The sequence below is a fragment of the Sorghum bicolor genome, chromosome 9, assembly GCF_000003195.3.
Source record: "Sorghum bicolor cultivar BTx623 chromosome 9, Sorghum_bicolor_NCBIv3, whole genome shotgun sequence".
NCBI lineage: Eukaryota > Viridiplantae > Streptophyta > Magnoliopsida > Poales > Poaceae > Sorghum > Sorghum bicolor.
Window position 1 is genome coordinate 44,293,318 of NC_012878.2, and position 119,497 is coordinate 44,412,814.

A 119,497-nucleotide genomic window follows, 5' to 3' on the forward strand; every position below is an offset into this window, starting at 1 on the left:
CGCCCGACACCCTGGGCCTCGGACGCAAGCTCCGCCTCGCCCGACCCCTCAGGGCCTCGGACGGAAGTTCCGTCTCGCTCGACCCAGGGGCTCGGATGCAGACACCGCCTCGCCCGATCCCCTCGGCCTCGGGCGTAAGTTCCGTCTCGCCCGACCCCTCCAGGGCTCGGGTGCCAAACGCCGCTCCACCAGATCAGGGCAAGACTTTCGACGCACGGCTGAAGGGTCGAGATGGCGGACTAGAGGGGGGTGAATAGTCCTTTCTAAAACTTATCGCGCCGGCTAACCGAAACAAATGCAGAATTAAAACTATCGGTCTAGCCAAGACTACACCCCTCTATCTAAGTTCTCTAGCACCTTGAAAAGATTCTAAACAAGCAAGCAAGGTGCTACCTTAGCAAGAGCTCACCTAACCAATTCTAGGAGCAAGGTCACACAAACCTATGCAACTAGTACTTTGCAAACCGGGGGAGCTCCTACACAAAGTAGTGAGGCAAAGCGCACAAAGCCTAAGCTTACTAGCATGCTCAATAACAAGGCAACTAATGCTAAATTAGAGAGCGCAACTTACTTAGCTACACAAACTAAGCTATGTGACTAACAAGGTTACACAAACCAAATTAGTCACGCAAGGGAACTACTTCTAGCTACACAAGCAAGAAGGTAACTAGAAAGCTACACAAGCTAACTAATTACAAGAGCAACTACACAAGCACAAATATAAGAATGTAAATACAAGCTTGTGATAGGGACTTGCAAACCAACGGGAAGAACAAAGTTGACACGATGATTTTCTCCCGAGGTTCACTTGGTTGCCACCAAGCTACGTCCCCGTTGAGACAAGCTCCAAGGTTGCCGCCGGTCCTCTTGCTAGTGGTGACCCGCAAGTCACACTCTCCCACGTGGAGTGCTTACCACAAGCTCTAGCACTTGACCCGGCCGGACCACTTGTCACTCTTCACGTCTCGCTCAACTAGAGTTGCTCTTCGCGATCCACGCGGGGTGAGCACCATACCCCTCACAATCTCTTCTCCGGAGCACCGCACAATCTCCTTGCGTGCTTCGAGAGTCACAAGCCACCAAGCCATCTAGGAGGTGGCAACCTCCAAGAGTAACAAGCACCACCGGCTTGCAACACGAAAACCTAGTGCCACTTGATGCAATCTCTCAATGCAATTCACTAGAATCACTCACTCACACAATCGGATGATCACTATCAAGTATATGTGAGTTAGAGGCTTCACTAGCACTCCCCAAGCATGGACACTAAGTCCCAAGGGTGCTCAGCGCCGGCCAAGGCCGGCCACCACTTCTATTTATAGCCCCAAGGGCAAAACTAGCCGTTGCCCCTTCACTGGGCAAAACACGTGGGCACCGTGTTGACGGTCCTTAAGTACTAAAATTAATAATCAAATAAACATGAAAAAGGATCAATAAGAAATAAACATCTAGAATAGGGGTTTTATATGACAGAATTCCACGAGCTTTGGTGTTTATCTATTTCTGCAGGGGTTTATCAGAAAATAGGGAGAGAAGGCCCACATGTCATGTTTACAACGAGATAATTACGTGCCGCGCAATTTTCCTCAATCTAGAAGGATCCAGAAGCCACGGGAACGAACGGGACGCGAATCGGGCTCGGGAGCTGGGCGGCCGCCCACCCCCCTTGGGCACCCGCCCTGGCCAGGAGTTGGATCAGGACTCTCTCTCTGGACAACTCTCCACCGACCTAAACGATCAATCTAAACCATACAATCTATGTCGGTTTGATCCAATGGCTCACGTTCACTTGAGGGGACTATAAAACCAGACCCCCTGGCCCCTGGAGGAGAAGAGGAGAAATCATTATTCAGAGGTAGCCATCAAAGTTAGGGTTCAGATCTCTCTCCCACAGAGAATTAGAATTAGCTACTCCCTAATCCTTCAAGTTTAGAGGTTGATTAGATAGCAATTAGAGAAGTAGAACACAACGCTCTGGATTCGGATCTTCGGTAATAAAGATTAGTATTATTCATATCTTTCTCTAATTCTATTGTTCTAATTGCATTATGTCTTTAATTATTATGTTCTTAGTTTGCTCTAGTTCTATATTTGATATAGTTCTAATTGATAATGAGTTCATGTATAAGTTTGCAAAGCGCTTAGCTCTTGACGCGAGGGAGTTAGGTGATAGATCACATGTGAGCGTGGTGCTTAGATGTTATTTATCTGCAAATGTATCCTATTGGCCGAGTCGTGTGGTAGTTCGCGATAGTGACAGCTTCGTTGATTCTTATATAGTCCACCCTCCGTTGATAGGACAGGCAGAACCGGTATTGTGGAGTAAGTCATGCGATGTTCTGATTTACTTTATGAATGTTCCTTATACATGAATGAAGAGTCTTTTATGATATATATGATCTTGTAGATAACTAGAGTAGATTATGACTTAGTAGTTAGTAGATAACTTAGAATCCATTCTCTAGCTAATCCGACATCACCTACATATATGAGGAGTAGTCTATTTTCTAATCGCTGTGCTCTTTATCCCATGAACTTATACTTTATTATAATTATCTTTATGGTTTACCCCTTGCTAGAGTAAGTGACTGTGTGACGAGTTTCTTATTAGTAATCATGTTCTTGCAAGTTTATCTCTAGTCTATGCCTTGATAGATTTTGCCCCTTTTATTTTAATTTCATTTCCTTAGATCCCTTGAGCTAAATTATAAATAACGATACCTGGAATACTTATCCTGGTGAAATGCTACAATGAGGTGTTTTATCTGTGCGCTTGCGGATAGAATAGATTATTTTCTAGAGAGCCTTTACATTTATAAATACCTTTGTACACTCTGGCGCCATGCTAGGGATGACAACCTAGTATCTAAGTGGTGTTAGCTAGTGTCAACAAGCATTTATAGGAATTATAGGATTTATAGGACTTATAGGAATTATACGAGTCTCAGGAATAAGTCATAAAAGGGAACAAAAGGGTAATATTAAGGAAAGCCAGAAAATCAGTCAAGGTTATTCATATAAAATATTAGACTAGACTATAGAGAAATAATTGCATAAAACAGCTACTAAGTGAGAAATCATAACAAGGCACCGCTGCTTTGGCAGGTTCACCCTGTTGTTTTTCTATGTTTATTTTTTTATACAGGGTATAACAGGATTGACTTTGGTTACACTCAACTCTTCATCATTAGAACCAAAGCAATCAAGAGAAGAAGAAGCTAGCTACCAATTGCTGAAGCTATGACACAAAAGACCTTGCAAGAATTCTCTGCTCCAAGTCTTGACAGCATTCCAACTGGTCCAAGATTTGCAGTAGAAGAAGGAATACCTGAGTTTGAGCTCAAGTCAAGCCTCATCAATTTGGTACAAGCTACACAATTCAGTGGAAAGGCACATGAAGATGCCAGTGCACACTTACAGAATTTCTTAGAGATTGGAAGCACAATCCACATCAACGGAGTTGACAAAGACGTCATACTGCTTCGCCTTTTTCCATTCTCACTAGAAGGAAAAGCAAGGAAGTGGTTCTACACTCATCAAGATAACATCAACAACTGGACGAACTTGTCAGATGCCTTTCTTTTTCCCTATAGGCAAAACAACTGCCTTAAGAGGAAATATTGTCAATTTCCAACAGCAGAAGACAGAAGCCATTTCAGAAGCATGGGAGCATTTTCAAGGATACATATCAGATTGTCCTCACCATGGAATGGCCACATGGTTACTTATGCAGACCTTCTACCATGGATTAACCCAGAAGGCTCGTGAGTGCCTAGATGCATCTGCTAAAGGATCATTCTTGGAGCTTACAACTGGAAAAGCAGAGATACTTTTGGATAAGATAGCAGAAAACCAAAGCTGGTTCCAAGATAAAGCTCAACATTGTCATCAAACTGAAGAAATACCAGAAGAAGTAAATGCATTATCAACTAAGATGGAAAATTTGCTCCATTGGATTGACCAGAGGGCCAAGTTCAAAGAAGATCAAAGGGCCATTGAGACAGCATACAAATATCAACCAACTTCGAGTCAACCCAATAGCAAAGGTATGAATTCAGGTAATACTATCAAGCAACTTTCATTAAAAGAGATAATTGCTCAACAAACCAAAATTAATGATGAAGTTAAACAAAGGCTAGATACAAATAAATCGTCTCTAAAAGATATAGACAATAAAATGGATTTTTTACTAACTGCCTTTGATGAGCAAAACACTCTTAATAAAAGGGTAGAGCTTAAATTAATAAAGTTAGCTGCTGCACTGCTTGTTGCTACTAACCTTGAGCAGGTAAAGAATATAACTACTAGAGGAGGCAAAGCCACCAGAGATCCACCATACCCAAAAGAGAAACAAAGAACATCAGCACCAGTGCAACCAGCAGTAATAGAAGAAGAAAGCCCAGTTGAAGCAGAAGATCTGCTCCAACCACCAAGAACTGGAGAAATGAGGAAAGATTTTTACGACACCAACTATTTGCCATTTCCCAGAAGAAACAGAGGACTGCAGTCGGATGAGCAGTTTGGTAAGTTTGTAGAGGTCATTCAGAAATTATATGTCAACATACCTCTGCTCGATGCCATACAGGTACCTACATATGCAAAGTACATCAGAGATATTCTTAACAAGAAGAGACCACTGCCCACCACTGAGGTTATCAAGCTGACGGAAGAATGTAGTGCGGCCATCCTCAATAAGCCACCAAAGAAGAAGGAAGATCCCGGATGTCCCACTATTGATTGCTCAATTGGAAACCAACACTTCAACAATGCACTTTGTGATCTCGGAGCAAGTGTCAGTGTGATGCCAGCATCAGTCTACAAAAAGCTTGATCATGCAACCTTAGAACCAACATCAATGTGCCTACAACTAGCCGATCAATCGGTTCGACACCCGTTGGGCATCGCCGAGAACATTCCAGTCAAGATCAGAGATTTCCTGGTACCAGTAGACTTCGTAGTACTGGACATGAGTCCTGACTCGAAAGTATCCATCATCCTTGGAAGGCCATTTCTGAGCACTGCTAATGCCCACATTGATGTGGGGAAGGGAGAAATCAAGTTCAACATAAACGGTCAAGAAGAACACTTCACATTCAAACCCAGACCAGAGAGAGACTCTACAGTGAAGGAAGTTCATGAAGAACCACTGGAGACACCATCTCCGGAGGAAGGAAACTCAGAAGATTAAAAGATTTGGAGGTCCAGCTTGGGGGACCTAAAAATCCCAAACCCTCACCGGGAGGTAAATCGGTATTTATCCGCATTATTAATTTTCTCATATTTAAATTCTTGCATTAGTCATAGCATAATTATAATAATCAAAAAGCCCCATATAAATAATATTCGTGGTGTGTAACAACCCATATTTATTAATTATTGTGGAGGCACAAAAAAAATTTTCCAATATCATTTTCATTAAGTTTCAATTCTCATAGGTTTTCCTGCATTATATTTATTTATATTGATACTCTAGAAGCATGACCCACACTCTTTGGGTCCCACATGTCATACACTTCACCTCACATACATCCCATCACATAATTTCATCCACCAATATGTTTCCACTCACTTCACATCTTTCCACCGTCCAACCACTGCCAACACAATATTATTCTGCGTGAGATCAAAGCAAGGAAGCATGTGGAGGAGGCACACCCAGGATGGACACCAGGGGTGGGCGCCAGCCCACCTACCTTGGGCGCCCGCCCTGTCCCCTGCTCAGCCTATAAAAGGCCACCTTCAGCTCCCTTCTCTTCACACAAACACTTCAGAAAACCACACAAATCTCAGTTTCCCGAGAAGGAGCTTTTGTAGTGAAGAGAAGAGAGTAGAGAGAAAGAGGAGAGTGGAAGGGAAGGTTGGAGTTCTTTTGAGAAAGTGATTATCACCTAGCAAATAGTGATCCCGTTGTCCAAGCGGAAGTAAAAGTTGTTTAGGGGGGAGGCTCTACCGAAATAGAAACTTATCTTGTACGATTAATCCCTGGACTACTGATACTCCGGACAGCTGACCACTAACATTTTATCTCACATTTTCCACCAGTTGTGTTTTTGCCAACTTTTGTTTGCAGGATGTTTAAGAAGGTAAAGAATGCAGGGAAGGCTATCAAGAACATTGGTACAAGGAGTTCATCCCGACACTCCTCACAACCATCAGAGATGAGCGTCGACCCGACACCCACACAAGCTCCGTCATCTTCATCAGGTCAGCAAGTTAAGGTCCTTCTCAAGATAGGAGACCTAGGACTGAAGACCCGAAGAGAGAAGGAAGTCTATCAGCAATTGAAGAACAAAGATTTCATTCACACCCCTACTATCGATCCAATCCTACTACGAGAAACAGGTATGGACACTGAATTTGACTTAATTTTTCAGATGATGGGTTGGACAAATTTTTGGAATATAACTGAGCTGGGTTCTCGTCTTCTCACCCTCGAATTTCTTTGCACCTTACAATACTATGAGGGGGGAATTGTTTTTCGGATGTTTAAACAGGAAATTATTTTATCTTGGAGAGAGCTGAGCGACCATCTTAGTTTCTCTTCAAGATGCATCCTAAACATTGACTCCGATTTACCCAATTTTGAGAGACACCAGTTTTGGAGAGAAATATCTAGAGATAATTTTTACAGTCAAGCCCGAACCAGTGACATGGAACACCCCACTCTTAGGATGTTCCACAAATGGCTTGGGTACAATCTTTTCTATCGTGACGATATTAGGAAAGTAAGAGTAGGAGATTTACAACTTTTATATGCTGCTATTAGTAAAGTACCCACTTCACCTGTTATACTATTAGTTTCACATTGGCTTAGTATACCTAGTCTTCAGGGACCAGTAGGATGTACTTCACTTATCACTCGTCTAGCCACTAATCTTCACTTACTAGAAAACTCGTCACTAGACTTCATAGAAGAATTAAGAATTTATCATGGCTATGACACATTTAGACAAGCTCGGATGTTAAAGAAAGAGGGGAATATAATGTATATGCTATATGATGATAAAGGCAAGATTCGGTTACCTAACCCGAACCTTGGCCTCTACTCTGTGCAAAACTTTTTGATTGAGATTGCAGCAACACCAGTGAACCAGAGAACTCCACAGCGAGTGGCATCTGAAAGGATAACCACTCACCGAGAACGCACTTGGTATGGAGCTGACCCTGGACCAGAAGAAGCAGCGCACCTGCATTATTGCGATTACAATCCACGAGTCCTTCGAGACCCATGGGCTCGTCATGTGCAACCACAAGAGCCAACAGAGGAGACATGGCCGGAGAGCCAGGATCACCAGTGGACAAACCCGCCTTTTCATACGGGCAGGTACTCCACTGATCCATATGGAGCTTCAGGATCCAGACCTCCACCCCAATTTGATGCAGGACGATACTCCGACGCCTCCTACGCCTTCACAAATGACTACTATCAAGAGGCCGGTGCTTTCTTCACTCGTACCGACAACACCCTCCTCGACATCCAGAACACGCAAGCAGAACATGGAAGACTCCTGGAAGAGCAACAAAAATGGAACCAGGACCATGCCGCTGCAGTACAAGAACTGAGACAAGATACAACAACAATGAACGACAACATCACAACCATGATGCGGTTCTGGAACATCGGGTAAGACCGACGTCAACATCCAGGTTGGGGGAGTTCCTCCCTAATTTATCAAGTAAGTTTTTATTTGCTCTTCTTATTTATTCTATTTTGTCTTAGTATTTTATTTATCTTAAAAGGAAAACTTAGAAAACCAAATAAATATTTTCTTGCTTTAATCTACTACACTTAATAAACATGAAAACAAAATAAAAAGAGTGTGTAGATAAGTGTGCTTTATTTTTCTGCTAAGTTTAATCTCTAAAAAAATAAAAAGAACAAAAAGATGCATGATGGAAATGATGAATAGTTGCTCTGTTTGCTTACTTACAAGTACCTAGCTTTTATATTAGAATTCTTCCAGGAATTACTAAAACTGAAATTACTATCTTTGGAAAGCATAAAACTAAAGTCTAGGTAAGAGAAAGGCATGATATAAAGTTGAGCTGCTGTTTATCTTGTTCCTACTACACTAAGTTCTGGAGATTTATTTTGAAAACTTACAAATCACATGATGAGTTCCTAGCATAACAAACTACCTACCACAGCCATACTTGCTATAACATCTTTTACTATATTTACATTGAGTTTGATCGAGCTGTGTTGACCCTTAGGAGCTTTTCATGTGGTTAAATTAAGATATTCACTTGCACACATCTACCACAGCATTCATCACCAATCATTAAAATTGCTAAAAATATTATCACTCACTGTCCCGAATATTGTTATTCTCTCTCTCTAAAAAGATTCAATGCAGAAGAGGCATGGGTTATGCAAAAATATATACGAGGAAATAAAAAAGGGCAAGTGCCCGGGAACCTCGAAAAAGAAAGAAAAAGAGTGAGACGAGAGGTAAAAATGGACAAGTGTCCGAAGTAGAATTAGGGGTACAAAGATGCCCACTTGAGAGGTAAAAATGGACAAGTGTCCGACAGTAGAATTAGGGGTATCTATTACCCACCTGAAAAAAAAAAGAGAGAAAAGATAGCCCATGTTCTCCCAAGGCAAAGATAAAAGAAGAGGAGAGATAGCAATATGAGGAGCAATAAGAACTCAGATTTATTAACACTATCGCATTTTCACCATCACTATCATTTACTCCACCACACATGCACATCTTGATTTAATTATATGTTGAGTTCCTTTGGATCCATGGCTCGATTAGACAACATATGTATGAGCTGTTTTCCACTCCTATGAGCTCCACTTAAATATTCCATTAGCTATAGGTAAGTGATATTATGGTAAGGATCCACAAATACCACATATAGAGAGACCTGAGAGAATCATTGCTGGGAACTCTGAGTTTTATTTTGAAAACTTATGAAAAACTCTAGAACAAAGGTGAAGTATAGGTAGGAGGGATAGTGCTTGACTTAACTATTTTGTCTTTCGATTACTTAAGATTTAAGTGCAGGTACTAAACTCCATAACACTTCACTCTAATCTGGAAGAATTTTTATGTAAAAGCATGTGTGCCTGTCAGGAAAGAAAACATCGAAGCAACTCCTGATCCGTCTGAGTTTAGCTATTTGCTCAGGGACGAGCAAAGGGTAAGCTTGGGGGAGTTTGTTGACGGTCCTTAAGTACTAAAATTAATAATCAAATAAACATGAAAAAGGATCAATAAGAAACAAACATCTAGAATAGGGGTTTTATCTGACAGAATTCCACGAGCTTTGGTGTTTATCTATTTCTGCAGGGGTTTATCAGAAAATAGGGAGAGAAGGCCCACATGTCATGTTTACAACGAGATAATTACGTGCCGCGCAATTTTCCTCAATCTAGAAGGATCCAGAAGCCACGGGAACGAACGGGACGCGAATCGGGCTCGGGAGCTGGGCGGCCGCCCACCCCCCTTGGGCGCCCGCCCTGGCCAGGAGTTGGATCAGGACTCTCTCTCTGGACAACTCTCCACCGACCTAAAGGATCAATCTAAACCATACAATCTATGTCGGTTTGATCCAATGGCTCATGTTCACTTGAGGGGACTATAAAACCAGACCCCCTGGCCCCTGGAGGAGAAGAGGAGAAATCATTATTCAGAGGTAGCCATCAAAGTTAGGGTTCAGATCTCTCTCCCACAGAGAATTAGAATTAGCTACTCCCTAATCCTTCAAGTTTAGAGGTTGATTAGATAGCAATTAGAGAAGTAGAGTACTACGCTCTGGATTCGGATCTTTGGTAATAAAGATTGGTATTATTCATATCTTTCTCTAATTCTATTGTTCTAATTGCATTATGTCTTTAATTATTATGTTCTTAGTTTGCTCTAGTTCTATATTTGATATAGTTCTAATTGATAATGAGTTCATGTATAAGTTTGCAAAGCGCTTAGCTCTTGACGCGAGGGAGTTAGGTGATAGATCACATGTGAGCGTGGTGCTTAGATGTTATTTATCTGCAAATGTATCCTATTGGCCGAGTCGTGTGGTAGTTCGCGATAGTGACAGCTTCGTTAATTCTTATATAGTCCACCCTCCGTTGATAGGACAGGCAGAACCGGTATTGTGGAGTAAGTCATGCGATGCTCTGATTTACTTTATCAATGTTCCTTATACATGAATGAAGAGTCTTTTATGCTATATATGATCTTGTAGATAACTAGAGTAGATTATGACTTAGTAGTTAGTAGAAAACTTAGAATCCACTAGCTAATCCGACATCACCTACATATATGAGGAGTAGTCTATTTTCTAATCGCTGTGTCATCTACCCATGAACTTATACTTTATTATCATTATCTTTATGCGCTTGAGTTGCAACCTTTTTATCAATTGCACAAGAAAAGCCCACATCTACGATCCACCACATTTGAGGAGAAATAAACTTAAAATTGCATTGCATCCAATTTCTCCACCGTGCAAAGTGTGTGCCATCAAAAATGTGTGGACACTCAACATCTAGCCCATAAGCCGCCATCCTCTCGGGTCGGTGAAGACCACAAATGAGAGACCTAGCTCCGATACCACTTGAAGGGTCGAGATGGCGGACTAGAGGGGGGGTGAATAGTCCTTTCTAAAACTTATCGCGCCGGCTAACCGAAACAAATGCGGAATTGAAACTATCGGTCTAGCCAAGACTACACCCCTCTATCTAAGTTCTCTAGCACCTTAAAAGATTCTAAACAAGCAAGCAAGGTGCTACCTTAGCAAGAGCTCACCTAACCAATTCTAGGAGCAAGGTCACACAAACCTATGCAACTAGTACTTTGCAAACCGGGGGAGCTCCTACACAAAGTAGTGAGGCAAAGCGCACAAAGCCTAAGCTTACTAGCAAGCTCAATAACAAGGCAACTAATGCTAAATTAGAGAGCGCAACTTACTTAGCTACACAAACTAAGCTATGTGACTAACAAGGTTACACAAACCAAATTAGTCACGCAAGGGAACTACTTCTAGCTACACAAGCAAGAAGGTAACTAGAAAGCTACACAAGCTAACTAATTACAAGAGCAACTACACAAGCACAAATATAAGAATGTAAATACAAGCTTGTGATAGGGACTTGCAAACCAACGGGAAGAACAAAGTTGACACGATGATTTTCTCCCGAGGTTCACTTGGTTGCCACCAAGCTACGTCCCCGTTGAGACAAGCTCCAAGGTTGCCGCCGGTCCTCTTGCTAGTGGTGACCCGCAAGTCACACTCTCCCACGTGGAGTGCTTACCACAAGCTCTAGCACTTGACCCGGCCGGACCACTTGTCACTCTTCACGTCTCGCTCAACTAGAGTTGCTCTTCGCGATCCACGCGGGGTGAGCACCATACCCCTCACAATCTCTTCTCCGGAGCACCGCACAATCTCCTTGCGTGCTTCGACAGAGTCACAAGCCACCAAGCCGTCTAGGAGGTGGCAACCTCCAAGAGTAACAAGCACCACCGGCTTGCAACACGAAAACCTAGTGCCACTTGATGCAATCTCTCAATGCAATTCACTAGAATCACTCACTCACACAATCGGATGATCACTATCAAGTATATGTGAGTTAGAGGCTTCACTAGCACTCCCCAAGCATGGACACTAAGTCCCAAGGGTGCTCAGCGCCGGCCAAGGCCGGCCACCACTTCTATTTATAGCCCCAAGGGCTAAACTAGCCGTTGCCCCTTCACTGGGCAAAACACGTGGGCACCGGACGCTCACAGGGAGCCACCGGACGCTCAACTCCCAGCGTCCGGTGCTCAGGCGTCGGCCACGTGTCACTAGCCGTTTGAAAACGACCGTTGCCGCCAATGGCTACCTCGCGCTCGCGCCTGACACAGCACCACCGGACGCTCAACTAGTCCACACCGGACGCATCCGGTGCACACCGGACTCATGCGCAGAGAGCTCTGCAAACTCGCAAGGTCACCGGAGGCAAGCCACCGGACGCACCCTGAGCGTCCGGTGCTCACCGGACTCATGCGTAGAGAGGGTCGCCAAACCGCCTGCACACCGGACTCTCCGGTGCGTCCGGTGCACTCTGCTGCACCCGACAGCACACCGGACGCTAAAGACCAGCATCCGGTGCCTCCGCGCAGAGCGTCCGGTGAGTGTTTCCTACTGAGAAACACTCCCGCGACTTCTCCAAAAAATTCCCACCGGCGCAATAGAAAATATGCACTTAATTTTCTCAAAAGCGCCGAATCCCGCCTCGCAAGCTCAGCGGGAGGGAGAGAGAAAACCACACCTCTCTCAACCCTAGGAACACCACCTCCTTTGTAAAGTGTGCCAACACCAACAAGTCTACAACACCATGTGCAAGTGTGTTAGCATTTTCACAAACATTTTCCCAAAGGAGTTAGCCTCTCAACTTTCCACGCCACTCGATCCTAACACGTATGCAAAGTTAGATCGCTCAAGTGGCACTAGATGACCGATATGCAAACAAGTTTGCCCCTCTTGATAGTACGGCCATCTATCCTAAATCCGGTCATAAACTTCTCTACACACCTATGACCGGTGAAATGGAAATGCCCTAGGTTATACCTTTGCCTTGCGCTTTCCATTCCATCTCCTCCAATGTTGATGCAACACATGCACCAACCAATCACCAAATGATATGATCCACTTCATATCATCACGTGACCGTATTGGTTCATCGATCTTGACCTCACTTGCTCTTCACCGTTGCCTCGGTCCATCGGCGCCAAGTCTTGCTCAAGCTTCACCGTCACACGCGGTCCCTCGATTCAAAGCCTCCGTCTTGCCCTTCACTCTTGCAACCGGTCCATCAAGCCAAGCCTCATCTTGATCTTCTCCACCTTGGTCACATGACTCCATGTCATGTCTCATATGCAATGAGCTCCTCCATCATCACATCATCACCTGTGGACTAATCTCCTGTGTATCTCACATAAACACTATTAGTCCACCAAGGTTGTCACTCAATTACCAAAACCAAACAAGGACCTTTCAATCTCCCCCTTTTTGGTAATTGATTGACAACTCTACAAAGATATGGAAATTAAGCTTTTTCAAGCTAGCACTTCACACAAGTGTAAATTGCTAACTTGTTTTGGATTTTATGCTACTTATCCAACATTTAAGCTCTATGTCAAGATTTGGATAAGCACCATAAAACCCTACTAAGTGCTAAGGTGTATAGAGTAAACCTTTGTAGCTCGATACCAAAATCGATAGCATTTGAAGCATTCGATGTACACCATCCTTAGCACCATGAGTAGCTAGACAACAAAAACACTAGAAACCCCGTGAGATCAACATTAAAAGCAAGGGTCTAGTCTTTACTTGAAGAACACAAGTCTAGCTACCAACCTATGCATGCTAGTTATCATATCATCAATCAAATTCTATAACTAGCATACACCACACAAGCATGCATATTGTATTTAAAGACTTATGCAATGCAAGCAAGCACATGAATATGCCCATATCAAATGCAAACAATCAATGTTCATGAGCTTGCTCCCCCTACTTGTGTGCTTCTCTTTTGTCCAAGAATTTTGATCCAACTCTTTTCCTTAATGTTGCTCCCTTGTCCATGTCCATCTTTGATATTTCCCCTTTGAAACATATCTTTTGTTGTCCAACTTATCCCATGATCATATCTTTGTTCCAACTTCTCCCCCTTTGTCATCAATTTCCATAAAAGGTATAATACCAATTAAATCAATTGATACCAATTGAAAAAGTGTGAATCTCATTGTGACAAAGGATTATATTGGGATAGATGGTTGAGGCTTGAATTTTGCATTTTTGATGGACATCACCATATGTGTTGGAATGACATTACTTGAATTGCTCTTGAGATACCACATAGGATCTTTGACCTTGATACCATTTGGTGGGGCACTCCCCCTATGTTATAGATGGGTCATTCACTTGTCAATCTTGTTGGTGAGGGAACTTCTCTTTGCTTGATGATCTCTTAAAGTTGTGGATCACTTGTGGAACCTCCTTCTTGTATGATAGATACCATATGTATAAATGTGATATCACTTGAAAGATCTTGTCCGATACCATATGGAAATGTTCTTCCAATTTAAGGTCTTCTAGTATGGAACCACTTGTTTGCTATCTTGAACATTTGCTATCATCATCATGAGTACCATTTGTAGGATACCAATTGAAGAAACATTTAAGTCTAGATATCCATTTGCATTGTTGTCTTGTTCTTGTACTCTTATTATCATGAGCTTCTAATTGTTGACTTGAACTAAATTGATTTGCCTAAGCTTCCAAGTCCGGTTTGAACCAATAACAAGCTTTTTCACACCTCACATTAAGGGTTATCTTGCCAATGTTGTACTTGTCACTTGTTAGCAATCCAAAATAGATCAAGTACTTGGGTTCACTAGCTCATGAACAAACTCATATACATACCACTAGATCAACTAATCATTCAAGCAATAGTGGTAGGCTATGAATTTAAAACTTTTCATTTGTTATGCATGATTCTATTAAGCATGTACTATATGCACTAACCGCATACTAGTAAGGGATGAAATGATCATGCACATTACAATGATACCTTTGCTATCTTGGAGTAGAGGATAGTCAATAAGATTCCAATTTAGCTCCAAATAGCAATGTGAAGTCCAACTATAAGCTTGGTGAAGACCAATCATGAATGCCAATTGATAGATCAAATCTTCACCCATATGAATTTAGAACCACTTTATGATCAAGTGCACTATCTTGTTGTGGTTGACTTGCTTCTTCTTTTGACCATTGCTTGCATGAGAGAACTATTAAGAATAACACTTGAAATAGCATGACTAGCTCTCTTTTGGGTTGTTGCTTGCTTTCTTGATCAATCCTTTTGATTACTTCAACTAAGTATCTCAAATGTCCTTTAGATCACCACTTCCATGTTAGCCTTCCAAGCACCACACTTGGTTTACCCACTCCTCGGGCGTCACGACCCTCACATAGGGAGAAGTGACCTCTCTCTAAAGAACCATTCTTGACACTCACTTGAATTGCTTTGATTGATTGATTCAAGTGACGAACTTAAAGTGATGAGTAACCATTAATCCTTCTTTAAGTTTTTTTTTCTTTCTACTTGTTTAAGTCCTTTTCTTTCTACCAAATGATTTCCAATAGTTACTAGAACTTAAACTTCATCTTCATCTTGAGTTTGATCTTGATCTTCAATTTGAGTACTAAATGTGTACACCAAGTACATTCCACAATCAAATGACCTTGTACTCGTTACTTGTCATGCTTCTAGATCAATTAAAAACTAAAATTAGGTGCCTCAAATACTTATAATCATATTTCCAACTTGAGGACCTTTCAATTTAAGTGACTCTAGATCAATCCAATATTTGTCACTTTTCTGACAGATTCTGTACCCTTTAAAGAAATATCCATATCTCACAATGTACAGATCCAAATATCACGAAATTTGGTGGAGATGTGATTCACTAAGTCATCTAGCAGCTGTAAAAATTTGAGCTTCATTTGACTTCTAGATTGCTACCAGATTTCAATTCTTCCACCACTGCTACATGCTGAAAACTGCTGCACTATAGCTGATAAGATCCACTCCAAACCTGAAGTATCCCTTATCCAATTCTCATGAAATTTCTACAGCATCTTCTATGATAATTGTACAGCATGCATTCCAAATTTCAAGCCATTCCAAATAGATTTGATCACTCAAACTCAGACTTGATCACTGCTAGCTCAGTTTTTCAAAAAATGGACAGATTTCAAGCAATTGAGCTATGCTTCTTCAAATTGAATCAAACTTGAAATAGACTCGGTTGAATACTTTCACAAGACATGAATCCATTCAATCCACTTACTAAATGTTATCTTATGAACTTATCCAACCCAAATCAATCCAAACTTGATTACTAAGCATTTATTCTATTCAATCAACTCATATGCACCCAAATGAATGTGATCAACAAAGATATACCTTGGTTAGCTCATGATCATCTAATTTGCAAGTTTCAAATCATGTATTTGCAAGCCATCAAATGATACAATAAATCACCACAACTTGAATATGACACTTGTATGTTGTAGCACATTTGGACTTCACTTGTTTTGACTTGGCATTGGGATAAGATAAGCACTAAGCTTCAGTACTTGACTCAATCATATGATGAATAATATAAGATCAATTGAATCAAGTCTCCAATGCCGATGGTACCTACACACAATCATCCACTTTTTGATGGTACCCAAACTAGTTTGGGTCCTCTCAAGTTAGGTGCAACATACTTAGGCGATGCCTTAGTATGAGTAGCGGGATGTTTTGCAATAGCAACCATAGAGGTACCATTACCATCCTTTCTAAGCATATTATGGTTATCAATTGAAATAGGCTTAGAACTATTACCTAGGGGACATGAATGAGCCATGTGTCCCCTTTCCCGGCATAAGTAGCAACTTCTCTTTGATTGAGCCTTTTCTTCGTTGCTCATGTGTTGCTTCTTATTGCCTTGCCTCTTGAGGGTTCCTTGAGCCTTCTTCTCAAGCTTGGTAGGACACTTCGAGGCAAAGTGTCCATCATTCTTGCACTCAAAGCACTTGATGTGAGCATAAGCTTTCTTCTTGTCTTCATTCTTGCTCATCATCTTGGCATCTTGGATTTGCATTGGATGCCTTGCTCTTCCACCCCTTCTTGTTTTCTTCTTCTTCATCATCAAATCACTATGATGGTTGAACTTGACTTGAGCTTGGGGCTTCTTTGCTTGCTCAACTTATGGCTTAGGTTGAGGCTCTTCTTGTTGCTTCACCAATTGCTTGGTTGGGCACATTGAGGTGAGATGACCCCAAGTGCGGCACTTGAAGCACTTGACATGCTTGAGCCTGTCTTCTCCTTTTATCTTCTTGAGCTTCTCTTTGTTTGGGCAACCATTAGCAAGATGTCCCACTTCATGGCACCGATAGCACATGAAATGAGAAAGCTTCCTCTTTTCTTGCTTTCTTTCGCCCTTTGTCATCTTCTTCTTGAAGCCAAGGCCACATTTGTCACCATAGTTTCTTTGGGTCTTCAATATATGCTCAAAGGTGACTTTTGAATTATAGCACCTCTCTAGCTTGTTGCTCAAATTCTTCACTTGTTCATTGAGCTTATTGTTCTCCTTCAAAAGGTTAGTCTCACAAGACATAGAAGTAGAACAAGCATCTATATGTGAAGAACATGGCATAGATAATAAATCATGGCAAGAGGTGGATACATGCTTCTTGCCTACATCACAAGGGTTAGTAACAATATATGATTGATCATTTGACCCAAATGATGAGCTCTCACTAGTTTTAATTTCTTCATTAGAAATCTTCTTAGTGAGAGAAGCATGATCTTTTACCAAGTTGTCATGAGCAACACAAAGTTCCTCATGAACCAATTTTAGCTCCTCATGTGAACAAGTAGTAACATAAAGTAGATGCTTTTGTTGTTCACATGTGGTCTTTAGAAATGAGTTTTCATTTTTCAATTTATTTGTTTTAGCCATCTCATTTCTTAAAGCTTTGGTGAGTCTACATACAAGCTCAAAATTTGGATCATCACAATCAACAATCACATCACCAATAGATACCTTAGTGTCACCATGTGACATGAAGCAATGTGGTGATGTAGTAGATGAGCTTGTGGAAGCATCACTCTCATAGCCATCATCTTCATCATCAAGTGTGCATGGAGTAGCATCATCATTTGCATCACTTGTGGCATCATCATCGTCCTTGTCAAGTGATCTTCTAGAATGATCATCATCTTCTTCACTTGACAATGAGGTGGAGCAATCCTCCACAACCACCATGTTGTGGTCATGCTCAACATCCTCATTTGTGCCCACCTTTGGCACATCATCTTCTTTGGATATTGCCCCATATTTCTTATTGTGAAATACCCAAATCTCATGGGCGGACTTCATATCCATGATCTCACCAAATATATTATCTTTCATAGATGAGTAGAAGATGTTAGTAGCTTGGCAATCAAGATGTAGGCATTTCTTTTGCGCTTGAGTTGCAACCTTTTTATCAATTGCACAAGAAAAGCCCACATCTACGATCCACCACATTTGAGGAGAAATAAACTTAAAATTGCATTGCATCCAATTTCTCCACCGTGCAAAGTGTGTGCCATCAAAAATGTGTGGACACTCAACATCTAGCCCATAAGCCGCCATCCTCTCGGGTCGGTGAAGACCACAAATGAGAGACCTAGCTCCGATACCACTTGAAGGGTCGAGATGGCGGACTAGAGGGGGGGGTGAATAGTCCTTTCTAAAACTTATCGCGCCGGCTAACCGAAACAAATGCGGAATTGAAACTATCGGTCTAGCCAAGACTACACCCCTCTATCTAAGTTCTCTAGCACCTTAAAAGATTCTAAACAAGCAAGCAAGGTGCTACCTTAGCAAGAGCTCACCTAACCAATTCTAGGAGCAAGGTCACACAAACCTATGCAACTAGTACTTTGCAAACCGGGGGAGCTCCTACACAAAGTAGTGAGGCAAAGCGCACAAAGCCTAAGCTTACTAGCAAGCTCAATAACAAGGCAACTAATGCTAAATTAGAGAGCGCAACTTACTTAGCTACACAAACTAAGCTATGTGACTAACAAGGTTACACAAACCAAATTAGTCACGCAAGGGAACTACTTCTAGCTACACAAGCAAGAAGGTAACTAGAAAGCTACACAAGCTAACTAATTACAAGAGCAACTACACAAGCACAAATATAAGAATGTAAATACAAGCTTGTGATAGGGACTTGCAAACCAACGGGAAGAACAAAGTTGACACGATGATTTTCTCCCGAGGTTCACTTGGTTGCCACCAAGCTACGTCCCCGTTGAGACAAGCTCCAAGGTTGCCGCCGGTCCTCTTGCTAGTGGTGACCCGCAAGTCACACTCTCCCACGTGGAGTGCTTACCACAAGCTCTAGCACTTGACCCGGCCGGACCACTTGTCACTCTTCACGTCTCGCTCAACTAGAGTTGCTCTTCGCGATCCACGCGGGGTGAGCACCATACCCCTCACAATCTCTTCTCCGGAGCACCGCACAATCTCCTTGCGTGCTTCGACAGAGTCACAAGCCACCAAGCCGTCTAGGAGGTGGCAACCTCCAAGAGTAACAAGCACCACCGGCTTGCAACACGAAAACCTAGTGCCACTTGATGCAATCTCTCAATGCAATTCACTAGAATCACTCACTCACACAATCGGATGATCACTATCAAGTATATGTGAGTTAGAGGCTTCACTAGCACTCCCCAAGCATGGACACTAAGTCCCAAGGGTGCTCAGCGCTGGCCAAGGCCGGCCACCACTTCTATTTATAGCCCCAAGGGCTAAACTAGCCGTTGCCCCTTCACTGGGCAAAACACGTGGGCACCGGACGCTCACAGGGAGCCACCGGACGCTCAACTCCCAGCGTCCGGTGCTCAGGCGTCGGCCACGTGTCACTAGCCGTTTGAAAACGACCGTTGCCGCCAACGGCTACCTCGCGCTCGCGCCTGACACAGCACCACCGGACGCTCAACTAGTCCACACCGGACGCATCCGGTGCACACCGGACTCATGCGCAGAGAGCTCTGCAAACTCGCAAGGTCACCGGAGGCAAGCCACCGGATGCACCCTGAGCGTCCGGTGCTCACCGGACTCATGCGTAGAGAGGGTCGCCAAACCGCCTGCACACCGGACTCTCCGGTGCGTCCGGTGCACTCTGCTGCACCCGACAGCACACCGGACGCTAAAGACCAGCATCCGGTGCCTCCGCGCAGAGCGTCCGGTGAGTGTTTCCTACTGAGAAACACTCCCGCGACTTCTCCAAAAAATTCCCACCGGCGCAATAGAAAATATGCACTTAATTTTCTCAAAAGCGCCGAATCCCGCCTCGCAAGCTCAGCGGGAGGGAGAGAGAAAACCACACCTCTCTCAACCCTAGGAACACCACCTCCTTTGTAAAGTGTGCCAACACCAACAAGTCTACAACACCATGTGCAAGTGTGTTAGCATTTTCACAAACATTTTCCCAAAGGAGTTAGCCTCTCAACTTTCCACGCCACTCGATCCTAACACGTATGCAAAGTTAGATCGCTCAAGTGGCACTAGATGACCGATATGCAAACAAGTTTGCCCCTCTTGATAGTACGGCCATCTATCCTAAATCCGGTCATAAACTTCTCTACACACCTATGACCGGTGAAATGGAAATGCCCTAGGTTATACCTTTGCCTTGCGCTTTCCATTCCATCTCCTCCAATGTTGATGCAACATATGCACCAACCAATCACCAAATGATATGATCCACTTCATATCATCACGTGACCGTATTGGTTCATCGATCTTGACCTCACTTGCTCTTCACCGTTGCCTCGGTCCATCGGCGCCAAGTCTTGCTCAAGCTTCACCGTCACACGCGGTCCCTCGATTCAAAGCCTCCGTCTTGCCCTTCACTCTTGCAACCGGTCCATCAAGCCAAGCCTCATCTTGATCTTCTCCACCTTGGTCACATGACTCCATGTCATGTCTCATATGCAATGAGCTCCTCCATCATCACATCATCACCTGTGGACTAATCTCCTGTGTATCTCACATAAACACTATTAGTCCACCTAGGTTGTCACTCAATTACCAAAACCAAACAAGGACCTTTCAACGGCGCCCGTACCCACGACGTGACAGGCGCAGTAACTCCCGTATCGCAGTAGGGCATGGTGGCGACTATTCCAACCACCCTGGTCACTGTAGCCTTACCTCTTTCACTATGCAACCTTACCTCTTTTACTGTGGTGTACCGCCTCACAGTGAAAGAGGAATGGGGGAGATTAACCAGCATCACTATTGGTTGTCTTCTCCCACCGTTACAGGACAAGCTGCAGTATCACCGATCCGACCCCTACGACTTCAACAGGGCTCGGCGACCCTCCACAGGAGTAACCATACAGTCAACCATACCTCAAGGACGGCATGTGCAAGCTTCTACATGGTCGGGGCTGTAGTTTCACCACTCCTCGGAGGAAAATCACCCATCACACATGTAAAATCCTGCACTCCCTTGAGACTATAAAAGGGGAGCCAGGGCTCACGACCAGGACAAGGCCACAAGTTCGACCACACAACACTTATGCACTTCAAATCTAGCTCACTCATAGAGTAGCGACTAGCATTCTGTCCACCACAAAGCTGAGACTTGGGACTTAGTCCTCTCTCACAACCCGCTTGTACCCCCCTACTACAAGCACCTTTGGGTGCAAGGCAATACAGACCCCCGATCTCACTGGACGTAGGGCATCCTTGGCCCGAACCAGTATAAATTCTCTGTGTTCCACTTGCATCACCATCCAGGTTTAGGTAGTCACGCATACTTATACTCGTTTGTGTCTAGACCACGAGTCTAGACGCTGACAGTTGGCGTGCCAGGTAGGTGCCTTTTGCGTGACATTCACCTGTCCCTACTGGGAAGGCTTGGATGGCAGACGGATTTCACCTACTCCGCCGTGGCACCAACATGATGTTCGGGAGTTTGGAGTTCATGTCCCTCGGCTCTGGCTATGACATGGTCCTCCTCCCGCCACGTGGTGATGTCGAGCCTTGCCCCGAGCCGTTTCCACCACAGTCAGTGCGTGGGAGGTGCTCGGGACACCATGCGGGGGCTGCCCGACGGGGGCGTCAGAGATCCAAGATCTCTGACCCTACCACTGAGGCGAGGGTCCGTCCGGCCCTCCCCCCGCATATTCCTCACAGGATTGCCCATTCCTCCGGCTCGACGCGCGCTAGAGGAAGGGCCCGCGGAGCGTCAAGCTCCGCTTCACGGACCAACATGCGATCATCACGACCTCCTGTTCCACCCCGATCAAAGGGGAAGGCACGGCTCCCGCCCGCTCCCCAAAAAGGGGACAAAGGGGCCTCATCATCTCGTCCTCCTCCACCTGCGGATGGAGGAGAGATATCGGCACCTCCCGAGCTCCCTTTTGGGCTCAGGAACGCAGCCGCCACTTACGCCTCTTCCGTGAGCACTTCGTTAAGTGCGTATGCGGACCTTCCAGGGCACCACCTCAGGTCTGCCCTGGACCTTATCGCTTCGTCGCTCGTTTCGTCATACCCAGAGGATCTCACCTCAGGCGATGACGAGTGGGCCGGTGCTGACTTTTCCGGGTGTGGCGACCCGGAGACTTTCATGCGCTTCTTGGAGGCCAGCAACTACTGCCTCGGCTACTCTGACTCCGACGACGGAAGCTATGACCCGTCACGAGAGTGCTTCAACCTTGAGGTCGGGGGAGCACCCCACAACGCTCAAGGGGGAGCAGGACCCTCTAGGCAAGGAAACGCCACTCCACCTCCCAATCCGACTCCTGAGGCTCATCCTGGAGCCCACGGGGTAGCATCAGCCCCCGTAGGAGGACACCGCCCTGACCTCGAGCAGCTCAATGAGCTAGAGGCCAGGCTCGAAGAAGAACGAGCATGCCTCCGCCAACTTCGCGAGGCCCTAGTCCGAGACCCATCCGGCCGCGGAGACGGGGGTGAGGCCAGACGCCGTGCCCGAGACGTCAACCGCCGTATCGTCGAAGACGAAGGGGGTGACGCCCTGGTCTTCAGCATGGCCAGCCAGAACGTGATGGCTGCCGCACTCCTCCTCAGGGCGATGCCCGAGCCGTCGACTCCTAAGGGAAGAAGAGTGCGCCAGGGGCTACGTGGCCTCCTGGAACAAGTTGTTGTGCAGAACGCAGAAAGTTCTGCATCACAGTCCCACGGCACGAGACGCCAAGGGGACCAATCCCCTCCTAACAAGGCACCAACAGTGCAGGGTCCACCGCCCCCTAACCCGCGAAGGGGCAACAGGGCCCCATCTGTCCACGAGCGCGTCGGAACTGGCGCGGACGTCCGGGCCACCCTCGAGGCCAGACGGCGTGATAGGGACGAGGCCGAGTCTCGACGCTATCGACCGCGCCGAGGAAGAAGGTACGACCCAGACCACGACCGCAGCACGTCACCAGAGCCTCCGGGTCCCCGCGTCTTCAGCGAGGCCATACGCAGGGCCAAGTTCCCGACGCGATTCCGATAGCCCGCCAACCTGACCAAGTACTCAGGGGAAACCAACCCTGAGCTCTGGCTGGCGGATTACCGCCTAGCGTGTCAGCTAGGTGGAGCGGATGACGACTTGCTCATCATCCGCAACCTCCCACTGCACCTGGCCGATACGGCCAGAGCTTGGCTCGAGCATCTCCCTGAGCGCATGATCCACGACTGGGCCGACCTAGTCAAGATCTTTGTCGGGAACTTCCAGGGCACATATGTGTGCCCTGGGAACTCCTGGGACCTCAGAAGCCCGATGAGTCCCTCCAAGACTTCATCAGGCGATTCTCCAAGCAGTGCACCGAGCTCCCCAACATCACAGACTCCGACGTCATCGAAGCCATCATCTCCGGTACCACCTGCAAGGAGCTGGTACACGAGCTCAGTCGTAAGACCCCCACGAGCACTAGCCAGCTGCTCGACATCGCCACCAACTTTGCCTCAGGCGAGGAGGCAGTTGGTGCCATTTTCTCCGACGGCGCTGCCAAGGGGAAACAGAAGGCCGAGGCCACCGAGGCCTCAGGCTCACGCGACCCCAAGAAGAAGAAGAAGGGTCGCAAGGGGAAGCAGGGTCAGTCGGACGACAACCTAGTCGCCGCGGCAGATCGCAAGAACCCCAAGAGGGCTCCTGCTGGCCCCGGTGTTGACGGTCCATAATGCTCACATTTAACCATCAACTAATCATGGAAAAGGATCCAAATGCAACCAACACCTAGACTTAGGGTTTTATCTGACAGAATTCCACAAGTTTTGGTGTTTGTCTATTTCTGCAGGGGGTTATCAGGAAATATGGAAGAAAGGCCCACACGTCGGGTTTACATAGAGATATTAACGTGCCGCGCAATTTTCTAGCATCTAGAAGACTCCAGAAGCCACGGGAGCGAACGGGAGACGTAACAGAGCCGGGCACTGGGCGCCCGCCCTCCATTACTGGGCGCCCGCCCTTCCCCCTGGACCAATCAGGGTGAAGTTCGGGGATCATGCTCCACCGACCTAATACTTCAAGAAAAACCACACGATCAATGTCGGTTTGATCCGACGGCCCAGATTCACTTGAAGGGACTATAAAACCAGACCCCCCTAGCCCCTGGAGATCATACCTCTTCTACAGAATCAAAGTTAGGGTTTCAATTCTTCATCCAAGTAGAGAGGATCCCTCTAGTTCTTCTAGTTCTACCTCTAGTTCATCTAGATCTAGTTCTAGTTCATCTAGTTCTAGTTCTAGTTGTAGTTCCTCTAGTTCTAGTTCTAGTTAGTTCTAGTTGTAATCTAGAAAATAGGGAGAGAGAAGAGGAGAGCGGAGGAGGAGCCAGATCTGTCGGATCTTCCTCAACATTGTACTTTTGTAGCAACTGGTTCGTTCTTCATCGTTCTCCAGGTTCTTCAATTCATAATCCTGAGTTCTTTAATTACTTTTATTTACATTCAAGTTATTTATTGGATTCCTGCTTGCATCAAGTGCTCTAATCTTTGCAACATTAGAGTAGTAGTTAATAGATTAGACGTGGTGTTTAGTCTTGCAATTACCTGGAATTGCACCCAATCCTGCGGATTGTTGTGGTAGCCTTAGGGTAGTGACAGCCCTAACAGTCGACGTATTCCACCTCGTTCGGATCGGTGTTTGTAGGACCGTAGTCAGAGCTTCCTAGCCCCCTTCTCATCTCTTTCTGTGGTTAGTGTTCTGATGTCCCAAAATAGATAATGTTGAAGTAATTCTTGATTCTTAGATCAACTAGAGAACTCTCAGGAAACTTCCTCTCTTCCCACCAAAAATAATTATATAGTTATCCTTGGGCGATCTTAGATCTTAATTAGTACACTCACGTTCTCTTGGAAGATCGATACTCTGGAATACTCCCGGGTGAAACCTACATCGGTATCCGTGCGCTTGCGGATTTTTCTGTTTGCGTTTAAAATACCCAACAAGCTTTCTGGTGCCATTGCCGGGGAACGGTAGCTGTGCTAGTTTCGAACCAAGTCGTCCGTGTATCCTTTTTCTTTTCCTTTTTACCACACTCACCTTACCATTTTCACCACACCACATGGATTTCACTCCTATTTATAAATTCTTTGCTCCAAAGGGCGAGTTACTAGAGCCACCACCATCATCACATCCAATTCTTACAGATGGCTACGACCTCGGCCCTAATCTAATAGCCATGATTCAGGAGCAACCCTTCTCTGGGCAAGTAGATGAAGATCCATACAGCCACCTTAGAGAATTCGAGCAGTTGTGTTCTTGCCGATCTATTTCCGGCATGACACAAGAAACCCTTAAATGGAAATTATTTCCGTTCTCCCTTTTGGGAAGAGCAAAAAAGTGGTATGCTCATTCTGTAGGAGGCGTTAATGGAAATTGGGATGAACTTCGGGACAACTTTTGTCTCGCTTTCTTCCCACTTTTTCGAATTGCTGACCTTAGAATCGAAATTCTTACATTCAAACAAAGGGAGAAGGAAACTTTAGGAGCAGCTTGGGCTAGGTTCACAAGCCTTACCAATTCCGGTCCAAACCTTTCCCTGCCTGACCATGTACTGCACTACCACTTTTATCGTGGTCTAAGCAAGGAGGCTGCTCTTCACCTCGACATTGCTTCAGGAGGCTCATTCACACACAAACTCACAGATGAGGGGAGAGCTATCCTAGAAAGAATCCTTGAAAATACCCCTTACACAGGCATTTATGATGAGTTTCCTGAAGAAGAAGAAGAAGAAGTCGAGCCTGATCCTAAACCAAAAGATGAGGAACTTGCAACCGAGTTAGAAATTCCACCTGACCCACCTATTAATTTGGTTGTAGAGAAACCTCCTAATAAGGGAATGCAAAACCAACTGAAGGATGATGAACCACCACCTTTATAGCATCCCTTTGAATTCGAGGAAGATCTTTTTGAAGATTATGAAAACACCTCGAATTTTCCTATCCAAACACGACCTCTAGTAAGGACCACTCAATCTGTTCTAAGAGTAGAATCTGTTGACATAGAACACATCAAAAGCCTTTCGGCTATTCTGAGTTATGAATGGCTAATAGAAGCTGAGCTGTCTCCTGAGATAGCTCGGATCATCACTCCTTCAACCATTCTTCTATGCCAAATTAGAAGGTCCGTTAGGAAGGTCCAGTAGAATCCATATGTTGGGATAAATGTTATTTCCAAGGAGTTAGCTGACACTCTTTATCCCAACGAGTCCATAACCCCATCTCAAAAACTTTTACAAAGTCCATCTAGATTAGTTCTAGAGAGCCATGGGGTATTAAGGGCAGTTCCTGTTAGAATCAAGGACTCTAGAATATGTCTAGATTTTCACATTTTTGACATACCGGAGATTCCTCTCTTGGTTGGCAGACCAATCATGAAACTTCTACAAGAACAACCACAACGAGGTCATTTAGACTTCAAGGTTGGGAATTCCACTATTGTTGTTCCTCTTGCTAGATCAATTAACACGATAGTGAAACCCAAACTTGACCCAGATCCTATTGAGGAGGTCTTAATGGTGACTCAAGAGGAGATGACCCAACCATTCTTTAATCATGAACACTTTGTTCAAGAAGAAGAAGAGTTGGTAGAACCCGTTGAGCTAGACAAAAATGAACTACCTTCACCTCCTTCGATAGAATTAAAACATCTTCCTTCTGGCCTTAGATATGTCTTTTTGCACAACAACTCAAAAACTCCAGTAATTATCAGTGACAAGCTTTCCGATTATGAAACACAACAACTTGTCACTGTTCTTGAAAGACATAGATCAGCATTTGGCTACTCTCTCGAGGATTTCACGGGCATTAGTCCCATTCTCTGCACTCATCGTATCCCTATTGATCCCAATTCTACACCTTCAAGGGAACCACAATGGAGACTTAACAATGCTATGCGAGAGGTTGTTAAGAAAGAGGTCCTCAAACTCTATCGTGCTGGGATTATTTATCCTGTGCCACATAGTGAGTGGGTTAGCCCTGTCCAAGTAGTGCCAAAGAAAGGAGGAATGACGGTCGTTAGGAATGAGAAGAATGAACTCATCCCTCAACGAATTGTCACTGGGTGGCGTATGTGTATTGACTATCGAAAACTCAATAAGGCTACAAAGAAAGATCACTTTCCGTTACCCTTCATTGATGAAATGTTGGAACGGCTTGCAAACCACTCTTTCTTTTGTTTCCTTGATGGTTATTCTGGATATCACCAAATCCCAATCCACCCAGATGACCAAGAAAAGACTACCTTTACATGCCCATATGGAACTTATGCATACCGACGAATGTCGTTCGGATTGTGCAATGCTCCAGCTTCTTTCCAACGGTGCATGATGTCTATTTTCTTGGACATGATTGAGAAGATCATGGAGGTTTTCATGGATGATTTTACCGTCTATGGCAAAACCTTCGATCATTGTTTGGAGAATTTAGATAGAGTCTTGCAGCGATGTGAAGAAAAACACTTAATCCTGAACTGGGAGAAATGCCATTTTATGGTTCAGGAAGGAATAGTACTAGGACATAAAGTGTCCGAACGTGGTATAGAGGTGGACAAAGCAAAGATTGAAGTTATTGAAAAACTTCCACCTCCCACGAATGTGAAAGGAATCCGTAGCTTTTTGGGACATGCAGGGTTCTATAGACGCTTTATCAAGAATTTCTCTCAAATTGCTAGACCCCTAACTAATCTCCTAGCTAAGGATGCGCCGTTCATCTTTAGTGATGAGTGTCATGAATCTTTTCAAACTCTTAAGAAAGCACTCATCTCAGCCCCGATTATCCAACCACCTGATTGGAATCTTCCTTTTGAGATCATGTGTGATGCTAGCGATTTTGCGGTTGGGGCCGTTTTAGGACAAACCAAGGATAAAAAGCATTATGCCATATCCTACGCTAGCAAAACCTTGTCTGGACCACAGCTCAATTACACTACAACTGAAAAAGAGCTTTTGGCTGTTGTCTTTGCTATAGACAAGTTTAGATCTTACTTAGTGGGGGCGAAGATAATCATCTATTCAGACCATGCTGCTCTCAAGTACCTCCTCACTAAGAAAGATGCTAAGCCTCGTCTAATTCGGTGGATTCTTCTACTCCAAGACTTTGACATAGAAATCCGAGATAGGAAGGGAGTTGAGAATTCTGTAGCCGACCACTTGTCTAGGCTTCAATATAAGGAAACACATGATGAGCTTCCCATAAATGACTACCTAAGGGATGACACCCTACTTAAGATAACACATGCAGATCCATGGTACGCAGTCATCGTAAACTTTATAGTAAAAGGCTATGTCCCACCTGGTGCAAACAAAAGGAAGTTACTTCAAGATAGTCATTTCCACCTTTGGGATGAGCCATATCTTTTCCGAGTCTGCGCTGATGGACTCTTGAGAAGGTATGTTCCTATGGCTGAGGCTACTCAAATTATGGAAAGATGCCATGCCTCGCCATATGGAGGACACTACGGAGCATTTCGGACACATGCTAAAATTTGGCAAAGTGGTTTTTTCTGGCCAACGATGTATGAAGATACAAAGGACTTTGTCAGGAGATGCCACCGATGTCAAAAATATGGGAATATCAACTCACGAAATGAAATGCCTCTCACAAATAATCTTCAAGTAGAACTTTTCGATGTATGGGGCATTGATTTCATGGGGCCATTCCCTATGTCCGAGAACTGCGAATATATCTTAGTAGCTGTGGACTACGTGTCCAAATGGGTAGAAGCCTTACCTTGTAGATTAGCTGATTCAAAACATGCCAAGAGAATGTTCCATGAAGTAATCTTTCCTCGCTTTGGTATACCCCGGATAGTTATAAGCGATGGAGGTTCTCACTTCATCGACAAAATCTTCCGGAAGTACCTAGCCGATCATGGAGTTCGACACAACGTCGCAACACCATACCATCCTCAGACTAGCGGTCAAGCCGAAACATCTAACAAACAAATCAAAAATATTTTACAAAAGACCGTAGATGAGATGGGTAAGGGGTGGAAGGACAAACTTCCTGATGCACTTTGGGCATATAGAACTGCATTCAAAACACCCATAGGCATGTCACCTTATCAACTTGTATATGGAAAAACTTGTCACTTACCTGTGGAAGTAGAGTTTAAGGCTCATTGGGCACTCAAGAAATGGAACATGGATCTCCACCTTGCTAGCAAGAATCGTCTGATGCAACTATCTGAGCTAGAAGAATGGAGAGAGAAAGCCTATCACAATTCAAGGATCTATAAAGAGAGAGCAAAACGATGGCATGATAAGAGAATCAAGCACAAGGAGTTTAAGCCTGGAGATAAGGTTCTACTATTCAATTCAAGAGTTAAGCTCTTTGGGCATGGTAAGCTACGAAGTAAGTGGGATGGACCATACAAGGTTATTGACACTTCAACTCATGGAGCCATTACCATCCAAGATGACATAGGTAACACTTTTAAGGTAAATGGTCAACGCTTGAAAATCTATCTCGAGCCACAAAACAACCTAGTAGAGGAACTTGATGTGATTGAGTTCATAGAATTCTCACATTAAGCTCTCATAAGCTCTAGACAATTACCTAACCCTTAACATGCTCCACGAGTTTTGTTGTCTATTTGGGTTGTGCAGGATTTTGAGGGTTAAGAAGAGTGAGACCGAACATGCAAGCCACAAGAGTGAACGACTATGTCAACATCCAGCTTGGGGGAGGCACCCCCGCGTGTATCTAGATAAGTATTACTTTTCTTTCTTGGTTTTATTTACTAGTATCTAGAAATAAAAAAAATTGCATAACCATGAAACCAAACAAAGTTTTTCTTTTGAGTAATATACAATAGTTTTGTGTAATCCTAAGTTTTAAATAAAATAAAAAGAAAGTTTGATTCAAGTCTAGGTAATTGACAAACATGATATGAGAAGGTCTGAGCTACTATTTAACTTGTTCCAAGTTTTGCTAGAGTTCTGGAGATTTTATCTTTTGAAAATCTAAAAATTCATAAAAAAATATGAGATCATAATACCTAGAGTCTTATAAGATATAAATATTAAAACTGTGGGCACTTGCTTTGTTCAAGCCATTGTTAGTTCTTGTAGTTTTGGTTGAGAGAATTATCATGCTCCAAAGATCAAGATCTTTTTGTTTTAAAAATATAAAAGATTCACTCTTCCGAAGTATTATTGCGTTAGAGGCATGGGACTATGCAAAAATTTGATTCGAAAAAAAAAGAAAGAGTGAGACGAGAGGTAAAAATGGACAAGTGTCCGAAGTAGAATTAGGGGTACAAAGATACCCACCTGAGTGGAAAAAAATGGACATGTGTCCGACAGTAGAATTAGGGGTACTTGCTGCCCACTAGAAAAAAAAGAGAAAAAAAAATGATAGCCCATGGTCCCTCTAATAAGCAATATGCCAGTAAGAGATGACAAACTTCTCAAAAAGGTCAAAGGTCTTGATCTAGGAGTATGACATTCCTCTCCCTTACTCCGAGCGTTGACATAGCAAAATGCAAAGTAAGTATGCTAAAACTTTTAAAGCTCTACTTATACATCTTTCGAGAAGAAGGCAAATGCCTCAGTTTTATTTTGCAGACTCATAAAAAACTCCAGAACAAAGGTAATACAGAAGAACTTGAGACATAGTGCTTGACTTGATCGTTCTATTTTTCAATCACTTAAGACCTTAGTGATAACTTAAAAACACTGTAGTAAGAGGCATAAAAGTAACCCCTGTTTTCTTGTTGATTTTAGCTTTGCTCAGGGACGAGCAAAGGTTAAGCTTGGGGGAGCTTGTTGACGGTCCATAATGCTCACATTTAACCATCAACTAATCATGGAAAAGGATCCAAATGCAACCAACACCTAGACTTAGGGTTTTATCTGACAGAATTCCACAAGTTTTGGTGTTTGTCTATTTCTGCAGGGGGTTATCAGGAAATATGGAAGAAAGGCCCACACGTCGGGTTTACATAGAGATATTAACGTGCCGCGCAATTTTCTAGCATCTAGAAGACTCCAGAAGCCACGGGAGCGAACGGGAGACGTAACGGAGCCGGGCACTGGGCGCCCGCCCTCCCTTACTGGGCGCCCGCCCTTCCCCCTGGACCAATCAGGGTGAAGTTCGGGGATCATGCTCCACCGACCTAATACTTCAAGGAAAGCCACACGATCAATGTCGGTTTGATCCGACGGCCCAGATTCACTTGAAGGGACTATAAAACCAGACCCCCCTGGCCCCTGGAGATCATACCTCTTCTACAGAATCAAAGTTAGGGTTTCAATTCTTCATCCAAGTAGAGAGGATCCCTCTAGTTCTTCTAGTTCTACCTCTAGTTCATCTAGATCTAGTTCTAGTTCATCTAGTTCTAGTTCTAGTTCCTCTAGTTCTAGTTCTAGTTAGTTCTAGTTGTAATCTAGAAAATAGGGAGAGAGAAGAGGAGAGCGGAGGAGGAGCCGGATCTGTCGGATCTTCCTCAACATTGTACTTTTGCAGCAACTGGTTCGTTCTTCATCGTTCTCCAGGTTCTTCAATTCATAATCCTGAGTTCTTTAATTACTTTTATTTACATTCAAGTTATTTATTGGATTCCTGCTTGCATCAAGTGCTCTAATCTTTGCAACATTAGAGTAGTAGTTAATAGATTAGACGTGGTGTTTAGTCTTGCAATTACCTGGAATTGCATCCAATCCTGCGGATTGTTGTGGTAGCCTTAGGGTAGTGACAGCCCTAACGGTCGACGTATTCCACCTCGTTCGGATCGGTGTTTGTTGGACCGTAGTCAGAGCTTCCTAGCCCCCTTCTCATCTCTTTCTGTGGTTAGTGTTCTGATGTCCCAAAATAGATAATCTTGAAGTAATTCTTGATTCTTAGATCAACTAGAGAACTCTCAGGAAACTTCCTCTCTTCCCACCAAAAATAATTATATAGTTATCCTTGGGCGATCTTAGATCTTAATTAGTACACTCACGTTCTCTGTGGAAGATCGATACTCTGGAATACTCCCGGGTGAAAGCTACATCGGTTTCCGTGCGCTTGCGGATTTTTCTGTTTGCGTTTAAAATACCCAACACCCGGTCTCTTCGACGAGATGTTGAAGAAGCCGTGCCCCTATCACAGGGGACCAACCAAGCACACCCTCAAGGAATGCACCGTCCTGCGTCGGTACTACATCGACCTCATCTCCAAGGAGGGCGCCGAAGAGCCCCCCAAGGATGACGACCCTCAAGGGGAAGGTTTCCCCAAGATCAAGAACTGTCTCTTGATCTTTGGGGGACGTGCGGCTCGCCTCACTGCGAGTCAGAGGAAGCGCAAACTCCGAGAAGTTTGCGCAGTTAGCACGGCCGCGCCCTCGTACCTCAAGTGGTCCGAGAGCGCAATCACGTTCGATCGACAGGATCACCCAGATCGGATCCCCAATCCTAGAAGCTATCCCTTGATCGTCGACCCCATCATCGCTGAGACACGTCTCACCAAGGTGCTGATGGACGGAGGCAGCGGCCTCAACATCCTTTACGCTGAGACTCTGGCCCTCATGGGGATCAGCAAGTCTCGGCTGAGGAACGACACAGCACCATTCCACGGAGTGGTGCCGGGACATCGTGCCCACCCCCTCAGATAGATCGATCTGCCCGTCTGCTTTGGGACCCCGACAACTTCAGACGGGAGGTCCTCACTTTCGACGTGGTCGGGTTCCCAGGAACCTACCACGCGATCCTCGGACGACCATGCTACACCAAGTTCATGGCCGTCCCCAACTACACCTACCTCAAGCTCAAGATGCCAGGTCCAAAAGGCATCATCATCGTTAGCACGACCAGTCAGCATGCCTATCAGTGCGACGTCGAGTGCATTGAGCAGGCCGAGGCTCTGGCTGAGTCTCTGGCCATCCTCACCGGCCTCGGTGACTGCGACCAGGACATCCCCGACCCCAAGCGCCATGCCGGGAGCTTCGAGCCGGCGGAGGAGACCAAGCTAGTCTTCCTCGACCCCGGGTCCTCTGAGGGCAGGGCGTTGAGGATCAGCTCCAGCCTCGAACCCAAATAGGAAGCAGTGCTCATCGACTTTCTCCGCACAAATGCCGACGTATTTGCGTGGAGTCCCTCGGACATGCCTGGCATACCGAGGGAAGTCGTCGAGCACTCCTTAGACATCCGAGCCGGCTCCAAGCCTATGAAGCAACACCTGCGCGATTCGACGAGGAGAAGCGCCGGGCCATCGGGGAGGAGATCCATAAGCTGCTGGCGGCCGGATTCATCAAGGAGGTATTCCATCCCGAGTGGTTAGCTAACCCTGTACTAGTCAAAAAGAAAAATGGGAAGTGGAGGATGTGTGTAGATTATACTAGTTTAAATAAAGCATGTCCCAAGAACCCCTTTCCATTGCCTCGTATTGATCAGATAGTTGACTCCACCGCGGGATGTGAAATTTTATCTTTTCTTGATGCTTATTCCGGTTACCACCAAATCAAGATGAAAGAGTCTGACCAGCTCGCGACTTCTTTCATCACCCCTTTCGGAATGTATTGCTACGTCACCATGCCTTTTGGCCTTAAGAACGCAGGGGCTACGTACCAGCGATGTATGTTCCAGGTCTTCGGGAACCTCATAGGCAGAACGGTAGAGGCTTACATAGACGACATTGTTGTCAAATCCAAGAAAGCAAGCGGCCTAGTTGCTGACCTAGATGAAACATTCCGATGCCTCAGGGCAAAAGGGATCAGACTCAACCCCGAAAAATGCATTTTTGGGGTTTCTCGAGGCATGCTCCTCGGGTTTATTGTGTCTGAGCGAGGGATCGAGGCCAACCCAGAAAAGGTCTCGGCCATCGCAAACATGGGCCCAATCCATAACCAAAAGGGAGTACAGAGAGTCATGGGATGTCTAGCCTCCCTAAGTCGTTTCATCTCTCACCTCGGGGAGAAAGGGCTACCTCTGTATAAGTTACTTAGGAAATCCGAGCATCTTTCCTGGACCCCCGAGGCCCAGGAAGCCCTTGACAAGCTCAAGGCTCTGCTCACCAACCCTCCCATTCTGGTGCCCCCGTCGAGGGGGAGCCACTGCTTCTCTATGTTGCAGCCACTGACCAGGTGGCCAGCGCAGCTATCGTGGTCGAAAGGAAGGAAGAAGGGCACGCCCTGCCGGTCCAAAGACCGGTGTACTTCGTCAGTGAAGTACTGTCCGACACAAAGACCCGATACCCCCAAATCCAAAAACTACTCTACGCAGTAGTCTTGGCTCGACGCAAGCTCCGCCATTACTTTGAATCTCATCCAGTCTCGGTAGTGTCATCTTTCCCTCTAGGGGAAGTGATTCAGAACTGTGAGGCTAATGGCAGGATCGCAAAATGGGCTATAGAGCTTATGGGTGATGGGATCACCTACGAGCCTCGGAAAGCCATAAAATCCCAAGTCCTAGCGGATTTTGTGGCAGAGTGGACTGGGACTCAGCTTCCCCGCCACAGATCCAGCACGAGTGCTGGACCTTGTACTTTGATGGGTCTTTGATGAAAACTAGGGCCGGCGCAGGCCTCGTCTTCATCTCGCCCCTCGGGGTAAGGATGCGATATGCAATCCGACTCCACTTCCCCGCCTCAAACAATGCAGCAGAGTATGAGGCCCTTGTCAATGGTCTCCACATCGCGATCGAACTTGGGATCAAACGGCTCGAAGTCCGGGGCGATTCTAGGCTCATCATTGACCAAGTCATGAAAGAGTCTAGCTGTTATGATCCTAAGATGGATGCATACTGCAAGGCAGTACGGCGTCTGGAGGAAAAGTTCGACGGCCTCGAGCTTAACCACGTGTTAAGGAAATACAATGAGGCCACCGACGCGCTCGCCAAGATGGCATCCGAGCGGGCCACGGTCCCCCCGGATGTTTTCGTCAGCGACCTCTACAAGCCTTCTGTCGACTACAAGGATGACGGGGGGTCGGATAAACCCCCAAGCAGACCAGGCCCCGACCCCAAGGACTCCACGACTCAGGAGCAGGAGGCCATGGACATCGAGCCCGAGCCCCCCGCACTTGACGACTCGCCAGACTGGCGTTACCCCTTGCTGCAATGCCTCGTCGATGGCACTCTGCCTTCAGACCAGGCTGAGGCAAGGCGTGTGGCTCGTCGCGCCAAGACCTTTGTCCTCCTCGACAGAGAAATGTATAAGCACAGCCCCTCGGGCGTCCTTATGCGTTACATCCCACGCCAGGAGAGAATCAAGCTCCTGCAGGACATACACTCAGGGGCTTGTGGCCACCATGCCGCGCCTCGGACGCTGGTAGGAAATGCCTTCCGGCAAGGCTTCTACTAGCCCACCGCCGTGGCCGACGCCACGGAGATCGTACGAACCTGTGAGGGATGCCAGTTTTACGCTCGGTAGATTCATCTCCCCGCTCAGGCTCTACAGACGATCCCCATCACCTGGCCTTTTGCCGTCTAGGGCCTCGACCTTGTTGGGCCTCTGCAAAAGGCACCCGGGGGCTTCACCCACTTGCTTGTCGCAATCGACAAGTTCTCCAAGTGGATTGAGGTCCGACCCATCACAAGGATCAAGGCCGAACAAGCAGTGCTGTTCTTCACGGATATCATTCACCGATTTGGAGTCAGGAAAATTAACCCAAAGTACAAAGGGGGCCAAGGTAAAAGACGCAGGTCTTACCCTCGGCTCGCTTCTCGTTCTCCGCCGAGCTCTGATGCCAGCGGGCCACCTGGCTCTGAGCAGCAGCAAGGTCAGCCTGAGTCTGGTTCAGGGCAAGGTCTTTTTCGGCGAGCAGAGCCTCAAGCCGAGCAACCTCGCCCTTGTACCTCTCAGCCACCGCCTTTTGCTCCTCGGATTCCTAGGTAAGGTCCCCAACCCTCTTCTCTAGGGGGCGACCTTTGTTGACGGTCCTTAAGTATCAAATTTAATTATCAAATAAATAAAGAAAAGGATCCAAATGAAATCAAGATCTAGACTTAGGGTTTTATCTGACAGAATTCTACGAGTTTTGGTGTTTGTCTATTTCTGCAGGGGGTTATCAGGAAATATGGAAGAAAGGCCCACATGTCAGGATTACGTAAAGATATTAACGTGTTGCGCAATTATCTTACATCTAGAAGACTCCAGAAGCCACGAGACCGAAGCGGAGGCGAAACGGGGCTAGAGACAGGGCGCCCGCCCCCTGTTGGTGTCCAAACAGGACTCTGCTTTGCGGGAGATCTCCACCGACCTAAAGGATGAATCTAAACCATACAATCTATGTCGGTTTGATCCAAGGGCCCATATTCACTTGAAGGGACTATAAAACCAGACCCCCTGGCCCCTGGAGGAGAGAGCCTCTCAACCCTAATTCATTGTTTCATCAAGGGAGAAGAAGCCTCTGATCAAGATTAGAGCCACCACATCAATTAGATATCTAGATTAGCATAGCTACATAGGATTAGAACTAGAAGGAGTCAATCTTCGATTGGTTTCCGGATCTGTCAGGAGGATTCTTGGTAATTCTCTAATTGTGCTTCTAATTGCTTTCTAATTATCTTTGTTCTTCAATATTATGAATATGACTTTGTTCTACTTCAATATATTGCTTATGACTTTGCTCTATTTGCTTATATTCAAGATTATATTGTTCTTAGTTTATCATAGTTATGTACTTGGCTTAGTTAGATACGATCTATATACATGCTTAGGATCGTATAGCGTTTATCCATTGGATCCATGGGTAAATGATAGATATTGTGTAGGCGTGGTGCTTATACCGTATTTATCTGCGATTGTACCCAATATGCCAGATCGTGGGGTAGTTCGTGATAGTGACAGCTTCATTGATTCTTATATAGTCCCCCTCTCGTGTATTGGGCTGGCAGAGCAACATTATTACAGGGGAGTGATTGCTATGTTTCTCATATTCCTTGCTAATATCACTATGCATGGGCGTAGACTTGTCCCGCAATGATTGCTAAGTATGCTTGCACTAACTATGACAATGCTAGACTATATAGTTGAGAATAACTTAGGGAATATTCTTGTAGTTTGTTCTAATACCATGCTAATGACTTTCTAGAGTATCTAATTGAGGTGCTTATCATATTTATTATGTGGCTAGATCAGATTAGTTATCCTTGTCACTATTATTATTTCATATATCTTTTATGTGACACTTATCCCTGTATGAAGAGTTAGATAAATGTTCTCAATTATACATGCAATGATAGATGCTCAATCTCATATTCTATTCTGTAATCAATAGTGATGATTGCTAATCCCTTCCCAGTGGTAAAAATATAAATAACGATACCTGGAATACTTCCCGGTTAAAATGCTGCATCGGTATTAATCTGTGCGCTTGCAGATCCCATTCATTATTTATTTAGAAGAGCAATTGCATATTTCAATACCGCGTCTCTCATATCATGCTGGGGATGACAACTTGGCTTAAGTGGTGTGAGGGATAGGTTTGGCATTTTTGGCACCGTTACTAGATTTAGAGAACTTAGTCTACTTTTAGTAATGATGTTAAGAATACCCAACAAGCATTTTTGGCGCCGTTGCCGGGGAAGGTTGATTACTAATCGGGAATAGAATAAAAGATTTTGAGTTATCATTCGCATCACTAATATGATTGAGCTTATCATTCTCGCATACAGTTTTACCCTGATATTTTTCTATTTTATCTTATGCAGGGGAATGTATGAATAGAAGACATCTTCCAGGAAATTTTGTTGACAATCCTGAGGCATTATTCAAGAAGACGAGAGCCAAGCTAAAGAAATCATCAACACTTCACGAAGAAGCTTCATCCAATCAAGAAGATCACCGGAACTTGTCTTCAGAGTTCGAAGCCATGGCGAACAAATCAATCCGCGAGTTCTCAGCTCCCACTACGGACAACATCCGCACTGGACCTGCTGCAGAGATCGATGGCAACTTTGAGCTCAAGCCTGGACTTATCAACATGGTGCAATCCAACCAGTTCTGTGGGAAGGCACACGAAGATGCTAGTGCTCATTTACAACACTTCCTGGAGATTTGCAACACATTCACCATAGCAGGAGTTTCCAAAGACGCTATACTACTTCGCCTCTTCCCATTCTCACTGTTAGGAAGAGCGAAGCAGTGGTTCTACGCTACAAAGGAGAAGAATACTACGTGGGCACTCTGCTCAACAAACTTCCTGGCTAAGTTCTTTCCCATGGGCAAGACCAATGCTCTCCGTGGGAAGATTACAAGTTTTCAGCAACAAAATGATGAATCTATTCCAGAAGCATGGGAGCGCTTTCAAGACTACATCCTAGAATGTCCCCATCATGGAATGGAGAGTTGGCTATTGATGCAGACATTCTATCATGGGCTCAGCAACAGTGCCCGAGAGACTATGGATGCTGCAGCTGGAGGAGCATTCTTATCACTTACTATACCACAAGCCACAGCTCTTGTGGAGAAGATGGCGTCCAACCAAAGCTGGAATGAAGAGAGGACCCAGACACGCAAGAGAGGTGGAGGTATGCATCAGCTGAAGGAGGTAGACATGCTGTCTGCAAAGCTAGACCTGCTCATGAAGAAGCTCGATGATAGAGCTGGAGACAAGAAGGAAGTTATGCACATCTACGACTCTCACATGACTTGTGAGGAGTGTGGAGACACTGGACACTCAGGCAACCACTGCCCTGAGATACTTGAGGATGTGAACTACATCAACAACAACAACTACTACTACTACAACCGTCCTCAACAAAATCAAGGTTAGAATCAACAGAGGCCTAACTACTCAGGTAATTATCAAGGTAACAATTCTTACAACAATAATAATTTTCCACCTTTGAGAGAGTTAGTGTCTAATCAAGGAAAGCTAATGGATAACCTATCTAAGAAATTGGCATCTAATGATAAAATGCTAGAAAATATAAATAATAGAATGGATAATTTTTCTACTGCCATCAAGAATCAAATTAGCTTTAATAAAATGATTGAATCTCAGTTAAATCAAATAGCTGCTGCTGTTCCTACTACTAACCCCGGTATACCATCACAACTGGAAGGATTAGAATCTGCAAATCTTGTAGACGTATTTGATGCAGGTAATTGGAGTAACCCCGTTAATGAATTCTCTACTGACCTTCTGCCGGTCAAGAGAGGCGATCCAGGACGCCCCGTCATCCCGATCTCCATCGGCATGGTGGACTTCCCAGAAGCACTCTGTGACTTTGGCTCTAGCGTCAACATTATACCCAGGGTACTCTATGAGAAATTCTTTACATATCCTTTATTAGAGACAACCATGTGTTTGCAGTTTGCAGATCAGACGATAACTTTTTCCAAAAGGAATCGTGAGGAACCTTTGTGTCCGAGTTGGTACCTTATATGTCCCAGCAGACTTCGTAGTGGTAGAGACCGGAAATGATGAGAGAGCACCTATCATCTTAGGGAGGCCATTCTTGAACACCACGGGAGCTATCATCTACGCTAGTGCTGCCAAGATCAGTTTCTACGTCAAAGGGAAGAAGGAGACATTTTTCTTCAAGAACAAGACTACACAAATTCCAAATCAATCCAGACGTGAATCAAGGAAGAGGACCAACAGGAGGAACAGGAACAAGCAAGTGTGGACCGAGTCAGCTAAGATGGTCACTGTAGTCCATGGAGGCCAAGATCACCAACTGAAGTCACCGTTTTTGACCAAGAAGGACGACCCAGGGATGCCAAGCATTTACTGCTCCATAAATGGATACAACTTCTACAAAACGATTTGCGACACCGGATCGGGCGTCAACATAATGGCCGCAGTCACTTATCGACTCTTGTTCGGGACCATGCCACTAAGACCAACATACATTCAGCTCCAGATGGTAGATCAGACATTTCGAGAAGTTAAAGGAATAAGTAACTGATGTCCCAGTCAAAATAGACGATCACTTTGTCTACACAGACTTTCAAGTTATTGACATAGGAGAAGACGAGTATGATCCACCCATCATCCTTGGAAGACCGTTCCTCAGCACCGTTAAAGCAATTATCTACATTGGAACCGGAGAAGTCCATATGCACTTCCCCTCAGAGAAGGTACGCCGTTATTTTACTGACCCTAACTATATCATTGAAGAATCTAAGCAGGTCAGAAAGAGACGCAACCGCAACCAGAGAAGGCAGATCATCAAGGACGGATGGGCAGACTATGAAGGAGAAGTTGTAAGGTCAGAAGACGTAGAGTTTAAACAGAATTATCCAGAGGAGATTGAAGCACCAAGTCAGGTGTGGAAAATGAAGATAACTATACAAGAAGAGGAGGCACTGCCGGAAGTACCGACTACGCCACCCAACGAACCTCAGGACGATTAAGAAATTGGAGAGTCCCGTTCGGAGGACTTAAAAACACCGAACGCCTTGCCAAGAGGTAAACTTGGTAATTACCCTTTCCCTTTCAGTTATTTCAAATAGTTTACTTAGTTAAACATGTTCATGCTGTCTTAAAAAGAAAATAAAAATTTGAAAAACAGTAAGCCCCATGTGAGTATACGAGTGGCATAAAACCCATAAGTACATTCACTGTGGAGGCATAAAAATAAAAATAAATATTTTTCTGCTTTATAAAATAAAAAAAATATATAAAAACAGGGAGTAATATTTATTAAGGAGTCTCAAGATAATAAAGGCTAGATATTTATGCTAACACTTAATCAGTTCCACAAGCTTTGTTGTCTATTTGAGCTCCACAGAATTTAAGAATCAAGAAGACTAGCAGACGGAGAACATTCTAATCGCTGTCAGAATGCTGCTGACTTTCAACTACACCTCTGTCACCTGCTAGCTACATCAAGAGAAATTACGTCAAAATTCAGCTTGGGGGAGAGCACCCCCATTTATCCCGATAAGTATTTCTATCTATCTTTATACTTATACTATTTTAGAATATTAAAATACACATAAACTATGGGAAAACCAAATAAAGATTTTATGCTTATATATGTCTTTTGCTTAGTGTGTTTAATAAATAAATAAAGTGGCTATGCTAATCTGTATCTAAATAAAACTTAAGCATGGATATGATAAATAGTTGCTCTGCCTAATTTGCAAATTTTAAGTTCTCTCTCAAGTTTAGATATAACTGTTATAATTTAAAGCTTGCCCTAGACCTAAACTTGTGGGATGAAAACTTGATCTGAAGTCTAAGTTGTTAACGGATATGATATGGGAAGGTTGAGCTGCTGTTTATCTGTTCCTAGAGATGCTAGAATTCTGGAGAATTTTATCTTTGAAAATCTTTAAAATGTTGCATGATGAGTTCCTGTATGATGAGAGCTTAAATTTCCACCACAGCCATATATACATGCTTGCTAGACTTTGAGCCACACATTTACTATTTACTGCTTATGAGCATTGAGTGTGGTCAAGCTGTGTAGACCCTTAGGAGCTTGTCATGTGGTTAAATCAAGATTTCACTTGCACGTTCACTCATATATGCTACTTCTACTCTGGAAGTACCATCCACATATATCCATCCATTCCATCTCCAAAACCACCTAAAAATATTCTACTCCTAATCCGGGAGAGAATAACCAAAAATATTTCTGTTTTCCCCTTGTGAAATAGATGCTCAAGTTATCTTGTTACTACCACTTGCTATATTATCTCATGAGATGAATGCTCTGAAAAAAAGGGATAATACGAGGAAATAAAAAGGAGCAAGTGCTCGGAACCTCGAAAGAAAAGAAAAAGTGAGACGAGAGGTAAAAATGGACAAGTGTCTGACAGTAGAATTAGGGGTGCAAGATACCCACCTGAGAGAAAAGAAAAAGAAGAGCATCTCATTCTCCTCATAAAGTTTCAAAAGCAAGGAAGGTATGTATCCCCTTAAAGAGCAAAAGTAGAATTAGACTTCCACCACCATTGTTTTCACCATTGTTATCACCATCATCACCATATACCATTCATTCGCCACACATGCACATCTTGATTAAACTTATTGACTTGTTACTTTGGATCCATAGTTTGACTATGTAATAAATGTCTTGTAAGTATGTATATTTTATCTCCCACCTATGAGCTCCAGATATTAAAGCCTTATTAGAGTAGGGTGAGAGAGAAGGCAATGTCACTATGCCTCATACCACAAATACCACATATCTTGAGAGAAGGCATATACCATCAATGCCTTGGTAAGGATCCAAAAATACCACAAAAGAGAGACCTGAGAGAATCATACAAGGGATCTCTAAGTTTTATTTGAAAATCTGCAAAAACCCCAGAGCTATAGTTTATCAAGAATAAGAGACATGGCACTTGGCTAGACTGTTCTATCTTTTAACCACTCAAGACAGAAGTGACAGTTACAAGTCCCATGGTGGAGGTAAAGTAAGTAAGTTTTAAGTCTTGACAGTTTACTCTAACTCAGAGATGAGATCTTATTTAATAGCATGTGTACCGTCAAATTTTTAAATATATTGCAACAACTTATGATCCATAGCTGAGTCTATCCTTGCTCAGGGACGAGCAAGAGGTAAGCTTGGGGGAGTTTGTTGACGGTCCTTCAGTATCAAATTTAATTATCAAATAAATAAAGAAAAGGATCCAAATGAAATCAAGATCTAGACTTAGGGTTTTATCTGACAGAATTCCACGAGTTTTGGTGTTTGTCTATTTCTGCAGGGGGTTATCAGGAAATATGGAAGAAAGGCCCACATGTCAGGATTACGTAAAGATATTAACGTGCTGCGCAATTATCTTACATCTAGAAGACTCCAGAAGCCACGAGACCGAAGCGGAGGCGAAACGGGGCCAGAGACAGGGCGCCCGCCCTGTCCTACTGGGCGCCCGCCCCCTGTTGGTGTCCAAACAGGACTCTGCTTTGCGGGAGATCTCCACCGACCTAAAGGATGAATCTAAACCATACAATCTATGTCGGTTTGATCCAAGGGCCCATATTCACTTGAAGGGACTATAAAACCAGACCCCCTGGCCCCTGGAGGAGAGAGCCTCTCAACCCTAATTCATTGTTTCATCAAGGGAGAAGAAGCCTCTGATCAAGATTAGAGCCACCACATCAATTAGATATCTAGATTAGCATAGCTACATAGGATTAGAACTAGAAGGAGTCAATCTTCGATTGGTTTCCGGATCTGTCAGGAGGATTCTTGGTAATTCTCTAATTGTGCTTCTTATTGCTTTCTAATTATCTTTGTTCTTCAATATTATGAATATGACTTTGTTCTACTTCAATATATTGCTTATGACTTTGCTCTATTTGCTTATATTCAAGATTATATTGTTCTTAGTTTATCATAGTTATGTACTTGGCTTAGTTAGATACGATCTATATACATGCTTAGGATCGTATAGCGTTTATCCATCGGATCCATAGGTAAATGATAGATGTTGTGTAGGCGTGGTGCTTATACCGTATTTATCTGCGATTGTACCCAATATGCCAGATCGTGGGGTAGTTCGTGATAGTGACAGCTTCATTGATTCTTATATAGTCCCCCTCTCGTGTATTGGGCTGGCAGAGCAACATTATTACAGGGGAGTGATTGCTATGTTTCTCATATTCCTTGCTAATATCACTATGCATGGGCGTAGACTTGTCTCGCAATGATTGCTAAGTATGCTTGCACTAACTATGATAATGCTAGACTATATAGTTGAGAATAACTTAGGGAATATTCTTGTAGTTCGTTCTAATACCATGCTAATGACTTTCTAGAGTATCTAATTGAGGTGCTTATCATATTTATTATGTGGCTAGATCAGATTAGTTATCCTTGTCACTATTATTATTTCATATATCTTTTATGTGACACTTATCCCTGTATGAAGAGTTAGATAAATGTTCTCAATTATACATGCAATGATAGATGCTCAATCTCATATTCTATTCTGTAATCAATAGTGATGATTGCTAATCCCTTCCCAGTGGTAAAAATATAAATAACGATACCTGGAATACTTCCCGGTTAAAATGCTGCATCGGTATTAATCTGTGCGCTTGCAGATCCCATTCATTATTTGTTTAGAAGAGCAATTGCATATTTCAATACCGCGTCTCTCATATCATGCTGGGGATGACAACTTGGCTTAAGTGGTGTGAGGGATAGGTTTGGCATTTTTGGCACCGTTACTAGATTTAGAGAACTTAGTCTACTTTTAGTAATGATGTTAAGAATACCCAACAACCTTTTCCCGGGCCTCCTGAGCCTCGATTGCGAGGGCCGAGCATTTTTGCCGAAGCTCGGTAGAGATCTCGCATTCCCTCACGAGCTCCCCCTCAGCCGCCTCCCTAGCTGCCCTCTCGTTCTCGCAGGTCGCCCAGGCGTCTCTTTCCCTACGGAGAAAAACTGACTTCTCCAGGGATGTAGCCTTGAGCGCCTACAAAATCAGAAGTCAGGGAGTCAGTGTTGCAAAATAGAACAAAAAAAACGCCTCACAACATGGGAAGAAGCCTTACCTGGGCCAGCTTGTACATGTCTCGGCTCACGAGCTCAGAAGCTCGGTTGATGGCCTCGACGCTGGCACGCCCGCACGCCTCCAGACCCTGCCAGAGGTAAGCCTCTGACGGGTCGTCCAGAACAAATCTGGCCCCTCCCTCTGCGTCGTCGAGGTTGGGCCAGAATGCGGGGCTCTTGCCCCATCGGGCGTCGCCTTCCCCTTCTGCCGTGGGAGCCTCGGGCGCCGTGTTGGATGCCACGACGGCTCGGCCCTCCTCAACCTGCGCTGGCCGAACCGTGCCTCCCAGATCCGCATCCCCCACAGGAGGCGTAGCCCCGGGGGCAAGAGCCGTCTCCTCAGGCCCTTGGGGCCTCGGCCTCCCGTCTCCTGCATCTCTCCTTCTCGACGGCGCTCCCCCTCCTCGCGATTCAGGGGGGCGGCGACTTGGGTCTCGCCGACCCAGGGGTCGACTGTGCCCCCCTCTTCACGGCCTTCAGGGGGGCCAGCGCCACTGGCAACGCCTTCTGCTTCCAGCTGAAGAAAACAACACGAGTCAGAAGAAAGAGAAAAACAAAAAATCAACAGAAAGATTAGGAATCCTATACGCACCTCGCTCAGGGAGCGGCCTTCTTTTGGGAGCTCGAAACTCCCTGAGGACCTCCCGAAACGCCAGAGGCCGTCGGCCGGACCCCCGTCTCACCCGCGGATGGCACAGGGGCCGCGACGATGGTCTCGGCCTGCGTCACCTCCACCGAGCCGCCGGCTTCCGCCCCGGACGCTGGGCGGGGCTCGGCTAGGCCCTCTGGCGCTACCGGTTGAGGGGGTGCCTCGGATTCGCCCCCCGACGCCTTCTCCCCCTCCTGGGGACCCACGGGGACTGAGCCCTCCTGAGGGGCATTGTCCTCGTCATGTACAATAATGTGGGGGATGGATTGGCCGCCCCCCGGTGCTTGGGACCCCACGGGAGCCTCCGACCCCCCCTCGGGCCTTCGACCCCTCTGGGATCTCAATCCCCCCGCCGGCAGGGGGGATTACGTCATCCTCCTCCGCCAGCTCGTCGAGCCAGTCCACATTGCTTCCCCCACCCTCAATCTCCGAGACCGAAGTCTCAGGAGAGACGGGCGGGGCGACCCCTGCCTTCTCGGCCTCGCGGTGGTTCTTGGCGGAGATCTCCCGCCGCAGTGCCTTCCTCGCAGCCTTTGCCTTCCTGTCCTCCTTGGCCTTCTTCTGTTCTTTGTTCCGGGCCCGATTCTTGGCCCGGATCTCCTTGTCCTCTGGGACAGGGGGCAGGGAATCCCTGACGATCCCCATCCTCTGCAAACAAGCAGCGGTCAAGAAAAAGGTAGGGAGAGAAAGGGAACAAGTGCAAAAGTCGACATCTTACCAAAGAAATATAGCCCTTTTTAGGGCGCATCGGCACCACCCGGGAGTTCTTCATATCTGGGTGCGTCGTCCTCTCCACCCGGGCGACGATGTCCGATGCTGATATCGGCTCGGCCAACATCCTCGTCCCGACCCAGGGGACGTCCTGGGTCATCTCGAACATGAACGCTCGCCGCTGCGCCAACGGGAGCAGACTCCTCTTGTGGAACGCCGTCGCCACCGTGGCCGCGGTGACTTCGGTGTCGCGCAGCTTCTCGAGCCCCGCAAGAAGCGGGACGAGTCTCTTTTGCTCCTCCGTAGGAGCACCCCACACCCACTTCTGGGGGGACTCCGTCACCATCTTCCCGGTGTATGCCGGGAGCAGCTCGCTGTCAATCCGGAGGTAGAACCACCCGTTCTGCCACCCCCGGTTCGACGAGGGCATCGCGCTCCAGATGTACTGCCCGGCCCGCTGCTGGCGAAGCTGCAGCATGCAACCGCCAACTCGCAGGGGGATCTTCTCTCCTCCCACGTAGCGGGCGGACATCTCTGCCTTAAAAAGATGAAGCCAGAGGTTCCAGTGGGTAGGAACCCCCAGAAACCCCTCGCACACCATGGTGAATACGGCCGCCTGCATCACCGAGTTAGGGTTGAGGTTGTGTAGCTCCACCTCGTAGTGATGCAGGATTGCCCGCATCAAGCGGCTTGCCGGAGTCTCGAACCCCTGGTCTAAGGACGACAGGAAGCAGACCACATAGCCCTAAGGCGGGTTCGGCTCCCTGTCATTCGCCGAGGGAACGATCCACTCCGGCTGCCTGGCATCCGTAATGGGACGGAGGATCCCAGCCTTCACGCGCGCCTCCAGCGTGGATTTGGTGACGTTGTAGGGCGTCCATGCATCATCGCTGGCCATGGCTTTGGGTGAAGAAGGGCGTCCGCGTGACGAAAGTGGAGAAGATGGCAGCAGGAGAGAAGGTAGGAAGCGAGAGCTTTTTTGCGTAGGAGCAGGAGGAAAGAAACCAAGTCCCTGCGGGTGCTTTTATAGAGGGAGCGCACCACGGCCACGCCGCCTGCGTAGAAGACCAAGGGGGGAAAAAAGCAACCGTCGCCCACTTCCCACCAGGTGAAAAATTTGAAGCGCCAACTCCCTCCGATTCTCACGCCCGCCGCACACGCGCATTAATTTCGCAGGCGAAACGTCCCATCCGGTCAGGGCACAACGGCACGGCCGTTTCGAGTCCCCACGCGCCGCGCCTCAAAAGGAGCGCTTTGAAAAGTCGTGTCAGGGCGGTTCCTTCCAGGGCAAGCGGCGCTCGACCCCCCGCTCACCAAGGTCACAGGGTGGTCTCCGTCGGGCGCAGTCTCTGTCTCGCCCAACCCCTGCTAACCCCGAGCGAAAATCGCAAGGCGGTTCCCGTCGGGCGCAGATCCCGTCTCGCCCGATCCCGACACTACAAACAAGTCTGAAAAAGCTTTTCGAGGCAAAAAATCCCCAGGCCATGGCCACCTACGTTCCAGAAGTTGCGAGACTGACCTGCAAAACAGGTTCGAACAGTCGCCTCAGGATGACTGAGCGAGGGATGATCGAAGATGAACACAATATAGGCCAAGGTCCGAGCCCCATAGGGAGTCGACGCATCTTTACCAGTCATATCCGAGACCCATGCGGGTGTCACGCGAGTGGGATCCCATCGAGGGAGGCACCGAGCCCTCAGAACCTAACGAACGGTTCCGACATCCACCGTAACTGCCCTTGGGTATTTTTGAGATGTGCCCATAAGGCCACTAGCCGACCCCTATCGAATGGGACTCGGACATCCACTTGGATCTACCCGCTTGCAGCTCCCGGGGAACGTCGATACTCACCCATCGAGGGTAGTACGGCGCGACCCACCCCTCCTCCGAGCGAAAGGATGAATGAGGGGCGTAATTACAAGACGAGAAAGAACCTGATCGACCCTTGCGGGGAAAGGGCTCGGGGGCTCCCTCGCACCATGGGAACAGGCACTACGTGTAAAGAACACGCAACTTATCCCTCAAATACTCCGGACTGTATCTCCCAGGGGTAAAAGCCTTTGAAGGAATAACACCATTCATCCAAAAGGCTCGGGGGCTACACCCGGCGGGTGCGCTCGTGCGCACCCTCCAGAGAAAAATTTAAAAGTTCCCGATCAACAATGGTCCCTTAGAAGAGAACCTTTGAAGAGGTGACCTCACCCCTTAAAAGGCTCAGGGGCTACTGTTGGGTACCATAAAAAGGGATACCCAAATCGGAGCAATAAAAACGCAAAGGACAAAGCAAATTAACCACAATCACCAAGGCACGGGCCCCAGCCCATCTGACTCCTAGATCTCAGACCAAACCATGACTCGCCTGACCCCCTGGGCCTCGGACGCAAGCTCCGCCTCGCCCGACCCCTCAGGGCCTCGGACGCAAGTTCCGTCTCGCTCGACCCAGGGGCTCGGATGCAGACACCGCCTCGCCCGATCCCCTCGGCCTCGGGCGTAAGTTCCGTCTCGCCCGACCCCTCCAGGGCTCGGGTGCCAAACGCCGCTCCACCAGATCAGGGCAAGACTTTCGACGCACGGCGCCCGTACCCACGACGTGACAGGCGCAGTAAGTCCCGTATCGCAGCAGGGCATGGTGGCGACTATTCCAACCACCCTGGTCACTGTAGCCTTACCTCTTTCACTATGCAACCTTACCTCTTTTACTGTGGTGTACCGCCTCACAGTGAAAGAGGAATGGGGGAGATTAACCAGCATCACTATTGGTTGTCTTCTCCCACTGTTACAGGACAAGCTGCAGTATCACCGATCTGACCCCCATGACTTCAACAGGGCTCGGCGACCCTCCACAGGAGTAACCATACAGTCAACCATACCTCAAGGACGGCATGTGCAAGCTTCTACATGGTCGGGGCTGTAGTTTCACCACTCCTCGGAGGAAAATCACCCATCACACATGTAAAATCCTGCGCCCCCTTGAGACTATAAAAGGGGAGCCAGGGCTCACGACCAGGACAAGGCCACAAGTTCGACCACACAACACTTATGCACTTCAAATCTAGCTCACTCATAGAGTAGAGACTAGCATTCTGTCCACCACAAAGCTGAGACTTGGGACTTAGTCCTCTCTCGCAACCCGCTTGTACCCCCCTACTACAAGCACCTTTGGGTGCAAGGCAATACAGACCCCCGATCTCACTGGACGTAGGGCATCCTTGGCCTGAACGAGTATAAATTCTCTGTGTTCCACTTGCATCACCATCCAGGTTTAGGTAGTCACGCATACTTATACTCGTTTGTGTCTAGACCACGAGTCTAGACGCCGACAACTGGTTAGTAGATGGAGCTCACAGAAAGATGGATGGCATTAGAGCGTCCTTTCTTTGGCAAGGTGTGGATGAAAATTTAAGTACCACATGGCTAAGTGGGAAATGCTTAGTAGACCTAAGGGCCAAGGTGGTCTAGGGATAATTAATACTAGAATAATGAATGATTGTTTACTGGTGAAATAGATTTGGAAAATCTTGTAGGAGCCTCACGAGTTATGGTTTAAACTCATTAAAACCAAATACCTTAATGGTTGTAATTTTTGTTTCTGCCCCAAGGAAGGGGAGTACATAGTTTTGGCAGGAGCTTCACAAAGTTAAACATCTTTCCAAGTGGGGGCAATCTTCAAAGTAAGAAATTGTTTAAATTGTAGGTTCTGGTAGGATTGCTAGCTATTCGATGTGCCTTTAAAAGTAGCTTATGAGGATCTATTCAAACTGACTAGAGATCCTGAGGTAACGGTAGCAGATTGCTAGGCAGATAATGATTGGTGGGTGGATTTTAAAAGAGCTTTATCTGTTAAAGATTTTGAGAGGTGGTCTGTTCTCAAGGAAGAGCTTAGTAAGATTACATTAGATGAGGACAATTCAGCTATCGTTACATGGGCCTTAGAAGGCAAAGGGGGCTTTTCTACCAAGTCCCTATATAGGTTTCTAACTAATGGAGGTATGCCCACTAGGGTGGCTGGATATATCTGGAAGTGTAGGGTCCCGATGAAAATAAAATTCTTTTTGTGGCAAATATTCAATAACAAATTACAATGTGTTGTTAGCTTGGTTAAGAGGGGTTGGAGAGGGGGTGATTCTTGTTGTCTTGGGGATGGGGTGAATCTGTGAACCATATCTCTTTTGGTTGTTGCATGGCCAGGATGGTCTGGGATTTCCTCCAGGAAATCTTTAAGTGGAACAATTATCCGACTTCTCATAAGGATTTTTCTAAATCTTGGATTCAAGGCAAGGGGCCTTTACCTACTAGGTTAATTTTGTTTGTTTTTGCAGGCTTCACTTGGGCCATCTGGACTAACAGAAACAGGATGGCTATTCAGCATGAGTTTCCAAAGTATTCTTCTAACATCATGTACTCTGCTGTAACATTTATGCAAAAATGGAGTATTCTGCTTAAGGAAGCTGATCGGGTTCGTACCAAGCAAGTGAAAGACAATATCATGCTTTGGATTGGAAGTTTCAAGCCCACGGTGTTCACCTCTACTGATGTGGTTGAAATCTAGTGGCTGGTTTAGCAACCTCGTTTTTTTTCCTCTGTTTGCGTCTGAGTAACTGGTGTTCCCAATAGTGGATTTTTTTTGTTTCGGTGGGTTATTCCACAACTCTGTATGCAATGCTTTCTTAAAAGCAGAGGCTTTGCCTCACTTAAAAAAAGTCATCTCACATAGTGTCATGTAAGATTTGATGGCGTGAAGGAAAGAGAGGGAGGTTAGATAATGAATGTCACTATTTCACAAAAACAAGCCACCTCATAAGATAAAACTTTGAGGACTATGAGAGCAACTATTGCACTATTATATGATTGATGTTGCCATGTGATTCACAATATTTCTTTTGTTCTGTGCATAAGTTAATAAAAACTATGAGTTGTTATGAGATAACTAAAAAGGCAAGTATGTACATGTTGTTTGTTAAGTTGTCTCAAGATTATATGGCACTCCATGAGGGTAAGGGAGAATCTACAAGGCACACATCTTATAGAAGACAAAATTGTCCAATTTGCTATTAAAGTTCACATGCCTTTCAGAATTATTTACTACTTTCTAGCTTTACTTGTGGGCAAGTTGAGCCAAATGTTTAACCATACACTTTTGGTCAGTGGATAAAGAATAAAAAAACTACAACACATAGTTTTGTGTTTTCTTGTTTATGGAATAGTGGTCTTCACCAATTTCATTGTAAAAAAAATTGCAACACATATAGTTCTCTGTGGTCAAAACTACTCATCTGGATTTATGTTCCAACCTAAAATTGGTGCTCCTATTTTCGCATAACAATCAAGCCTCTATAGTGACTTCGTTAATTTAGCAGCTTGGTCTCTCAATAAGTTTGTTCGTATACAATGGTAGAATTAGCGTGCGCTTGAGCATTTATATAGGATTATGGTCCTATGGAGGATTGAGTTGGTGGATGGATGAATTGGCGTGCGAACGTCTAAGGTCTTGTTTAGTTTATCCTAAAAACCAAAAACTTTTCAAAATTCGCCGTCACATCGAAACTTACGGTACATGCATGAAGTACTAAATATAGACGAAAACAAAAACTAATTGAACAGTTTGCCTGTAAATCGCGAGACGTATCTTTTGATCCTAATTAGTCCACGATTGGACAATATTTGCCACAAACTAACGAAAATACTACAGTGCCAAAATTCAAAAACTTTTCACAACTAAACAAGACCTAAAGTTTGAGAAAAGAAAAAACCTGCAGAACAAAAATCAAAAGCAATAATAATTCTTGGTACCATGTTGTGCATCTTTGCTTCAATTAGGTAAGTATGTTTTTGCAAGTCCCCATCAACATCGAGCATAATGATCGACCACCTGTAGCAGTAACTGAAAAAAAGAGGGGAAAGAAAAATAGGCCTTATTTAGTTGAGGGGAAAAAATTAAAATAGTTTTGGTTACTGTAGCACTTTCGTTTATATTTGGTAATTATTATTTAATTATAGATTAATTATGCTTAAAAGATTCGTCTCGTAAATTACAGATAAACTATGTAATTAATTTTTTATCTATATTTAATGCTTCATGGATGTGTCTAAAGATTTGATGTGTTGAATTTTTTTTGAAACTGAACAAGGCCATAGACTCACGCTTTTCATGCAGTTGACGAGGAACACAAAATTCTCTCGTCCGAAAGGTTGCAGTTGAGCATAAAATTTGGTGGGCGTCTGTGTACGTATATGATTGGCGGTTACATGGCCATGAGCTGGCACTGCCAAGACCAGCGTGGCCGCTGTCCGCTGAGATATTTTCCTCATCAGCTCGGCATAAAGATCTTTTAATTTCGTCACCGTACTGGTAGTGGGGAGATCAGAAGAAGCTAGGAGACGATGAGTACTCGTATCGCCGGCTGATCGAGCAAGATCCCTGTGATTTGACAGGGTGATTATTGTTCACATCGACGCGTGTTGCATGCGGGCAGCGGTTCGGTTGGGCCACTGTGCGTGCGTGCGCATGGCTTCTTCTGGACGCCATCTCTGGAGAGACAAGGGATCTGTCCGAAAATACAGGGGCTCATAGCCATGGACGAAGCTAGCGGTGGAGCTAGAGGTTCTAGCCTCGGCTACCGTTGTCGATTTAGTAGAGCTTCTAGTGTTTTTACTTCTAATTTTAGACACAAATTTATAAGACATGGTAGGCTAAGACTTTAGTTTTAGATATATTTTGTGAATTAATATAAAACTACTTCAAGCTAATATATATTTGTTCTATTGTGAGGAATTATAGTAAAATTAAGTCGATGTAGCAATTTTGTTCGGCCCCTTATACAATTTTTTTTTTGCTTCGTCCCTGTTGTGTTCGTGTTCAAAAAGGAAAAAGAAATATAAATATGAGGCTCGTGATAGTACACGGTAACACAGGTCATTATTTCCTTTCATGGCATCGGATCATTAATTTGCGTTGGTCGGCTTTTATTTCCTTTCATGTCAGAACGCTCGGTACCTTCCTTTTTGCCTCTGGAATTTCAGCTTTCAGTTATCACTAGCAAATATTTCCGTACATTGTAACGGGAGAAAAAACATTAAATAGATTTACATATCTATTTATATTTATTTTTTTATAAATTTAAAATCTATAATTCATTTTATTGATAACCATGACATCAATGGTATTAGATAGTTAATATTTATAATAATATATAACTCGGAGACATATTTATTTTATAATAAAAATAGAAATTAGTTAAAACTTATCTTACTTTAATATTACCTCTTAATATACCTTAGAATTATATTAAAATATAAAAAGTTTGTTGCTAGCTTTATTTTTTTATTTATTTAGATTAGGATTCTTATAAAATATGATATATCATGTAGATTATTTTTTTTTCGAAAACGTGTCGTAGGCTCATATTGCTTTAAGAAGGAAATGAGTTCATAAACACTCCTGAGGTAACCGTGAGCGAGATGCAACGGGTTACCACAGAGCACACATGACACAAGTCACCGGCTCGAACGGTGCAGCTGTAGGGTTGTACTAAGCTAGAACAAACTTGGCGCTACTGGGAAAAAAAGTGTGCGTGCCGGAATTATGAAGTGTTGATATGACATAACAACACATAGTGCAAATGTACTGGAAGCATCCACAAGCATAAATTTAGGTAAATTAGTAAATCAGTGAGATATGCAGGAATAGTGCTAAAACTTTTACCACAAATCAAGCATCACATTAAATAGGCTACCATAAAATTTTCATAATAATTTAAGCAGATAACTACAATTTCAATTTTACACTAAAAAGCATAGGCAAACATCTCCAACAAAAAATATACTAAAATTTGTAATATTTTTTGTTTACTGCATGGATCTACATATATGGAGCTGAAAATTTTGTTTTGTAATTTTTAGATTTTTCTACGAATTACTACGTATTTATAAATTTTCAACCGATCAATTTTACACTAAAAAACATAGACAAACATCTACAGCAAAACAAAATATACTAAAATTTGTAATATTTTTTGTTTACTGCATGGATCTACATATGTGGAGATGAACAAAATTTATTTTTATAATTTTTAGATTTTTCTATGAATTTACTACGTATTTATTAATTTTCAACCGATTTAAAGAATAAAAGAAAGGTAAACTAATAGGATAAACACTTTGCACCTAGCTTCCTATACTTTTCTTATTCGATGTGTATAAAAGAATTTACATTAGGAACCTTAGAAAAAATTTTATTTTATTTTCCTCTTCTACTCCTTCTCCAAGCGGACGGAGGTGGAGGAGGCGGACAGATTTTTTCTGGGCGGACTGAAATTTCTTTGATTAAGTATTAGGGAAAGATTCATCATTATTGCAAATGAGAAGTGCCAAACTACATGTGTACCTTCTAGTAGCAGCGACGTATTCACTTCGTCTTGTAATATAGTGCTTTCTAGAACTCAAAAAATATCCTTAAATATAATATATTCTAGAGATAAAACCGATGTTATATTTTTATTTATCAATCAATCACCATTAACTAAGTTAATGATAGTGTCTGATTAGAAAATAAAATGAGGATACATACGTCTTTTATGTTTTCTCTTAATTTGTATTAAAATTTCTAGAGACTTAACAAAATTATATAAAAAAGTATATAAATATAGTACAAACACAAACGCACACTCATACTCACAACGTATAGAGGAGAGAGATTGTAGCAAGCAGCTTTGAACATCGTGCTCTGAGAGAAGGATGCATCATGGAATATGCAAGATTATCATTTGAGTCCATGCTAGCCATTTGTCTTTTACACAATTTAGTGATTAAAACAATTAATTCAGTAACCTCTAAACTATATCATTGGACGTCCTTATTATGAAGTAAAAATGAGATAAAAATGTCACACCCTCGCCAAGAAATTCTTAACAAGACTGTTGCATTCTAACAAATAAAAAACACTTGTTGGATTATTATTTTAGTTCCAGCATGCTTTGTGAAAGAAAAAAGGTTCGACGTTCCATGGGCCTTTATATTATTATTGTTGCTTTACATGAGATAATAGAAGTCAAATATATAATATACAAATAATTGTTTTTTTGTTTTTCTCCTAGTATATATCTTGAAGACTTTAAACTGTTGTCTTACATTATTATCCGGCAAAGCTAAGTGTATATCTGGATCATTAGAGCAACTCTAGCAGAGACCCCTAAGTCAGGGCCATGGCAAGGGATGGCGTTGTCCCCATCCTCCACGGATCTGGTAGCCGGAGGAGAGGAGAGCCCCAGGCCGGCCATGTCAAGGTAGTGTGTTGTCCCTATTGAAAGCCCACGTTTGGTCTTGGTAATTAATGACACCAAGTTACTAATGCCACTGTGTTAAATTGATTTGAGTTAGGCATAGCATTACATGAGATGAAGGATCAATATGACATGGAGTAGTGGATACATGATCACAAAGAGATGAAGCATGAACATGGAAATGAAAGATCATGGTGATCAAGCACTTGGTGATGGACAAGGAGTAAAGCGATCAAGGCAAAGATATTACCATAGGGCTTTTGCTTTTGCCGGTCTAAGATGAGTAGAGAAGTGATTGACCGGATTTAGGATGCCGACTATTAAGAGGGGAAATCACGGTCATCTCTCGAATCAAGTGCTACTAGGTCATCATCTTGAGCATATGCATTAGGATCTAGTAAAGTGCTAACATAACTTCTTTGAGAAAATTGTTTGTGAAATGCTAACACACATGCACATTAGTGGTGTATACTTGGTGGTTTTAGCATATTTGCAAAGGAGGTGGAGTTTGAGGGGTAGAGAGGGGTTTGGGATCCTCTCTCCCTCCTGCGAGCTTGGGAGGAGGGATTCGACGCTTTCGAGAAAATGAAAGACCTACTTTCCTTTGTGTCAGAGGAAAGTTTTAGCGAAGTTGCGTGAATGTTTCTCACTGAGAAACACTCATCAGACGCTGGGTCAGACAGCATTGGATGCTGAGGCAGCGTTCGATGAGGACATCGCAAGAGGGCAGATTTCATCTGTGCGTTGAAGCATCCAACGCTCAGGTGTTGGCGCGTCTGATACTCACACTATAGCAGTAGGGTTTCGATGTTGAACGTGTCGGACGCTAGGGTGCATCCGATGCCTCTTCGTTGGACGCATCTGGTGCAAGCTTGGAGGTTTTCAAATCTCTTTAGTAGCGTTCGGTATGAGCAGGAGCGTCCAACGCTTAGCGTCTGACGTGTCCAACGCATGCTCTAGAGGTTTGTTAACGCTCTAGTGATTGTTGGATATCAACGGTTCACATTCAAAGAGGGACACATGGCAGTGAGCTAATGCACATAGCAGGTGAGCGTCGGATGCTGGACCAAGTCCGACGGTCAGGCATCAGAGCGTCCGACGCCCCCTAGTTTGGCCCTAACGGCTAGCCCTCGGGTGAAACTTTATAAATAGAAGGTGGCTGTGTTTAGGGGATTCTCTCTTGCACATCTGAATACTAGAGGCATACTTTGAGCTAGAGAACACCCTCTTCACTCATCTTCTTGCTTGATTGCTCATCCTAGTGAGATTGAGTGAGATTCAAGTGCATTGCTTTGAGAGTTGCATCTAGTGGCACTTGATCCTTGAGTTTCTATGGATTTTTCGTTACTCTTGGGTGTTTTCTGACACCCTAGATATCTTGGAGCAGCAGAGGTGTTGAGCTCGTGATTGGAGATTGTTTCGAGCCTCACCAATTGTTTTGTGAGAGGTTCTTGAGAGTTGAGACTTCCCTGCGGGAGATTACAATTGGCTATTCTAGTGGATTGTTCATGGCATGGAGGATTCCTATCTTGTGAGTGGATGTGCGGCACCCGCTGAGGGTTTGGCTTTGGATTGTCAATTAGCTCGTGATCCATCAAGTGGGTGTATCGCCACAACGAGGACTAGCTTGCCGAGAAGCAAGTGAACCTTGATAAAAAATCTTGTATCATCTCTTATCAAGAATTTCTTATTTTGCATACATTGTTGTGATTCTTGGACATATCTCTACTTATCAACGTCGGTATAAGAATCTGTATACACTCCTTTACTTACTTGCTTACCTTGCTAGTTTAGCTTGTGTAGCCTGTTTTGTTTTCTTGTTTAGGAGTAAAGCTTAGTGGTGCGTTCTCTTGTTGTGTGGTTTACTGCTTAGCCTTGTACTAGACTTGTATAGGTGGCTTGTATAGCTTAGTTGTGCTAGTACTAGAATTGCTACGTCATTTGTTTTACTAACATACTTATTTAGTAAAGTTTGTAGAAATTTAAATAGGTTATTCACGCCCCTCTAGCCATTTGGACCTTACACCTGTCCTCCATGGATCTAGTAACCAGAGGAGAGAAGGAGCGTGTGACCATCCATGGCAAGGAAGGGTGCCAGGGAATAGAGGGAGCTTGATGCCACGTCGCCCAGAGGAGAGAGAGGGAGCAATGTAGCTCACTGACGCAAACGAGGTCGGGGGAAGACGCGTCTCCATCGGCAGCGGATGGAAGTGTGGGGAAGAAAACAGACACAACAGAAAGATGGGGTGGCGACCTAATCAGAATGGGGTCTGGTGGGAGGATTTTGGTGGCCCAACAAATTTAGAGGTCCATAGTAGGGGTTCTACTAAAGTTGGATTTTTAACCTGAACACCATATTTAGCTATGGAGGCTTAAGTAAGGGCCCTGTTGGAGTTGCTTTTTATGTGAATCACTACAGAGGAAGGAAATTTGTGTGCTTATTCCTAATTGTTTGTTGCCGTTCCCTTTTTTTCTTAGAAAGTTTATATAATGGTGTTTTAGAAGATATGTTTATCTAATAATATTATTCCCCACGCACTAGCTTAACTACTGAATTATCATTTAATAATGTAAAAGTAAAAGAAGGGAAAGAGAAGAATAAGCTCATTGATACGGACAGCAGATAGTGATCGACAATTTTTTTTACCAAATTGTGTAGTCAGTCAATTCCAGCTTATAATAAGCTTATATTTGAAATGTTTATCGGTACGATAACTGCACTATATTATAATTCGTATCTTTTTTTTTATGATGATTATAATTCGTATCTTTCTGCATTGGATGAGACTTATACTCTTGCAAAGTTAAGTACTCCCCTCCGTCTAGAATAAATGATCGACTCATTTGACTTTTAGACATATGTTTGATCATTTGTTCTATTCATTCTTTTTACAAATAATAAAATAAATAAGTCATTACTAAAACATCTCTAATAATTAAATAAGTTATAACAATAAATAATATTTTTATAAAAAATTTAAATAAGACAAATAATTAAATAAAATGTAAGTATAAAACGTTATGTATTTTGAGACGGAGCGAGTAGTTACTTATCAAGGGATGTTAGGGATGGTTGGCATTGTTGGAGTCAATCTTCGCCTGTTCATCTCTCCTTTTCGCGTGAAGATCCGATTTCAAGCTAATTTGTGTCCAAGGTCTGATTGCACAACTGGTTCATGGTTGTCTATATTATATTATTATACTAGTAAACATGTTCATATGATCAACAGAAGCCAATACACATAGAAATCAGACTCGCAAGTTGTTTTAACTTATATCAGCACAGATATGAGTCCAAATCATATACAAGATACAGAGGGCATGCAACCCAATATATACTAGAATTGGGTCATGCATCCAATGTGAGTTTCTCTAACTCGTATGAGTATGGATTAAATCTGCACTAGTACACAAGTGCTCAAAGCAGGCGGTTTCAATTAAAGAATGCCTGTGAAAAGAAATTGGCTTACCCGACTAAAAAACCGCCTGAGAAAATTAATTTTTAGAGGAGGTTTTCTTAACAAAACCGCATGTAGAAATCATGTATTTCTACAGGCGGTTCTCCTAAGAAACCGCCTCTAAAAATCATATTTCTACAGGCGGTTTCTTAAGAAATCCGCCTGTAAAAATAATTTGAAATTGATTTTTCTGAGCTTTTCAAATGACCTCGTTTGAAAAAACCATCAAAATGAAAGTTGTAGATCTTGAAAAGTTATGAAACTTTGTAGTTGATAATTTTTTAATTTGAAATCATCTTGTCATCGAAAACTACGTTTGAATTTCTGAAATTTGAAATTCAAATTTTATAAATGACCTCGGATGGAGGAACTACTGATATAAAAGTTGTAGATCTTAAAAAGTTGTAAAACTTTGTAGTTGACGACTTTTCCATTTGAGTCCGTTTAGGGCCTCAAATAATCAATGTATGCTTGGTTTAGGATAGTACGTGGGGAGCTAAACTCTAATATAGACATAACTGAGTGATAGGTGGAGTGGTGGAGGAGGCTACGCACGAGGGCGAGGTCTCAGGTTTGAATCCCACCAGCTGCGTAGCGCGTGATTTTACGCGAAAAAATACGCGACTTGCGACTTCGAGAGAAAAAATACGCGACTTGCGACTTCGAGACGGGTGGGCGATTAGCCAGTGGGCCTTTCATGGTATTAAAATCTTTTTTTTTCTATTTTTAAAAATCGATTTCGTATTTTCTAAAAAAGAATTTCTACAGGCAGTTGGCATAACTGAACCGAGCAAATTTCAGACACGATTGCCATTGGCATTACACAGCACCGAGAATTACTTCATGGTCGCACAACCTGCACTTTCATGGTCGCAGAAGCAGACATCGAGTTGCCTTCCTCACAAGAGGTTGCGTCGGGCCTTCAGGTTGTCAGCACTAGGGGGCGGGGCGCTTGGGCCAAGCCGGGGCATGGCCGGGGTGGGGGCGGCGGTGACGGTGCCGAGGCTTGGCAGGCGCTGGGGGCGCTGAGGGCACCGGGAGCCGCTCGATCTGGGAGGGCGGGCGCTGTGGTCGCCGGGAAGCGCACAGGGACTCCAAGGACCGGCCTCCACAAGTCATGGTCGTCCACAAGCACGAGCTCGAGCGCCGGCTGGATGGGAGGCTCGGCGGCCGGCTGGCTTGGCGGCCGCCCAGGGGATGGGCGAACCTAGCGCGACAGGGCCGACGACAGAGAAAAGAATGAGGAGATTGACTGGAGGGCACGAAGGGGTCTTTTTTGCAAAACAAATAGAGGGTTGGCGGGCGGTTTTTAGTAAAATTGACCCACCTTTGTTGCTAGCCATCGGATGGGGATCTAGTGGTCTCGATTAAGAATTTGCAAGTTTGCACAGCTTGTTTGATTTGCACAGGATATGTTGCCTAATAATAAAGCATTATACTCGCTCATCTCTGTGGTCGATCAGGATTATTTCTCAGGGCTCACTGTTTGTCGGCAAAGGCTCATAGATGGCTAACACGATTAACGTTATTTTGATGGTGCCATTACACTAGACCGGTTCTTTGCCGAGTGCCACGAGCACTCAGCAAAGCCATCTTTGCACTCAGCAAAGGGGCTTCGGCAGAGTCCTATTCGGCAAAGGCTTCTTTACTGAGTTTTGTTTTAACATTAGGCAAAACGCTCGGTAAATTTTTAATAAAAAATTCGAAAATAATAGAAATTTTTTTAATTTGGGGAGACCCCATCGGCTATCGCCCGCCCATCTCCATCCAAGTCGCAAGTCATGGTATTTTTGGTACAAAGTATGCAACTACACGGCCGGTGCGATTCAAAGTCGTGACCTCTATCTCACGCATCTCCCTCCCTAACCACTGCATCTGCATCACATTATAAATTGTATCTATATTGCATTTTGGTTGCTCGTATATTATATCAAACCACATGTAAATTGATGTAACACCCTAAATTTTGCTTCTTTGAAAATAGAACTAAATTAATTTATTTTTTATTTCTATGCTCATGAAAATATAGTAAAATGAAAATTTTTCGTAAATTAAAATTCATCATAGGGTTTAGCAACGTTGTTGTGCATACATGCTAGTACATATGTTTTATGTGATGTTTGTTTGTTGCTTCTTTGTGTGTCGAGACTAAGCAAAGTTTTAAAAATTTCGTTTAGTAGAATGATCTTCCTTGGTCAGTATATCTTTATCTTTATCTACAACCAAATTCCTTGTTTCTAACCTCAAACCTCAAACTTTTATTAGGAGCTTCCTAAAATCTTTTCTTTGTCACTCAAAGCACTTCTTTAAGTTCCCCGTCCATCAAGCAATCTCTACAAACTTTTCGGGAATTTTTCCATCTTCTGTTCTCACTTTTCTCTGAGCATGATCTAATTTTTAGATGCTCCAAACAATGTTATCATGAGCTCCAAAAACTTTATTCGGGTTTCCCATGTTCTATAATATCTCTGAGAATTTTTCCCAAATTTTCGGAGCTTTTGGAGTATTTTTCATGGCTTAACTACTAATTCCAGACTTTTCTAGAATTATTTTATCCATAAAAATAATTAATTCCGAAAATAATAAACCTCCTTCTATTTTTTTCCAACGTCAAAGCCCATAATAAATCCCTAAGACCATGTATTTATTAATGGACTTTAATAATTAATTAGGCCATAGTAAAGATGAAGGTTGCAAATCAATTAGTACCATACCGCTAGTTGACGTGGAGGTGGGGAGTTTCTCTCCCTATATATGTACCAACCCCTTAGGCAAAGCACACCAAAAACTACCATGTGGAAAGCCTATAATTTGGGAATTTCTAAGGTAGTAAAATAAAATTACATTTTTCTTTTTCTCTACAACATGATCTCCATCATCAACCAGCGTTACGTCGCCCAAACCCAGCTGCCAGCCGGCCAGCCAGAGCCCCCCGTCCTTCGCCAAGCCGCAACAGCTCGTCTTGGTGCCAGCAGCAGAACAACGCCAGAGCAAACTGATCGACGATGCACCGGAGAGCTGTCGCACAAGCTCTCCCACGCCTCCGTTCCTAGGTGAGAAACTCCTAGATTTCCTGTATGTGTTCTAGCCCCGACGTTAAATTTCCATCGCACTCAGGCTGTACCTGTTTGTCATCATTTAACTCAACTCTGTGCTTCGTCACCTAGCTTGTGGGATACTATGATCTTCACAACTTCTGATCTAGCCATTGTCGTTTCCATCAGCTCTGTTGTCTCTTAACTGTCGTCCGTCGTCTGACATGAGCAAGTCCACGCCACCAGGGCTACAGGCTCTCTAGAAGCCGGAGAACTCCACAAGTAGTTTGACGCTGTCCATCAGCACCGGACACCATCTGCAGCTCCTGCATATTTACTGTCCTGGCTATGAAAGCTATGCGTGCTCTACAAGAAGATCCCGATGAAAGGTCAACCTCCCTTGCTATGTATATTTTATTTACAAAATTAATAAGCTAATGACGTAGTGCTTATTTTATCCATATGCAAATTTGATCCTTTCTCCTTATTCTGAGTTGTATACTACTTCACATATTGGATCTTTTAATGTTCGTCGTTGCTTCGTTTTACTTATTTTCTGCTTCGTTTGAGTTGCGTAGATTAGTTTTCGAACTTTTCTATTGATTGGTGATTGGTGTACTGTTTTAATTTATTTCTATTGTTTGCTTCGTGTATGTTTGGTCCCGATTATTTGTATGTTGATGATTGATGATCGGAAATAGACGGTGAACAACTCGTGGGTGACTGAGCGTGCTACAACAAATAAGATCAGTACTTGGACAACTAGTAAGATCAGTAGGATCAGCAAGAGCATTTGGATCAAGGCAAGTATAGCATTTGGATTTTAATTCTGTGACCATGTTCCTGTGACTAGATTAATGTTAAGTAATAAACGATAAAAATGACTTTTTAGCAACTTGATGATTTGTCTGTACGTGATCACCCGGGACAACAGTGCAACCATGAGGGCTATAATGGCTCTGGCTTTAGCTCAGTATGAAGACCTTTTCTAGCTTGTTAGAGGTTACCCGAAAGGGCGCTAGAGGGGCTGAACCGACACGGGTATAGTGCGAGCCCCTGTCCCTATGTGTATAGGCTGCGCGTCATTGTGCCATTCGGAAGGGGGGTATCTATATCTGCTCGCGAAGGAATCCTTGCGGCCCTAACATGTTAGACGAACTTTTGAAAGGCTTCATAGTGATCCCTGCCGACCTTCCTTGGTAGTGGGTTAAGAGGTCGACGGGCCTCGGGCGAAAGGGTAAATCATGACTCATGGGTAAAGATGTACAACCTCTGCAGAGTGTTAAAACTAGTATACTAGCCGAGCTCACGGTCAGGAGCGGCCTTGGGGACATCTACATTTTGGACGATGAATCTTGTGTGTTAAGTATACTTATTGTTTATTGTTTAATGCTCTACATTATTTATGTCACATTTGATCATGAGATTGTGGGATCTATACAATCTAGTTGCTATACTTGTGGAGTTCGACATGGACTCACTCTTGCTATTTTCCCCAAACCTCAGGAGAAGTTTAGGCTTGTGATCAACCAGTCAGTTGGATCCTATAGAGTGAAGTTAATACCCGAAGTTTGGAGTTGTCTGTTCGCTGTTTGATATCAAAGGTTGTCTCTTTTATACTAAGTACGTTATATAATTTATGCATTGTCTTTTGATATTACCCTTTATTTGTAGCTATATGTGAGATTTGGTCTCTAAAACTCACATATGGTGCATATCTGATTTTGTCCTTAAAATCGGGTATTACAATTGATTGTTTGAAGCTCTAAAAATTTTAAATTTAAAAGTTGTCAACTATAAAGTTTCATAACTTTTTGAGATCTACAATTTTCATTTAGAGAGTTTCTCCATCTGAGGCCATTTACAAAATTTGAATTTCAAATTTGAAGATTTTAAATATAGTTTTTGCATTACAAAATGATTTCAAATCAAAAAGTTATCAACTACAAAGTTTCATAATGTTTTGAGATCTACAAAGTTTATTTAGGAAGTTTTTACATCCGAGGTCGTTTGAAAAATTCAAATTTTGAAATTTTCAAATAAAGACGTAGTTTTACATGACAAGATGAAAAAATAAAAAAGTTGTCAGCTACAAAGTTTTATAACTTTTCGAGATCTATAGAGTTTATTTAGGGAGTTTTTTCATCCGAGGTTTTAAAAATTTGAATTTTCAAATTTTTAAATAAATACACAGTTTTACGTGACAAGATGAACTCAAATAAAAAAGTTGCAAACTACAAAATTTCATAACTTCATATGATCTGCAAAATTTATTTTTATTATTTGGTCATTTATTCATCCAACATGATGATTCTAATATTTTTCACAAAACCTCTCTTGTAGTTTCATAACCCATAAGAGAGGTAAAATTTGTGAACAAATTTATTTTACTTTGTTAAATAAAGAAATGACCAAAATAAAGATTATAGATCTTGAGAAGCTATACAACAATGTAGTTAAAAACTTTCTGATTTGAATTCGTTTAGGGCTTTAAACTTCGATTTTAAATTTTCTTTTCTAAGTGTTTTTTCTTTACACTCGGCAAGAAGCCTCTTTGCCGAGAGTGCCAAAAAAACACTTGGCAATCCATTTGACACTCGGCAAAGAGCCGGATTCCAGTAGTGTTACAATGCGCAGTTATATCTTGTATGGATCTAGATAGGGACTAGGGTCGAAGACCATGCATCAAATCAAGAGAAACATATAGTCGCTATACATAGTGCTAATTGCAAACACATGGTGGAAATGTATCCATACGTGAGGATACTGAGTGATTGTTAAAAGATGATTGGGCTTTGATTTAGTGTTGAGACTAACCATTGTGTGAGTTGGTGTTGTGCAATACGTCTCTTATTTTGTGATATGCAGGTGTTTAGCGTTGAGACAGTCGATGGTAATAGAGAAGGTCAAGTGAGTTCATGCCAATGGACTAGGAGACGTGAAGGACTAACATGGAGGCTTGGACCGAGGGACCAAGGCCGGATTGGAGGACGGATTGTGGATGGCCAACACTTGAAGATGTCGACAAGAAGGTGTACCTGTGGAGATGATGTAGATAGTGTGTTGACCAAGTCAAGACGGTGGTTGACCAACTCAAGACAAGTGCACGAGGACTTGGTGATTGGGCGGTCGAGGATGAGTGGTCACCACGAGATTGTGGAGGAGGCCTTGCAAATACGCAACTCTAGTTTGGTTTGGCGATTTCGGCCTCAAAACCACAAGGCGGCGGGTTTGTCGGGTTTAGGCCTCGAAACCCGGCGGAGGATCTCGGGGCAGCATGTGGCATCATCGGAGAGTTTGCATGAAGGCGAAGCTTTCTCGTAAAGGGCTCATGTTCGTCTGATGTAACCATCTCAACTTTGACCATTTCTCCCCTAGGGTTAAGTGGATATGGAAAATGTCTAGTAGTAGTCTTGGAATATGTAAGAGCATCTCCAAGAGTACCTAATATTTTCTTCCTAAAACATAAAGTTTTACAACTTCTAAAAAAGTATTGGAGAGAATATAGAAGGTTATCTTAAGAGTTTCTAATAATCCACTCATAAAATATAGAAGACAATTTTACATCAAAAACCTTATACTATTTCTATATTATCCTAACCACTTCAATATATTCTCTTTTGTACATTTACATCAGGAACCATTTTTTACTCTTTATTTTTTCCACGTCCTTCCACCTTTAGATTGGTTGACAAACACGCGTGTGAGAGAGAAGATACGCGCGGCTTGGAAGCACATAACTATATGCAGAATAGGGTGACTTTTTCCAAGTTCTAAAAGATTAGGAGGACGGACTAGGAGTTATTGGAGAGGATTTTTTTCATCTAGCTAAAAACCAAGGATTAGAAAGGGATTTAGGAAACTCTTGGAGATGCTCTAATAGCCCAATAAATAAGGATATAGGGTGTACAAGACAACTATCTCTCCTATCTAGGTCTTTAGCAAAGACTAGCCAAATTTTTTCACTGTTTAGGGAAATGAGCAGTATAAAGAGGTAAATGCCTTTTGCTTCGATCTGGTTCCTCATCTGTAAGAGGGAGGATGAAGAGTGGAAGATAGAGTGGCCATTTGTTTAAATCAGTTAAGTTGACCTATATGGTCTTTTGAATCGATCCTTTACTTTCTCTCTTTTGATTATGAGGGTTTCGAGGTTTGATGTTTTAGAAAAAGGATCACAACACCCTTAGAAACATCTGTGCAAATTTTGGGTTCAAACGGAGTTGATTTAAACAAGAATTGCCTTTTTGCAATTTCTCTCAGGCTGCTCAAAAACTAGCCAGGGTATCACCGTTTGAACACCAAATTTCCTAGAGACGCCATCCAAATTTGTAGCTACTAATGTACATGCCAAGTAAACATGCATGCATGTATTCCTGCATGCTACAGTACATGTCCCTTTCACTGACGTAGAAGTGGTTAAGAAAGCAATGCATGGGCGGCATCAACATGTACCTCAAATAGCAGCACTCTCTGGAAACAGCTAACCCTTTTCTTTATTTAATAATTGTGTCGCTTTCTTATCACACTGATCTTTTGATCTATATATATTGTTAACAGATTATTCCTAAGATAACCTAGTAACACAAAGGGTGCTAGAGATCATATATTATTGTTCTAATTCAAGAAGTAGTGAAAGTTGAGTTTGACGGCCACTACTTGCAGTTGATTTTAGGTTTAAATTAGCACCGCGTCAAACTTTGCGTTAGGTGACAGGGTCCTGGAGCTGCTTAAAGAATTTATAGGCACCCAATTACGAGTTTGTGCTATGAGTGGAGGCAATATTATAAAGAGAGAAGGAATATTATTAAATCCGGGTTGGGATTATTAGTGCTAATAATTGAGTGAAAATTCGACCACATCCGAAAAGGAAATAAATGTAAAAGAAACTTTTAAACAGAAGGAAGAAGGAAACCTTCATATGGTGAAATATATACTCTCTTTGTTCCAAATTACAAAACGTTAGGTTTTCTAGATACATAGCATTTGTTACAAACTTAATTAGATATATACTATATATAGAAACGTCTTACAATTTGAAATGAGAGGTGTAGTGGATTACACTAGATATACTACATGTCAATGTCAACCTGTTAATTAGTCCTCTTGTTCAAAGACATTACTTCCACTCTTGTATAGGCTCATCTGAACGCAATGCAAACATTGTAATTGTACATATGCTTGTGAGAAATTCCAGGAACAACCATGAAACTGAAGCTCACCCCTAGCTATATGGCCCGCCTATCCCTTGTGCTGGTTTCCAGTGAGGCCTCTCGGCCTTTTGCCTGAATGCAACCAGCACAACGTCGAAACCATCCGAAAGCCACTCAGCACCAAAGACCATGTTCCACCTATGCAGCAGGCTGCGGTCAAGGAAACAATAATAATAAATATGTAAATTCAGATCCGGACTGCTTCTCTAGCTAGATCAGTGCCGTCCTTGCAAATTGCTTCGCCTATCTCGCCTTTGTAGGACTGGGACACCATGCATGATATATGGCAGAGCCGCCGAAGAGAAATTCCAAGATCATGTGACTGACGGCTGGTGAGATGAGACTCGCGGCCTCGCCTGTGGTCTGTGGATCGGACTGTGGTGGTGCTGATTGGTGAATGACGATGCTGTGACTCATAAAGATGGCTCCAGAGCAGGCTCGATCTGCCAATTGATCATTGCAGTACAATGCAAGCATGAGTGCAGACTGCATTTGCCGCAGTGCGTGCATCAGATGCTAGTCGATCGTAGCTTTGCTGCCATGCACCATCCATCCGTCTCGTCTTCCTTGGGTAGTATACAAGTTGGGTGGTGCTTCATTCAGCTTCAATTCGTTGCTGCTGTGATATGATGTCTCTCTCGTCCTTGTCCTTGTCCTTGTCCTTGCTCTCGCCCGTCCGCGTGCTCGTCCATGATCCATCAGTCCTTTCATCCAAGTGCAGTGCAGTTGGCCCCGACCGCTCTTGGGCCTTGTTTAGTTAAAAAAAAAATTGGGAAATAGACACTTTGTCACTTTCGTTTGTATTTGACAAATATTATCCAATTATACACTAACTAGGCTCAAAAGATTCGTCTCGCAAATTACAGGTAAATTGTATAATTAGTTATTTCTTTTATCTATATTTAATGCTCCATGCATGTGCCGTAAGATTCGATGTGACGGGGAATCTAAAAAATTTTGTAAAATTTTTTGAGAAGTAAACAAAGCCACGCAGACTCCAACTATTGCAGGCTCCTTTATTTCCTTTCCATCCAGGATAAAATAAAGCTGACGTGCAAATTAAAGGACAGGTTGATCGATCAATCGGATTCAGATCACTCTAGGGCCTTGTTTAGTTTCAAAAAATTTTGCAAAACAGGCACTGTAGCACTTTCGTTTGTATTTTACAAATATTGTCCAATCATGGACTAACTAGGCTCAAAAGATTCGTCTCGTCAATTCTGACCAAATTATGCAATTAGTTTTTATTTTCGTCTATATTTAATACTCTATGCATGCGTCTAAAGATTCGATGTGACGAAAAATCTGAAAAATTTTGCAAAATTTTTTGGAAACTTGGCAAAAGATTTCATGTGTTTGTGGGGAGAATCTCGGATCCATTCATCTGACTTTGACAGAATAGCAAAGGCTGAAGTTAATTGGTGTGCTACTATATACATACATGACTACAATTTTTGGTTGCTGTCGCATCAAACCAGCTATTATTAGCTCATCCTAAATACTGGTATAAATCAATTTAGCTTTGAGCTAAATCATTCAATTTAGGTTAAAACCGTCATCAAACAAGCACATAGTACAATGCAATATCAGGGCGATGCTTTAGTCAAAGCGTCACGTAGGAATTGCCCTAACAAAACTTGTACTAGTTGATAGCAGATGGAGTAGCTATACTACGTACTAACCTGAATTCATATTTTCAACATGCAATTTTGAGATGGATGCGCGCCGATAGTGGTGGGGCCGACAAGTATGGTTGCACCGGACCAACCCCCACCACCGTACCACCACGGTCTCTGCAGATATTCGCTGCACTTTCTTCCTCCTCAGACCGTGCCAACAACATTCTTCGCCTTTCTGACGTTGCATCATCTGTCCCTGCTTCCCTGGTGTTTTTCAGGGTACGCCTTTTTCCATATGTGAATACATCCAAATCCAACGTTTTTCATATAAAAAAATGAAAAGGTATAGGTATCCTCCTCTTATGAAAGGATAAGGTTCTTTGCTTTGTCAGGATAAAATTAAAGTTCTAAAGATTTGTCACTTTGAATAAGTTTCATTTTCAAGGAAACATTTTTATACAAATACATGTAGTTCAATTGTAATCACTCTAATTTTTTTTTAAAAAAAAGGTGATGCTACTATAACCATTGTTCCTTGATAGAAGAAATTTAACATCTTGAGTGCCATGATGTAGGCTAAAATAATTGTTTGTATCATTTTAATAACTAAGAGTGGAGATTATTAGGCCTAAATATATTTTTGGACATAAAGAGGACAAATTAAATAAATGGTATAATAAACGCTAGAGTTCGTAGTGTTACTTGGGGGCAGTGAGTAATGGCTACAGACCAAATTCTACTGTTCGTGGTGTTACTTGTTTGGTTTTTACTTTTGCAAGTTGTTGAAGTGTGCCCTCCACTAGCCTTAGAAGGTTCAGCTAGTTAGACTGTCTCCAATAGAAGACCCATTTAAGAACCCAAACCCAAAATGGGTCTCCAACACAATATCTATAGCCTCCAATAGAGTACCCATACAGAAAACCCATTTTAGGTATCAGGAGAGGCATAACCCAAATTTGGGTATTCTCTCTCCTCGAGATCCATTTGCAGAGAGTGTTTTCTTTTAGGTATCGTTGCTGGAGAAGACTAAAAATAGGTATGAAACCTTTTACCTGTAGCGCTACCTAAAGGATAAATGAGTCTTATATTTTGGGTGATGATTGTTGGAGATAGTCTTACGCACTGGAACCAACCAGTGGTAAAATTGGAATTGTTGGTGTTATGCTCACTGGAACCGTCTCAGCTAAGGTTTTATTAGCATTATAAAGAGAGAAGTGATAAAAGTTTTATAATATAAAATGAGTTTCATAGACTAAACATGTTTATTGTTTCTAACACATGATAGTCATGAAAACTAGGAACCAAAAGTCTTGAAAACTGGAAACACACGGCAGAGAGGAAATTGGTTTTTTATTCTCAAAACCAAAAGTTGAAAATTATATACCTACATAAATTATAACAAACAAAATCTACAATTTTAATATACTCCCTCCGTCCCACAAATAAATGTATTTCTTTGACTTGTATGATTCATGTTTGACAATTTATTTTATTTAAATTTTTTATGTAAATAATAAAATATAATAAATTATTATAAAAATATATCTAACAATAAAATAAGTCATAAAAAATAGATAATATTTATTAAATTTTTTGAATAAGACGAACAGTCAAATATGAATCATAGAAGTCAAAAAATACATTTATTCGTGAAACGGAGGGAGTAAAATATACTTCTGAGTGTGCAATAACATCGCCTAAATGGATGCTAAAATTCACTTGAATTTTGGCAATCACTTATTACTCCATTGATTGATGACAAAGGCACTCCTCCGCTCGACTGACCCGAAAAGGAAAACCTACATGCTCTTGTATCTGGATTTGGCCAAACAAACAATGGGGACTTCTAAAGACACATGAACAAAACCAGGAAATTAAAACAAATTCAAAATACCATGTTCGCTTGAACTTATCACAGCTTATTAGCAATTATACAATATTTTTTTTCTCCCAATAAATCAACAAACCATATTTTTCAGCATCAGTATAAGCCAGATTTTAGTGAAATTGCCAACCAGACTCCCCTCACCAACGAGTCAAACACGCTGTCCTGCAAGAGGGGCAACATATGGGCAGGGGATGAGCACCGTAGCCAGTGCTCAGTGCCCTGTGGACTGTGTAGTGGCGAATGACCGTGGTGTGAGTCATAAAGGTGCCCGAAAATGTCCAATGCAATCTGGCCATAAGGCCATTGCATGCAGATCGCAGCGCCAACCAAGTGGCCGGGCGTACCGACGTACTACCGTCACCACCTGTATGAAAATTTCAGCGTGGAATGGATGCTTCTTCAACACACGCACGCACGGGTACAGTAGCATACGGATATTTTATATTCGACCAAATTCGTTTAAAGATGTTTAGATCTATCCGTCTCCAAGTCTGAATATCCAACATCCGATATCATATCCGTATCTGAATATTTATGATGTCGACATCCAATCGTATCTTATCCGACATGATTGAGATTATCCGTATTCAAATCTGAATCCGACCAAAAATATAAAAACAAATATGATATCAATAATATCCGTCTGTATTCGATGCGTTTTCATCTCTAAGTACTACTCCCTCCATCCCAAATTTTAAGTCATTCCAAGGATCTTGGAGATTCAAAGCATTTTCACGTTTGACCAACATTATAGAGAGAAATACTAAGATTTATAACGTAAAGTGAGTATACTATAAAAATATAATTAAGAAAGAATCTAATTATATTTAGTTGGTATAATAATAATAATTATTTTATTTTATTATATAAATTTGGTCAAACTTAGAAAAATTTGACTCTGTAAGATTGTTGGAATGACTTATTGGATGTAGGGAGTACTATACGATGGGACGATGGGTGATCAATTCGTTTAGTGGACTGACGCGTCGTACGTGACCGATGGTCCACCCGCAGCCAATGACAGTGTGGCCACCGCAGCTTACCTCTTACGCAGACTCCAATAACTGCAGGCGCGCCTTCTTTTCCAGGGTAAGGCCTTGTTTAGGCCCTGTATAGATTGGAGATGAAAATTTTTTGGATGTCACATCGGATATATCGGAAGGATGTCGGAAGGAATTTTTAGAAACTAATAAAAAAACAAATTACATAGCTCGTCAGGAAACTGCAAGACAAATCTATTAAGTATAATTAATCTGTCATTAGCACAAGTAGGTTACTGTAGCACTTAAGGCTAATCATTGAGTAACTAGACTTAAAAGATTCGTCTCGCGATTTTTAACCAAACTGTATAATTAGTTTATTTTTTTATGTACATTTAATGTTCCGTGCATGTGTCTAAAGATTCGATTGGATAGATGAAAAATTTTAGGTGGGAAACTTAACAGGGCTTAGTTGTAAAAAAATTTCAGAGGTTCCTGATCTGGGGCTATCCACAGGGTTTGGTGTAACCCTACGTTTGATGAAATTTTCTTGTTTTTTAAAATACATTTATCTGTACATTTTCGATGCGATCTATACACAGAATAACTGTTTATAAACCTGCATCACTGCAATCTGATTCGAGCAAATAAGCAATGTGGACTCCAGCCAAAGTATTAAACCATATTTACGCCTTGTTTAGTTTCCAAAAATTTTCAAGATTCCTATCACATCAAATCTTTGGACGCATGCATGAAACATTAAATATAGATAAAAAATAACTAATTGCACACTTTGTAATTTGCGAGACGAATCTAATAAGCCTAGTTAGTCCATGGTTAAACAATAATTGTCAAATACAAACGAAAATGCTACAATAGCCAAATCCAAATATTTTCACAAACTAAACAAAGCCTTAGTGAAGAAAAGAAAATCCTGTTTTACAGATTCGCAGTAGAACTTTGAGCTCTCAAACGTGGTGACATTAACCTCAGCACTTTCTGTATATACATATAGATATGCACCATATCTACGTCAGTTCGGGTAATTCATCTACACCTGCTTCAAGGTTTCAAGGATCTACATGTACAAGCACCCACTGTGCCTTTCTACCAAAGCACAAAGTAGTGACAGCAATTCTTTATATTCATCATACCAGACAAGCTTCAACACAGAACATGTATATTTATTGTCCCACCAATTCAGGGTAGACAGACAGTGTTTCAAGTACTCGGAAAAATAGTGTCAACTGTCAAATATCCTCAATAAACACAACTCCCTATCATCCAGAAATATAAGGCGTTTTTCGACTGTCAAAATTTGAGTTTGACCAATAAATTAATATAAGAATATACAAGTTATGTGACCAAAAATTGATTAAAAAATACTCTTACAATCGTGGTTCTGTAACTATATACTAATAATAAAATACTGCAAGAGACATCTCCTGTCAAAGCTCACTTTTAGACAGTAAAAATACACGCCTTATATTTCTGGATAGAGAGTTTAGTAGGTACACAATAGGATAGAACAGAAAAAAATGAACTATGACGAGGTGTATTTCATTCCAAAGAAAATGTGTAGAACTAAGTCCTATATTATTTGCACTTCTAAAGAATGAATTTGATTGTTTTTTTCCAACATTAAAATGTGTTGGAATGAATGTACTATACCGATATACTATTTTCCTTCTAGGAAACTATACCTCTAGTACTCTATAATGGTATGATAGTATATTCATTTCTTTTGGTTTCCTATTTGACAACACGTGTAGAGCATCTACAAGCAGATCTTTGCAGCATGTACAGCCGATTGAGTAACTTTACGAGACAGAGAGAAAGGCTAATGGAAAACCTGTGGTGATGTGTAGTACTCACTTTCGCTGAAATATGGTCTCAAGTCCTCTTGGCACATGAAATCCAAAGGAAAAGAAACAAGGTGGCCCCTGACTAACTGTAGTCTGTCCATAGGGTCGGTACTTTTGAGATCACCATCTTGGTAAGCTTCTAGCTTCCCTTGGGCAACACCCAAATCAATTGTAGTGTGGCCAATTTTGTCCCTCAAGTGAGCAAAGCTTTGCCGAAATTGGGCCCTGAATGGACTATATGTTTCAGAAACCACAGCACTTGACGCAAAATGCAACCCCAATGTAGGCTTAAATTCATACCTTGAGTGGATGAGATCGTTGGGTACACACCCAAAGACATCTTGGTATATCATGGTATTTGTCTGCCAAACACAAGTTTAAAAAACACACACACAAGCTAGTTAATATATATGTATTTCGAGTATAAATGAAGATTACTATTTACGAAGGCATTGAAATAATATGTATACATAATACAGATTAAAAACCAATTGAAAAATTGAAGGCGATCTAATGGATATAGGGTTTCAGATTAGTTCTTTATTTATTTTGATATGGATTTCCAGAAAGAATGTAATAGCATCAGAATTTAGTGCTATTGATTTGCCTTCAAAACTTTAGCAAACATTTATCTCACCTTGGCAGTGGCCATCCAGATATTTTTGAACGTTGAATCATCTATGGGATCCATGATATGGCTAACCTGAAAGTGAGAATGTATTTTGTTTAATGCAACAGACAGAACTGACTGCTCTGAAAACAACTAAGAAAACTGTTAGCATTTAATATGACTCTATAACTGTGCAGACGCTTTGGCACCTGTGTGCTGCGCCTGGGCACTTATGTGCCATAGTTATTGCTACTTTCTCTAGATCCCAAGAGCTGGCTTCACACCTTGGCTCCTTGGTTACTCCCTCTATATATATGTGTAATCCCTCCTCTGTAATCTAAGATTGATTCTATATATCTTCCTTCATGGTATCAGAAGACTAAACTTCCTCTGCCCTGCGCTGCTCCACGCGCGCTCCCTCTCCCCTTCCGGCGCTGCTTCACGCGCGCCCGTGCCCCCGCTACATCCGTGCGCGCCCAGCTCTGCTCTGCGCCATGTCCCTTCACGGTGCTGACGACGCCACCGAGTGCGCCGCGCAGGAGGCCCGCGCGCAGGAGGCCCGCATCGCGCAGGAAGCCCGCATCGCTGCCCTCGCGACCGCGGAAGCAGCCGAACGCGAGGCCGCGACCGCCCAGGCGGAAATCGACGCCGCCTCCGCTCGCCTTCGCGCGTGCAGCCGCGGCCCGTGCTGCCGCTGCCCCTCCTCGCAACGATGTCTCCGTGCACGTCAGCGATGACGACTCTGAAGGCAGCGGCAGCGGCCTCGACGACGCCCTTCTTCAACAAGAGGCCAAAGTCATCCTCAACCTCCATGCTCAAGCAGTTTCGGTCCAGAACATCCGCACTCTGGTACCTCTGCTCCTCGACGTCACCTCGCCCTTCTATGCTCGCTGGAAGACGTCCTTCCTCAATGTCCTCGGCAAGTACTCACTGGAGTCCCATGTCCTCTCCAACGTCGTCACCCCTGGGTCTCCTTCCTGGGTCAGGATGAATTGCGTCGTCCGCACCTGGCTTCTCGGTGCCATCTCCGACGACCTCGCCGACATCGTCTCCGAGCGTGGTGCCTCTGCCCGTACTATCTGGCTCGCAATCGAGTCCCAGTTCCTTAGGAATCGAACCACGCGCGCTCTGTATGCTGATCAAGAATTCCGCATCTTCTCTCAAGGGGACCTCTCAGTCGACGACTACTGTCGCCAATTCAAGCGCAAAGCTGACGATCTTTGGGACCTTGGCCAGCCCATCTCTGAGGCGACCTTGGTTCTCAACATCATTCGGGGCCTGAGTGAACGGTTCACCGCCATCGGCATTCATCTGCGCCGCACCACTCCTCTCCCTACGTTCCTACAAGTACGGGATGAGCTTCGCCTTGAGGAGCTTACCATGGCCAAGACTCCTCCAGCCACTGCTCTCGCTGCCCTGGGAGGTTCTGGTGGCTCCAAGTCTGCTGCTCTTCCTCACCAACAGCAGCCACAACCGCCCCCGCAACTACAACAGCAGGGCGGTGGCGGCAACAGCAACTATGGACACCCTCGCGGCAAACGTGACGTCAGGCGCCATAACAGAGGTGGTGGCGGCGGTCACTCCGGGAGTGGCTCCGGCTTCAGGGGCATGCCTGGCAACACCGGGGCTCCCCCTGCGGCTCCTACGGCCAACTACTACAATCCGTGGACTGGGTCCATCTATATGTGGCCTGGTCCCCGAGCTCCTACTCCTCATGCACCGGCGCCACCTACGCATCAGGCCTATGTTGCTGGTCCACCAGCCCAATGGGTTGGCCACTGGGGCGTTCCTCCTCTTGCCCCTGTCCCAGCTCCACAATCTCCTCCACCTCCTGGTTGGGATCAGCAGGCCCTTGCAGCAAGCTTTGAGACTATGTCTCTCACTCAACCGCCACAGCGGGACTGGTACTTCGACACCGGTGCTACCAGCCACATGGCGTCCGACACTGGTATTCTCTCTTCCTTCTCACCCCCTCCCGCTCATTCTCCCTCTTCTATTGTTGTTGGCAACGGCAATTTACTTCCTGTCACTGCCACCGGCACCACTCACCTTCCTTACAATTTTAATCTAAACAACGTCCTTGTTTCCCCCGATCTCATTAAAAACCTTGTTTCTGTCCGTCGTTTCACCACTGACAATAACTGTTCTGTGGAATTTGACCCTTTTGGTTGCTCTGTTAAGGATCTTCCCACACGGAGAGAGCTCGTCCGATGTAACAGCTCGGGACCCCTATACCCCCTACAGCTTCCGGCATCAGGATTCCTTGCAGCAACCTCCTCCACTCTTTGGCATCAACGTCTTGGACACCCTGGTCACGAAGCCTTGTCTAGATTAGCTTCTTCTTCAGCTATTTCATGTAATAAAGGCTCTTGTGATACCCTGTGTCATGCATGTCAACTCGGGCGCCATGTTCGCCTCCCCTTCCAGACTTCGTCATCACGTGCTACACACTCTTTCCAATTAATTCACTGTGATTTATGGACTTCACCTATTACTAGTGTTTCAGGACATCAGTACTACCTTGTCATTGTTGATGATTTTTCTCACTATGTTTGGACTTTTCCCTTACGCAAAAAGTCCGACACCTTCCCCACTCTATCTGATTTCTTTGCCTATGTTCGCACTCAGTTTGGAGTTACTGTACAGGGCATTCAATGCGACAATGGTCTTGAGTTCAACAACTCAAGTTCCCGAACCTTTTTTCTCGCTAACGGCATTCATCTACGCATGTCCTGTCCTTATACCTCGTCCCAGAATGGTAAGGCTGAACGCATGATCCGCACCGTCAATGAGACTGTCCGTTGCCTCTTATTTCAGGCCAGCGTCCCTCCTCGCTTCTGGGCAGCAGCCCTTAGCACTGCCTCTTACTTACTCAACATTCTGCGCACGAAAACGCTCAACTTCTCCACACCTCACCTCTCCCTTTTCGGCAAGCCACCATCCTATGTCCACTTGCGCGTTTTCGGGTGTAAGTGTTATCCTAACCTCTCTGCCACAGCCACCAACAAACTTTCTCCTCGCTCCACCTTATGCGTCTTTCTTGGTTACTCCCCACACCACAAGGGCTATCTTTGCCTTGATCGCCACACCAATCGCATAATCATCTCTCGTCATGTTGTTTTTGACGAAACCTCCTTTCCTTTCTCGGAATCTCCCTCCTCCACCAGAGTTGACTATAATTTTTTAGATGACCCCTCTAACCCGGTGGATCTTCCCTTTCCACCGTCACCCTGTTCATTACCTGCAGGTTCCTCTGATGCTATGGCCACACCCCGAACAAGCTCTAACTGTGTCCAGAACCCCCTTGGTGCCACCCAACTTGACAGGGCTGAATCTCCAGAACCCCTCGCCGTGCCTACTGGGTTCCCTTCGCCCACCAGCACCCCTGTTCCTGCTCCCCAGTGCCTACCAGCACCCCTGTCCACGCCCCACAGCGTTTTGGCCAGGTTTATACGCGACGCGCTGCTGCTGCCCCTCCTCCTGATCGACGCTTCGGTCAGGTTTATAGCAGACGCCCTCCAACAGCGCCCGCACCACCACCTGCATCACCTCCCAACCCTCCTTCTGCTGCTCCCTCTCCACCACCAGCAGCACCAGCAGCACCACTTCCCAAAGGAGCTGTCCCAGTCAAACCAATATCCAATCAGCATACTATGATCACCAGGGCTAAGCGTGGCATCCACCTACCCGCCCTGTACCAGGCTGCACCGCTATCTCCGATTCCTCGGACTTACCGTGCTGCCCTCACTGATCCCAATTGGCGTGCTGCCATGGAAGCAGAACACTCTGCTCTTTTAGCCAACAAGACATGGGATTTAATCCCTCGGCCACCTCAGTGCAATGTGGTCACCGGCAAGTGGGTTTTCAAACACAAGTTTACAGCTGATGGTTCTCTTGAGCGTTACAAAGCTCGTTGGGTTCTTCGGGGATTTACCCAACGACCTGGAATTGATTTTTCTGAGACTTTCAGTCCTGTGGTTAAACCTGCTACAGTCCACACTGTTCTGTCTTTGGCTCTCTCCCGTTCCTGGTCTATTCATCAACTGGATGTCAACAATGCTTTCCTGCAAGGAAATCTGTCTGAAACTGTTTACTGTGCCCAGCCTTCAGGCTTTGAGGACTCCACTCACCCAGATTATGTGTGCCGGCTTAATCGATCTCTCTACGGTCTTAAGCAGGCTCCCCGTGCCTGGTACAGCAGATTTGCCTCTCATCTTCTACAGCTGGGATTTGTTGAAGCCAAGACAGATGCCTCCTTATTTGTCCATCAACACGGCAAGGATATGGCATACCTTCTTCTCTATGTGGATGATATCATTTTGACAGCCTCCTCAGATGCTCTACTTCGGCGCCTCACTGATGCCCTTCAACAAGAATTCTCAATGAAGGACCTCGGTTCCCTTCATCATTTTCTTGGCATGGAGGTTCAGCGCTCCAGCAATGAACTTTTCCTCTCTCAGCGCCAATATATGATTGACTGTTGGCACCTGCACACAAGCACCAGGTAAGCAGACCCTGCTCACCTTCCCTCTTCCTCTCCCCTGACCCAAGGTAGAAGATGAGCCGAGTTCAGGCACTCACACACACACGGTTTCAGTCTTGGCTGAAACCTGAACCCAGAAAATATGTGGCACTAGAACTGCCTTTGCTTCATTGCATACATGGTGTATATATACAAGCCTTGTACCAACTATAAGGTACACAAGGTATGGCTGGGTACAGCCCCAACTACTCCTAGTACACTGCATACATCATCCTCCTACCAAGTATGGCTGATGTATGGTTCTACCAACTACTGTACTAGAGTGGCCTATTGCCAAACTCCTATGTGACCAAGAGCTGACCTATTGCCTGCCTATGATCATTAACAAAACAAGAAAGGTTTAGCTGCAGATTATGTTTTACAGTTCTTCCCCTAATCCTGCTGCTAAGCCTTGACCTCATCCATGCCTATCATCTTCCTCAGCTCAACAAACCTGAGGCGTCCGAGGGACTTGGTGAGAATGTCAGCGAGTTGCCTGCCGGTGTCGACAAACTCGATGGTGATCTGTCCTCCATCAACGCAATCCCTGAGGAAATGGAACTTGACGTCGATGTGTTTGCTCCGGTCATGGAGCACCGGGTTCTTGGCAAGAGCAATGGCCGGCTGATTGTCCACCAGCAAAGCCGGCGGCTGAGATTCTTTCCCAGTGAGCTCCTTCAGCAGCCGCCGCAACCAGACCACCTGACATGCCGCCGTAGCAGCAGCCACATACTCTGCCTCGCAGGTTGACAGTGCCACTGTCTTCTGCTTCAGTGATTGCCAGGCCACCGGCGCTGCTCCGAGGAAGACGAACACCCCGGAGGTGCTTTTCCGCCCATCCACATCGCCCGCCATGTCTGCAACACTGAACACGGTGAGCCCTGGCTCGCCGCCCTTTGCCCTGGGCGGCGCTTCGCTGAACACCTTCAGCCGAAGATCGCCGTGCTTGGGGAAGACGACCCCGAGGTCCAAAGACCCCTGGATGTACCGCAGCAGTCGCTTGACCGCCGCCCAATGGTCCTCCCTTGGATCCTCCATGAATCTGCTCACATACCCGACCGCGAAGGCGATGTCCGGTCGGGTATGAGTGAGCCAGCGCAGCCCACCGACGATGCTTCGGTACCGTGTGGCATCAACCTTCTTTGCCACACTTTGTTTGGAGAGCTTGATCCGCTCCTCCATCGGTGTTGCTGCTGCCCTGCAGTCGCCCATTCCGGCCCGCTCCAGCAGCTTCAGCGCGTAGGCGCGCTGCCCCAGCATGACCGCGTCCTTCCCCTGTTTCACCTCGATGCCGAGGTAATACGAGAGCGCGCCCAAATCGCTCATCTTGAATCGGGCCGCCATCTCCGCCTTGAATTTGGCGATGTCTTCCTCCCGCGCACCAGTGACGATCAGATCGTCCACGTACACACCGACGATGAGCTCCTCCTTCCCCCGTCGTCGTGTGTACAGGGCGTGCTCCGTGGCGCACCGTGCGAAGCCAAGCTCCGCCATGGTGGCGTCGAGTTTGGCATTCCATGCCCGCGGGGCCTGCCGCAGGCCATACAGCGCCTTCCGCAACCGAAGCACCTTGCGCTCTTCCCCCTTCACCTGAAAGCCTGGCGCCTGCTTGACGTAAACCTCTTCCGCCAGCTCGCCGTTCAGGAAGGCCGACTTGACGTCGAGGTGGTGGACGCCCCAATCCTTGGCCGCTGCGAGTGCCAGCAGCAATCTCACCGACTCCATGCGCGCCACCGGCGCAAACACCTCCTCGAAGTCGATGCCTTCGCGCTGCACAAAGCCACGGGCCACCAGCCGCGCTTTGTGCTTGACGATCGCGCCGTGCTCGTCCTTCTTGACCTTGTACACCCACTTGAGGCCAATCGGCCGGCATCCCGCCGGCGGATCAACCAGCTCCCAGGTGTGGTTGTCTTCGATGGACCGCAGCTCCTCCAGCATGGCACGCCGCCAATTTGGGTCGCGTTCCGCCACGGCAAAGGATGTGGGCTCTTCTGCGCTCATCAGCAGAAGCTCGGGGTCGTCGTCGAGCAGCCGTGCTGCGACCCCAGGCACCTCTGCTTCCCCGATGATGCCCTCGAGTCGGCGAAAACGGACCTCCTCGCCGTCGTGGTAAGCATCCACGAACTCGGTGTAGTCACTTGGTGGTGTGGCGAATTCGACTTCTCCGGCCGCTGGCGTTGCCAGCCCCGGCGAGGCAGGGGATCCCACCCCAGCCGCCGGGGAGTGGACTGGCGTTCCAGCTGTCGCTGGACTTGGTGGCTCCTCCACCTCTGGAGCTGCAGTGGCACCGGCTTCCCCGGTTGCTGGCCCTCCTGACCCTTCTTCCCTGCCGTGGATCGTCATGTGTTCCACGACAAAAGTGTCGCCAAGCCCACCACCTCCTTGCTCCTCCGCCTGGTCCCATTTCCACGCCGCCGCCTCGTCGAACACCACATCTCGTGACACCAGCACCTTTCCGCCGACCGGATCGTAGAGCCGATAGGCCTTTGATCCCTCCTCGTAGCCGAGGAACACCGCCTTGGTGCTCCTGTCTTCCAGCTTTGTGAGGCCCGGCTTGGTGGTCTTCACATGGCCGACACAACCAAACGTGTGTAGGAACGCGACGTTCGGCTTGCGTCCGTGCCAAGCCTCGAATGGAGTCTGCCCCTTCAACGCCTTGGTGGGGCAGCGGTTCAGGATGAACACTGCTGTGCTCACGGCTTCTCCCCAGAACTCAGCCGGCATGTCCTTCGCCTTCAGCATAGACCGCGCCATGCCGATGATGGTCTGGTTCCGGCGCTCTACCACGCCATTCTGCTGCGGTGAGTAGGGGGCTGTGAGATGACGCCCTACTCCTTCCTCGGCGCAGTAAGTGGTGAATTCAACCGCCGTGAACTCACCGCCGCGGTCAGTCCGAAGCACTTTCATCTTCTTCCCGGACTCCATCTCCGCGCGCGCCTTGAAGTGCTTGATCGCCTCCGCCGCGTCGCTCTTACTCGTCAGGAGCTGCAGCCACATGTACCGGCTGCAGTCATCCACGAGCAAGAGGAAGTACCTCCTTCCGCCGTGCGTCGCCGGCGTGATCGGCCCGCAAAGGTCCCCATGGACCAGCTCGAGCGGATCCGCCGCGCGGTACCTGGCGGTCTTCGGGAACGGCAGCCTCCTCTGCTTCCCTGCCAGGCAGCTGTCGCACAGCTCGCTGACATGCTGGATCGCCGGCAGCCCTGTCACCATCTTCCCAAGACGGCCCAGCGCGTCGAAACTTAGGTGGCCGAACCGGCCATGCCACAGCCAGGGCTCCTCCTTGCACGACGCCGCCAAACATACGGGCTGCTCTACCTTCAAATCCAGAAGATAGAGTCGGTTACGAGAGCGCGATACCTTGGCGAGAAGACGCCGCTCCCTGTCCCTGATCCGCAACACCCCGTCGCGAATCAGGACCTCGCTGCCGCGTTCGTCCAATTGTCCCAGGCTGACGATGCTGGTGCGCAGCTGGGGGATGAAGTAGACATCCGTCAAGGCACGGTGCTCGCCGTTCCGGCACCGGAAGAGGACGGTGCCGCGGCCGCGAATCTGCACCTTTGAACCATCCCCGAACTTCACGCTTCCGGTGGCTGACTCGTCGAGGTTGGAGAAGGCGGTGCGGCTCCCTGTCATGTGGTTGCTCGCACCTGAGTCGAGGTACCACCTCTGCTCCAGCTCTTCACCGTCCGCTCCAAGGAGGACGCGCGCGCGAGACTCGTCAAGTTCGACGGCCTGCGGCGCAGTACCCTGCTCCGCCTCCGCCTCCCCTGCTTCGCCTTCCTGCAGCGCGCAATACTCCCCCATCAACAGAGCGCACTCGTCGTCGCTGTCGTCCCGAGCTAGGTGGGCCTCTTCCTTCTTCTCCGGCTTCTTCTCCGGGCATTCTCGTGCCCAGTGCCCCACCTTCCCGCAGCGCCTGCAGGCGTTGGGGTCGGTGTTCTTCTTCTTCTTCTTGTCCGCCGGCGGCTTCCCGCGCCAAGCTTCTTCTTCTTGTCCGCCGGCGGCTTCCCGCGCCCCTTGGCGCCATCACCGCCGCGGCTGGAGGAGCCTTCCCCGGTCCAGCGCTTGTCCTTCATGCGCGCGGTCCACTCCTCCGTCAGGAGTAGCTTGGCCTTCTCCTTCTCCGGTGCCGGCATGATGCGGCTCTCTGCAACTCGCAGCCGCCCAGCCACGTCCTCCAGAGACAATGTGGAGATGTCCAACATCGTCTCAATGGACATGGCAAGCTGCGAATACTTGGCCGGGACGGTGCACAGCAGCTTGGTGACGAGGTCCTCGTCGTCCACCTTCTTCCCGTAGGTGGCCAGTTGCGTGGCCAGAGATTGAAGACGAAGAGTGTACTCCTCCACCGACTCTCCGGGCTTGAACTTGATGTCGTTGAGCTCTCTGCGGAGCTGCTGGATCCTGACCCGCTTGGCTCGGTCCGAGCCGACACGCAGCGACTCCAGCATCTCCCAGGCCTGCTTCGCGGTGTCCTTGGCGCCCAGCGCCTCGTGGTACTCCGCCGGCGTCGAGGCCATGAGCGCCTCCATGACTCCCACCTGGGCGTCCTCGGTGCGATCATCTTCCTCAATCGCCCGCCACCACTTCCGCGCGCGCAGCTTCCACTTCATCTGCGTCGCCCACTCACCGTAGTTGGTGCGGGTGAGCATGGGCCAGGAGCTGCTGCCGCCGAACTCCTTCACCACGCGCACCTCCACCTGCGGTGGCGCCGGCTGGAGCTGACGCTCCGCGCCCTCCCCTCCGCCGTTCCGAGCCGCACCGTCCGCCATCGCCAGTCGATGGACCTAGCACACGGCTTGTACGGCTCTGATACCAATTGTTGGCACCTGCACACAAGCACCAGGTAAGCAGACCCTGCTCACCTTCCCTCTTCCTCTCCCCTGACCCAAGGTAGAAGATGAGCCGAGTTCAGGCACTCACACACACACACGGTTTCAGTCTTGGCTGAAACCTGAACCCAGGAAATATGTGGCACTAGAACTGCCTTTGCTTCATTGCATACATGGTGTATATATACAAGCCTTGTACCAACTATAAGGTACACAAGGTATGGCTGGGTACAGCCCCAACTACTCCTAGTACACTGCATACATCATCCTCCTACCAAGTATGGCTGATGTATGGTTCTACCAACTACTGTACTAGAGTGGCCTATTGCCATACTCCTATGTGACCAAGAGCTGACCTATTGCCTGCCTATGATCATTAACAAAACAAGAAAGGTTTAGCTGCAGATTATGTTTTACATTGACATCCTTGAGCGTGCTGGGATGGCTGCCTGCAAACCCTGCTCCACTCCCGTGGACCTTAACCCTAAGCTATCTGCTGATGGTGATCCCGTGGCTGACCCTACAGATTTCAGGAGTCTTGCAGGCGCTCTCCAATATCTCACCTTCACCTGACCAGATATTGCCTACGCTGTTCAGCAAGTCTGTCTTCACATGCATGATCCACGGGAACCCCACCTCTCTGCCCTCAAGTGTATCCTGCGCTATATCAGTGGCACTCTTCATATGGGTCTCCACGTGCGTCCCTATGCTCAGGACAACTTGGTGGTATACTCAGATGCCGATTGGGCTGGCTGTCCGGACACTCGCCGTTCTACTTCAGGATATGCAGTCTTCTTGGGAGACAATCTGGTTTCTTGGTCCTCCAAACGCCAGCCCACTGTCTCTCGTTCCAGTGCTGAGGCTGAGTATCGCGCCGTCGCCAATGCAGTTGCTGAGGCCACTTGGATCCGTCAGTTGTTAACTGAGCTTCATGCTCCTCTACGCAAGACAACTCTGGTGTACTGTGACAATGTCAGTGCTATCTACATGTCCTCCAATCCTGTTCAACACCAACGCACCAAGCATGTGGAAATTGATCTTCACTTCGTGCGGGAACGGGTTGCCATCGGTGACGTTCGTGTTCTCCATGTTCCAACGACCTCGCAGTTCGCCGACGTCTTCACCAAGGGGCTGCCCTCCTCTGTCTTCACCGAATTCCGCTCCAGTCTCAACGTTCGGCCTTCCGAAGCTTCGACTGCGGGGGCGTGTTAGCATTTAATATGACTCTATAACTGTGCAGACGCTTTGGCACCTGTGTGCTGCGCCTGGGCACTTATGTGCCATAGTTATTAGCTACTTTCTCTAGATCCCAAGAGCTGGTTTCACACCTTGGCTCCTTGGTTACTCCCTCTATATATATGTGTAATCCCTCCTCTGTAATCTAAGATTGATTCTATATATCTTCCTTCAAAAACATTGTCAAGCATATTTTTGATTGGTGGGTAATCTGTGTAAACCAATGGAAAAATTCAGAAGTTTGGTAAACTCCAAGCTTTAAATCTGTGATCATGAAATACTGAAACAGTTATCTCATGTTAGAAAATTAATTATGGCTTTCTAAAGCATCATGCAACAAAAGACAGTGATTTTTTTCTCAAACATGCAGGAATGCTATGTATCATTATATTAAGAAGAAAAAATGGGGCAAGAAGCCATACAAGAACCCTTACACACAACAAAACAGTAGGATCATAAACAAAAAGACAGCGCCCTTTGAAAGGGAAGATGACGACCACTACCAAAAAACAAACATTCAATCGCTGGCAAGGAGGCGATTGATACCTTGTGCCCCAGCGAAACCCCAGAAATGAAGCTCCTCACTAGCGAGCAACAGTGCTCTAGCTAAGTTTTTTTTTCAAATATGCAGGAGAGCTGCATATCTTTTGTATTATAGAGAGGAAAAAAACAGGCCGTACACATTACTAACTCATGCCAGGACCATACATGAGAAGGTTGGAAACACTTTACAACACAATTACTCAAAAAATACTTTTAGCGACCAAACAGCAAGGCAAAGACTCATCCAAAAGCTCCCATCCTATCCAGTCCGAGAGCATGAGGTTTCTTAGCTCCAGCTAGGCACCAAAGTTTATACTCATCTATAAACTGTCACAAAAGCTCACTAAAAGAAGGGGAGTCTCCATAAAAAACACAGGCATTACGGTGCTTCCACAGCAACCACGCAATCAAAATGATGAGAGAATTTGCTCCTTTTCTGTGCCGGTAGCAAATAAGATCAAAACTCCAAGATCCTAGCTCAATAACTCTTTACTACCTATGGTCGAAAAATACTTGACATTTTGGACATGACACGGTCTCCAATGTGCACCTTTGACCACTATATTTCTAATAGAATATATTGACAGAATCCAACAGCTATATGAGATTATGAAAGTATTTTTGAAGACAAACCTATAATTTTCATGTTTCCAAATTAGATATTTTAAAAATCATTGATAGTCGAAGTTTAAAAGTATGACAAGATCTTGTCCAAAATGTCAAATACAATCTTGGACATAATGGCCAGCAAATTATTTATTTTTTATTTCACTAATCCCAATCGGTTTATGACGTAATAATACTGTATGGACCTCCCCTGATTGTTTCCATCCAGAACAGAAAGCAGACCCACAAAAAAAATGAGAACTGCAAATTTGCCACAGCTTTGAACTTTTTTCCCTTGAAAACGCAGGAGAACTGTGGTTCATTATATTAAGAAAAAAGGGGAAGAAACCCTGTACAACACACACCACACCAAACCCAATTGCAAGCTTGCCACAGCTTTGAACTGCTATTGCAAGCTTGCTACTTGGAAATTGCAAACAAAATCCATGCGTTTAAAACGTCAAAGTACATTACACTCACATATTGCAGTGGGAAAACAAGCTTGTAACCCCAAACAAGTATTATCAAAAAATTTAAAATATGGTACTTTGGCATGTTATGTGCTACGTGAGCAGGCAAGTGAAACTGGGAAGAACAGAAACATGGATGACAGGATTATAAATTGCAAACAGAAGAAATGCACATCCTGATTCCATCACTTGTTCCTTACAACCTAACAGCAGCATATGATTAACAAAGAACAAGGCATAGCATAATTGTCAAACCTCTCCAGGATGAAGGCCAAGGTGCTCCGCCCACAGTGAGAGACGTAGGCTTAGAGAGAACTTCCCAGCTTCCCAGGGTCTTCCATCCATTTTTGAATTAACAACTTCTTTATCTTCGATGACCACAGCAATCTAGAAGGTTTAAGGGGGGGAAACCATCACAACTCCAGAACAATATAAGGTATTTGCTGTTAACTAAGTATACTACAAAGAATATTCATTGCATGATAGAAAAAAATATTCTTGAGTTAGTTCTACTTTAAAATTGATTGTACTCCGTAATGAAGTATCTCTTGATTCTTTATTTCACAGAGTACATCTAACTGCTACAAGTACATACCTCGGAATCTCTTGATCCAAGCAAGCTTCTATCATTAATGTTAGCTGAGCCAATCAATGTGATGCGGTCATCAACTATCATTAACTTGCTATGTACATAAATCTGGAAATGGGACATTGTTACTTTGTTAGAATGGTATTCTGAACACATTTTGTATGCTGCTCCTTCTGGTCCAGTTTATAAGACATTTCACATGTCAGGGGTCAAAGTTTATAACCTTTGACCACTAACTTGGCCAACAAATTTTGAATATTGTAAATACAAACTTGGTACTAACAAATTTGCAATCAAATGTACTATCCAGTAATCATAAGTTTATAATCATGTTAAGCTATGCCTTATAAACTGGACCGGAGGGAGCATGATGGTGGCTAGCAGTTCAATGGCTCTTCTAGATAAAATTCATGATGCTCAGCTGGACAAGACTGAGGACTCTGGGGAACAAAACATGCACAAATGGAAGAAAGCTCATCATACCTGACTAGTAACCAAGGGACCCCCATCATAGAGTTTACCATGTGCTCTAAGCCCATAAAAGGAGATGTAATCATGTGCTTTAGGTCCAATAACATCAAATAGATTCTGAAGAATCGAATTAGAGCCTCTGCAGATAGTCCGATATTGCCAATGCATGATTGCCCTCACCGATGCTGCTCCACCATCATCAATGCCTCCCTATCATGAGATTATGTAAGTAACCAAGTATCGAACATATCTCTAACTTCTAGCAGAAAACTACCTGAAAACCAGGTAAAAGAGGTATGATGATGATGGCCTTAAAGCGTTTTTTCTCTCTCTCAGCTCGAAGTATGCGCCGATACAATGCTTCCAGTACACGGTTTTTAATCGTGTCATCTCCTGACAGACCCGATATGAAAAATTGATTCTGCAAAAGATCATCAAAAAGGATGTTACAAAAAAATTCGGTTGTATACCTTCAGTGTTTAGTAACTAGGCGCTTAGCACTTAGTGAAAAAGTGTTAATTTTGTTTAGCACTAAATTTTCCCTCAAATACATAAGCCGAGAAATGAGTTAAAAGAATGCACGATGAACTCCAGTTTCAGATCATTATCCATAAAAAAATACTGAAGTTAAGAACTTCAAATCTAAAGGTCAAAGAAAAAGCACAAACCTCAATGTATACAAAGTGTTCTGCCTTTTCAATCAGAGAAAAGTAGGCATTGTGGATGCTTCCTTCAATTTGAGTGGTTCCAGCTGACCATTGACCGACACTCCTAACAACCTGAGCCAAAAAAACATGGATTTGTTGATTACTTCAATAAAACAATGTATGCAAAGGATGCACGTCAAATCTAATGTAGTATACAAAGCATGTTTGTTCAAGGGGAAAAAAGTATACAGGCATGTCTTAAATACTGCAGGAGGACTGTATCTTATCATAAGATGTTTTTGAACAAATGATGAACATGTAGGGATATAGCAATGTATATGATGTAGAAGAAATATATCAAGTTTATCTGGCAAGATATAGAACGAATGTAAATGATGTAGCCACACTTGAAGTTAATTATGTCTTCCAATACATTTGTATATGAGTCAAATATGTACATAGTCACTTTATACTTAGTCAGATAATGAGAAGTTGACATCACCACGAAATCAGGACATTAACATATATTTCTTCGTAAAGGCCAAAGTGAAAGACAAACTCTTCTAAACAGCATTCAAAGTTTCAAACTCTTGTAAAATGACCCAACAGCCCTCTCCCTCTTAATCCTCAAAAGAGCAGTTTCGTTCAAAACAACAAAACAGCTTTACAATGTCTTACATAGCAACAGGAGATTTTTTTTTCTTCTCAAATATGCAGGAGAGCTGTGTATCATTTCATTAAGAAGAAGAGTTGTAAAATACAACATGCAAGCTGTTACATTCAGTTACATTTGTGCCTTAACTTTCAGTTACATTCGCGCCTGTCCAAATAAGACACAACCAACTACACTGATATTGGATATTACTCCCTCCATCCCAAATTATAAGATATTCCAAGAACCTTGAAGAGTCAAAGGATATAAAGTTTGACCAAATTTATATGATAAGATAATAATATTTATGATACCAACTAAATATCATTAGATTCTTCATTAATTATATTTTCATAGTATACTTATTTGATGTTATAAATCTTTGTAATTTTTACTATAACTTTGGTCAAACTTAAGATGCTTTGACTTTCCAAGATTCTTGGAATGTCTAATTTGGAGTGGAGTACTAACCAACATCAATGAGTAGAATCTGCAAGCTGTCTAGACCATGTTAGCAACCTACCATGTGTGTCCAAACATTATTCGTACAACAGCTACTGTTCTCTGTTAAATGAAATTAGCAGTTTTTTTATGATTCATTAAAAAAAATCTGTACCAGAGCTGTTTGCAAGAGCAAGACAAAGAAATAACTTAACGTTGTATATGCTATAAAATCAAAGCTGTCAGTTTGTTTCTTAGTAAATTTCAGTTCCATAATATAGCCACAAACAACCTACCAAAAGTTTCATAATAAAAGCTATCATAAGAGAAAACTTGCACCAGAGAAATTGCTGTACATGGATCCTCATTCTTCAGTGTTTAATAACTAATTAGAAATGTATTGCACAGTACCATGTACTGACCTGACAACGACATGTTGCCCTTGGACCAACCTGTCCAACATCAAGTACTGAAGCAACTTGGTTGCCTCGCTCCTGCATTTCCCACCATTTCTTGTCGATGTGATTCCTATCATCTTTCGACGAATCAAAACGTCTAATAGATGATGGCTCAAGGGAACTGAGATTGTCTACAAAACTTCTCATAGGTAAATCCTGATGAGAAGAATCCAATTTTGCCTTTCGATTGAGCAAAGGCTGATTAAAGCTCTTCTTGCTTACACGATCTGAATGGTTAATATCTAAATCAGTCATCCTTAAATCTGAACTGGATAATTCACGAGGTTCAAGCTCTTGAGGTAAGAGCAATGGAACATCCTGACATGATGTGCGTGACGTCAACACTGGCTTTCCAATATCAACATCCTTATCATGGTATTGTTTACCCTCAGCCTCATCATTTATTTCTTTGCTTCTACCCTTGTAGTGTGGAATTACCATGTGGTGATGAGGCATCAGCAAGGGAATTGCTTGCTCATTTAGAGCTTTGTTCCTCTGAAAGAAAAAGAACAACTAATTTACCATAATTATGGGGAAAACGCTTTCGATGATAAGTAGACCAAAGGACATAACTAACCTTTGCATAATTCCAGCGCTGAACAAAATGCCTTGCTACATCACGGCAAGGTGGACCATAAAGAGCACACTGAACATCATGCCAAGGCATGCGGGGATATTTAGCACGGTCCAGCTCATCTTTCATGGTGTCCTCCCAAGAATTGGGTTCAGATTCCCTATTTACAGAGATGAAGTGGCATTTAGGGACTTTGCCCCATACATCTAAATGGGTAAAGCGTAACAATACAATTACCTAGGATTGTAGTAGTCCTTTCCTGGCCACATCACTGGAGGAGAATCAGCGACTTTATGCTCAGGACTATCGTAGCGACCAAAGCACAGATCAAGACCTCCAATATAACATACTTGATTATCAACAATCACAATCTTCTCATGGTGTGACCTTAAAGGCAAAACAATAAAAGTTAAAATTTTGAGATCAAATTTAAAAAAAAAAGACACGCAGCTCTCCTAAGTAGTTCGAGAAAAAACAATAAAAATATATATTTAACAAAAAGGAAACAGGGAACAAAAAATCATCCATACCACAAGTATACACCACTTGAGAAATGATCAGGATAACGCAGAACTTTAACATTTTCATGAATGTTAAGAAGCCTTTGTTTACTGTATAAGCTGTTAATTTTCAATGCAAGAGCAACTTCCTTGTACAAGAGAATGTAAATCTGCAAAAATGAATTCAAAGTCATCCCGATAATAAGTAATTATCATAAAACAGTCTGAATCCATTTCGGCTAATTTTTTGTGTTCTAACTTCTTCGAATCAGTCATTTTAATAAAAAATGGATGTCAATTGGGTTCCAAGCATATATAAAACATCATAATTAACTTGGGGGCCTGTTTGGACCAGCTTTTGTCTAAGCTTCAATTGGAAGCTGCCTTTTACAGTATGCTAGATTTTCTAAGAAGCAAAGCAGATAAAGCGTACAGTTGGCAATCTGTTTCCAAGAAGAAAAACTCATGCATGCAAGGATCAGAGGCAGAGGAGGCACAGGTGGAGCCAAAAGGGAGGTGGAGACAGAGTAGCTCTGGCCGCCTTCATTAGTGGATTTTTTTTCTCGAACACGCAGGAGAGCTGTGTATCATTATATTAATAGAAGATAAAAAGAGTCATACATAGACCCAAAACCCCACAAACACACCCACTAATGGATCACCGGTTAAAAAAGAAATTCATTAGTGGATTGCAGCAATGGGTGACCAGAAGGGATGGCAGCGGGCGAAATCTCTATCCCTGCTATCTGATTCGAATTCATGGTGGCAACTCCGTGACAGGTAGGCGACAGAGATGAGCGTGAGGAGAAGGGAGGAAGAGCCAGGAAGAGGCGAAGGTATGCAATGGTGGCCAGGAGCAGGTGGAAGGAGGGAGGCCACGAGCAGGTGAGCATGACAATGGGGATAGCTGGCCACGCGTGGGGACTAGGACAGAGTGTTGACTTGCAAGCGGTTGAGGAGGGTGGCATGCGCCAGGGGAGTATGAACGTGTTACTTGTGCATTTATCCCAGATTTAATCTCATTAATTACCCAACAGTTCCTGTCAGAAAAAAGTTGATGAAGAGAGAAACATAAACAAGTTTTTTTCCATCACTACTCGGCCAATAAAAAGCATAGTATGTTTTCTAAATAATTTCTAAGTTTATACGAACATTAAAAATATATTACTACCCATGAGGCCTCTTTGGAAATACTATTGTTTGTTCAAATAATTTCGTATTAAATCTGACAGAACAAAAGTAAAGCATCCACTGTTAATTAATGGCCCAATACATGAATGGTGTTTACAGTACATGTACATCATGGTGGCCACAAATATTAAAACTTTGTGAAATTCAGTTGTCCTGTGCGTCATAAAAGATTGACAACTATTCTATGGTTTCAAACCTCAAATATATCATCACCCATAGCATATAAAAAACAAGGAAGGATGGGGACCTGCAGGTGGTGAATATCCTAGAATGCAGAGGTATTTTCCAAATGTTCATTTAGCATATGTTGTAGTACTTTCTTGTTCCCTTTGTTGGAGTATGTGTAATCTAGGCCCATGAGGCTAGGCCCATGAGGCCCGTGTATGGAACTATATGGCTACCCTATCTAGGGTTAGCCTAGTAATGAGAATTACAATCTTCAACATGGTATCAAGCTAGGGTTTCTTTCCTCCCTCCCTCCCTTCCCAACCGCCACCTGCTCAGCCGCCGGCCGCCGGCGGCGTAGCCGGCGCTACTCCCCCTCCCTCTCCAAGCGCGGCCAGCCCCGGTGCAGGCGCAGGCCCGGCGCGCGCAGCCCCGATCCAGCACGGGCACGGCCTCCGCCATGCGCTGGCCTGTCATCGGCGCGGGCGCGGCGAGCGCGGGCACGACACCGGCGCCGCCAGCGGCCCTCGCGAGCGCGGGCGCCCTCCCCCCCCCCCAACCCCCGTGTCACAGCAGACGCGGGCGCAGACGTGGACCCCAACGCCGCCGCGGGCGTGCGCGCGGCCCCCAGCGCCGCAGCAGGTCCAGGCGTGGTCACAGGCGTCCCGGGCAGCCCTGACGCAGGCGCCCGTCCTCCCGGCGCCCCTGCCTACAGCCGGTCTCCTCCCAGCGCCGCCATGTTTCCCAGCGCCGGCGCCTCTGCCCACTGCCTCTGTGTTCACAGAACTGCTGTCTCCTCGGACCTCTTCCTGGCAGCGCCCGCGAGTGCCGCGGGCATGGGTGCGGCTGGCCCCGATGTGGGCAGTCCCGGCGCTCTCTTTCCCAACCCGGGTCCCAACTCCCTCGACGCCGCCCTCATCGCCGCCCAGGCGGCTACCGCAGCCGGCCAGGCCCATCTTCGTGTGGCCACTCTCCCTTGGGAGTGCTAGGGCACTGTGGCTGCTGCAACCATGGCACTCGCCGCGCCTCCTGTACCGCCCGACGCGGTCCTCTGGCATGACCCGGCCGATCCACTTGTGGCGCAGCTTTCGGATTTCGCACCGAGGTCCTCGTCTGCTCTCGCTGCTACCCCTCCGCCGCCGTCGTCTCCTCTTGCTCCTCCTCCCTCCGAGCCGAGCGGGGGTTGGGGGGCCGTGGTGGTCGTCGTCGCCGCTGTGGACGCGGTGGGAGTCACTCAGCGCCTCTATGGACTCCACCTCCCGGTGTCTCGCCCAAGCCTGTCGGTTGGGACCCGACGACCTGGGCATCTTTCCACTCGTGGTCGACCATGTGGGGCGCAGAGGCCTCTGGTGCGGGCACGGACCTGGGCACCGGCACACCTCGCCTGCTAGTGGCCATGCTCGCTTGTGCACCTCCCAGTGTTTCACCTGAGCCTGTCGGTTGGGAACCGGCGGCCTTGGCCCGCTCTTTCAGCACCATGGCCCCGCCACCTCCAGCCAGCCTGGATCGCCGACTCGGGAGCCACTTACCACACCACTCACAACCAAACCAGAGTATACTCTCCTCCGTTCACCCTCCATCTTCGCCTCATCCTTCGTCCATCATGGTCGCAAATGGCTCGTGTCTTCCTGTCACGTCCATGGGTGCAGGCGACGCTCATGGCTCCTTTCGTCTTCACAACGTTCTTGCTGCACCTTCTATGGTTCACAACCTTCTTTCTATTCGTCGGTTTACAGCTGACAATTCCTGCTCTGTTGAGTTTGACTCTTCTGATCTCACTGTGAAGGATTTGGCTTCTCGGCGGCCTCTTCTCCGTTGCGACAGCATGAGCCCCTTTACACCCTTCAGTTTCCGACCTCTGCGTCCTCTTCCTCGCCTCCTGTTTTGTCAGCCGCCTTTGCCACCACACATTCCTCCACTACTTGGCACCGTCGTCTCGGCCATCCTGGTCATGATGCCTTGACACAGCTGAGTCGTCGTTCCAACATCCAGTGCCCTCGGGCTCACGATGAGCACCTATGTCATGCGTGCCAGTTGGGCCGTCATGTTCGTCTTCCCTTTTATTCTTCTTCCTGTGCCACTCGTGTATTTGATCTAATTCAGTGCGACCTATGGACTTCTCCAGTCCTCAGCAATTCTGGCTACAAATACTATCTTGTGGTGGTCGATGATTTCTCTCATTATTCTTGGACCTTTCCTTTACGTGCCAAGTCTGGTGCTTTTCCCACCCTTCAGGTCGATGATTTCTCTCATTATTTCTCTCATTATGCTTGGGTGTCCACACAGTTCGGCCTCACCATCAAGGCCGTCTAGTGTGACAATGGTCGAGAGTTCGATAACTCCACCTCTCATGCCTTCTTTCTCTCTCTCACGGTGTCCAGCTGCACATGTCTTGCCCATACACCTCCTCTCAGAACGGCAAGGCTGAGCGAATGATTCGCACCACCACCGAGACCATGTGCACCCTCCTTCTTTAGTCGTCGCTCCCTGCGCGCTTCTGGCCCAAGAGCCTCCACACCTCCACCTACCTCCTTAACCGCCTTCCTTCCGCTGCCTGCCCAGCTCCCACGCCTCACTATGCTTTGTCTGGCACCCCTCCTCGGTATGACCACCTTTGTGTCTTCGGGTGTGCGTGCTACCCTAACACCACAACCACTGCTCCCCACAAGCTGGCACCCCGTTTGACTCTCTGTCTTCCTCGGGTACTCCCCGAACCACAAGGGGTACCGGTGCTACGATCTTACCTCTTGTCGGGCCCTCATCTCTCGCCATGTGGTGTTTGATGAGTCTGTCTTTCCTTTCTCCACCACCACCACACCGGCTTCCGCCTCTGTCCTCGACTTCTCGTCGTGTCCTGCTGACCCGTGGGCCCAACCACCTTTACTGTTTCCTGCAGGTCTTGCTCCACCGAGGTCTTCGTCGGAATCTTGTCTTGGCTCGCCGCCCACTGGTGCGGCCCCCGCCTCTGTGCCTTGCACGGGTACAATGGCCCCGCCCCTCCGGGTGGTTCCTACCACTACGCCTGACGCGGGCCCGGGGACGCCAGTGTTCGTTCCACCTGCACCCTGCGCCCAGCCGGTGCCCATTGCACCCCAGCGCGCTTCGCCCAACCGGTGCACGTCTACCAGCGTCGGGCGCGGGCGGTCCCGCCTCCTCCGCCACCAGGGGTGGCCTCTCCTTCGCCTACGATGCCCCTGCCTCGGTCGCCACCGGTGGTGTCTCCACCGCCGACACCGCCACCACCGGTGGCCTCCTCTCCGTCGGCCACACCTACTCCGCCGCTGCAGGCCCCGACTGCACATGTTGTGTCGCCGGTGTACCACCCGCCACATCTTCACCGCGACCCGCGTCATGTCCACCCGATGGTGACGCGGCACACGGCTGGTACCCTGCGGTCCTGGGCTCTTGCCACAATGCTCGGCGACTCGCAAGTCTCTCCTGTACCCTCTTCCGTCCGCGCCGCCTTGTTGGACCCTCACTGGCGCCGCGCGATGGAAGAGGAGTACGTGGCGCTCCTCGCCAACTAGACTTGGGATCTGGTGCCGCGTCCATCCGGCGCCAACGTCGTCACCGGATAATGGATCTGGACTCACAAGCGGCGGGCTAATGTCACCCTTGAGCGGTACAAGGCTCGTTGGGTGCTTCGGGGTTTCACTCAGCGCCCCGGGTTGACTACGATAAGACCTTCAGTCCTATGGTGAAGCTGGCGACCGTCCGCACAGTGCTCTCTCTGGCTCTTGCTCGCTCTTGGCCGGTGCATCACCTGGATGTGAAGAATGCTTTTCTGCATGGGCATCTTACTGAGACAGTCTACTGCAGTCAGCCAGCGGGATTTGTTGACTCCTCTCGTCCTGACATGATCTACCGGCTCAACAAGTCTCTCTACGGTCTCAAGCAGGCCCCTCGGGCGTGGCACTCTCGAATTGCTGCTTTCTTGCTGACACTGGGGTTTGTGGAGGCTAAGTCAGATATGTCTCTATTTATCTACCACCATGGAGCTGAGACTGCGTACCTGCTGCTCTATGTTCATGACATTGTCCTCACAGCTTCCAGTCTTTCACTACTGCGCCGCATCATCAGCGCTCTTCAGCAGGAGTTTCCTCTTAAGGATCTGGGTGTCCACCTGTCCTCCATCACTTTCTCGGAGTCACGGAGTCACTGTTGAGCATCGTCCCACTGGGTTCTTCTACACCAGCGGCAGTACACTTTTGATATTCTGGAGCGAGCAGGGATGACTGGCTGCAAGCCTTCCTCCACTCCGGTTGACACTCAGGGCAAGCTGTCAGAGGCCGAGGGCAATCCAGTGGCAAACCCCACTGCGTACCAGAGTCTTGCTGGTGCACTTCAGTACCTCACTTTCACCAGGCCGGACATCACATACCCCGTGCAGCAAGTCTGTCTCCACATGCATGATCCCCGAGAGCCCGCTCTCAAGCGCCTCCTCCGCTACCTCCAGGGCACCGTCGACTACGGGTTGCTTCTTCACCGGTCTCCCTCCACCGAGTTGGTCGTCTACACTGACGCTGACTGGGCCGGGTGCCCGGACACTCAGCGCTCTACCTCCGGCTACACCGTCTTCTTAGGCGGCAACCTGGTGTCCTGGTCGTCCACGCGTCAGCAGGTTGTCTCCCGCTCTAGTGCCGAGGCGGAGTACCGCGTTGTTGCTAACGGCGTGGCTGAGGCTTCCTGGCTCCGGCAGCTCCTTGCCGAGCTTCACATGATGGATAAGTCTCTGTTGGCTGGTGGTTGTGGGCTGCAGTAGGCAGCACATGGTCCTTGTGTAGGACAGCATCCTTGACTGCTTTTAGGACAGCAGTTAGCATCTATAGGACAGCATCTTGACTGCTTTTAGGACAGCAGTTAGCATCTGTAGGACAGCATCTTAGACTAGCATCTTAGACTAGCATCTTGGCATATGCTGGCTGGTTAGCAGCCCTATAAATATGTATCCCCAACCCCTCAGGTTGGCATAGCATTGTGTGAGAAATAAACCCAGAAAATTGCCCCAACTCAGTGTGCTATCCTCTCAATGAGAGTAAGGATCCTGCTCACACCTAGAGCAAGGATCCAGCGACTAACAAGTGGTATCAGAGCCGTAGTATCCTGTAGCCTAAGCATTTCCTGCTCAATCCCTTCTCCAGTCGAGCTCCCTGCCTCGCAGCAGCCCCGGCTGGCAGCAGCAGCTGTTCCGGCTGCCTCTGCTCTCCGCGCAGCAGCGCGCCATGGCCGCAGAAGGGCAGTCTCAGCACTCGGGCACCTCGAGCGCGCGGCGTCGGCAGGAGGCCGACCTCGCTGCAGCAGAGGAGCGCAGGCGAGCAGCGGCAGCGACCGCTGCAGCAGCAGCGAGGGCGTCGAGGCTGGCCCAAGCAGAGCTGGCAGCAGCCAGAGCGGAGGTGGAGGCAGCAGCAGCTGCAGATGCAGCGCGTGCAGCGGCAGCGGAGGTTGAGGACCTGCGCAGCAGTCACAGCAGCTCCATCGCTGCTGATGACAGTGCTGACCCAGACCTGGAGCTGCTGGAGAGAGATGCAGCACGCCGGCGAGCGGCGCAGTGGGCAGCTGTGCACGCCCACGAGCGTGGCCGCAGTCCAGACAGGCGTGGAGGCGCCGGCGGCGTTCCTGGAGGAGGCGCGCACGGCAACGGCGGTGGACGGGTCGAGGAAGAGCATGGCCTTCGCAGGCCACGTGGCTCTCTCTCCCCGGACCGGTACCGTGGTGGAGCCGGCGACGCTCTTGGAGGAGGCGCACATGGCAACGGCGGTGGACGGGTCGAGGAAGAGCACGGCCTTCGCAGGCCGCGTGGCTCTCTCTCCCCGGACCGGTACCGTGGCTACCACGGGTACCATGCTGTTGCCAGGGACGTTGGCCCTGGTGGTGGGTGGCCTACCCTCACCAAGACCAACTATGTTGAGTGGGCTGCGGTGATGAAGGTGAGACTTCAGGTGCTGCACATGTGGGAGGCAGTCCGGTACGGCGACGTCGACTACGACCAGGATCGACGGGCACTGAATGCCCTCATCGCTGCAGTCCCGACCGAGATGCAGTTCTCACTTACCAGCAAGCGGACTGCCAAGGATGCTTGGGACGCCATTGCTGCAGCACGCATCGGCAGTGATCGCGCCCGCAAGTCCACACTGCAGCAACTCCGCAAGGAGTGGGAGGACTTGGCCTTCAAGCCAGGTGAGGACGTTGATGATTTTGCTCTCCGTCTCAACACTTTGCTGCGGAAAGTGGTGCAGTTTGGTGACAACACCTACAGCGAGGAGAGAGCTGTCGAGAAGCTCTTCCGCTACGTCCCCGAGAAGTACAAGCAGATGGCTCGCTCAATCGAGTCCCTGCTAGACCTCTCCACGATGTCGATCGAGGAGGCGATAGGTCGCCTCAAGGTCGTCGACATTGACGAGCCACAACCCTCCTCGGGGCCCAAGCTCCTTCTCACCCGGGAGCAGTGGGCTGCCGGGCAAGGTGACAAGAAGAAGGGGGAGCCTTCTTCTGCAGCAGCCAGCCGCAAGCGTGGCAAGCGCGGCAAGTCACGCAAAGGCGCCCAGGCCGGGGCGCAAGGGCGTGCCAACGGAGGCGCCCGCGGAGGTGTCCAAGGCGCCGCCGCCGAAAAACCCAAGCCGGCACAAGATGACTGCTGCAGGAACTGTGGTCTTGCTGGCCATTGGGCTAAGGACTGCAGGCAGCCACGACGCGCCCAGGCCCACGTCGCGCAGGCGGAGGAGGAGCAGCCAGCTCTGTTCATGGCACATGCTAGCGCCGAGCCATCTCCAGCAGCACCGGCTGCAGCGGCTCTTCTCCACCTCGACGAGGCCAAGGCACACGCCCTCCTCAGCAGCGGGTCCGGCGGCAGCGACAAGATCGATGGGTGGTGCCTCGACACCGGCGCCACCCACCACATGACAGGCCGGCGGGAGTTCTTCTCCGAGCTCGACTCCAACGTTCGAGGCTCCGTCAAGTTCGGGGACGCCTCCGCCGTAGAGATCAAGGGCGCCGGCTCCGTAATCTTCGTCGCCAAGAATGGTGAGCATCGGCTGCTCACCGGCGTCTACTACATCCCCGCGCTGAGGAACTCCATCATCAGCTTGGGACAGCTGGATGAGAATGGCTCGCGCGTGGAGATCAAGGACGGCGTGCTTCGCATTTGGGATCCTCGTCACCGACTTCTCGCCAAGGTGAACAGGGGGAGCAACCGCCTCTACGTCCTTCACGTACAGGTGGCGCAACCTTTTTGCCTTGCAGCTCGGCGAGACGATGAAGCCTGGCGGTGGCACGAGCGCTTTGGGCACCTCAACTTCGAGGCCCTGAAGCAGCTCGGCAACAAGGAGATGGTGCAGGGCATGCCGTGCGTCGACCACGTGGAGCAGTTCTGCGACACCTGCGTCCTCACCAAGCAGCGACGGCTGCCCTTTCCCCGCCAAGCAAGCTTCCGCGCCAAGGAGAAGCTGGAGCTCGTGCACGGCGACCTTTGCGGCCCCGTGACACCGGCTACACCTGGAGGACGACGCTACTTCCTCCTCCTCGTCGACGACGCGTCCCGCTACATGTGGGCTGTCCTCCTCGACACCAAGGGGGCAGCCGCGGACGCCATCAGGCACCACCAAGCTGCTGCGGAGAAGGAGTGCGGCCGCAAGCTTCGGGTGCTGCGCACGGACAACGGCGGCGAGTTCACGGCGGCTGAGTTCGCGGCGCACTGCGCCGACGAGGGGATCCAGCGCCACTTCACCGCGCCGTACACCCCGCAGCAGAACGGCGTCGTCGAGCGCCGCAACCAGACGGTGGTCGCCACCGCCCGCGCCCTCCTCAAGCAGAGAGGGATGCCGGCGATCTACTGGGGAGAGGCGGTGATGACCGCTATCCATCTCCTCAACCGCTCGCCCACCAAGGCGCTTGACGGCATGACGCCGTACGAGGCTTGGCACGGGCGCAAGCCGGTGGTGAGCCACCTCCGCATCTTCGGTTGTCTGGCGTTCGCCAAGGAGCTCACTCACGTCGGCAAGCTCGACGACCGCAGCACTCCAGGAGTGTTCATCGGCTATGCGGAGGGCGCCAAGGCCTACCGCATCCTCGACCCTGTGACACAGCGCGTCCGCATCTCCCGGGACGTCGTGTTCGATGAAGGGCGAGGCTGGACTTGGGACAAGGCGGTGGACGACGGCTCGGCTTCGACCCTCAGGGACTTCGTCGTCGACTACGTCCACTTGGAGGGAGCCGGGGGAGCTAGCAGCTCGTCCTCACCGAGCTCGCCCTCCTCGGCACTCAGCTCGCCATCAGCTTCGGCGAGCCCACCACCGCCTTCACCACCAGCGAGTCCAACACCACCGGCTACACCACGCACTCCTGCACCGGCTCCCCACTCTCCTGCACCGGCACCGGCAACTCCAAGGTCGGCACCAGCAGCTTTGGTCCGTCAGCGTTCGGTGGAGTTCGCCACTCCACTGTCCGGCGACGAGGATCGCGTCGACGCCTACCACGACGATGAGCCTCTACGCTACCGCACCATGGACAACATCCTCGGTAACCAACGTGTCCCTGGGTTAGCGGTACACGACTTCGAGGCGGAGCTGCACCTGGCACACGAGGACGGTGAACCTCGCTCCTTCGCTGAGGCGGAGGGAGACGCGGCATGGCGTGCCGCGATGCAGCAGGAGATGGACGCGGTCGAGCAGAACCGCACTTGGGAGCTTGCTGATCTCCCTCGTGGTCACCGCGCGATCACCCTTAAGTGGGTGTTCAAGCTGAAGAGGGATGAAGCCGGTGCCATCGTCAAGCACAAGGCTCGCTTGGTGGCTCGAGGTTTCGTGCAGCAGGAGGGGGTCGACTTCGACGACGCCTTCGCCCCCGTAGCACGGATGGAGTCCGTGCGACTTCTCCTTGCGCTAGCTGCCCAGGAGGGCTGGCGTGTCCATCACATGGATGTCAAGTCGGCGTTCCTTAACGGCGACTTGAAGGAGGAGGTCTACGTGCACCAGCCGCCGGGATTTGTGATTCCCGGCAAGGAAGGCAAGGTGCTTCGTCTGCGCAAGGCCCTCTATGGCTTGCGGCAGGCACCGAGGGCGTGGAATGCCAAACTGGATTCCACAATGAAGGGGATGGGCTTCGAGCAAAGCCCGCACGAGGCGGCCATCTACCGGCGGGGCAGGGGACGAAAGGCCTTGCTGGTGGGTGTCTACGTCGATGATCTTGTGATCACCGGCACCGAGGAGGTGGAGATCGAGGCGTTCAAGGAGAAGATGAGGGCGACCTTCCAGATGAGCGACTTGGGCCCTCTCTCTTTCTACCTGGGGATCGAGGTCCACCAGGACAGCTCCGGCACCTCTCTCCGCCAGACAGCCTACGCCAAGCGCATTGTGGAGCTGGGCGGTCTCACTGGCTGCAACCCAGCCCACACTCCTATGGAGGAGAGGCTGAGGCTGAGTCGGGAGAGTACGGAGGAAGAGGTGGACGCGACGCAGTACCGGCGCATTGTGGGCAGCCTTCGCTACCTTGTCCACACGCGACCGGACTTGGCGTTCGCCGTCGGCTACGTCAGCCGGTTCATGCAACGACCGACGACGGAGCACCAGCAGGCCGTGAAGAGGATCCTCCGCTACGTTGCGGGCACCTCCGACTACGGTTTGTACTACCCGAGGTGCCCCGGTGCAGCACATTTCATCGGGTACAGTGACAGCGACCACGCCGGCGACATCGACACGAGCAAGAGCACCAGCGGGACGCTCTTCTTCCTCGGCAAGTGTCCGATCAGCTGGCAGTCGGTCAAGCAGCAGGTGGTGGCTCTGTCCAGCTGCGAGGCAGAATACATCGCAGCCACTACCGCTTCTACTCAGGCTCTGTGGCTGGCTCGGCTGCTTGGTGATCTCCTTGGCAGAGACGCAGAGGCAGTGGAGCTCAGGGTGGACAGCAAGTCCGCCTTGGCCTTGGCGAAGAATCCAGTCTTCCATGAGCGCAGCAAGCACATCCGGGTGAGGTACCACTTCATCAGGAGCTGCCTGGAGGAAGGGAGCGTTCGGGCTAACTACATCAACACCCAAGACCAGCTCGCCGACTTTCTGACCAAGTCCCTTGGACGAGTCAAGTTCCAGGAACTTCGCGCCAGGATCGGGATGGCTCAGATACCCCACAAGGAGCCACACAAGACTTAGGGGGAGAATGATGGATAAGTCTCTGTTGGCTGGTGGTTGTGGGCTGCAGTAGGCAGCACATGGTCCTTGTGTAGGACAGCATCCTTGACTGCTTTTAGGACAGCAGTTAGCATCTATAGGACAGCATCTTGACTGCTTTTAGGACAGCAGTTAGCATCTGTAGGACAGCATCTTAGACTAGCATCTTAGACTAGCATCTTGGCATATGCTGGCTGGTTAGCAGCCCTATAAATATGTATCCCCAACCCCTCAGGTTGGCATAGCATTGTGTGAGAAATAAACCCAGAAAATTGCCCCAACTCAGTGTGCTATCCTCTCAATGAGAGTAAGGATCCTGCTCACACCTAGAGCAAGGATCCAGCGACTAACATCACAGCCCTCTCTCCATGAGCACGCTAGTCTACTATGACAACGTCAGTGTGGTGTACCTCTCCACCAACCCTGTGCAATACCAGAGGACCAAGCATGTGGAGATCGACCTACACTTCGTTCGTGATCGGGTCGCCATCGGCGATGTTCGGGTCCTCCATGTCCCGACCACCTCCCAGTTCGCTGACATCTTCACCAAGGGCCTCCCGTCCTCGACCTTCGCCGAGTCCCGCTCCAGCCTCAACATCACCGGTGGCTAGTTGTGTCTGTGGGGGCTCGTGTGTGTGTTCTTCTTTCTTCTTTTCGAGTCGAGTCCAATCTCCAACTCCGTTGCGCCGGTAGTTCAGACTGTGGGGGGTTGTTGGAGTATGTGTATGTTAACTGTGAAGACTCTTATATTATAGGCCTGTAGGCCCATATGGTCCAGCCCATGAGGCTCTCTAGACCTATATATACTTTATCATCATCCCTCTGGAGGGTTCATGCTCTCAGATCCCCTAGGTACGTAACATGGTACCAAAGCCATGGATTAGGGTTAGGATTAGACTCATCTAATTCACCCACGATCCGTTTTTTTTCCTTGGGATCCTTTCGCGGCCCGTCGTCGCGCCTACTCTGTTTCGGGCGGCCCGTCGTCGCGCCTCCCGCCTCCTCTGTTTTGTGCGGCTCGTCGTCGCACCTTCGTACGCCGTCTTCGTCTCCGCGCGAGTCACGCGCAGACCCAGCCCACGCGCGGACGTCCGCCGTCTTCTCCGTGCGAGTCGCATCTTCACGTGCGGACGCGGAACCCGTCGCGCGGCCTTCTTCACGCAGACGCGACGCGCGGATCACGTGGCCGTGAGGACGCTGTCGGCTTCGCGCGGACCTGCCTACGCACTTCGGCAGCGGGCGCGCGCGAACTCACGCGGCCGTGCGGACGCTCCCGACGTCCGCGTGGATCCGCCTTCTTCACGCGCGCGTGGACTGCGCGACCTCCTTCACGCGGCGGACTGCGCGACTCCTTCACGCAGCCGTGTGGACGCCGGTTGCGGGCGCGCGGATCACGTGTGGTCTTCACGCGGATAGACCTTCCGTCTCTGTGGAACTCCCCTGCGGCAGACTTTCCGTCTCTGTGGAACTCCCCTACGGATTGCGGTGATATCTATCCTGTCACTTCTTTGCCTTGAATTGCTATTGTTCAGATTCCATCATGTCTCAGTCTCAGTCTCATCATTCTGCTATTGTCATCAACATCACACTGGATGGTCAAAACTATTTAGAGTGGGCTTTTACTGTTGAAACTGCATTGAGGGGTCATGGTCTTTATTTTCATTTGACTGATGATCCACCAACTCTTAAATCCGATACTAGTAATGCTGCTGCTGTCAAAACTTGGGAAATCAATGATGGGAAAGTCATGGCTGCTATGGTTAATAGTGTTAAACAAACCATGATTATGAGTCTGCGCAAGTTTAAGCAAGCCAAACCTATGTGGTCTTATCTGAAGGAACGCTATGTCCAGGACAATGGTGCTCTTCAACATACTCTTATGCAGCAGCTTCATGTTCTTGAACAGAGAGATATGTCCATTGATGAGTATTATTCCGCCTTTGATCGTTTGATGGGTTCTTTGATTTCCATGGTGCCTCAGTGTACAGCAGGTCAGAACTGTACAACACTCCTTTATTGAGCAATTCCTTACCTATAGATTTGTCATGGGAGTGAAGGCAGAGTTTGATTCTATTCGTACCAGATTACTTCATACTTCCTCTACTCTGACCATGGCAAAGGCATTATCTGAATTGCTTGCTGAAGAGACACGTCTTCAGGCTCTGTCTACTGTGCCTAATCCTCACAGTGTGTTGGCAGCTTCCCATCAGAGGACTAGTGCATTAAAAGAACCCTGTAAGCATTGTGGAAGGACTAATCATAGTTCAGATAATTGTTTTGCTAAGCATCCAGAGAAGCTGGCTGACTTTCGCGCTCGTCGTGCTGCTCGTGGTCGTGGTACTTCTTCCACTCCTAGTAGAGGTTCAGCTAGTGGTACTGTTTCTGTTGCTGCTTCCTCGACTGTTGGTACTCCCTCGTCCTGGGTGCTTGATTCTGGAGCCTCCTTTCATGTGACGTCTGATCAGTCCCAGCTGGTTGCCTGCAAGCCGGTGATTGATGGCACTTCTATTCAGACAGCTGATGGTACTTCTTGTCATATTACTCATCAGGGTTCACTTTGCAATAATTATTTTTCTGTACCAAATGTTTCCTTTGTACCTCAGTTGTCTATGAATCTTCTGTCGGTTGGTCAAGTTACCGACCAGAATTGCTTTGTTGGATTTGATGACTCATCTTGTTTTATTCAGGACCGTCGCAGCGGGAAAGTGATTGGGACTGGCCATCGCCGTAAGGGTGCTTCCAGCCTTTACGTTCTCGACACCCTACGCCTTCCTTCGTCTGTTGCATCTACAGCTCATGCCTCATCCGCTGCATCGTCCTCCGCTTCCTTCGCCAAGTGGCATCATCGTCTTGGTCATCTTTGTGGGTCTCGTTTGTCCTCCATGATAAATAAAGGTTGTTTAGGTCATACATCCATTGAGTCTAGCTTTCATTGCAAGGGTTGTAAACTTGGCAAACAAATACAGCTTCCGTATTCTTCTAGTGCTTCTCATTCTGCTAGATCTTTTGATCTTATTCATTCGGATGTATGGAGTCCTGCACCCTTTGCTACAAAGGGTGGCCACAAATATTATGTCATTTTTATGGATGATTATTCTCGCTATACATGGATTTATTTCATAAAACATCGTTCACAGTTGTGTTCCATTTATCAGTCTTTTGTTCGCATGGTTCACACACAGTTTTCTACTCCTATTAAAGTTCTTCGCTCAGACTCTGGGGGTGAATATTTGTCTGCTGCTTTTCGACAATTTTTGTCATCTGAGGGTACCCTTGCACAACTTTCCTGTCGAGGTGCTCATGCTCAGAATGGCGTCGCTGAACGAAAACATCGCCATCTCATAGAGACAGCTCGGACCCTTTTGATTTCATCTTTTGTCCCTTCCCATTTTTGGGGTGAAGCTGTTTCCACTGCTGTCTATCTCATCAATAGGCAACCATCATCCAAGTTGTCTGACCGATGCCCTGGTGAAGTCCTTTATGGTACTTCTCCAAGCTATGACCATCTTCGTGTGTTTGGAAGCACATGCTATGTCTTGCTTGCCTCTCGTGAGCGCACAAAATTGACTGCACAGTCTGTCGAGTGTGTTTTCTTGGGGTATAGTCCTGAGCATAAGGGTTATCGATGCTATGACCCTTCTTCCCGTCGCATACGCATCTCTCGTGACGTTACCTTTGTTGAGGACCGACCTATATATACTTTATCATCATCCCTCTGGAGGGTTCATGCTCTCAGATCCCCTAGGTACGTAACAGTGTAATCTAGGCCCATGTATGGGTTAGCCTAATAATGAGAATTACAATCTTCAACACCCTTTCTTGTATGGCCTTGTTAGCCGTTAGCATGTGGAGCAGCAAATATATAACACTACAGGTGGCGAAGGTTGCCTCACAATTCCGTGCCCTTCATATAACAAATTCTTGACAATTTCTGATGAAAATCATAAAAGTAAAGAAGCAATGATGGTACCTGTACACCCTGCTTAGCTCTTGCTTCCAGTAGAGCATCAAGCCTAGATGATCCATGATGTTGGAATGGACGTCGAAGATACAACTCTGGGCAGAGCCACCAGCCAGTAATAAATATCTGCATCGAATTATAATTCATCTTCCTTAGCAAACAGGTAGAAAATTATCCCGCAGTAAATGTTGAACGAAATAAAAAGCTAACCTCCGATTTGGCTTCCTCAATGGAGGATGCAATAGCTTTGAATGCAGCTTGCCCATCTACAAACCATTGTACCATACTCCCATCTTCCAACAAACCCCTCGGTGGTGCAAATGAGCCAAAACGATGAGGATAACACCAGCCTTCTGGAGGTTGTCGAGCAGCGTTTATTGCAGTAACCCAGTCCTTAACCTTAGAAGAGCTTCTTGTGCGTAGCTTTATTGTCCGGCCACCAGAAGAAACCTTTCTCCGATAAAAAAACATAATGATATTCAAACTCAACAGGAAAATAAAAGGTGCAATGGTGCATAAAAGATTATGCTGCTAAATTGATCAAAATGTAGTGAAACCAACATCAACAGACATATAGAGTTGTCATTATTTTATGGGATCCTCTACCATGCACCTGATGTACCAATTGTTCCAAATAGTAGCACAGATAAAATTGAAACAATTATGACAAATAGGAACAATTGGTCAGAGTTAACTGATGAACTGTAACTTTCAGACGATTCTTACAGTTTTATCTTGTGATCATGGTATTGGAAATAATATGTGGTCACCCATCCAAAAGATTCTTCTGCCATGGGCCATGGGAACAGAGAGTAACCAGCAAGGTTTTATTTGTAGCACAGAAGCATTTCAAAAGCACATATGTTTTCTATTTCTGGATTGTTCAGAGCATCTCTTTAATATATCCATTGCAATCAAATCTTACTAGAGATAGCGAGGGATTTGCAACTAAACAAATTTCAATACGAACAAGGCAGAACATAACATAAAAATAGCCCTAACTCTTGGCTCATGTATAATCCAATGTTTATAAACTTCTGCCCGGCATCGTAGTAACTATGGCACTTCTGGAAGATATTTCTAGGAAGGTGTCAGATTATATACCTAATAAAATTCTAGAAACATTAAACAAAAAACCTTGACCAAGCTAGGAAGAATTAGGTGTCCTGTAAATAAGAAATATGCACCCAAATTCGAGACAGAGATGACTCGAACCTGGACGGTAGTGGTGTAAAACAAAATTCGAGCCTGTGAAAGATGCTTCAGGTATTGTAAAGCAAAATTATTTAAAGCTCCATGGACTTTCAAACTACTAAATGTTATAAGGCAGAACAAACACAGAATTTTTTTTAATGCAAAAGGTACCTGGAATCCAAAATGCAGTGGGTTACGTTCTTTAATCTCTTTTGCTAAAGAAATTTGGCCTTCTCCACTTATATCCATGTGCGGCAATGCATCAAAAATAATGACATCTAACAGCTTTGGATCAAAAGGGTCTTCAAGTAAAGCCAAGAATCCTGGCTTCAGGACAACCCAGACCTGTTAATAAATAACCAATGGAACAACTCAAATACAACAACCAAATATCTGAAAACAAAGCACAACTGCAAAAGGCTTAATACCTTTTGCCAATTGCTCTTGCAACAGTTAAACAATCCACATGAACAGCATCGTTTTTTCCGGTCCTTCTGAATCTTTGGTAAATGTCCAACTGAAACATTGTCTTCTTTTAACTTGGGACCATACTCAGGTAAAAATGACAAACATGACACCTCCAAAAATTTGCAAACCTGTAGAACAAAGGAATTGAATAAAGATAGCCAGATAAGTTGTTTGATTGACATTTTGATGTGCAATTATGAGGGGGTCTACTTTGAAATGTACAAAGCTTTTGGTACCTCCCGTGAATTGACGATATCCAGGTTCCCTAAGAAATGGTTTAGATATTCTTGCATTGCAACTTTTGCTCGATCGGAAATAGAGTTTTGACGTCCAAGAGCTGGTCGAATGACAGGTAAAACAGCACTTGAAGGAACGTTTCTGCCACAACAGGTTCAATGTCTTGCTTACTGCATGCATGGAATAACATATGGAGACTCAACTGCTCTAAGGCAACATACGATGTGATAAAGCATACCTATATATCAGTTACTAGTGAGTTATCTATAATAAACTATCATCATCAATTTAGAAACATGTTTACCTATTTTTAATGGAGTTATCATCAGACTGTGGTGGAACATTCACATCATCTGCTTCATCCTCATCATGTACTACTGGCATATGCTCCCCAATTCCCAGATTTTGGAGCCATTCTTTGACCTTCAGCGACAGAATACAAAAGTCAATTCGGTATTTTAGGGTTAAAGTAGAATATGTCCCATGACGAGGAGGAAATGTAGAAATGGCATATTGCAAGTAGGTGCTCAAGTCCAAAATTAAAATATTATTATTAAACCCAATATCGAGAACACCTTGCTTTGGGAATTTTTTTTGCCACAAACATGCAGGAGAGCTGTGCATCATTGCATTAAGGAGAAGAAACAAGAAAATCCTAGTCATACAACACACACACACACACACACACAACATAAAGTGCAACAATATTACACAGCTTGGAAATTTAGTGCACAACATATAGTTGAGCAACAGTAGCTGCACCCGCCACCCGGGGTTCAGTGGGAATGATAGAGCTCAAAGAAAAAAAGTTGATCTATTGACTGTCATCTGGTAATATAAAAGAGTAGAATGCACCCTAGGTCCTTAACTTTTGAGGGGGCGTCATCCAGGTCAACAACTGTAGAACTAAATTTTGGGGTCCTCACAATTTGTAAGTGGCAAAGGTCCATACCCCTTCGTTTGGCACTTAGATATGACATGATGTATTGTCAGCACTCAGCATGTGTTTGCATTCGAGTCCCCCTGCATTTCTCTATCTTCCATTCGCTCACCCTCCAAGATGGGCTTCATCGGCATGTTAGTTTCTGCAGCAGCACCACCGTCGTCACCTCCTTCAACCCCACCCAGGATGACGAGCTCCTCACGCCCAATGACCTCCAGGCCCACATCGCCGACCGTCTATAGGCCCACGTCATCCACCGCCTCCAGGCCCTCTCCACCCATGCCTCCCCAGTGAAAGCCCAAGTTTGGTTTTGGTAATTAATGACACCAAGTTGCTAATGCCTTGTGTCTAAGTGATTTGAGTTAGGCATAGCAACACATGTGATGAAGGTGCATGGTGGCATGGAAAGGAGGCCACATGATCACAAAGGGATGAAGCATGAAGTGAAGATAATGGTGATAGACGAGGAGCAAAGTTATCAAGGCAAAGGTATAAACATAGCGTTTTACTTTTGCCGGTCTAAGATGAGTAGAGAAGTGATTGACCGGGTTTAGGATAGATAGCCGAAGGGGAAATCACGGTCATCTCTCGAATCAAGTGCTATTAGGTCTACATCTTGAGCATATGCATTAGGATCTAGTAAAGTGCTAACTTAACTCCTTTGGGTGAAAATGTTTGTGAAAAGCTAACACACATACACTTTGGTGGTGAACACTTGTTGTTGTTAGCACATTTGCAAAAGAGGTGGAGTTCCTAGGGTTGAGAGGGGTGATTCGGCGCTTTTCAGAAAATTAAGTGTATATTTTCTATTGCGCTGGTGGAAAATTTGGAGAAGTCACGGGAGTGCTGAGAAACACTCACCAGACACTGGCCTTTAGCGTCCGGTGTCCTGTCGGGTGTAGCAGAGTGCACCGGACGCACCTGAGTGAGTCCGGTGCTCAGCGTCCGGTGTGCGGGCGTTTTGCGAAACTCTCTGGGTATGAGTCCGGTGAGAGCGTCCGATGACCCCGAGTATTTGCATACCTCCCTGAGTTTTAGTCCGGTGTGCACCGGACGCGTCCGGTGTGGACCTGCAGAGCGTCCGGTGTTTTGCAGCGCTTTTCAGAAAATTAAGTGCATATTTTCTATTGCGCCGGTGGGAAATTTGGAAAAGTCGTGAGAGTGTCACCGGACGCTGGCCCAGAAGCACTGGACGCTTCCGGTGTACTGTCGGGTGTAGCAGAGTGCACCGGACGCACCTGAGTGAGTTCGGTGCTCAGCGTCCGGTGTGCGGGCGTTTTGCGAAACTCTCTGGGTATGAGTCCGGTGAGAGCGTCCGGTGACCCCGAGTATTTGCATACCTCCCTGAGTTTTAGTCCGGTGTGCACCGGACGCGTCCGGTGTGGACCTGCAAAGCGTCCGGTGTTTTGCAGGTAGCCGTTAGAGACTGACACGAGATTCAAGGAGGACACGTGGCCAACCCCTGAGCACCGAACGCTAGGGGTCGAGCGTCCGGTGATCACTTGGTAGCGTCCGGTGCCCCCGATTTCAGCCCAATGAAAGTGGCCAACGGCTAGTTCTTTGAGGGGGCTTATAAATAGAGGGTGGCCGGCTTTGGGAGGCAACTCTTGCACATTTGATTACTAGAGACATACATTGAGCTAGAGAACGCTCCCTCCACTCATCTTCTTGCTTGATTGCTAATCTTTGTGAGATTGAATGAGATTCAAGTGCATTGCATTGAGAGTTGCATCTAGTGGCACTTGATCCTTGAGTTTGCTGCGGATTTCTTCTTACTCTTGGGTGTTTCCCGACACTCTAGACGGCTTGGAGCAGCGGAGGTGTTGAGCTCGTGATTGGAGATTGTTTCGAGCCTCACCAAGTGATTTGTGAGGGGTTCTTGAGCCTTCCCCGCGGGAAATCGCAATTGGCTACTCTAGTGGATTGCTCGTGGCTTGGAGAATCCCCATCTTGTGAGTGGATGTGCGGCACCCGCTGAGGGTTTGGCTTTGGATTGCCAATTAGCTCGTGATCCATCAAGTGGGTGTATCGCCACAACGAGGACTAGCTTGCCGGGAAGCAAGTGAACCTCGGTAAAAAATCTTGTGTCATCTCTTGCCGAGGATTCTCTTGTAATTGTGATTGATTGATTGGCCATATTTCTACTCTACAACGTTGGTATAACAATCACTCCCCTCTCCTTTACTTATGTGCATACCTTGCTAGTTGTGTAGCTTGTTTAGCTTAGCTATCTTGTTTAGGAGTGTAGCAAGCTTCTAGTTGTGCTTTCTTGTTGTAACTAGTGTTTAGCTTTCTGCTAGACTTGTGTAGGTGGCTTGCATAGCTTAGTTGTGCTAGTGCTAGAATAGCTTCGCCTTTTGTTTTACTAATCAACTTGTCTAGTTGAAGTTTGTAGAAAATTTAAATAGGCTATTCACCCCCCCCCCCTCTAGCCATTTGGACCTTTCACCCAGGCTCCCCGCTCCTCTACCTCCCCTTCCTCTCCAAGCTCCTCAACACTGTCGTCTCCTCCGCACCACCTTCCACGATATCATCACGCTCGGCCCCACCATCACCACACTTACCAGGCCTCTGTGCTTGGCTTGCAGCTTTGGTCTCCCTGCCAACGGGGATGGCTCGGCCGATGGCTGGTGGCCAACTAGGAACAGGGAGCGTGCCGCACCTCCGCTCCCCGCTCCTCCACTCCGCACTCCAGCGCTGTCATCCCCATCCTCCTTTCCACCATGTACGACGCCATCGCCGATGCCCAAGGGCTGGCCTCCAGCCCCTCCTACCGCCCCATTTGAGGCGCTCGTCTTTGCCGATGCGTCCAACAGCCTGACCAACAAGCCCTCCGGCTTGGATTGGCTGGCAGGCGGCTGGGCCAGCGACTGCATCACTTGCAGCAAGAGGAGCAGGATGGGCAGCTATGGTGCAGGCATGTAAGGGTGGTGCCGCAGTGGCTGGGTAAGAGGGGCAGCAAGTTGCACACAGGGTGGTTGTGTGCAGGCCACGACGGTGGCTAACGGTAGCAGGCAACGATCAGGGAGAGGGGGGATAGGGTAAGAAGGGGCTAATTGCATTTTACACATCTCTCCGCTACGCTGGTTGCTGACTGTACATGCCATGTTGGATCTAAGGGACAACCAAATGGGTATGGACCTCCAGTGGACCACTTAAAAAGCTTAGGGACCCACAAAAGCAGTTTTAGAGTTTTTTTTTTTAGATTACACAGTACAACGCAGACGCTCAACACGCACGCACACTCACCCCTATGAACACACGTACGCAAACCCTACCCCTATGAGCACCTTCGAAGGGCTGAGCCGGCAAGTCTTGAAGTTCACGAAGTCACCACAGGCGCCTCGCCGTCGCCTACCACTTAATGCATAGCGCCGGAAAATCCTGGAATAAATCCAGAATAAGGTGTCGCACCCAGGATTTGAACCCTGGGAGGGAGCCCCCCAACCAATGGCCTTTGCCATTGCGCCGTGAACCCCTTGACAAGCAGTTTCAGAGTTGATGGACCTAGATGACACCCCCCTCAAAAAGTTAGTAGACCTCTAGACTCTAGTGCACTTTACTCTATAAAATACACACTATGTTTCAAAATATGGTGTCCTTTCCTCCATTTTGACACATCTATTCTCAATTCTCTGTGAAAGGTCAGGAGTTGTATCAAAATTATCCGAACAAACTAAACCATTTAACTGGATGGTAATAAGTTTTTTTTCCTATCATACCCACTTTCATGCACACATTTATTTGTGCTGCAGTAATAATCACTTGTTTCATATAAATGCTTTCTACCAACTAAACGAGTCTAGTTATTTTTTTAAAAATAACATTACTCTTTAGAACATGCAAAATAAATTTTTTAGCTTCCATCAATTTCTTGTCAAATAAACACTTGACAAACACAAAGAGCGTGCCTGGGTTATTCAATTGTCTTTTATTGGGTACAAGTAATGAAAAGAGGTGTCAATTTAAAATGTCAAATGATGGTATGAAAACATTGCAATGGCATATAATCTTGAAAAGAAGCTTCAACTTTCAAGTACAAAATATCACTAAGGTGCTGGCTCATTAGAGATCAGATCAGGTGAGTCCTCTAGTTCATGTATTGAGTGTATTCTCAGTCTTGAACCCCTAGTTCTTTGCTTTCTCTATTCCCTAATACTCCCTCTGGTCATCAAAACATGTTCTTTAGAACAATATTTAGTCAAAACTTATAAAATATAAACATCAATAACTATTAAATTATCTAGACTGAAACATGTTACATGTGTAGTACTGTAGTAAAAGATACTTGCAACATCTCATAATTTGAAGAATTTTAATAATATATTTTGGAAGAAATTAATGGTCAAAGATATGCATTGAAGACCATGTAAGTCGAATGCATCAAGTATTTTTCTACCAGAGTAGAGGGACTACTCTGATGTGTACTGGAAGTTTCCATTATTTATTATAATGAAAATAGGAAACGGATTTCCAGAAAAAACTAACCTGCTCCTGCTTTTCATGGAATTCTTCAAGGAATTCACGCCTCTTCAATGCAAAGTGAAGATAGAGAACCTGCGAAGCTTTCTTATATAGACGCCACCTAAACTGGTAGAAGTACAAAACGTAAAACAAGAAAAAGAATGAACTAACATCAGAAGCAAATAATTATGTACTGAAAGTTGAGAAAATATCAAATATGTGCGGTATAAGGACTTATGAGCTTCTAAAGTTATTTGTATTTCATATGTTCTCTGTTCACACCTTCACATGCAGTTTGTTCTGCATGTATATTATATTAGTAACTTCACACTGATTGTCCAAGTTACCGCATGATCCACAAAGGTACAACTGCATAATAAGGTAAGCAAAGGGTAACAAACACTGCTTCAACAATTTGGCAACAAAATCATGCCCACAATTGTTTGAAAGAGATAATACATGCTCATGTCTCAGGTCAATCCACTGTTGCTTCTAAATCTTTTATCTGAATGGTTCCCTATTGAAAATGGATTTATCATAATCAAGTAACTGTCAACAGCCAATTGACCAGAATGGTCACTTTTATGGATTCATGCTTCATGGCTCACCATTTTTTAGGAGTTTCATTCGCTAGGGGTTCTTTGGTTTTGTGAATTGGAAATTGGGTTCATGATCCAGAATAATATTACAAAGCGAAAAGGAGGGGGAAATTCAAAGAAAAGGAGACCACAGTAGTTAATACGCAGGGGCGCCACTGTCCAAGGTTGCTTAGGACAGCTAGTTGGGGTAGTCAAGCAAAGAGGGGTTTAGTGGTGGTGGCAAATCCTACATCAGGAGCCACTGCCAGAGACAAGTGGAGGAGCATAAGGTGGGAGCACCATGCCATGGGAGACCTCAATGCTGAGCAGATTGTAAACAAGAAGAAACGCTGTGTATGAGAAGATGGGCAGGAAAGAAGAAGACCCAGGATGTCAGATTGACAATCCACAATTCAAATTTTTTGCCCCCATAAAACACTCTGGTGTTACAGAAAGTGCCACTATCATTTCCACAGCCATATTGGTGTATCTGGTCATGGCCATTGATCTGTCTCCCAAAGGAGCTTGGTGGGCTGGGAATTTTCTAATCTCCAAAACTTGGGCTGGGAACTTTGGATGAGGATCACGAGGTGATTGTGGCTTCAGAAGACCGATTCTAGACAACCTTGGACTATTTTCCCCATTGAAATTCATAAGCACTCAAACACTCTTTTTCTGGAAAGATAGGTGGATCCATGGCCAAAGGATTCTTGACATTGCACTGCCAGTATTTGCTATAGTATCCAAGCGAAGAGCAACCCATAGAACAGTACTTGAGGCCCTCGCCAATCATGCTTGGGTAGTTGGGTTAATGATATTCAAGGAGCTTCGACTGTTGGAGCCATCTCTGAGTATCTTACACTTTGGGACATCGTCGCTCAAATGTCTTTGCAATCAGAGGTTGAGGACTCTCATATCTGGCGCTTCTCTTGTGGATGGCTCCTACTCACCAAAGTCTGTTTATGCTGGTCTTCCACAGGGAACTTTTAGTTCCAGATATTGGGTGAGAATTTGGAAATCTTGGGCGCCCGGCAAATCCCGGTTTTTCATGTGGCTTGTTGTTCGGGATAGATGCTGGACGGTGGACAGGCTTGTTAAGTGGGGCCTCCGGCATCCTTCACGTTGTTGCAATCAAAAGGAGAACATCAATCATCTCCTGCTGTCTTGTGTCTTCGCTCAGGAATTTTGGTTCAATATTCTGAGGAGAGTTGGACTGCAACATCTCAGTCCAGCCTTAGGAAACATCCTTTGAGGATTGGTGGGAAACGATCTCTCATGGTGTGCGAGATCAGATTAAGAGGGGCCTCAACTCCCTCATCATCTTAGGTTCTTGAACTTTATGGAATCCTCACAACAGATGTGTGTTTGATGGGGCACCTCCTAGCTTAGCTAGAGCTTTGTCAATCGCTAGTGAGGAGCTGCACTATTGGGGGCTAGGTCGAGCACGAGGCATTAATTATCTCCTTGCCCTTGTGCCAAGTGAGAGTTAAGTTTAGGCTGTGGTCGACTTTTCTTGTAAAGGGCGCACATGTTTCTTTGTAATCCAAGTGGTGTGGGTGTCTGACTTCATTAAGGGTTCTTATCCCTTTTTTCGTTCTTATAATATAACTATATGCACCTTTCCTGCGTGTTCAAGAAAAAAATGCAAAGGACAGCACCACAGAATATTTCTTTTTGTTTTACAAACTAAAGATAAGTTGGTTGTGTGATATTTCAAGAAAACAAGTCAGCAAACATGTAAAATATATACTCTGAAAGTTAGAAGTGACATCATTGCTAATAATCTATACAGACATAAAATTGATGGAAGAACTGCTCATACGCAAGAAGTTGGAACTGAAATAACATAGGTCAAATTTGAGCAGCCACCCAACTGAAACTTTAAGACCTCGTGTTCCCAACATAAAACAAGGGAAAACGAACCTTCCTGCACAGTCACAGACTTGCTGTTCTGTTAAAGTCAACAGAAAGGTGGTTGTGGTTATATTAAAATTCGCAGTGAATCAATCACTAGTTCCAGTGCTTCGATTCCACTAATCATATACCGATCAGTAAATTAAATCAACTATGCATGGCACTTCCAAAAACGTAAACTAAATCATCCATACACAGTTTAACAGGAACATATATCTTATCGTTGGATTCCACCCAATCACACCGACGTCACATGATTTTCCAGGGTTTAATTTTCCACCAAACAATCAACCAAAACCTCAAAAACATTTGGGGGGAAGGATCGCGGACCTGCTTGTAATGAACCTCGATGGTATAGGAGAGCAGCATGGGCGTGATGTCCCCGGCGTCGGGGCGCGAGACGGCGACGATGGACGCCCTGGGCAACTCGTCGAACACCCGCGCGGCGTCGGGCACCCGGAGCGATGCCGACGCCGAGGCCGCCAGGACCTCCGGCCGCCGCTCGGGCTCCCGCTCCTGGTCCGCGGGCGCCGCTTCGCCCTCGAGGTCCGCCTGCGGCGGCATCCGCGCGTAGCGGTGGTAACCATGGCGCGATCCCGCCGGCGGCGGTAGGCGCTCCAGGTTCATGGATGATGGGATACTTCGGGGAGGAGAAGGACAGCTGGGGCGGGATCGATCTGATGGAAGGCGGAATTGCCCGATCGAATGGAATGGAAGGGAATAGACGTGTCACGTGTCGGTTTGCTTAATTTTTTTTTTCTTGGGACTGCCGGAAACGCCAGATGGAATGGAACGGAAGGGAAGAGAAGGGAACGGGAGTCCGAATACAAAGTGGAAGTTTTACAGGAGTAAAGTCCACTGCCGGTCTCTAAACTTGTGCTGTCGTGTCATCCTAGTCTCTAAATTTATAAATCGATTGTTTAGGTCCTCAAACTTGTTCATCTGTATCATCTCGGTCCCTAAACTTATTCAATTGTGTCGTCTCGGTCCCTAAACTTAGAAATCATCCGTTTAGATCCTCAAAGTTGTTCAGTTGTGTCATCTCGGTCCCTAAGCTTGGTTTTGAATCTCATCTGGGTCAAAACAAAACGATCTAACAACTTTATATCAAAAAATAATTCATAACTTTTTCATATGAACTCAAATGAAGACAAATTTTATACCAAAGTTATAGTCCTCAGCACAATCTACAACTTCGTAGTTGAAAAGTTTTTTATTTAAAGTCGTTTAGTGTTATAAAATTTAATTTTAAATTTTAAATTTTAAAATCTATAAATTTATAAAAAATATTTTGGGAACCTAAACGATTTTAATTTAAAAACTTTTCAACTGCAAAGTTGTAGATCATGTTGCTGCCTACAATTTTGATATAAAGTTTATCTTCATTTGAGTTCATATGAAAAAGTTATGAATTATTTTTCAATATAGAGTTTTTAGATTCGTCCTGTTTTGACCCATATAAGACTTAAAAACAAGTTTATGGACCGGGATGACACAACTGAACAAGTTTGAGGATCTATATGGTAGATTTTTAAGTTTAGCGACCAGGATGACACAACCGAACAAGTTTAGGTACCTAAACGGTCATTTTACGAGTTTAAGGACCGGGATGACACATCCGAACAAATTTAGGGACCGCTGATGGACTTTACTCTTTTTATAGCTTTGGACAGTTTGATGACTCTGGAGATGGTGGGGCCTGTGAAACCCGGTGCGTGAGAAATTTCCGTGGAAGCACCTCCATTGTTTAGATTTAATTTAGTCTTGTTTATACGCACTCGTACACACAGGGACGACAATTGAACCTGCGACAAATTAGTAAACAACTAAGCCCCCGTTTGGATCCTTCGAATTTTAAAAATTCGGATAGAAAAATATTCTACAATACTATATTCTCATCCAAACGGTCTAAGGTTTTATAGGAATTTTAACTCATATTTGTTATCTTAAAATCTAATAAAATAATGGGGGATTCATTGTATCTGGATTCTCAAAATCACTTGGGGACCAAACGGCACCTAGAAAGATGTATGTAACTCTACTTTTTTTTATTATCCCCTTATTTTGATTGGACCAAGGCAAATGATTGCATCCAAGAAGATTACACATTATTGCCATCATGCATCTATATGACACACCATTTTAGGATACCATACCTAGAGCCTATTATTAGTCCTAAGTTAGAGTTTATTTTTTAACAACATTTGAATGCTAGAATAGCATTCTTTCCTCGTGGAGGCACTGTGTCCCATGTTTGTCTGTTAAGGCCTTGTTTAGTTCACCCCAAAAATCAAAATCTTTTCAAGATTTCTCGTCACATCGAATCTTGCGGCACATGCATGGAGCATTAAATATAGATGAAAACAAAAACTAATTACACAGTTTGCCTGTAAATCACGAGATGTAATCTTTTAAGCCTAGTTACTCTATAATTGGACTCAAATAAAAATGAAAGTGCTACGGTGTCAAAATCCAAAAACTTTTTAGATCTAAACAAGGCCTAAATCTTGGTTTATGGGTCAGGTTGACTAGGGTTATCCAACATTGATTTTTTTGCTAAGAGAGAGAGAAAGAGGTTATATATATGTAATAATACTAAAACACACATTTGCGAAAGGGGTGTTATGCTACCATTTGGTACCAAAAAGAGATAATAGTGGATGGGGTGAGTCGAGAGGAAAGGGATGTTTTGATTTTATTATTATTTGTTTTGGTGGGTGCAAAAGACAGAAGTTTAAAACAAGCTGGACCAGGACAACTACAGTATCATATAAGCTTGAATTATATAACAATTAAGCTAGCTTATGAATTGAGATGTTTGTTGAATTACAAGTTGAGATGTTTGTTGACCATTTCAGGTCTTGAACTTATATAGGGTATGGTCGGTTCCTCACATTAATATTGCATTTGCATCATGGTTTATGCATCATACCTTTAACTCAGACAAGGGTATACAATTTATTGTTGTTTGGTTTGTCTGGATAGAAACTATACAATGTTATACACAGTTGTACATGATGATTAGTTTCATGTGCAAGTGGTTAGCCTATATAGAGCAGTGCAAACAGGTATGTTTGGCTGACTACATTAGGGATATTAAGGTTATCCCAATTGTTATATTGGTAAGCATACCCCCTTTGTTATATCTAACCCCACATAAGAGGATCAAAACACACCTCTTTCACCTTCACTGCTATTTCTTGACACCCCCTTCTCCATTGCATGACCTCCTCTTCTCCTACATGATGGATTTATCACGTTTCTCTCTGTCATCCTTCTCTCTTAAATTTGGCATGTCCTCTTTCTTTCTTTACTATCTCCCTTGCCCTCTATCTCGCTCTCTACCTCTCTTATGGTGGGGCCACAATAGGGAAGATGAGGCATGAGTGGTCGGACCACAATGACATGAGTACCCAACAATGAGGGAGTGTGTGTGGCTTGAGGATGTTGACGCAGGGGCTCAAGCCACAATGGGGGTACCTAGGGGAGTAACGTCTTGCACATCGAGTGGAAGCACATATTACATACCTAGATATGAAGAAAATCGCCGAAATCTAGGATGCAACCACATCATATTTTTAGAAGAATGTTAGCTTGCATATTGGTTTGCGCAACAACCAAACATGAGCAAAATACCTGGGGGCTAGAGATAAAGGGTTGTCCAGGCAACCAATGAGACCCATGAGCGGTGGATAAACACACAAGCCTTTTAGTCAACCTGATGAACCATTGTATTGTATAGATATATAGGAGAATTCCCTCCGCCTAGGTGGAGAACTAATGAATATAGCTTTTGTTTCGATTCTTAAAAATCCTATAATATTCATGGATAAAATGTGAATACCAGAAGTTCTTATGTTTTTATTAAAAGTAAGGAGTATAATTTTAAAAATTACAATTTACAATAAATTGAACCAAGTTTCACGATA

The 119,497-nt window shown here is 45.8% G+C and overlaps 1 protein-coding gene across 3 annotated transcripts; it reads right to left on the reverse strand.

Annotated features, from left to right (window-relative positions):
* On the reverse strand, positions 72,444-116,348 carry LOC8061909 (phospholipase D zeta 1). Of its 3 annotated transcripts, XM_021447597.1 has the most exons (20): positions 115,899-116,347; positions 113,101-113,202; positions 107,974-108,092; positions 107,669-107,810; positions 107,393-107,560; positions 107,136-107,309; positions 105,981-106,220; positions 105,780-105,896; positions 90,327-90,466; positions 90,034-90,183; positions 89,800-89,956; positions 89,187-89,717; positions 87,693-87,803; positions 87,299-87,445; positions 87,037-87,234; positions 86,560-86,661; positions 86,220-86,351; positions 73,780-73,845; positions 73,443-73,504; positions 72,444-73,367 (listed from the first exon to the last, which is right to left on the reverse strand). In XM_021447597.1, the coding sequence occupies exons 1-20, from the start codon at positions 116,193-116,195 to the stop codon at positions 73,118-73,120; spliced, it is 3,405 nt and encodes a 1,134-aa protein (XP_021303272.1). In that variant the 5' UTR covers positions 116,196-116,347; the 3' UTR covers positions 72,444-73,117. The 3 variants fall into 3 exon arrangements, with proteins under 3 accessions (XP_021303272.1, XP_021303271.1, XP_021303273.1); XM_021447596.1 differs by having other exon boundaries at positions 72,444-73,504; positions 115,899-116,348; XM_021447598.1 differs by lacking the exons at positions 113,101-113,202; positions 115,899-116,347 and having other exon boundaries at positions 72,444-73,504; positions 107,669-107,839.

Coding starts and splice junctions, on each gene's coding strand:
- LOC8061909 (XM_021447596.1), bottom strand. CDS start 116,195: ATGAACCTGGAGCGCCTACCGCCGCCGGCGGGATCGCGCCATGGTTAC. Junction 87,446..87,692: donor AACACTTTGTATACATTGAG/GTTTGTGCTTTT, acceptor GATCTTTTGCAG/AATCAATTTTTCATATCGGG. Junction 87,235..87,298: donor CTCTTTTACCTGGTTTTCAG/GTAGTTTTCTGC, acceptor ATCTCATGATAG/GGAGGCATTGATGATGGTGG.